This window comes from Sinohyriopsis cumingii, unplaced genomic scaffold, assembly GCF_028554795.1.
Source record: "Sinohyriopsis cumingii isolate HCF-2022 unplaced genomic scaffold, ASM2855479v2 utg000127l, whole genome shotgun sequence".
NCBI lineage: Eukaryota > Metazoa > Mollusca > Bivalvia > Unionida > Unionidae > Sinohyriopsis > Sinohyriopsis cumingii.
Window position 1 is genome coordinate 2,544,567 of NW_028315871.1, and position 144,179 is coordinate 2,688,745.

Below are 144,179 nucleotides of genomic sequence, written 5' to 3' on the forward strand. Positions count from 1 at the left end.
AGACTGTTTCTGTTCTCCTAATACACAGCAATTGTACAAAAAATGTAAATAATAATTTGTTTTAATTTTAAAGTTAGGCTTAAATTGCCAGTTTAATTGTTGTGAACAAATACAAAAATAAGTTCTACCTGGCAGATGTCAAAGATGTTTGTTTGCAATGAATGTTATATGAAACAACATTAACCAAAACATTTCAAGTTGAGCATTTCTTAAAACTTTGACAACATTAAATGAAGATGTTTTGAACAAGGTGTGACAGTTGTTTTTCTCACCTGGCTTTCATGGGCAGCAAAATATACGCATTTCTAGAACGAATATTGTTACCTTCTATAACCATTTGCTCTTTAATGAGACTAAATATAAATACATTTCTGTACCAAAATAAGTTTCTGACTCCTGAGCTTTTGACCTTTTCACAAAGTCTTCATCAACCAGTGTTGAACCGTGGTTCCCGATTGCAACTTCTGCCATTGTACAGAAGAATTTTTGTATGTGACCAACATTTAATTATTATCATGATACTCTTGGCCAGAGTAAGAAGATCTTGTGAAAAGGTTGAAGTGAGTCAGAAACCTAATCTGCTACAGAAAGGTATCTATGTTTAGTCTCATACACACAAGAAGCCTACTCTGCTACAGAAAGGTATCTATGTTTAGTCTCATACACACCAGAAGCCTAATCTGCTACAGAAAGGTATCTATGTTTAGTCTCATACACACCAGAAGCCTAATCTGCTACAGAAAGGTATCTATGTTTAGTCTCATACACACCACAAACCTAATCTGCTACAGAAAGGTATCTATGTTTAGTCTCATACACACCACAAACCTAATCTGCTACAGAAAGGTATCTATGTTTAGTCTCATACACACCACAAACCTAATCTGCTGCAGAAAGGTATCTATGTTTAGTCTCATACACACCACAAACCTAATCTGCTACAGAAAGGTATCTATGTTTAGTCTCATACACACATTTCTTTGTAGACTATGATATAATAAATATTTATTCCAGTACTTTGATAAAATGATTTCCAGTGTATTTTGAAGGATAGGCTAAAACATGCATTTTCCACCTGGTTCTTCTGGAGCATAAAGTATATTATTGATCTGATTTTTGTGGAAACTAAAATTGTATAAAATGACTTTTTATGTCAATGTAGGACAGATGACAACTAAATAATGTATGATAATGTATGTGTTATACATCATTCTCTATGAAGTTTGGAACACCCTCATATTGTAAGCCTATTTCACAAATATGTTCATTTGAAGAGTAATTTGGTACCAACATCTGTGTCCTATTGAATTTAATCAAAAGTTATTTTAAGAAAGAAATCTTCAGCAAAAGCAGCATGTTTGCATGATCTTCCCTTTATCAACTATTAACCCTATATTGCTACAGCTGCAAGCAGAACACATTGATGAAATTGCTATGACAGAGGTGGCTAGGTTGCACGTACCTAAAGCACCAACTATGTCACATTAGTGTCACATGACTATTTGGCAAAAGCATGTAGAGAAACCCCCTTAAAGTCTTTAACATAAGAAATTTGAAGATGACACTAAAAACAATGAGATGTGACACAGCCTCGAAACTTTAAGTAACCACGGCACATTTTATGTCCATCACATGACATGCCCTTTGCCTTACCAGCGACCTTAATCTTAAAGCTACAATTCAGCCAGCAGCATCATAAATTGTGCAACTAGGTCAATCATCATCGAAATACAGTATATGATGTACAGAGGCAGTCTAGATAAGAAAAAAGGCCATTGATTTCACTTCTGCTTGTGGCAAAGTATATGACTGAATGCATGAGACACAATTAAATCTAGATATACAGCAGAATAAAGTTGCAATATTATACATGGACAGAGGTTGCTGATTGTTGGGTTCCCTAGCTGTGTCCTTTATCTTGAGACTTAAGTCATGGCTGTGGCATCTCAAGTTATGATGTAAAACTAGCTAATATTTCATTAAATGGTCATCAGTAGTTTAAAAGGTGTCCTCCCAAAAATGCAATGAAAAACAACATACATGTAATTACAATTTCCTTTGCCTTGTTATGAAATGAACCAAGTGGCAGGAGTCCTGTATATGGTGTGTGGCACACCTTCTAGTTACGATACTGTATATACGTGTGCATGGTGTCATAAAATCCCTGCAGTTATCACAATGTTGTGAACTACACAATCAAATATTAACAGAAGTATAAAATGACAATCTGCTTACATAATATGCCTAATTTAAGACAGATATATAAAACAAATGCATGAATAATCATATCATAATTTAACATGACACTTCTGGGATATGATCTTGACCTTGAGAAATGACATAGAACATGGTATGCAACACACTCTATATCATTTACATACATTCTACTTAATATCTTAAACAGCTTCAGAGCTATAGCTGGAAATAAAACAATGAATATGTTAATATTTAAGATAGAACAATGACAGTGGAATGAGAAAAACAGTCAGATTATTATAGATATAAGCATATTCAGTTTCATCTCTCCAATATGGGTTTTTAGTTCAAGACTTATATTCATATTGGTGTGTGACCATAACTTTGTGTCTAAGATTATATGCATATTGGTGTGTGACCATAACTTTGTGTCTGAGATTATATGCATATTGGTGTGTGACCCTAACTTTGAGGCTAAGATTATATGCATATTGGTGTGTGACCCTAACTTTGAGGCTAAGATTATATGCATATTGGTGTGTAGCCGTAACTTTGTGGCTAAGATTGTATGCATATTAGTGTGTGACCATAACTTTGTGGCTAGGATTATATACATATTGGTGTGTGACCATAACGTTGTGGCTAAGATTACATGCATATTGGTGTGTGACCATAACGTTGTGGCTAAGGTTATATGCATAATGGTGTGTGGCTATAACGTTGTGGCTAAGATTATATGCATCATGGTGTGTGACCATAACTTGTGGCTGAGATTATATGCATATTGGGAGGCCCTGAGTGGTCTAAAGCACTCTCTGTTACGGATCACTGCCATCTCACCTCTGTCTGCATGGGTTTGAGTCTAGGATTCGGCCAATGTGGGTATGTGAGAAAGCTTCCCAGTAGCTTATCGTGGGTCGGTGGTTCTTCACGGTATTTTCCTGGGTTCTTCCTCCACTAATAATGCTGGCCGTGTTGCATAGCCTATTGTGTGCTGAAAAATAGCATTAAAACCCCACAACAACATATGCATATTGGTGTGTGACCATAACTTTATGGCTAAGATTATATGCATATTGGTGTGTGGCCGTAACTTTGTGGCTAATATTGTATGCATATTAGTGTGTGCCCATAACTTTGTGGCTAAGATTATATACATATTGGTGTGTGACCATAACTTTGTGGCTAAGATTGTGTGCATATTTGTGTGTGACCATAACTTTGTGGCTAAGATTATATGCATATTGGTGTGTGACCATAACTTTGTGGCTAAGATTATATGCATATTGGTGTGTGACCATAACTTTGTGGCTAAGATTATGAAAGTCCAAATTATCATTATGTAAAATTGTACAATATTTGATAATCCTACTTTTAATGGCTTTAAGTTACAGCCATGATCTCACAAGACAGTAATCCTGAGATGACTGTTACATTTACTTTACAATGGGATCTTCATAATATTACAAGACACACACACCTTCCAGCATATTTTTTTATTACTTGAACAGCATCAGCAAAACATCCCAACCATGAAAAACCCCACCAATCTTTGAAACTGGATCATAAGTGAACTATGTGGCACGACCTTAGGCCATGCTGCATGAATGTTATTTGTTTATCTCACTATCCTTGAGATTTTTTTATCTCACTATCTTTGAGATTTTGTTTTGTCGTACCATCCTTGAGATTGTATGAGCTACAGGCTAGACACAGAACTAGATAATGTTGAGATTAGATCTAAACGTTCATGAGAATACATTGAAATTAAATGATGAATTCTAAAGTTATGATTTGAACATTTTTTAAATAAACTGTAACCTTCAATGAATTTAGAGTTACAGTCCTAATATAAAAAATGAGTATGCTTAACACATGACCTTGATCATGCTCATTGGATATATTTATAATACTCTAACTAGTATGCTTTTCTAGGGGAAATTAATTCCATGATCTTTAACAAGTATGCTTAACACATGACCTTGATCATGCTCATTGGATATATTTATAATACTCTAACTGTGCTTTTCTAGGGGAAATTAATTCCATGATCTTTAACAAGTATGCTTAACACATGACCTTGATCATGCTCATTGGATATATTTATAATACTCTACCTATGCTTTTCTAGGGGAAATTAATTCCATGATCTTTAACAAGTATGCTTAACACATGACCTTGATCATGCTCATTGGATATATTTATAATACTCTACCTATGCTTTTCTAGGGGAAATTAATTCCATGATCTTTAACAAGTATGCTTAACACATGACCTTGATCATGCTCATTGGATATATTTATAATACTCTAACTGTGCTTTTCTAGGGGAAATTAATTCCATCATCTATAACAAAAGCTTCTGGGTAACAGTCTGGACAGACAAAAATAATTTTGACCTTTTGACTTGAGGCCTGGCCTTTTCAGATAGGTCCTTGAAAATGCCAAGTGACATGTCTATTAATTTATTTAAAACTTTGCATTTTACAGCTTCAAACAAATATAATGATGTCCAAATAAATGGCAAATTTTATACCCTTGTCTTACATATATTTAAAATCAATTTTTATACCACTACTTCTGTTAAATTCAAAATAAAAAATTGCACCCTAAGTGTAACCCAAATCTGTGCCGTTTACATTGAAGAACCACTCAGTAGTTTTGATGTGTATAGCATCATTCAGCCAATAGGTTAGTGTCCGTAAACCTTACAAGCAGAATAAGTTGGAAGACTTTGTACAAAATTACACAAGTATCCATGCACCCTGATTCTACATGTGGACAGTGTCACTTGTGCAGTTTTAACATTGGATGATTGCTTTTGTCAGCATCATAATCAGTGTAATCCACAGTGAGATATAGAAAGACAATTAGAATTAGGTGAGTGACATGTCATTGCATGTCACCATACTTGCAGTATATACAGGTAAGGGTAAGGCCTGACCCAGAGACACATTTTTCAATATTGTAAATATATATATCTCTTTTCATATCCAGTTAGCATGTGTCTATATATATATATATATATATATATATATATATATATATATATATATATACACGCACACACACACACACATATATATATATATATATATATATATATATATATATATATATATATATATATATATATATTGTGCACATTAAATGTGTGTATACTTCTGTATACTTCTTTATGGATCGAGTTTTAAAAATTTCCATGTTATAAGCCAGGGTCAAGTTCAGAACCATTGGGGCACAATCCAGGGTCTGTGCTGGACATATGTCAACTTTTATTTCCACGTGCCTTTCAGAACTACGTAATGGGTATCTCAACAGTTTCCTAGTGATGACCTGAAGAGCAAGCCTCCTTCCTCAGGGTCTGTACTGGAAATTTGTTTGCCTCATACATGTACTTCAGAACAATATTGTTACATATATCTGATTTAATTCATGTTTATTTTAATTTAATTGTTAGTCAGTTTTAAATTTTTTTATTCTGTTACATGCTATTATAATATAAATTTATTCACTGTAGATGATATTTTTCCAGAAAATCGGTTGACCTTAATCATTCCTTCATAAACACCAGGTGTTGACCTGGATCATGACCTTGATTTAAAATTAGTAAACAAAGTTCTATTTTTATTTTAAAAGATTGGTTGTTGTCAAGGTCAGGATGAGACTAAATGATTTAAGATGTAAACATTTTTTTTACTATTATTCTCAGAAAAAATCATTGGTTTAATCAAGGCCATATTCATGTTTTTTTCATATGTAAACATGGTCACATGGTCCTGTGTTTTGCAATTCCGGTTTTTAAATTACTGCGCATTTATTAGTTTTAATAGAGATGCATAGAGGGAGATTCCTCAGTTTTGGGCTTTTTACACTGATGTCAAGTTATTTTGTTGTAGACAGATTTTGAGTTATAATTTTCTTCAAATCAGTTGGATTTCAAAACGATTAATTCTTTTTTCTCTGGAAATATTTTGAGGAGTGCTCACACAGAAATTTTGGAAAGACATTGCTTACAAATTTAATTTGAATTTGCAACACCTGAGTGTAATTATTTGTTTTTTTTCTACAAGGAACTGTAAAAGACAACACAGTACTGACTACAGCATACGTCATTGTCATTCATCTTGGACCTTCCATGAGGACTCAAACTTGAAATTAATAGAACATTTATTACTAGGACTATTGCAATTTAATTTGTGGATTATTCTTGGATTATTTTCGGACTGTTCTTGGATTATTTTTGGATTTGATTCTTCAAACCGTAAGTTCTTCTTTTTTCATTTTTACATAATTTTTCCAGGGAAATAAATTATTTGTTAAATTTTAAAAAGCTTGTTTTTTTCACTCTTTCTGTGTTACTGTGTTTATTCAAGCCTAAACACGTAACAACATATATATATATATATATATATATATATATATATATATATATATATATATATATATATATATATTCACTGGGGATTTCAACAGTTTCCAAGTTATGACCCAGGGGAAGCATACCCACAGGCACCATCCCTGGGCAAGACCAGAGAGTGTAACCCAAAAGCCCAATGCATATGTCATAGCCATGGCATTCAAGCTGACACAAGCAAACTTTTGGATTTCCACCTACAATATTTCAGATATTTAACATCCATTTGAAACCACTGTACATTTTAATACTGTACCCAATAATATTCCAAAGTTTCACATCCGGCGTTAAAGTTGTAGGAGATACACAAAAAACATTACTAATTGAGGGACAGACAGACTCAGGCAGGAGGATGTAATCCCCACCTTTCTAAAATATGGATGGGGATATGTTATTTCTTAACTTAAACATGATGACTGATAATTATGAAAAGATTTCAAATAATATAAAATGTTATCCTTCTGAGATGTATATCTTTGATAATCCCAATGTTTAAATGGAATCATAATCACACTAGCTTCTGCGATAACAACCATAGTTGTTAGAATATGTAAACATAATTCTGTGTGCTATTTACAGGACTCGAAACCAATGTCACCTATTTTTTACAGATCATGGAGGTTTGACTTAGATTATCTATGGAAGTCCATTTGTTTGACATGAAGGGTAGAGACAACAATTTCATGTGAAATTTTATAACAGAGAACACAACATTCTAAACAGTGTTACTGAACCATTTATCAGGATTCATGATGCTAATTATATAGAAAAATGGTTGTTGTTTTAGGGTTTAACGCCATTTTTCAGCACAAGATAGGCTATACATGGCGACCAGTATAACTGGTGGAGGAAGAAACCTGGAAAACCCAGGGAAGAACCACCGACCCACGAGAAGCTACTGGCAGGCTTTCCCACATACCCATGCTAGTCGAGCCTTGGACTCAAACCGATGCAGACAGAGGTGAGATGGCAATGATCCATAACAGTGAGTGCTTTAGACCACTCGGCTATTCGGGGCCCCATAGAAGAATGGGAACCAGTCTAGAATTGTGAAAGAATAAAATAGCATATATGTGGGGTATGGCTGCTCAGGATTGATTAAATTTTAGTGAAAAGAATAGTATGTTTTAGAGCTTAATTTAGTTGTAATTGAATAAAAGAGATGCTTGCTTTACTGATGGAATTTTAGTTCTTTCACAGACTTGAGTTCTGAAAGCTCATTATTGAAATTAGCACCTGACTCTTTGGTGTGGAATTAAAAACATGTTGCAAACACATGAGGATCTAGAAAATGCCTTGGCAGATATGTTTTTCTCAACACACAAGCTGTCATCAAGGATACATTATGGTCTATACTGACAACACACAAGCTGTCATCAAGGATACATTATATTCTATACTGACTACACACAAGCTGTCATCAAGGATACATTATAGTCTATACTGACAACACACAAGCTGTCATCAAGGATACATTATAATCTATACTGACAACACATAAGCTGTCATCAAGGATACATTATAGTCTATACTGATAAATATAGGTTTGATCATGAACATTCAGAAATTTAAAGTTATTAAATTTGTAATATCATGGCATTGCATAGATTTACTATGGTAGCATAATTATTACTGTGAATCCTTTAGAGGATAACAACCCCTGTGACAATGGCTCTACATATGCCTATATAGAATGACAACCCCTGTGACAGTGGTTCCACATATGTCTATATAGAATGACAACCCGTGACAGTGGTTCCACATATGTCTATATAGAATGACAACCCCTGTGACAATGGCTCTACATATGTCTATATAGAATGACAACCCCTGTGACAATGGCTCTACATATGCCTATATAGAATGACAACCCCTGTGACAATGGCTCTACATATGTCTATATAGAATGACAACCCCTGTGACAATGGCTCTTCATATGCCTATATAGAATGACAACCCCTGTGACAGTGGTTCCACATATGCATGTACAATTAGCACTACTATATCTGCAAATGTATGGTGCTGTCTGTAGATAACATTAGTAAAATTAGTAAAATGAATACCATTTGTATACCTCAGTGACTTTCATTGGATGCTAAACACACTCTCTTTCAGATAATGTAATTGTTGCAGTGAAAGGGGAGGGGTGCAGTGTGTAGAGTATGCTCTTGATTTTACAATGCTAGGTGAAGTGTTTTCACTTTGGTTAATAAGCTATGTAATTGAATATAAATATTATACAATTTACCACTTACAGGATAAAGTTTTATGTTCAGCAGTGTGACACAAATCTATTTTTGTTTTGAAACATTGTGCTTTAGATTATGGTCACTTTATAAGGTCACCTCAGTAGCTGACTTTCTCCTAAGATCCCAGCCACAGTCAAGATCCCAGTCACAGTCATGTCTGTCCTGGGGATGGTAAAGATAGATGCCTTGTCCAGTTAGGGTCTGAATGTATCTCCTCACTTCAGTGACCTTCTTATGGGAATTTAACACCGCTCCGGTGGCCTAGTGGTTAGAGCATCCACCTCGGATGCGGGAGGTCGTGGGTTCGATCCCTGGCCGAGTCATACCAGAGACTTAAAAAATGGTACTAACAGCTGCCTCGCTTGGTGTTCAGCATTAAGAGGTTAGTGATAGGACTGGTCGGCCTGGTGTCAGGATAATGTGACTGGGTGGGACATCATGCTACATGTCTGCGGCATGATGCCCCAGTGCTAGACATCACTATAAACTGCCACATTGCAGACATCATAGCGATATGACTGAAAAATTGTCAAAGCTACATTAAAAATCAAAATCACATCACATCACTTATGGGAATTTAGCCCATGAAGTTAGAGTGATTGCTACTTTTTGGACTTATGTGAATCCTCATCCTGGAATGATATAATGAGAACAGCCTTCAGCAGGTCTTTTACTGATATCTTATGTAACTTTCAATCATTGCTGCACCAAAATAGCAAGGTGTTTTGTTAAAGTTGTGTGTGTTTGTAAGGGCACAATGTGTGACTCATTACCCTACCAGCCTAATGTAATGAACCATGCTACCCTAAGGGTAATTCATAATTATAATAATAATTTTTTCAGCCTCCTGGATAAGCTGCTAGGATTGCTTTAGGCTGAATTTATTTTTGAAAGAAAATGTTTACAATAACTAATGGCAACTAAACAAATTAGAGGTGAACTATGTAATTAGTGATTGTAACACTCTGTTTTTTTTTGCTCGTAAACATTATCAGGATTTAAGATTGTCATGTCTTTATATCTTTATGAGAGCATAGATTTTAGAAAATCATGTATCAAATTGTGTTTATATTAGTCTTATACCCTTTATTTCACAAAGTCTATCAAATGTGATGTTTATACATGCAGGTAGTCCAGCTGTTGGTGTAGTTGGAGGAGTGGTCAACATGAACATGACAATAACTGACAGAGATATAAATACCATCAGAAGTCTGAAGGGTCCAAATGATGTCATTATTCTAGAGTTTTTTCCTGGACTGGCCAATCCCCAGTACACAGCTCCTGATGTTATATACACAGGCAATATTTTAGAAGGATTTGTGTCCTTCACTTTGTCAAATTTGAGAAAAGAGAGTGCTGGAATGTACCAGTATGTTGTTTCCAAAGGAGGAGTTGGAAATGTGATTGCTGGGGAACAGTATCTTGCTATTACAGGTTTGTATATACATATCTTGTTTAATTTATTTGGTGTATATTATATATATATATATATATATATATATATATATATATATATATATATAGTTATCAAGTCAAGCAGAGATGCGATTTGTGGAAAATGATATATTGTTATTGCAGGTTTGTATATACATTTACTAATACCAAGTGTACATTATTTCCTAAAATTGGTCCATGGTTTCTGTGTAGTGCCCATACAGCATACATTTCTATCTTGATATAGAGTAGTTCCATATACTGAAGCTTTAGGTGAGTAAATTTTGGTATTATTGTCTTCCATTATATTATGGAATGGTATTTTTGATGTCTACTACTATAATAAGCGATACTGTTTATTTAAGGACAATTACTAAATCAGGTTTTATAGTATTTTACATATGCAGGTCTATAGATCTAATTGATGCCATGAAAGGGGAGGGGTGCAGTATGTAGAGTATACTGTTGATTTTACAATGCTAGGTGAAGTGTTGTCACTTTGGTTAATAAGCTGTGTAATTAGATATAAATATTATACAATTTACCACTTACAGAGTGTATGTGACCCACGCTCCACTTTGTAGAAACCTTACGCAAAGTCCCCTCTTTTTGCAAGAGGTGTGTGGGTTGGTGGATTGTACCTTCTTTCAAGGTGTCTGCTTAATTTGGTTCTCGGTATCTAAAGGTTGACTGCCCTCGATGTTATTGACCAGTTTGAGTAAATATAAATATAAGTGGTGAAACTTATAGGTGGAATAGATAGAGATCTGAGCAGATATATAGAACAAACTTACATGAGCCGCCGTACATGTAAACACAAATTTATTCAGTTACATAAAGCAACTGTGAGAATTCATTACATCAGGAATATACTCTGCTTCTAGAAATAAAACTTTCACCAAATTACGAAACACAAATATATTTAAATAAAGTAGCCGATCTGTTTTACTGATAGAATTAGTTCGTCATAGGATCAAGTGAACAGTCAAAGTCAATGCATTGTACAATTGCATAACTTGCTTCTCCGGTTCACTCCACTTCCACTGTAGCTGTTCCCTCAACTTCCCTCTGTCTTGCCTATTTCGGTCCTCACTCTTTGCATAGCCTGCAGATTCACAGATACCTGGATCTCAGGATAATATGTCTCACTATACGTCTCAGGGTATGTCTCAGAGATAATACGTCACAGGATACCTCTCAGTGATAATACGTCACAGGATACGTCTCAGCGATAATACGAAACAGGATCTATTTTCCCTTTTAAAACAATAGAGACAACCTAAATTCTCTGTTGTTTATGATACAGAGGTTTATATTATCCCCTCTCATTATCAGATCTTACTATCGGTGCTAAACAGATTCTAAGGCTATCAGTCAGTTCCACATGTCCTATAACGGCCCTAGTTATTTTAATGGCTAATTCAGTACGCATTAACACCACACAAGGCATAATGGTTCTGAGCCAGCCTCAATTTACACAAGTGAATGACTGACATACATTACATGGTTTACAACGTCTTTTCAGTCAAAACACACTCAACCTTAATTATACGTGAAATCTACTAAATTCGGTGAATTCACATGGATTATCGTAACTCATATTAACTAATGGAATGCCTGAAATTCTTAGAACCTAATTCATATGCAAACAAGACGACAAATTCAAACAATTTGTCAAACTTATCTAAAGAATATTAACGGATGACTTCCTATGCATAAACATGACACAGGTATCCTTCATAAAGCAAATTGATATAAGAATGTAGCAAATAGATTCATGCAAATATAGCTGTATATGTAAATAAATTCAGCAAAGCATTATATATGGCATTTACAAATTACATGGAATTGTCACAACTACCTTTGCTTTCAACGTTCCTTGCTTCTACCGCCAAATATTTTGTCGGTTTTCCTTGACAACAGTCCTCGTAGACAAAAGTTTTACGAGATAATTTCTCCCAAATTTACTCTCAGAGTCTTCTTGCACTTGTTTTCTCTTGCAGAAAAGCTTAGACTGATTAAATTTTCGATGTGGCGATATTAAAACTAGGAAATTTAGTGTGTGAAACATGCCCCTGATTTAACATAACCAGTTAGGATCAAATATATTTGCCGCCTTTTTTTATAACCAGGCGCCAAATCTTGGGTCAATTTGACCTTCTGTGTTGCGCCTACAGGTTCATGGAAATTTTCAATTTTTGACAGTTCCACAGTGAGCATGAAATCGAAGTTTACCGTGTCCCTAATAATCTGGCTGGCTGCTATATAAACAAAAGTGTAATTAGAAATCACCACAGTCACCAAACCAGATATTTAGAAATTCTTGCAGTATAGCGATTTAACAAGGTGCTCGTCTCCATAAATCTGATTAATTGTTCTCTGGTCTCAAACTAATGTGTTCATCATAGATCACCAGAAATTCGCCCCTTCACACAGAGTAAAGTTTTATGATCAGCAGTTTGACACAAATTTATTTTTGTTTTAAACCATTGTGCTTTAGATATGGTCACTTTATACACTCACTTCAGTAGCTGACTTTCTCCCAAAATCCCAGCCACAGTAAAGATCCCAGCCACAGTCGTGTCTGTTCTCGGGATGGTAAAGATAGATACCTTGTCCAGTTAGGGTCTTAAGGTATCTCCTCATTCAAGTGACCTTCTTATGGGAATTTAGCCCATGAAGTTAGAGTGATTGATACTTTTTAGGCTTATCGGAATCCTCATCCTGGAATGATATGAGAATATCCTTCATCAGGTCTTTTATTGATATGTAACCTTCCATCATTGCTGCACCAAAATAGCAAGGTGTTTTGTTAAAGTTGTTTGTGTGTTTGTAAGGGCACAATGTGTGACTCATTATGCTACCATTACCTAAGGAAATGAATCATCCTGCCCTAAGAGTAGTCCATAATTCTAATAGTTTTTCTAAGTCTCCTGCCGATTGGAAAAAGATCTTTAGTTTGGAAAAGCTGCTAGGATTGCTTTGGGCAGAATTCATTTTTGAAAGAACATATTCACAATAACTAATGGTGACTAAATAAATTAGAGCTCAACTTTGTAATTAGTGATTACACTGTTTTTTGCTGTTAAACATTATCAGGATTTAGGATTGTCATGACATTATATCTTTATGAGAGCATAGCTTTTAGAAAATCATGTATCAAATTGTGTTTATATTAGTCATATACCTTTTATTTTACAAACTCTATAAAATCTGATGTTTATACATGCAGGTAGTCCAGCTGTTGGTGTAGTTGGAGGAGTGGTCAACATGAACATGACATTAACTGACAGAGATATAAGTTCCCTCAGAAATCTGAAGGATCCGAATGATGTTATTATTCTAGATTTCTTTCCTGGACAGGCCAATCCATCATACACTGCTCCTGATGTTACATACACAGGCAATATTTTAGAAGGATTTGTGTCCTTCACTTTGTCAAATTTGAGAAAAGAGAGTGCTGGAATGTACCAGTATGTTGTTTCCAAAGGAGGAGCTGGAAATGTGATTGCTGGGGAACAGTATCTTGCTATTGCAGGTTTGTATATACATATGTTGTTTAATTTATTTGATGAATATTATATACATTATTGTCAAAGCAAGCAGATATGTGATTGGTGGAAAATGATATGTTGTTATTGCAGGTTTTTATATACTTGTGTACATTATTTCCTAAAATTTGTCCTTGGTTTCTGTGTAGTGCCAATACTGCATACATTTGTATCTTGATAGACAGTAGTTCCATATGTTGAAGCTTTAGGTGAGTAAAGTTTGGTATTATTGATTGTCTTTCTGTATATTTATGGCATCGTATTACTGTCTGTCTGTCTACTATAGTAAGCAGTACTATTTATGAACTAAGGTTTAAATTACAAAGAGAAAATAACTACTAAATTAGGTTATATATGGCTATTATCCGATGTCTACTTTTGATTTTCTTGCAATGCAAATTTTGAATGAGGTTCAGCATCAACATATTCATCTTGATCTTTATTAAATGGCGTATATTTCTCTTACAAGAGTGTCCATCTGACTCTGCATTGATGTACAGTGTGTATCACATTCCCCATCAATAAGACCCAGTTTCAATGAATATCCAGTCCTCAGTCCACAACGATGTGTGTATAATATCCCCCATCAATAAAGCCCAGTTTCAATGAATTTCAAGTCCTCATTCCACAATGATGTGTGTATAATATTCCCCATCAGTGAGACCCAGTTTCAATGAATCTCCAGTCCTCACTCCACAATGATGTGTGTATAATATCACCCATCAATAAGACCCAGTTTCAATGAATCTCCAGTCCTCAGTCCACAACGATGTGTGTATAATATCCCCCATCAATAAGACCCAGTTTCAATGAATCTCAAGTCCTCACTCTAACCTAGTTGCCAATTTGAACAGGGTGTAAATCTCATGCATGTCATTATTAGTCATTAATCCAAGCTGTATTCATTACCATGCAAACTGTGATTTGCAATGTGTAATCACAACTGTTTTACAGTTCATGTTTGGTAATTTGGAGATTCTGAAGTATTCATATGAATAATCCACGAAAAGTAGATAGGGCTGTCCTTCATGTTTTTCTGTTGGCTGACTGGAATTTCATGGGTAGCAAGGTTTCATTGTGATTTTGCATGTGATTGTCCTGACAAACATTTCATTGAGATATTCACTAGCTATGGCTTGAGACACATTTGGCCAGAAGATAATACCCTGCACTTGTTGTCAACACATTTTGATCTTTAAGTGTTATCATCAATCTTTTTATCATTTCTGCGTATGCAGTATTTTTGGTTTCATTTAATATGACAGTGTTGTATACAAAGTTTATCCCTGAAGTTCCAGTCTGTCAGATAGCTTCAGGCAGCTATGAAGAACAAGCAATTTGCCAACTTTATCCATTTTATGAATTATCTCTTCTATTTTATAGTCAAAAATAGCTACCATTATCATAGTGAATTCAAGTTCTTCATCAAAATCTTTGAATCAGTGTCAGCTACATACAGTTCCTTTTCTGGTTATAATGCCACAGCTTTCATAAGCGTTTGTTGCAAAGTATATGTATTTTTTATGCTCTAAGAACAGATTATGAGATGGTTTGTTATCTTATTTTCTGCTGTAGATCATTCTGTCCATTAGCACAAGTTTGTTATCTCTACAATTGCTAAACTGCTTTGAGGATTGCCATAAAACATACATATATTCATTCAAGCATAGTTCAGAATGATAAAGGCATTGATTGGATATCCAGTATAGCCACAACGGTAACCATCTTTAAAATCTTGTTATCACTTTTCCTTCTGAATGGATAATCATTTCAAAATGGAGTTGTCACTAAACACTTTTTATATTGTACAGATATTTCTAATTGCATCTGGTGCAGATTTTGACATCCAGTGTTGCTTCCATGGCAACTTCCCTAAAAATCTTGTTATAGCTACACCTACTGAATGGAAAGTCATATCAACATGGCATTTCCACCAGATGACCTATTATGAATGAAAAGTCATATCAACATGGTGTTTCCACCAGATGACCAATTATGATGTCTAGTTCATCCTAAATGAAAATGGTCCTGCTCAAATATACATTATAGTTGCCACAGTGGCCATCTTGGAAATCTTGTTATTGCTTAATATCTTTCTGATTGGATGGTCATAACAACATGGAGTTTGCAATAAGATACTTCTTAACATGTCATCTGGGTTCTAAATAAATTTGGTGCCAATCTGTTGTCCAAAATAGTCACCATGACAACCATCTTGAAAACCTTGTTACAGCTACGTGTCATGAATATACAGTAATATTTACATGGGGTTTCACCTAAAGATTTTTGATGGTGTCTAATTGGGTATTAAATGAAAATGGTGCTGATCTTTCATCCAAGGGCTGATTTTAAGCTGTGAATTTCTGGAAATTTATGTTCGTCTGTAGAACATCAGTTACTTAAAGGGACTGTTGTAGTTTATAAAATCAGTGAATTAGTTTTAGGTCAAATGTTAAGGAATTTGTACACATTTATTTAACCATGTTCCCTCAAAAATAGTTTTGTTACTAGTTTTTTAAAAGTATCACTAGGTTCATATGATGTAACATATAACTTATTTCTTTACCCCAGTATCATAGCAACAGCAATGATAATGTCCAAAGAAATGGTTCTATTACACATGTTAGTAAACTCAAAAGCTGAAATGAAAGTCAAACAGAAAGTGAAACTTAAGAGGAAGAATTAGATTTCAAACATAGCTACATCAAGGAGGAAAGACAATCACACACACTAGAAATTATGAAAGTTGTAACTTTGCAAAAATGAATTATAATATTGGTGGAGTATTTAAATGGAAGACTTTTGGTTTGTTGTATGCTATTAGAATATGGTCATCAGCACCAAAGAGGAGAATCTTGAATGAAAGAAGGTAAAGTATTAGATTTTTCATGCATTTTAGCTTGTCTGACGATCAATAATAAATCATTTTTTTTGAGTTTGTCAGCTATGATAAACCAAGGGCCTGTTTTAAAAAAACAAAAAAAAAACAACATATATCTGTCTGTGAGCTTGAATGAGTTGAATTTCAGCACTCTATATCTTTACTTGAAACAACTTCGTCTTTATCCATCACCAGTTCAAGCCCTGATGAGCTAGTTTTCTTTGATATGTACTTATTGAAATGGCTGTATATACATTCAATGGCTATGAGACTGTTCAGACAAGGTGCTGAATAAAATCTCAAACTTGAAATAATATAGTAAACTCTTGAGAGCTCATTTTAAATTTGCTAATACATATCTGTGAAAATCGGCACATGTGCTGTTGTTGATGTTGTAGAGTTTAATGCCATTTTTCAGCACACGATAGGCTGTACATAGCGGCCATTATTAATGGTGGAGGAAGAGCCCAGGAAAACCCCAGAACGAACTACCGATCATGAGACGCTACTGGCAAGCTTTCTCAAATTTACCCACATTAGCCGAATCCGAGACTTGAACCCATGCAGACAGAGGTGAGATGGCAGTGATCCATAACGGAGAGTGCTTTAGACCACTCGACCACTCGGGGACCCGGCACATGTGCAAATATACACATAATACATTAATTGATTATTAATAATTGCTTCTATACATTTTCAAAGTGATTTTCTTTGGAAGTAAAAGAAGCATTCAAAGAGTATGGAAGAGAAACAATGGTGATGGGGAAACAATTGACCTTATAGAGAGATGTAGTGCTTCCCCTAACACTTATTGGACAAGTGAGAACACTGGACATAACAATTGCATGGCATTATTACTTATTATGGGTACTGTATGTTGAGTTAGAAACCGATTATTCCACTTTAGCTTTCAGTAATGTGCTGCACATATGATTATTTCGGAAACCCAGTTATAATCTTATTCTCAGAGAATTGATGAACATGCCATTTTGCTATTTAACAATCAAATTTGATCAATTTGCAGGTGTACGTTAAAGTACAAATTCACAATTCCACCATTTTTTGGTAATACCATTAATTTCTAATCATCTTTACTCTGTGTGTGTTCTTTCCATTTTGTAGGAAAAGAAATATACCATATAGTTGCCTTATGTAAAGTAATGTGTTTACCACAGCTTAAGTTGTGTTCCATTTATTGTAATTTATTCATTTTCATTTGAATTCTATCAACATTTGCAGAATGAAGGGTTGAATGTATTGTTGTACTTGATTGTATTCCATTGGAATTTTGACGGTGATATTGATGTTAATAATCTGAGTTAAATTGTCTCTTTTGTGAAGAGCGTTATATTTAACATAGCTGATGTACATACAAGTATATGAAAAATGATGTATGGTTACACTTTTTATTCTCCCTGGTGAGCCTATGAGTTTATACTTAAGGTAGCATGATGAAGTAAAGAGCCAGAGGGGATAATTACATATACTAGTTATGGTAGATAAAACCACACTGGTGTACTGAATTAGACTACCGCCTATGGTTATAGTGATAATGGATACTTTTTGATATGTTATTATAAAAATGTTGAATTATATACAGTCATATCATCCTGTGATAGTACATTACATTCCAACCAACTACCAACTATCAATTCTATAACATTAGGGAGTCATTTAATCATGGTGAGTGAAAGAAAAATCATTTAAATCTGTTGATGCAAGAAATATCGAGTCAAAAATTGGTTGTATGTTTATTTATGTGACCCCAAAGGTAGAGCAGCCAGATATTCGTAAAAGCTTATGATAATGCCAGCAACATTGATATAATTTCAGTAGTATTGCCATTAGTATCATCCTAACTCTGCTAGCAAACCAGCGTTGGTTGGGTTTTTGTCAGCAGTGTCAATGTGGCTATAAGCACTAGTGTGGATATTTCATCATCAAGTATATAGCATTTATTGTGTAACAACTCAACCCAATTTTGTTGAGCGAGCGTGTATGATTTATTGATGTTCTAGTGTTCATGAGAGTTCTCTGTAACCCACCCTGTAACGCTGTTAAGTAGTCTTCTTGGGTGAATTTTTTCTTGATATTTTGTTATATCCCCATGACCCTTATTTATGTTTCAATCCAATAATTTGATGGATTATATTTTACTGCATAGTCTGACAAATTCCACAATGGGTACCAATGATGTCTCATCTTTAAACTCTCCAATTACCTTCTTATTAACCAGATCATATTATTCACTGTTCTGAGGATAATTTGAGAAATGGAATAGCTCTCATGTTACATATGAATCTGCATAGGTAAATGGTGTTAACTTCATAGCAGAGCAAGTGTGTATTGGTGAAGTGTAACTTTGCTTTGCTGCCCTATTTATTGTATTTTAATGAACTCGTAACAAAATCCTTACATCAGGAGTTTGGATAACTCCAGCACAGTAAATCTGCAATAGATAGGTTTATCTAGTCTGGTAATTGTCCACTTAATATGGATGGCTGCTAAATTATCGTCAAATATTTTCATCCTGACAAAACATGGCTAGTTGACTAATTTTATCTTGTCTGGTCACGTCATTAACCAACTCGACATTGAGACACTTTTTGTATAATTTCCATGGTCTTGCAAAAAATGCTGTTCATTGTAAGTTTTAAAAAGATTATTTTAAATCTGACTTGGCTTCTTTTCGTTTTTCAGCATTACAATTGATATACATTTTAGGCCAGGAATGCTGTTTAAACTTAAGCACATGTTGAATAAAAGTCACCTACATCCCTTAATCCATGTAATATTTGAGATTTTTTTAAAATGTACTGAGTATCAGCATTTGTCAATAAGAGTAGGCACCAATTCTGGCACGCTTACTCCTCTACTTTCAGCTGCTGACTCGTTGTCGTTGGACTGATCATATCATCATACACAATGTTTTCAGGTCCTAATGGATAATCTTAATCCTCCACATGAAGTTTGTTGGTACATTCACGATTGACCTTTGTTATAACCTGTATCATCATCAGAATTGAGCAAACACTGGTTAAACAGATCTGGATTCATTCATGCAAATTCTCCTTTGGGTAATTTTTGCAACATCACCCACCAGTAGAGATTATTAATATCTATTAAGTTAATGATGTATTTGGATTCCTCACTGGGTATATAATCAGGCATGCATTTGTTGCTGGTGCATGAATGTTTTTTTGTGTGCGATTGCTGATATACTGCCTTGATATACTTTTTCAATGAACATATTGACAGCTGTCACTATTTCCAGGGTCATTTGACTAATTTTCAGCACAGCATCCCATGAGAGACAGGGAGAAGAGTAAGATAATGACGTTTGCACGTAACCCTGAATTTTGAAAGCATCAGTGATTAATAAGACATCAGTGTTAAGGTAGACGTCATGATACTCGCCTAGATTTTTTTACCTGAAATGCTTCCAAAGCTGCTGTGCATGTGCGTAATCTTCCACTGTAATTGTCTTGCCAGTTAGCATATTGCGAAATGCTTCCTTGCAAGGCAGTGATGTTTCTGTGTACTTTTTCCAGTCGGTCGTGATCTCATATGGATAAACCCCTTTTGCATGACACTAAATCAGAATGGTGTTGGAATATTTCTCATGTACATGTAAACATGGAAGTGTGTTTGACCAATTTATCTAACCTCGCGTTCATGACTTGCAGAATGTCAATAAAACCTCAAGCAGCCCAGTGAAAAGGACATATATCTTTCCATATTATTTGGAATACAAAAACATTTGATGATGAGGTGCGAATCATCCCCATGTGGATTATGAATCATGACTGGGGTAAAATCCTGTGTGCCCATGTGGATCTGACTCAACAACGCAGCAATAAATTTGGCAATGCAGCTTCATTACAACACCATTGGTGTAGACAACTCTGAATTTGTGTCATCGCTACATGGAGTTTTCACCAAAAGACATTACTATATATGGTTGATACGAAATTAAATTGATGCTGATCTAAAGTAAAATGTGACAACCTTGAAACTCTTGTTATGGTTATTTCTTATAAATTGAAACCTGTAACATCATGGCATTACAATAAAATACCAGTTTATGATATCTGTCTGGTCAAAAAAAAAGATGCTGAGGTGACATACAGCATGTTAATTATCATGCGCTGTGATATCTAGTCCTAATGCAAATGGCAGTCATTTTGAAAATCTTGGCTTTCACTAGACCTTATAAAGGGATGATTATACTGAAAAATAATTTTCACTTAAGCTCTTCTCTCTGCATGTTCTTGGATGCAAATGAAAATGATGCCAGTGTAAACTCTCCAGAATGGATGGTCATACTTCTGTTGTTTTAAATAACAATGAACTTGTATGTAATATGTTGTTATGTATATTTAATTTGTTTTCCATTATTATATGTTATATGTAATCGTATTTTAGACTTAAAACCTTGTCCAAAGTCAAGTTCACTGTATTCCTGACTAAATACACTGGAGTTATTTTTATGCTGGTGAACAAATAATACATAGAGAATATTTTTATGGAAGTGTTGGTTAAATATGAGGATCATTATCAATAGAAGTAAACATACTTATTTGGGTCTGTATTCAATACATATTGTATGTTTTACCTAACTCAGAATATATTGATCCATTTAAATATTTACAACTGAGGTCCAGTCATTTCTTTAAAATAATGATGAATTTATGAGGAAATATATATTTTTCAAACAAGATCATTGAGATGTAGTTTGGATGCAGATAAAATAATTTGAGTATTAGAATTTACTTCAAGATTAGTCTAATAACATATTAATGAATTGTGACCTAATTTTACAGAAAGCCCAAGTGCACCAGTTATCACTGAACTTTCCCAACAAGCTGTAGCAGGAAGGGAGTACAGATTGAATTGCTCTGCTGTGTCCAAAAGTGAAAAACCGAACCATAACCTGACCATGTTTTCTGAGTGGAAGAGAAATGGAATGAACATAATGGCAGATACAAAATATGGTGTTATTGGAACAATATTGATAATTAGAAACCTCAGCAGGACTGACAACAATGTCAGTTTAACATGCATAGCTTTTGAGGACCAGCGTATGAAGTCTCCAGAAAGTATTGCATTCCCCTTGAATGTCTATTGTGAGTAATAGGTCTCTCTCTCTCTCTCTCTCTCTCTCTATATATATATATATAAATCACTCTCTCTCTCTATCACTCTCTTTAGGGCTCAAATTTAACACCAATTTATTTGTAGCCAGAATGACTAGTATATTAGAAATTTACTAGTCCTGCCAAATCTTTACTAGTCCTGTTCACAAAACAATGTCACACAGCTTTCATGTACATTTACCGATTCAATTTTAAAGTTCGAACAAACCACAACAAAACTTTATGTTTTCTGTGTGTTTGCTAATTGCGTACACCAGTTACACCACATAACGTTCCTGTCCTCGTCATAATTCAGCCATTTCCTGTCTTTTGTCCATTTCTTCTGAAATTTTCTGATACGCTTTTCCCGATCAAAAGAATTATTCCTCATAATTGTCATTTAACTTTTGCTTTTTACTGGTGGATGAACACCTTCTATCAAATGCCACATTTTGCCTGTCTTATCAGGAGGGAATTTTGCATTGTTTTGAAATACGAAATGTTATAGTATAGCTGATGCGAATTATTTAAAGCAAGAAAAGGAATGGTACAGTGTCCTTTAATACAAGAAAGTCAGTGCAAGAAACACGTTTCAAAACACGTTTCTTTGCCCCCCCCCCAATTAAATGGCCTCTTCCTAACAAAGACTTAACTTCAGCGGATGTTCTGCATGATCAAAGCAGTGGCTATTGTAAACACAGTTATAAAATATTAGCATCAGAATATAGTGTTAGTTTCAGCTTGGAAAAGGTGTGTTCCCATCAAACAAAGCCATCTAACACTCGACGCGTTGTAAGTTTGGTAATTGTTCCTAATTAAGCGAACCTCAATGTATTGTTGAAATTAATAATAAGGTGGAAAATTTTCAGATCTTAGATGCCCATGCTCAGAGGTTTTATTTCCCAACAAATGAGTGGCATTTTGCTTTGATTCTACAGAACATCTGGTAAGTAAAGTCTTTATTAGGGAATGGCATAAACAAGTGCTGACTGTGGATAACTGAAACTTACTAGCCCATCTGACAATTAACATTATGAAAGTTACTAGTCTGATAGGAAATCTGCTAGCCTTGGGCTAGCGGACTACTGCTAAATTCAAGCCAAATATATACATATATATATATATATATATATATATATATATATATATATATATATATATCACTCTCTCTCTCTCTCAACTGCTCCGGTGGCCTAGTGGTTAGAGCATCCGCCTCGGATGCGGGAGGTCATGGGTTCAATCCCCGGCCGAGTCATACCAAAGACTTACAAAAATGGTACTAACAGCTGCCTCGCTTGGCGCTCAGCATTAAGAGGTTAGTGTTAGGACTGGTCGGCCCGGTGTCAGGATAATGTGACTGGGTGGGACATCATGCTACATGTCTGCGGCATGATGCCCCAGTGCTAGACATCACTGTAAACTGCCACATTGCAGACATCGTAGCGATATGACTGAAAAATTGTTAAAGCTACGTTAAAAATCAAAATCACATCACATCACATCACTCTCTCTCAATACGGCATTGTTCTGACTCTGGTGGAAACATCAGATTAGGTTTATACTGCCTTTCGTTTAAATGATTATGACCATTTCTAGAAGGTATGTTTACCACTGTCTCATTTGAGAACAAACACTAATATTAGTGTTACATGACAGACCTGGTCCAAGCTTTGCAATTGGTTTTCACTTATCGTAAGAAAGAACCCTCTTCATCTTTTTGGGCTGAAAAGGTCTGATGTCAGGGTCACAACAATCTGGAAACAATTAAAGATGATGTAAACATAATTTGCTGTTTCAGGTACTGTTTTATTTTGGAAATGCTCACCCACAGTTCTTATTTGCTTAGCGTAAAAATGTGAACATAATTTGTAAATGAAAGGTCGATATATTGCTTACTGTATCATACTAAATTGTGTTAAGGATGCATTCATTTGGAATTATCATGAAATTAGTAAATGTTTACTTTTAACTTAAGGGGTTGTTGAATGAATCAATCACATTATTGATGTTTACATTACTGTTTAGCTCTGAGCTCCCACTGTACTCTCCCTGTAAAGTGCAATAGACCTGACTCAAGAACTGAAATGTAAAGATTTAAACACTGTGCATTGATATGCAGTCACAAACACCATATCTTTATTTGGGTGTATTTAGGTTGGCCATGCAACATTCAGTCTTAATATTTGTTTTACACTCAGCTAAGGGTGATGTCAGTTTTAAAATGACTAAATGTTATAAAAATTCCAACTATGATACTTTCAGGACAAAATGGACTGTAAACATAGTGGATTCTGACAACAGGTTTCTGTCTCAATTATTGCAAAAGAACTGAGTTGCATAATATCATTTCAGACCTGAAAGCAGACCAGAAGAGCAATTTTAGATGATACATTTGTCATGACATGTGACATTGACATGTCATGACATGTGACGTGACAATATGATCATGGTAACACTGAATAGAGTCATAATGTTGTAAATTTGGGTCATGAGGGACACCCAACTAAAATAGACTATTAGAAGAAACAAATTTACATGCTTTCATTCATTCTATCATCATCATTTTGAATATCTGGACTTTCAAAATTCCAATTTTCTTGACACCTATTTTCTTGCTTTCAAATTATACATAGTTCATACAATTTCTGGACACCATATACATTTATAAAGCTGATGAAAACATTGAAGTTGGAATAAAATAGACCTTGAAATAACTTTGTTTACAGGCTAGTTACTGTATTGTACATGTTTTTCTGCCCCTCCCATCCAGCCTTTTTCATTCTACTAGTTGAGAGCTCCAGGGACAGACAGACACTAGATATACTCGCATATAAGTCAACAAAGTTTACTTAGCATTTGATGCACTGAGTTGATCATCTTAAAACAATTAATAAAGCTTTGTGTATTACTAGAAACTCTATATGTTCGTAGTATGTGCAAAATAATGTTGAGTCAAATAATTTGTTATTTTTTCACACCGCTATTCCCATCCAGTAATCAGTATATTGTATCCATTTAATTATGTTAGTCACTACAGAATACCACAGTATATTGTATCCATTTAATTATGTTAGTCACTACAGAATACCACAGTATATTGTATCCATTTAATTATGTTAGTCACTACAGAATACCACAGTATATTGTATCCATTTAATTATGTTAGTCACTACAGAATACCAGTTCTTTGGATTTGAATAATCTGAAAATAGTAATTTATGTATTACCCACCACATAGTGAATTGTCATTCTGTCAATGTTGTTTACATTGGGTGTTTACTAGTTAGAATATTGCCATTTTTGTGCAAGTGTGGTGTTACAGATATATGTATTATCTTTTACATTATAATATAGATTTTATTTAAGTCATTTGAGAATATGATATAAATATTTTACATTAATTAATTCAGTGGCTTGTTAGTAATATTTTAAAGTACATGTGCACTTCAGCGTAATAAGACCATTTGCTAAAGCCAAATCAAGAACTATTTCAGTCAAGAATGCCACACGAATATGAATTGAGGTGACATAAACAGCACATGGAATTCTGTATATTTGCCCTGTTGAGAGCTATTGCACACATCCTGAGTATTTGATTGGTTCAATAAGACATGCAGGTCAGAACAGGACTGTTTGTTTATGACCTGATTTTGTTTGAAATTCTATGACATAAATATTCGAGAAATTATAGTGATTCTGTTGATTTGTTCTGCATATGTTTGCAATAATGACTATATACACCATATATTCCATTCTTATTCAGTTATGCTGGATTTAAAAGTCGGAAAGGAACTTGATTTATTTACAACACAGTATTTTCATCGAATATGGCAGAGTGGATAATCTTTAATTGAAACAGTCACTGATTTGAGATTATGTGAATAAATTTAAAGACTTTAATATTTAATTAATTCCATCAGTTTATATGAAACATTTCAGGATTTAAGTGATATTTTATACTCACAAGATTACAGTGAAGTAAAAATATTTGGATTCACAATTGCTGAACTTTTTAGTGTTATCACAGTAGAACATAAGTACTTCAGAATATTCATTTAGAATACCTTGAAGTAGTTTCTGGATTAGTAAGAAATTGATAGTAAAATTAAGGATTATTAAAATATCATTCTAGGAATTCATAAAATATTATTTAAATAAATTTATATTTTGGAAAACTTGAATGGTTGTTTGATTTTACTTGGTCTTGTTATTTATGGTTAGGCCCCTTGAGGTAACACTGGATAACCCATATTTTTATCAAAATGTTTGAATTGCTCTAAAAATAATGTGTTTGATGCAATAAAAAGTTTTAATTTGTGTATATATGCCTTATTCACAAGCCAAATCTTTATACCAAATCATATTTCCAAAGTTATCTATAAAGGATGTGGACTGATAAGCCTTTGACTTGTTAAGACAGCATCCACATTGATTTCTCAGCTGATAATCCTTTGATCGAGCTGCACATTTGATACCTGTTCAGTGTAAAGAGTAATACATCTCCCTGTGTTTATCAGAACATAATCATTTAACTTCTAAGTTCACTTACAAAGCCCGAACTCAGTCTTTACAAAGCAGCCACAGATGACAGTACAAATTAGGAATTGGAGTCATAAATTGTTTATGACAAGCAGACAACAGTGGAGGATATCAATACTTATTTGGTGACTTGGATGTTGAAAAATAATTCTTGTGCTTTGAATCATGCATACTAGGGAGTGCTATTTTTTCTTCTTATGATCATTATGGGCATTTATATTTATTCCTACATTTGCCCTATACTAGAATTCATGGATTTATCATATACTGACAATCATTGTGGATTTATCATATAACAATCATTGTGGATTTATGTCGAATTTATTACACAAAGATATACAAAATGTAAGTTGTTAATTTATTTATAACATATTCCATTCAGCAATTGTATTTATATTACACTGATTTTTTGTGTGTCAGTTTGGCTTTTTTCTTTTTCAAACTGTTAACTCAGACTTACTAGTGACAAGTCACTACTTACAGGTGGATTTGAAGTGCAAAATTCACCTCTATGAATAGATCATTGCTAAAAAGATACTCATTAATTAATATTCATTCGATAATGAAAACATAATTCACTAATTAAAATCATAAAGCCCGGCTGAGTCATACCAAAGACTTACCAGAATGGTACTAACAGCTGCCTCGCTTGGCGCTCAGCATTAAGAGGTTAGTGTTAAGACTGGTCGGCCTGGTGTCAGGATAATGTGACTGGGTGGGACATAATGCAGCATGTCCGTGGCATGATGCTCCAGTGCTAGACATCACTATAAACTGTCACACTGCAGACATTGTAGCGATATGACTGAAACATTGTTAAAGCTATATTACAAATCAAAATCACACACACACACACAATCATAAAGCCAAGGATCCATTATTTTTCTTCTGTTTATATTTAACTGCATGTTTCCTACAGACGAACATGTGCTTAATATATTACCATCAGAAACTGTGACATGACTACAACAATGATAATGATGGTGTTACTTATTATTATTATTATTGGTATTATTATTATTAATATCATTATTATTATTAATATCATTATTATTATTATTATTATTATTATTATATGGTAGTCTGGTAAGGTATTGACACCAACATCATTAAACACCCTTTGCTAAGTGGTATACACTGATCAACATAAATTCATAAACATTACTTTAATTTTTCACTTCTTGCCATAACATTTACTTAGTATTCTTTTTTTCCCTAAGTTATAATATGTCCATTAGGCATTAAAGTGAAATGAACAATGAAACTCTCAGTGTTATAAAAAAAAAATTTGGACATCAAAGACAAAACATTTTATGTGCACCTGACACAGTCCCAAATTTTGTAGAAATAGCTGATTTAAGTTTTTATCCATTTATATCTGCAATTTGGACAAATAAGATCATGTATATTAATGCAGCAATGTACTGACTAAAAGTGCAACCACCTTATTTATAAGTTAATAGATTAGTTGCTTATTGCTAAAGAAATATTTCAAATATAAATGAAGGAATAATCTGCCACTTTTTATTTACATGTTTTCCAGACAGGTAAAATTGGGAGATACACATTTATCCTTTTCTTACTTGGAAAGATGGGAAAGAAAATCCTAGGACAACACCCACATGCAAAATTAGTTTTCAGTAGAGATATATGTATCTTTAAGATCCACTTTTATATATATATATTTATGTATTAAGATATCATTAATCTTTGCTGTTTATGCACATCTCCATGTAAATTATTCGTTAAAGTATTAGATAATTACGTTAAAAATGTAAGCTATGACGTCATCTTGTTTATATCATTGTTTATTTCATTGATCACTTAGAAACAACATATTTAATGACGTAAGCAATGATATTGAATTCAGTTTGAATTCAGTCTGATGAAGCATTAAAGCGAAACCGGTCACACATTCTACGTGTTGGTGTTGTTTATTTTATAATTTATATATATATATATATATATATATATATATATATATATATATATATATATATGTATGTATATGTGTGTGTGTGTGTGTGTGTGTATGTATGTACGTATGTATTGGGCTTAGTATATCATGAGAATAATCCTGTCTATACAGTTCCAAGCTACCACAGTAATGGTAAATGTAAAAGCCATGTCAGAGCCATACCAGTAGATAATTACTTTGCTCTGCCATAACATCACACTAATTAGTAACTAGTAATATGCATAATAATCAGTTATTGTTATCTTTTTTCAAAGATTTCTAAGTAATATATTATCCTACTTGTAGGGAAAAACAGCAAACAACAATGGCATTTGCATGAATACAATTAAGCTCAAAGGATGTTTCTGTGGCAACATGTATATCCAGTGAACTAGATAACTTTACAATGTCAAGTTTAAAATTTAAATTAGTTGGTGATTGGCTGTTTTTGCTGCTCCTTCCTTGGATATTTCTAAATCAAAGAGCTAATAAATCATATACAGCCTTGTGTTATGTACCTTGATTAGATTGGTAGAATAATTGTGTAATAAGCTGATCACAATTTTTCAGGGCCTGATTTAGACCAAATATCAGCCTCATTTCCAGCATCAGAATGTCCAGTTTTCCAGGATTTAGTATAAAATTACCCTATCAACATATAAAACATCTGATGGAAATTACCTAGAAACTACACAGATGGGAGTAGCAAGGGAAATAAAAAGTCAAAATAGCATAGGCTTTTGAAATTCTTAAGTGTTCAAGAATGTTTTCTTCTGTAAGTGTTTATACTTTAGTACTTTGTAAAAATGAATGAAGAAATTCCCATACTGAGCTTTTGATGTATTCAGATTTCTAGTCCCCACTGGCCCCATTTTTAAAATGGTAGAAAAAGCTATGGTATTTGATTACTGCTAATAGATGAATATACTTTTCAGTACATGCAGGATAGAATATTCTTATTAGAAATATTGGATCTTCTCATGATTAGGCTACATACTATATTAATGGTAGAAATCTATTGACATGGCATCATATTTAAAATTGTGTACCACATATTTCACCAATTTTAGCTGTATGGATCATATACTAGAAGACCTTATGGTATAGTCTCTTATGTCTATCCATCTAATACCACAAGTTTGCCATCACTTAATCTGCGTGGATGCTTGATATGAAACATTACACTTAAATTTATACCATGGTCCAAAATAAAATGGTGCTGATTTAAGGGCACATATGGCTGCCATAGCAATCGTCTTGAAAGTCTGTTATTTCTACTCCTCCAGAAGAAAAGACCATATTGCCATAGGATTTTATCAAAAGACTTCTTACAGTGTATTGTTGTTTTTGTTGTTGTGGGGTTTAACGCCATTTTTCAGCACACGATAGGCTATACATGGCAGCCAGTATTAATGGTGGAGGAAGAACCCGGGAAAACCCCGGAAAGATCCACCGACCCAAAGAGAAGATAATGGCAAGCTTTCTTACATACCCATGTTGGCTGAATCCGAGACTCAAACCACTGCAGACAGAGATGAGATGGCAGTGGTCCGTAATGGAGAGCGTTTAGACCACTCGGCTACAGTGTATAGTTGGTCAAATTTTATTGCTGCTTCTCTTGAACAAAATACATATTGACATATTTTGTTTTTACAATCAGAGGAACTGAGCTGATATATGTACACTTCAAAGTGTTGTAAAAGCCATTATGTCGAAGCCACACGTTTGTTCTCTGTTGTGGAATAATTTATTTGGTCTTTGTTTAATTTTTCAGAAAGACAGCACACTGGATAACCATCACTAATTATGTCTTCTTGAATCAATAAACCACCAACCCATAAATCAGGTGCAGAAACTTTAATCTGAGCTGACAGAAATGGTGCACCTTTAAGTATGGCCTTTAAGTTATCAAAAGCCTCCTGATATTTGTGACACCAAAGAAATTTAAATTTTGTACTCAGTAAATTGGTCAGGATTTCAGCAATTATGGAAAAATTAAGCAAAGATTCTGGTAATATCCAGCCATACCCCAAAACTACATATGTTGCCTTTTACTGATAGACATATGGAATTCAGAGATAGTCTTGACCTTAACTTCTGCAGGGTTAATTTTACCGTGTCCCACAATGTCCTGAAAATTTAACCCAAGCAAGGCAAATCTAACTCACTTTTACATTATTTAATTGTAAAATTTGCATCACTGAGTCTTTCAAAGAATTTTCAAATATTGTCCCTGATGTAAGGATCATAATTATCTAGACCAGATGTTACTATGTTTAGTAAACACTGAAATGTTGAGAGAGAAGTTTTCATACTAAAGAGCATCACTTTATATTGATAAAGCCCATCTGGAGTTGCAAATGCTGAATATACTTTTGGCCTTTCTGTGAGTGGAATTTGCCAGAATCCTTTCAAAAACTTGAGCTTGGTGACACATTTTACATTTCCAGCTTTGTCAGCGTAGCCATTGGTTATTGAAATTGAAAAGGACTGATTTCGGTATGACAATAACTGGCAAACTACAGTTAATTTTACTTGGTTTAATAAAATCAATCTCCAGAAAATATTGAATTAATTTTTTCAAACTGATTCCTACTTCAGAGGATTCATCCAGTCAAGATGCTGTTTCACAGGTGTTGAATCTACAATATTAATGCCATGGTAGATTTTATTTGTTCTTGTTGCAACATCTGGAAACAAGTGTTCATATTTACTTAATAGCTGTATTAGTTATCTCTTTTCTTTTTGCTGCAGATGCATCCTTACATCAGCACCATTTTATTTTGGACCATGGTATAAATTTAAGTGTAATGTTTCATATCAAGCATCCACGCAGATTAAGTGATGGCAAACTTGTGGTATTAGATGGATAGACATAAGAGACTATACCATAAGGTCTTCTAGTATATGATCCATACAGCTAAAATTGGTGAAATATGTGGTACACAATTTTAAATATGATGCCATGTCAATAGATTTCTACCATTAATATAGTATGTAGCCTAATCATGAGAAGATCCAATATTTCTAATAAGAATATTCTATCCTGCATGTACTGAAAAGTATATTCATCTATTAGCAGTAATCAAATACCATAGCTTTTTCTACCATTTTAAAAATGGGGCCAGTGGGGACTAGAAATCTGAATACATCAAAAGCTCAGTATGGGAATTTCTTCATTCATTTTTACAAAGTACTAAAGTATAAACACTTACAGAAGAAAACATTCTTGAACACTTAAGAATTTCAAAAGCCTATGCTATTTTGACTTTTTATTTCCCTTGCTACTCCCATCTGTGTAGTTTCTAGGTAATTTCCATCAGATGTTTTATAATATGTTGATAGGGTAAAGGAATAATTGCAGAGAGAAAGACGTATTGCCAAATGAAATTGTGTGAGTCAGGGAATAACTAGCAGTTGTACATGCAGCGTTTTCAACATTTCTACTGATTGGTCATTAAGGTACGTCTTGACATCACTGTGGATAGAATTCTTGAATGCTTCAATAAATATTTTATTTTTCGCCTACAAATTTGACATGAGTACTCCAGTTTAGTTTCTGCAATTCATAAACCTTTGTTGAGATGCCTCATATACAAACTCATAACCTTTCCAGATAGATTCCTTAACCACATCATGATCAGCATAATCTGTTGTATTCACAGACTAACATTTAAATTTTAAATAAAACTAGTCAGCCATTAAGTACACTTTGAAATAACAAAGTCAGTGCCTTCTTTGCTTTTTAATATTTTGAGCTATTTTTTCAAAGTGAAGAAAATACTTATCCACTTTTTCCTGAAAAAGGTACTAACTTGATACTTCTAATCACATCAAATCCTGAACTTGTTCATATGTGTCTTTGTGATTTGCATTTTTAATTTAGCTTTAACAATTTTTCAGTCATATTACTATGATGTCTGCAGTGTGGCAGTTTATTGTGATTCCCAGCTCTGGGACATCATGCCATAGACATGTAGACTCATGACCCACCCAGTCACATTATCCTGACACCCATCTGACCAGCCTTAACACAAACCTCTTACTGATGAGTGCCAAGTGATGCGGCTGTTTGTACCATTTTTACAAATATTTGGTATGACTCATCAGGGTTTCAAACCAACGAAACCCGGTTCTCCCAAATTAGAGGTGGATGCTCTAACCACTTAGGCTGCCGGAGCAGGGAACTTGTTTGTAAGGGGTGATTGTGTTGTTCGTGCCAGTTGTAATTCATTTAATTTTAATTGCAATTCCTTTTTTTATCTCTGCATTTTGTTATTGCTACTGCTCTAGAACTGAAAGGCATATCAGCTGCGATTTTGTCCCAGAAGACTTCTTACAGTGTACCGTTACCCTTACAATGTGTCAATATGATATCCACTGAATCCACCACATGTCTGTTTTGACAATCTTTTCACTACTCCTTCTAAATGTATAGTCATTTCAATATTTGGTTATAAACAAAAGCCATCTTATCATGTCTGGATGGTATTAAAGTAAATTGGTACCAGCATCTAGTATAGCCACCATTGTAATTATTGTTATACTTGTCTGCATTGGAAAGTCATATTGCCAGAGCGTTTTCACAAGAAGATTAATTATGATATATAGTTGGTCCTGAATAACAATCGTGCCAATCTGACCTCAAATTTGTATGTCACAATCAATATATTGATGAAAATATTGTCATGAACCTTCTTGAATGAATGATTATATAAAAACGGGGATTACATCAACAGTCTGCTACTGATGTATATACCTTGTACTAAATTTAAATGCTGCTGTTCTTCCATCCAGTTTGGCTGCATAACATCCAATGTTGAAAATTGTATTCCTCAAGATGGTTTCAACATTCAGACAGTAAAATGAACATATGGTCTTATAAATGCCTAAAAAAATCTTTTCAGACACTCAGTGTTTGTCTATTTAAGGGAATCTTCTTTAAAGTTTTACACTGATAGATTTCAGGCAAACATAAATATTGTTATGTCAGACTAGAATATATATGGATTTAGATCTGTAGATTAAGTGTACATCATTAATTAATAACGATTTGTTTCCCTTCATTTATCTGATATATTTACAGATGGACCTGACAATACATGGATATCCCAATCTGGTGAACTGATTGTGGATGAGGGAAGACTGCTGAACATAACCTGTTCTGGGGAATGTAATCCACCATGCAGTAGTTATCAGTGGCACAAAGATTCTCAGCTAACTCTGTTTGGATCCAGTCAGACCCTGGCAATAAATAATATCAGCCGAAACATTGCTGGTGTTTACTCTTGTACTGTCAACAATACTTACATCCCCAAAATTGGCACAGCTCAGATAACTGTCAGAGTGAATTGTAAGTTCCTTTATGTGTAATTCCACTTAGCCTTGAACTATATCATAAAAGAAGAATAAAGTACAATGATTTGGACGAAGACAATACTGCTGATAATCATAGAGAATAATATAAATTCTTGCAAATTTTCAGTAATGCAATGTCAACTGGTAGAAAGGCCATTTTTCTTTTACAACTTGCATGAGCACACAATCAGATGTTTAAAGTTTTGGTTAGATTCTGGTACAGCTATAATAAAATGGTGTGATGTATGCTTTGACTTCCTCCCTCCACCCATAATTCATCTGTCAGTCTCCTGGTTTTGGGGTTACACATGGAACCTTTAGTTCTGGACAAATTGGCAAATTTCATGGAATGCTTGCACTTTGAGCAAAAAGTAATGATAGTTTTTGCATCAGGGTGAAACTATCGCAGTCTCAATAAGAAGAATCAAGAATGATATCTCAGTTTCTATGTCCTCCTTTACAGACTTTAGGAACTGGTCCAATGCACACTCCTGAATGTTGTAAAAGGGACTAAGGGAAGTAACCTTTACCCATGTGTTGCATCACATGATGAAGTTCCAGCAGAGGTTGTAGACATTGAAAGAAAATGAAGTTACTTAAAATGATTAGTTTGCTTTGTATTTTATGGATTTAACCCTTTTTGCTTTTATATTTGTTTTCTGTGCCTAGTTTTGGATTCCCTAACTTCTTGTATGTCTGTTTAGCTCCCCATTACAATGTAGCAGAAAAATTTTGTACTAATGCTGGTGTAGGAGTCCACACCTATAAAAACAAATACATGTGCATCCTCTTTGCGTGTCAACCATTATTTCTTCCTATGTCATGGGCTGCATTATGAATGGGTTTCATAGCACCTACCACTGCATGGGTTGCACTTAGGTAATAAAGAAACCTTGTACTTTATTGTTTAAAGGTAAATAATCATGGTGTTTATATGTGTGATTGAAAATGACGTACCTTCGCCAAAGGTTAGGGTTCTTAAGATCCCTTGGTCAGTAATCTCTAAATTTGATTTGTACTATAGTACAGTAACAGGTACTGTACTAGTACAGTACATTACCTGTTACTGTTGCATTGCTTACCATGCTGAGATGCAAATTTCAAGTTACATGATTTTACTTGAGCCCCTCTTTCCAATAGCATGGAACACAGCCCAAACCTTGTTAAATGTCCTCATTTTTTAATGTGTAGTACACAACTAGACATATGCTATTTGCTTGCCAAAATATCTTTTTGGTTTCTAAATGTAGTTTTGGCAATCAACTTATAATTTTGTTTTGCTGGAGTGATAGTCATCCTAGTACCTGCAACAGCTGACTGTTAAGTTTATAATAATTTGTTAATTCAGTTTTTCTTAAGCAGAAGAAAGCACCTTGCTTGGCATTAGGTAACATTATAATAATTGTATCGACCTTAATAGTTTATTGCTAGGGTAAGTATTTCCTGCCTGTGTTTAGTTCCTGATTTTGTCTCATTTGTATAAATATTTGTTTGTGAGAGTATAATGTATAATAAGTGGTGGGTAACTGTGGGGGAAGAAGCCCATTGGGAAGCACACAACTTGCTTAGCGTGTACCCTATATACTGCCGTGGGTGCCTTTTCCCAGCATAACCCATAGGAACTCAACTAACCCTACTTTTTTGGTCTTTGTCAAGCATGACAGGCAATGTGTTGGTCCTTTCTGCACTAGAGAAGTGCTGCCAACCACAGCTGGGAACACTCTCCGCTATCATGGACCCTGCACTTTGAGTACCAACCCAAGTTGGTGCAAATTAAAGGAAGAAATATGCTCCTTTTTGAAGAAGGGTGCAGTAGAGTTTTTATTCCTGACATTTGTGATCTCAAGAAAGGAAGAAGGTTTTGACCCATTGACTTTCTGCCTTTGGGATAAAAGCTTCAAGATGGAGACCACTGCTTTAGTTAGAAGTTATATAAGGCTCTCTGACTGGGCAGTCCTTATCAGTTTTCAGGATGTTGATTTTCACATCCCTATCTTACTTCTGCACAGGAAATTCTTCCTGTTTTGCCACAAGGCATTTCGATGTGAGCTCTTCCATTTGGACTTGCTTCCACTCCAAGAGCTTTTAACAGGGTGATGGAGGTAATTGTATACCAGCTGATGTCCCTAGGGATTTCAATCCACAAGTAATTTGACAACTCGTGGTTTACAGTGTCCTCAGAGATTCCCTTCCACAGTATTTGTACATTTATTTGTTCCCTATGATCTGTCTGTGGGAACTTAATGGATTTTGTAACATGGCCTCTGAGTTTATAACTTCTTTGAGAATTGATCTGTATAATGCCTTGATGTAGTCTGTAGAGATCAATGTTTAGTGATATGCAGAGATCTTCTAAATCTGATTTTGAGAGAATCACACACATATTCAGTTATGTTGAGGACAGGTGACTGTGATGACTATACAAAACTGTTATGTTTTCTTCCTGACTGACTGTGATGGCTATACAAAACTGTTGGTGTTATTTTCCTGTTGCCAGTACCAGACCAATAATAATTGTTGCATGGTGTTGCCAATTTGAAACAGAAATTGTGAATTTGTAAGATATTTTGCAACAGCTGGCCATAAATAAAAATTTATCGTTAATGCACTTCTCACTATTATTATTTCCCTAATGACTTATTATGATGTCTTGTTGGTTCTAAAAGAAAATGATGATTTGATCTCCAATATGGCAGCATTAGCAGCCATCTTGAAGATGTCGTTGCTACTCCAGAGCAGAAAGTTGTATTGACATGAGGCTTTCACAGGGAGATTTGTATGATACTTAGTTGTTTCTAAAGGAAAATAGTTCCACTTGGACATCAAATATGGCCACCACAGTGGTCGTCTTGAAAATCTTGCTATCTCCTGACAACCTGATTGGATTGTCATATCAGCATGGAGTTTTCAATAAAAAGGCATTCTTATGGTATGTGGAAGGTTCTATGTGCAGTTGATGCCAATCTGATATCTAATGTAGTTGCCATGATAACCATCTTGAAAATTTTGTTTCTATGACTCCTACTAAATGGGAGGTCATTTCCATCTTAACATTCAAAAGAGTAAGTAGAAAGATGTTTTATATTGGAATATTAGTCCTCTAATTGTAATCAACCTTTACAATGAAATAAAATGGTTAAAAGTTGATTAATTGAAACAAATTCAATATAGTATCTGTTATTGAATAAACTTGTCAGATAATTGCAAATAGTCTGTTGCCAAATCAGTTGATAAGGGAGAGGGGAGCACTGCCTACAGAAAATAACTTTTTTAAAAAGTGTATTCTCTCACTAGATTACAGGAACAGAATAAAAAGTATATCTGAAGAATTACCAGTGGAGAAAGAAAGTCTAACACAGTTGTATTTTATCTTTTATCACATTGATATATTTTTTATAATAAATACAAGACTAAAAAATTTAAATTTACCTTAAATATCACTGACATCTTAGTGTATTAGTGAAAATTATGCAAACTATTTACCTTCTTACCATCATTATCACTGTAATGATTGAATATGTCTAATTAAGAATTCTCTTTAAATGTAATTTTAGAAATTGTATATTTTTTTTATCCTAAATTCATCTTCAGAAGATCAGTGAACAGTAATTATCTCATCTCAAGAAAGCAATATAATTCATGAAAAGACTGAAATTTTTCACATTTGACAGTATTATCTGCATTTACCATCTGTCATATTGGGAGATACACATGCTCTATGCTAAATATTGTCCAGAAAGGGTATATTTGTGTATAAAATTACATTTCACATCATTTCTTTATGTGACATCCATATTGGTACATGTCAACACATAGTTACCTGTCTGAACTCCTATTATAACCTGTCATGATGGAAATAAAACTATCTATGAAAATTGGTTATTAGGACCATTTAGAAGGTAAAATGAATGTTGTCCTTTGATGTGGAGGAGGTTTTGAAGAATACATTATTTGCTTTCAGTACTTTGTAGTTAAAGAGAACAAAATAAAAATAGAAAGGAGCCTATCATGGATATATGAAAATTCTTCACAACCAATAAGGGGCACTCCCATTTTATAAACCAATCTTAAATATTAGGTTTAATTGCTCTGTATACATCAACTTTAAATGCTAGTTAACCTTAGTATATATCAACTTTAAATGCATGTTAACCTTAGTGTATATCAACTTTAAATGCTAGTTAACCTTAGTATACATCATCTTTAATTGCTAGTTAACCTTAGTGTATATCAACTTTAAATGCTAGTTAACCGTAGTGTATATCACCTGTAAATGCTAGTTAACCTTAGTGTATATCAACTTTAAATGCTAGTTAACCTTAGTGTATATTAACTTTAAATGCTAGTTAACCGTAGTGTATGTCACCTGTAAATGCTAGTTAACCTTAGTGTATATCAACTTTAAATGCTAGTTAACCTTAGTGTATATTAACTTTAAATGCTAGTTAACCGTAATGTATATCAACTTTAAATGCTAGTTAATCTTAGTGTATATCAACTTTAAATGCTAGTTAACCTTAGTATATATCAACTTTAAATGCTAGTTAACCTTAGTGTATATCAACTTTAAATGCTAGTTAACCTTAGTATACATCATCTTTAATTGCTAGTTAACCTTAGTGTATATCAACTTTAAATGCCAGTTAACTGTAGTGTATATCACCTGTAAATGCTAGTTAACCTTAGTGTATATCAACTTTAATTGCTAGTTAACCTTAGTGTATATCAACTTTATATGCTAGTTAACCGTAATGTATATCAACTTTAAATGCTAGTTAATCTTAGTGTATATCAACTTTAAATGCTAGTTAACCTTAGTATATATCAAATTTAAATGCTAGTTAACCTTAATATATATCAACTTTAAATGCTAGTTAACCTCAGTATATATCAAATTTAAATGCTAGTTAACCTTAGTATATATCAACTTTAAATGCTAGTTAGCCTTAGTATATATCAACCTTAAATTCTAGTTAATCTTAGTGTATATGAGCTTTAAATGCTAGTTACCATAGTGTATATCAAATTTAAATGCTAGTTAACCTTAGTGTATATGAACTTTAAATGCTAGTTACCATAGTGTATATCAAATTTAAATGCTAGTTAACCTTAGTGTATATCAACTTTAAATGCTAGTTAACCGTAGTGTATATCAACTTTAAATGCTAGTATACCTTAGTATATATCAACTTTAAGTGCTAGTTAACCTTAGTATATATCAACTTTAAATGCTAATTAACATTAGTGTATATCTACTTTAAATGCTAGTTAACCTTAGTGTATATCTACTTTAAATGCTAGTTAACCATAGTATATATCAACTTTAAATGCTAGTTACCATAGTGTATATCAACCTTAAATGCTAGTTAATCTTAGTGTATATGAACTTTAAATGCTAGTTACCATAGTGTATATCAACCTTAAATGCTAGTTAACTATAGTATATATCAACTTTAAATGCTAGTTAATCTTAGTGTATATGAACTTTAAATGCTAGTTACCATAGAGTATATCAACCTTAAATGCTAGTTAATCTTAGTGTATATCAACTTTAAATGCTAGTTAACTTAGTATATATCAACTTTACATGCTAGTTAACCTTAGTATCTGTTTATTTTATCAGATGGACCAGACCACATTACACTATCCCCAAGCCAGGTGTCCTATGAATATGCAGAAAATTCTTTTCTCAATGTTAACTGCTCAGCAGACTGTGTCCCCAATTGTCAGTACACATGGACCGGTCCAGGTGGAAATTACCCCAACAAAACAGGAATATTGTCCATTTCCAAGATATCCAGAAGTCAGACTGGTGTGTTTACTTGTACAGCATCTAATCCCAGCATAACAAGTAAATCAGTTACTGCTACTGTATCAGTTACAGTTCAGTGTAAGTATTTATACAAGTTGACTTGTTGTAACATGGCTTTTGAAAGTATATAGCTGCCACAATGTTTATCAATCATTTTGTCTATCATACACTTTATTTAGACATCAGTAATTAATGTGAGCAGAACACTTTGTGTCATCTTTCTCATTTCAACCTACCATCTTTGTTTTGGTTACTATATAACATATTATCCTTTTTATGCAAACTAGGTGTACATACATTTAACAGAGTGGGTTTGTGAAAATATTTCAGGCTGTGACTCAGAAACTAAGGGTGTGAAAAATAGAGGAACCAATGCTGACTGCATGTGTAAAATTCCTTTGTCATATACATTTAGAATGGGTCTAAAGGAGATATCTAAGTTATAACCTAAGAACCAATCCCCAGGGGGTATGGGCTACCAGTGGACCGTTGCTGTTTACATAACTATTTTGGTCATTTCAAGCTGAAATATATTACATTCTTTTGTGATATATGTTAAGGAGATGCCTTAGATCTACACTTTTGAAGTGATAACCAAAGAACCAGTCCCCAGAATTTTGAAGCTACCCAATGGTCCAGTGTTGTTTACCTGACTAATTTGGTCATTACATGTTGAGAAACTTCAAAGACATCCTAAATCCGGTGAAGCTAATGCCAATCACTAACCAAGACCAGTAGTGATAAAAGGTGCCAAACATAACAGCATAAGATTGAGACTAGCACATTTTCTAGTACAGTAACTAGCGAAAAACTAAACATACATGGTCCAAACAGAATGTGCAAAACAGAATAAAATTTATCTCATCACATGTAAGATCTATAGCCTTCAGTATGTCTGAGGAACTGAAAAGTTAAAGGATCACAAATCTGATTAGATGACAAAGACATTGACTGTAACAGAGGTCCAGCTGCAGAACACTTCTTCTCATGACCAAATTTTTAGTGATGTAACACTTATTGCAACTGCTCACAACCCCAACTGGAGTCCCCAAACCAGGAAAGAAAAGGAATCTTACTCCGAGATATGCTGCCTTAGAACATTGAAACCAAGTGGTATAAACGAAGAAGACAAAAACAAAAAAGAACCCATACACAAATGCAATCATCATTCTTTTGCAGTTGGCACATTTTAATTTCAATAATTCATTCATTTTGCATATTAGCCATCCAATAGCTTACAATTACTAATACAATAATGAAATATCCAGGATATATTTTGAGGCCACCCAAATTTGCATCCCAGAAACAGATGGCGATAGGGCTCATCATTTTCTTGGACAGTGTAAAATATGATGCAACATCAGCATCAAGTTGAAGCTAACTAGTCAAAATTTTCAAGCCTCATGTAGAAATATTGATGTAATTTTTTTAACTGCAAGTCTTTTTGCTTTTTTATGTTTGTCTTGTCTGTGTTATGTAATTGCATTTGAAATTGCATATCACTAGTGAAGTGATGCTTCTTGTTTTATTTCTGCAATAGTTTTGGGTTTAAATTCATTGTTGTAATACTATATTCCTTTAGTATTCAGTAATGCCTTGAGATGCTGGAAATTGTGGGCACATTATTGCAGCATGGGACAACATCACTTGCCCGGTATGCATGTCATGTGTAGAGATAGATCATTCCTAATTTTGTTATTTGCGGCCCAACAGGTTTGAGACCTGAAGGATGCTGTCAATTCCCAGGAAGGAACCACATTATTTTCTGATGTATGGAAGATGACTGTGGCTATAGCACTTCATAGCATTAGTAAATCCCCTATTTCAATGATGACACTTCCCAGTACATGGGCAATATATGATTCAATGATAGGGATGACTTTAGGTATTTCTGTTGAATGTATGTCACCTGTGGCTAAGGACTTCCCTATGAAAAGAAGATGACTGCTTAATTACTGACCCTTCCTGGTATATCAAAGTTGCATGATTGAATGAGAGAGTTGTCCAGAGTTATGAAGTACCCTGGTTCCGGTAAGGGGTGATCTTTGATGGAGGGATCAAAGTTGTTTTTGCAAATACTTGTACTAATGTAAATCTTGGCTTTATTTGGAATAAAGGTATTTCTTGGCATTCAATTATTTAGACAAGAGCCTGTAATAATGTATATCTTGGTTTGGCTTGGCGTAATGCTATTTTTGAAAGTGCCTGTACTAATGTACACCTTGTCATCACTTTGCATTAAGGTAATTCTTGGCATGATGCTATTTATGCAAATATCTTTACTAGTGTTCATCTTGACATCTCTTGGCAACTGTCAAAACTTGTTACACAGCTTAGAGAATTTTAATGATGCTTTGATGTCATTGCTTCTCCTCTATGCCACTAGATCTGTGGTTTATGTAGATGTGAAATAAAGTTTTAATCTTTTCTCTGGTGTACTTTTGGAAGAAATTTCAAGAAAAGTTTGTAAAAAATGGTATTTTGGGAATTTGAATCATCATTACTCTTTCACCTTCCACATGGTTTGAGGGATTTTATTGTAACTTTGTAGGACCGATATTTGGTCAGTGGAGATAAGCAATAATGTTTTAATTTTTTCATCTTGCCCATATTTTGGGAATTTCCTTCATTAGTTTGCTCAATAAATAGTTCATTAGTGGAGATGTGAAATAACATTGTACTGTTTTCCTTTTGACCATTTTTTGGAAATGTCTTGAAAAATGGTCAGATTGCTTCAATGATCTCATGATGGATGTTCTGGGAGGGGTACAACTAAGATTTACTGCTCTCATCTGACCCATTTTGGGCAAATTGTCTTGAAAAATTATCAAAGATTGAATATCTTGAGAATTTACATTATCATTGCTTCATCTCATACACTGGTCTGAGGATATCTTTTAAACTTTGAAGGCTACTAGATATGCGGTTGGTACAGATGCACAGTGAGGTTTTACAGTTTTCCTCTAAACCATATTTAGCAAACTTTCAGCAAAGTGTCAAAAATGCTGTGATTTTCTAATCCACTTTGTCATTCATTTTTTGACCACCATTGGTTGAATTTTTTAACCTATGAAGTGTGGATAGGTGGTTGGAGTAGAAATGCAATAGGTTTTCTTCATTTATTTATCTCCTTTTAGCAGCATTTTATGTTAAAACTGCATGAAAACATGTTGGTTGCTTGGGAATTTAGTTCTTCGTTGCTTCATGTACACTAGTTGGAGGCTTTTATTGAAACTTCAGAGACTAGATATTACGTTGTTAATGGTGTGCAACAAGGTATCACTTTTTCCATTAAGCCATATTTTGAGAAATTGCAAAACAAAATGTCAAACAATTTATATTGTTTTAATTCCATTCATCATCTCTTCTCTGTCATATCAGCTCTTGGAATTTATTGAAACTTTGCAGTCAAGTTATGTGGTACTTAAGATGTGCAATAACATTTTATTTTTTTTCATCTGGTCCGTTTTGCAGAAGACATCTTCAAAAATTATGAGCATTGCTGCAAATCTCTAAGTGTGGGTGCATGTATCTTTATTTGCTAAGTAAGACATGTGATCACTAGAACATGCTTGGCGTAGGATTTTCATGCCTGTAACTGCTTGTATGTCTAGTTGTATTTGTAACCTTTATAAATAATTAATGTATGGTCATTAAGTTGTGTTCTGTTCTCAAGTAGTTTTATAGTTAATATTCTTTATGTATTTTTATCTTTCAAAAAGTGAAACTCTTATATTTTGGTGGTCAGCTTATATGTTTTTGATAATGTGTTTAACCTTATTAGAGTTTATGCAAGTCTTTTTAATGTTTAGATGGACCAGATAGTCCAGTCTTTACACCAGACAACACAGTGTACACAGTGAATGAGAGCAGTGCTCCACCTGACATACGATGTTCAGCAGACTGTTTCCCCAGCTGCACTTCTCGTTGGTACAAGGAACAGAAAGTGGTTTATGGCAATCCAGCAATTATATTGTCCTTGGGAAATGTGTACAGAAATGCCACAGGCTCTTACAGTTGCCAATCAGAAAACACGGAAACCAATGCTACTGCAGAGAAAGCCATTAAACTTATAGTTCAGTGTGGGTATATTTGAATTTTGTTTTTAATCTAGCTTTCTGAGAAGGGAAGTGGGTTATCCTTTGTCTCATTGTCTCATATCTAGTGTTTTTAGCTGCAAAGTCATATGCGACATGATTACCCAGTGTGCATTTTATATGATGGTCTGTTTTCTTTCTGTCAGTGTATATGTCCATGTGTTCTAATATCTAGTAATTTCTCTTCCTTGTGTACTTAGGGCTTTTTTTATTAGCTCTACTGCTCATAGACAAGACTTGTTATGATCCATCTGTCAGTGCAAGTGTATTATCCTAAACTACTTAAAGGATTGCAGTAAACCTTTAATACAATTGTCTCATTGTCTAGTTGGTCTTAAATTGCCACTTGGATATCAAGTGGCTGCCACAACAGCCATCTTGAAAATATTGTTATCGCTACTTTGGCTGAATGGAAAATCATCTTGGTATGAGCTCCACTTCAGCACTTCTTATGATGTCTAGTTGGTCCGAAGTAAAACTGGTGCCACACGGACATTCGATACAGCCATAACAGCAGTCACCTTGAATATTATGTTATTGCTACTCATTCTCAGTCAAAAGTCATATTGACACGGGATTTCACCAGAATTTTAAACTGTCTAGTTGGACCTAACTGAATATGGTGCCAATCTGACATTCAGTATGGCAGCAATGATATACACCTTCTAGATATTGTATTCTCTACTCATACTATGGAACATCAAATAGAAATGGGGTTTCTACCAGAAGATTACTTATGATACACAGTTAGTCCAGAATTAAAATTGTGCCGATCTAACCTCCAGTATGGCCAAAGTGGCTGTCACTTTGAACATCTTGTTATTAATGCTAATAGGTGAATTGTCATATCAACATCATGTTTTCACCAAATGTTTTTTGAGGTGTCTCATTGGTCCTTAAATAAAATGTTGTTGATTTGACATTCAATATGGTTTTCACCCAAAAAACATCTTATGGTGTCAAGTTGTGCTTAATGAAAATGATACCAATATACATCAAGTAAGGACACGATGATGGTACTTTTAATAATCTTTTTGAGCAACTTATTCCACCTGTGTGAACCCATCAACGTGTGTGGTCATATAGATATACGGTTTTCACTGAGAGACTTCTTATGGTGTTTCACTAGTCCAAAATAAACATCTGACATGTCCGATCTGACATGCTGTATGATTGCCAAGTTAAAATGACCATTTAATTCTATATGATTACCAAGTTAAAGTGACCATTTAATTTTCCCCCTTCATATATATATATATATATATATATATATATATATATATATAATGATGTTAATGGTTTGAGCTTTGCCACAATGAGTTTCCATCCTTTGTTCACAGCTAATTAGGTGAAATCATACTGGTTTGCTACGAGTTAGACACAAAAACATACTTGTCTATTATTTTTGCGCAACTTTATATTGTTATATCTCTTGTTGTAAATTGCATCTAGTGGTTCTAATATGTACGAGTCCAGAATTTCTCTTATATTTGGTGTTAAGTATTTGTTTCGCATACATAATATTTTTTGGCCTGAAGAAGAGCTTTAGCCCAAAACTTTGGGAACCAAGTTGAATTTGCATCGTTATCAATTTTTGTTTATATGTGGAAATATACCATGGTATGAAACAGAAGAAAACATTACTGCGCTAAAACGGTATGCCAGTAATGCCTCTAATACCAGGCCTTCTTAAATCCCTTTATTTGGCAGATATGATCATGATTTCAAAGGTTTTGCAAAGGTTCCAACTGGCATGTACTCTGAACAACCTGATATCAGTCATAGGATATCCCATTATGTAAAATTGTGTTTGGTTTGCTGATCCATTAAACTAAGAAAAAGAGCTTAATGATTCAAATTCAAAGGTTGCAATACACAATTTACAGTTTGTTTCTTTGTTAGATAATCAATAAAGGTGTTGCTGACCTAGCTTATTTCAGTGGTGGCTGTGTCTGATTTACACACTGCTGTTTTGTCTGACAATCAGTAGAGGTGTCACAAAATAAGCTAGGTGAAGGTCAACTGCCTGGATGTTATATTGCACAGTTGTTGTGTTTAAATGGGGGGGGGGGGTAGAAAAGGGGAACTTTGTTATTTAGTTAATAATATTGTCATAAATTTTAAAGTTCAGCTTCTCAGTAAAGATGTGTATGAACTTCGTTATTTTTATTTTTTTAATTACTTTACTTATGAAACAATAATAAGCAGAAGTCCTGCAAGAGATAATTAATCACCATACCAGTTAAAAAGAATGTAAGTATATTATTAACTTGCATGGGAGGTAGAAAGAGAACAACTTTGTCATGTAAATTTGTTAGAGGAGTATGTGGATGGAAATACAAATGATGAGGTGCAGTCAGTCTGTATTGACTTTGATTTAGCCAATATTCAGAATTCATAAATATTGAACAGTCTGGATGAGAAACTTTCATACCTACAGCCACAAAAAAAAGTGAATTAAAAATACTGATGTGAATATAAGCACATGTTTCCTGATGTTCCAAGAACACATAAAATATACCGTGATGTTGAAAGTGCAGACTCTACACCGTGCAACAACATCCATACAGGATGAATACCGGTACTTTTGAGCAGGAATATATGAAAAAAGGAAATTCAACATTTGGTGGAGAATGTAATGAACCAAGTAAACATAGCTGGAGTTCACATTGTATTCTTGTGCCGATACCAGATAATACTTTCCATATTTACTGACTATATAAAACTGAACAGTGTGACCAAAACAGATTCCTATAAAATACCAAGAGTTGATGAATTGACTTGGGAGAAACTAACACAGCAGCATATAACTATAGAAAATGCCATTGAAACAAATACCATGAAATCTGCTGTAAAGCAAAACAATTTAAGTTTTAAATTTGAACATCCAAGAAAAATGCACCAATAAGATTTGCCTTCTTTGATTTCCCAAAGTTAATATTTAGCAGCATTTGAGTAAACGAATGAGTGCTGTTCCCTGGAACCTGATTCATTGTTGGAATTATGTATTTATGTAAATGAAATAGAAAGATTAAAGGAATGTGACCCAATTAGTACTCATATCAGGGTAAAACAGAGATTCGATCATAAATAGATAAATCATCTTTTGCCCCATGTTTAAAGAATGGCATCACTTTAACAGTTGTTGTTGACCAGCACACATTTTAAAATTGTACATTAATTCCATCTGGACCAGTATATTTGGCAAGATCAGTTAATTAAAACAATTTGAGAACATCTGAATTTTGAATGGTTGGAGTATCAGACTGGCTCCCTTATGGTAATTTGACACAGAGATTGAGATTTAGGACATAATTGGGATTATTTATTCATATAATCTGATCCTGAAACATTGGACTTAAAACCTAAAGACTTGTCGCCCCTATGAAATAATCATAAATAATTCATCAACTATTCATGAATGTGCATTAACTGAAAATGGTCAGTTCATGAAATTATGAATGAACCAACACTTCACAAACTGTTCTTGAACAGTTCATGAAATATTCATGAACTGAATCCAGGAACAAGTGCATGAACATATTAATGAACTATGCTGAAACAAAGTTTCTCAATGATTCATGACTTTATGAATAGTTCCTTAAAAATAATTTGATTATCTGACAAACTCACAAATACCTATTTCATCCTGAATCGTAAAATAACCTTAGATGTGTTTTTTTTTTAAAACAGTATAAATTGGAACATATTATCTTAAAAACGGTATTTAATTTCAGATAAGTTTCTAATATGCAACAAAGAACATATAAACTGACAAGCGATATTCTTTATTTTACTCTTAGCAACACCTTTTGTATGTTTCATAATTTTTCTTTGAAAATGTTTCAAATAATATTGGGGCAGTTTTGTTTTATCAACTGTTGAAACATATGTCATCTTCAAGGAGCTGTCTTTCCACTCAGATTTCTCCTGATTTTTTTCCCCAGAGACTCAGACCTGTCTGATAACTCTTTTGTGAAGATGTTCAGGACCTATAATTTAATCAAATCCTGCACATTGTCACAACTGAATGTCTACATCTGCAACTTAAGCTGTCTCATCTGATTACTGTTTGAATCTTTAACATTCCTGCAGCAGTCACAATTTAATGTCTCTTCCATCTTGGCCATTATAGGATCCTCCAGTTTTCAAATTTTCCTCCTTAACCTACAAACTTCATTCTCTAATAATTTTACTTTTCTGGTGTCTGATCTGAAAGAAAGATAAAGTTAGTTACAGATAGCCTCTACTCAACATTGTTTTCAGCTTTTAGGACATTTCTTTTTGTACCCCAATTTATTTACTGGAATAACTATGATGCAACTCAAAATTATTTAATCCCTTACACTTAATCCCTTACACGTAATACACAACTTTCTAAGCATGTATATTATTTGGATTTTTGTTCCCCACTAGTTGCATTTTAAATGAAACTGACTAGCCATAGGTATAGTCACAGGAGACAGATGTTTTAATAAAAAAAATATGACAACTAAATAACCATATAATGTATGTATGTATGTATGTATGTATGTATAGTACAGATAATGGTTATTTCGTGCTTTCAAAAATTTGCACCATTTTCTATTGATAAAACTTAAGACATCTGTGATATTGGCTCTTGTTATGTCACTCATGCATCCAACTCCGCATAATGTGTATAGCTGCTTCTAGTTTTATCACGTTATTTGCATAATTTGATACATTAACTATTTGTTTTGTTGTTTTTTTTTTGTATTAAATTATCAAATTACATAAGATCGAAGAAAGAGTGATGTCATGAAAAAGAAAACAATATCGAACATTTCACATCCTATCATAAATGCAGTACCGCATCTGGTATTGAGATTGAAAGGGGGGTATGATAATGTTTATTGATTTTAAAAAAATTGCAGAGCAAGTTTAAATTAGGTCTGAACAAAATCACGTATCATTAGTTTGGTTAAAACTAATACGATCACATATAAAAACCAGTAAAATATCCATATATCATTCACTGAAATAATCACGAATGACCAAGAAAAAGATACTGTAATTTTGAAGATCCTGGCTGGGTAAGCTTTTTATCCTAATTTTGCTCTCATCAGATCATTTCCTTCATATTCTTTATAATCACTTCTCTGCACTTCTACTTACTTAAAACTAGATATTGAAAATATTCTCATCTGTCCATTCCATGGGAGTCCAAGTTTTTTGTTTGAGGTGTTTACTTGTTGCAGAACCATCTGCGTGCTCTTTTGTTTGTGGGGAAAGGAGGCTCAGCTGCTGAATTCTCACACGTATATTAACCAATCATATGATGTCTTCTTTCGCAGTCATCCAATCAGGATAATTGTTATTTATACATTTCGGTTTTTATGGCAAATCGGCAACCAGTGACTAAGTCAATAGAATATGCAGTTTATGACAGCAATGGACAAAAATGTTAGAACAGTCATTGAAAGCTTTTATAGCAAATACATTTTTTTCATGCTGGCCAGAAAATATTTTCCCATATTAATCCAGAACCACTCGGGTTAAGTACACAAGAGTTGATTAAAAGATCTCTATGAACATTTATACAGTATCATATAATTTAAAAAAAGAAAAATATTCACCTTTATTTATATTTCACTAATATTGTGAGAAGTTTGTATGATGAATTTTCATGAACATTTTATGAATATAATGATATGGATATTTCTTGTACAGTTTATAAGAAATATCTTGGTGGTGCATCAAAGTACTTGAATTGTTCATGACATTTCAGGAACTTCAAAGATATTATAATAGTTCATAAACGTTCATCATTGTGTTCATGGATTTCAAGTACATTATTCATCAAAATTCTTGAAGTGTTCATGAACTTAGTTGAGGAACTTTCATGAATATTTGTTCATTAACTCAGATAATGAACTAATCATGAACATTTCAAGAACGTTCATGATTGTTCATGAGGTCATGAATTTGTTTCCATAGGGACAGGGATTTACTTGTATACATCTAATCTTTGCTTACAATATATACATAAATAATGGTTTGCATGTGTGGTTGCTGTACAGGAGAATAATCGGTCAATTAATTTTGATCACTTTGTGACTCCAGTTTGGGTCCAGACATTTGTAATCTGTTTTGGAATTTAATAAAATGTAGTGAAGTAATGGTAAATTCTAACTATGAATCACAGAATGGATTTTAAGAAATGTTTGGAATACCATAACTTAGTTATGTTTGTCATCATTTCACTATAATTCTTGACATGGGGTTTATGGTTGTATACATATGTCAAAATTGCTTATCTAATATTAATTGACGAGTCAGAATTCTTGCTGCATTCAAATAAAAATAAATAGCAGGTTGAGAGACAAGAGGTTACTTTAAAGTAAATGTTCATTATTTATTTTTTGTGTGTTTTGATTGCAGATCCCCCAACCGTTGACATGGAAAGTAGAAATGGAAGTCACAACGACACGAGTCTAATGATAAAATGCTCAGCACATGGCATACCTGAACAATATACCTACAGATTGACACACAAGTCTCTGTCCTCTGGCATAGAAATACGACAAGTGAGTTATGAGTTCATCTCTACAGGAGTAATAAACCACCATTTTAATAATCCTACCTACATGGACACAGGAATTTACACTTGTAGTGTAAACAACGGAATACTGGACTACACTGATGGATCATTGGATCAAAGTGTATATTCCACTGTTTGGATTAAAGGTCAGTGTGGAATTAATATAATATGCATGTTTCTTTATTTCCATATTTATTCTTTTAATACCTTTAATATTTGTACATTAACATAATGTCTATTTTGCACAGTTCATACCCATCCCCATTCTTAATAATTTTGTTATCTGCAAGGTGGTAGCTATGGACATGTGTAGTTGAGTATCAGTTTTTACTCAAAAACTGAACAGTTAACTGATAAATGGTTCGTACCTTTTATGATAGATTGTAATATTTCAATTATAATTTCTGTTCCATTTTTTGTTACAGATAATGGTCTTAATTATAGATCACAGCAGTCTAAATAAATTGTAATTTCATAAACATTTTGCAAGTACTATTTAATGTAATGCTAAATGTGTTTATATGCATAGGATTCAGTGATATATCACAACACTGGGCTTTAGAAATTATACTAAGGTTTGGTATCCCTATCCCCATTTCCACCCCCTTAGACAACAGTACGTAAAGTAATGAAAGTTAAGGTAAAAGGGGGTAAATCCTTAAAATATGTTTGTTTTATTATTGATATATACATTATTCTGTTAAGTCTTCCAAGCAAGTTTCAGTTAAATATCAGTAGACAAATCACAAGGCCTATATTAGTTCTACACTAACGTCTTCCTCTTACGTCATGCTGGAGGGCAACTCAGGTCTAATCTAAACCAAGCCTTCAGTTAGTAGTCATCTCTAAAAATGAGAGCTCTTTATGTTGACCATATTTGTCTGAAGCATTGTTAATTTTTATTACATTATACATAGTGCATATATTTAATGTTCAACAAAAGTAAATGTATTAACCAGATTATGATTATACATATTTATAGCTGCATCATTTTTTGTAACAGCACCTAATGTTTTAGATATAATGATTCTTCATACAGTTAGAAATAAACCACATCTTTTCCATTTGTTATACAAGTATTCACTTAGTTAATTGATCATTTGAAGATTTTATAAAATTTCTAACCTATCTTGAGGATGTGCTTGCCATGTTCCTGACATAGTTCAGCAGAAAAGGTCTTTTCTTTTCTTTATCAGTTTTTTTTAAATACTTTTTCTTCTAAACCTAGGAGCACAATATTGATATATCTGCGACTGTTTTGGTTAATTAATTTAAATCATACTTAAGGAACGTCTTTAAAACAAACTCGTATTTCTGAAAAGGTGTGCCATAATATCAGCTTGGTATAATTGTTTTTCTTCCAAAATGTAGATCCAGACATGTATTTTTGTGTGTTCAGGACTCCCTTATGTCACATCAAGAGAATTGAGTTTCTATGCAGAGGTAGGACACTCTGGAAGGCTCATCATTGAGTTATATAACAGTTTGTTGGATTCGATGGTTACATGGTACAAACACAATGGAGGAACTCTAGAGAAACTGCTGAACTCAGACAAGTACAACATCATTGTGGCCAGCAGTATGGTGGATGTAAATTTCTACTCAGTCCGAATCCGTGAACCTGGTTTTATAGCCACTTTGGAGATTAGAAACATAACAGAGGAGGACTTTAGTTTATATCAAGTCCATGTGCAGAATTCTGTTGGGGAAATGTATCCATTGCTACTACAACTGAGTGTAAGTGGTAAGTTCTTTTAAACCACATGCTGATGTGTTCTTCAAGCCAGTATAATGACACGTTTCCTTGACCAGGATTAAATTGCTTACCCGTTTTCTTTTATACTTGACTGGACTAGATATATGTCATAGTGTAAAGGAGGTTTAAAAGAAGTCAAAAGATATTTGACCTAAAAAAAATCCAGTGTTGGTAAAATTATTGCAAATTTAGGAATTGTCAAATTACAAAGGCTCTCACAAGAGTTGAAATCTAGGAAACGATTGATACTTCTGAAGAAATATAATAGAAAATGAATAGTGAAAACTCAAAATAGAAAGCAACTAATTAAAACTACTTTTAAAATAAGCATTACCATCAATATTCAGAAAATAACTTTCTCCGCTAAAGTTGATAAAATTATCATTAAGTATCATATACATTGTTGTACATTGTTTTGTTATTTCTGTATCAGACTTAAAAAATATACGTTGTTTCATGTTCCATGGACCACTGTATATGTGGTATCAATACATTGATGCACTTTCATAGCATACTGTATTGAATGTATTTCTGTCCAATTTTGTGTTGTTTTGTTTAGACTCAAACTGTGAAAAGTGTTTAATAATTTTTCTGTCTTGCAATCAACTTTTTGTTTGCAAGTATTTCATATCATGTAATTGTAAAGAAGCTGTTAATATCTTGCCTTGTAAACAATGATGCAATTGACATAACAATGATATTAAATTAGTTTGAAACAATACTTACTGAATGTTATGTCACTATGAGATCATCCATAATGATGATGTAAAATAACTTGAAGGAACAAAATTTGAATAGACAACTAATTTCTAGTTGAATAAACAAATGATTTTATAAATTAACTGCTACATGGATATAATCACTTGTTTCGTATATATAATGCATCCAACTATTACACTACTCACTGCATCTCATAGTTTATTACAATGAGTATTTTTTAAAAATAATGTCTGTTAATCATCATAACCATTTTGTCCCTGCACGTTAATTAGTTTCGAAGTGTTGCCTTTTGTAAGTTGGAGAATTATTTACCAAACCACATTCTGTCTCTGTCTCTTTGTAACGGGGTATTTATTTATAAATTTGTATGCTACCCATCATGCAATTGCATACCATTTACCAATTTTCTATTAGTTAACAAGGATATATGTTGGATTGCATGTGTGTATCCATTATTAAATTATACCCTTATACCCTTTCTCTTCCTTTAGTAGGTTTAAATGTACAATATCAGTAAGGTTTCTTTTCTTTTTATTTAACCAACTCTTTAAGTCACACATCAACTCATTCACAAATATTGCTGGATACACCCTGATCATGTTCGTAAAGGTGGTGGTCCCAGTTTTTCCATGCACACCAACCCCACATGGTTTGCATGGAAAAATTTCATTATGAAAACTGTGTGATGGATGCAGACTTTGATGGAAACCCTGGTTTCAATACTCTAAAATACATGTGCATGGGGTTCAATCTTAAGTTTTCAAAAACATTAAGAATAACAATTCCTCTGTCTGTAATGACAGCCATGGAGCGGTATTACAAAGCCATGGAGTGGTATGACAAAGCCATGGAGTGGTATGACAAAGCCATGGAGCGGTATGACTATGCCACGGAGTGGTATGACAAAGCCATGGAGTAGTATGACAAAGCCATGGAGTGGTATTAAAAAGCCATGGAGCGGTATGACAGTGCCATGGAGTGGTATGACAAAGCCATTGAATGGTTTTACAAAGCCATGGAGTGGTATGACAAAGCCATGGAGCGGTATTACAAAGCCATGGAGTGGTATGACAAAGCCGTGGAGTGGTATGACAAAGCCATGGATTGCTATGACAAAGCCATGGAGCAATATTACAAAGCCATGGAGTGGTATGACAAAGCCGTGGAATGTTATGACAAAGCCATGGAGCGGTATTACAAAGTCATGGAGTGGTATGACAAAGCCGTGGAGTGGTATGACAAAGCCATGGATTGCTATGACAAAGCCATGGAGTGGTATTACAAAGCCATTTAGCGGTATTACAAAGCCATGGAGCAGTATTACAAAGCCATGGAGTGGTACGACAAAGCCATGGAGTGGTATGACAAAGCCATGGAGTGGTATTACAAAGCCGTGGAGTGGTATGACAAAGCCATGGATTGCTATGACAAAGCCATGGAGTGGTATTACAAAGCCATTTAGCGGTATTACAAAGCCATGGAGCAGTATTACAAAGCCATGGAGTGGTACGACAAAGCCATGGATTGCTATGACAAAGCCATGGAGTGGTATTACAAAGCCATGGAGTGTTATGACAAAGCCATGGAGTGGTATGACAAAGCCATGGAGTGGTATGACAAAGCCATGGAGTGGCATGACAAAGCCATGGAGCAGTATGAGAAAGCCATGGAGTGGCATTACAAAGCCATTTAACGGTATTACAAAGCCATGGAGCAGTATTACAAAGCCATGGAGTGGTATGACAAAGCCATGGAGTGGTATGACAAAGCCATTGAGTGGTATTACAAAGCCATGGAGCGGTATGACTTTGCCATGGAGTGGTATGACAAAGCCATGGAGTGGTATGACAAAGCCATGGAGTGGTATTACAAAGCCATGGAGCGGTATGACAATGCCATGGAGTGGTATGACAAAGCCATTGAGTGGTTTTACAAAGCCATGGAGCAGTATTACAAAGCCATTGAGTGGTATGACAAAGCCGTGGAGTGGTATGACAAAGCCATGGATTGCTATGACAAAGCCATGGAGCCATATTACAAAGCCATGGAGTGGTATGACAAAGACGTGGAGTGTTATGACAAAGCCATGGAGCGGTATTACAAAGTCATGGAGTGGTATGACAAAGCCGTGGAGTGGTATGACAAAGCCATGGATTGCTATGACAAAACCATGGAGTGGTATTACAAAGCCATGGAGTGTTATGACAAAGCCATGGAGTGGTATGACAAACCATGGAGTGGTATGACAAAGCCGTGGAGTGGTATGACAAAGCCATGGAGTGGTATGACAAAGCCATGGAGCAGTATGACAAAGCCATGGAGTGTACAAAGCCATGGAGCGGTATTACAAAGCCATGGAGTGGTATGACAAAGCCATTGAGTAGTATGACAAAGCCATGGAGTGGTATGACAAAGCCATGGAGCAGTATGAGAAAGCCTTGGAGTGGTATTACAAAGCCATTTAGCGGTATTACAAAGCCATAGAGCAGTATGACAAAGCCATGGAGTGGTATGACAAAGCGATGGAGTGGTATGACAAAGCCATGGAGTGGTATTACAAAGCCATGGAGCGGTATGACTATGCCATCGAGTGGTATGACAAAGCCATCGAGTGGTATGACAAAGCCATGGAGTGGTATGACAAAGCCATGGAGCAGTATTACAAAGCCATGGAGTGGTATGACAAAGCCATGTAGTGGTATGACAAAGCCATGGATTGGTATGACAAAGCCATGGAGTGGTATTACAAAGCCATGGAGCGGTATGACAATGCCATCGAGTGGTATGACATAGCCATTGAATGGTTTTACAAAGCCATAGAGTGGTATGACAAAGCCATGGAGCAGTATTACAAAGCCATGGAGTGGTATGATAAAGCCATGGAGTGGTATGACAAAGCCATGAAGCGGTATGACAAAGCCAATGAGTGGTATTACGAAGCCATGGATTGGTATGACAAAGCCATGGAGCAGTATTACAAAGTCATTGAGTGGTATTACAAAGCCATGTAGCGGTATTACAAAGGCATGCAGTGGTATGACAAAGCCATGGAGTGGTATGACAAAGCCATGGAGCAGTATTACAAAGCCATGGAGTGGTATTACAAATCCATGGAGCGGTATGACAAAGCCATGGAGTGGTATGACAAAGCCATGGAGCGGTATGACAAAGCCATACAAAGCCATGGAGTGGTATGACAAAGCCATTGAGTGGTATGACAAAGCCATGGAGTGGTATGACAAAGCCATACAAAGCCATGGAGTGGTATGACAAAGCCATTGAGTGGTATTACAAAGCCATGGAGTGGTATGACAAAGCCATGGAGTGGTATTACAAAGCCATGGAGTGGTGTTACAAAGCCATGGAGCGGTATTACAAAGCCATGGAGTGGTATGACAAAGCCGTGGAGTGGTATGACAAAGCCATGGAGTGGTATTACAAAGCCATGGAGCGGTATGACAATGCCATGGAGTGGTATGACAAAGCCATGGAGTGGTATTACAAAGCCATGGAGCGGTATGACTATGCCATGGAGTGGTATGACAAAGCCATGGAGTGGTATGACAAAGCCATCGAGTGGTATTACAAAGCCATGGAGCAGTATTACAAAGCCATGGAGTGGTATGACAATCCCATGGAGTGGTATGACAAAGCCATGGAGTGGTATGACAAAGCCATGGAGTGGTATTACAAAGCCATGGAGTGGTATGACAAAGCCATCGAGTGGTATTACAAAGCCATGGAGTGGTATGACAAAGCCATGGAGTGGTATTACAAAGCCATGTAGTGGTATGACAAAGCCATGGAGCAGTATTACAAAGCCATGGAGTGGTATTACAAAGCCATGGTATTACAGAGCCATGGAGTGGTATGACAAAGCCATGGAGCAGTATTACAAAGCCATGGAGTGGTACATGTATTACAAAGCCATGGAGCAGTATTAGAAAGCCATGGAGCAGTATTACAAAGCCATGGAGTGGTATTACAAAGCCATTGAGTGGTATTACAAAGCCATTGAGTAGTATTACAAAGCCATGGGGCAGTATTACAAAGCCATGGAGCGGTATTACAAAGCCATGGAGCAGTATTACAAAGCCATGGAGTGGTATGACAAAGCCATGGAGCGGTATGAGAAAGCCGTGGAGTGGTATTACAAAGCCATTTAGCGGTATTACAAAACCATGGAGCGGTATTACAAACCTGTGATAGTCTCATGGACAGCACTATCAGTATGTCTCAGGATATCTATAATGATAAGTAGACATTATCTACACCATAGTATTGTGGCAAAAATGATGATTATCTCTTTCTTAATTAGTTATATATATCCCCCTATAATCACACACACCTATGCACGTGTTATTGTGTCAATGTCAATCAGATTTTTCACTGACCTTGATGTCAGCACAAACATTTGACAGTACACACACTTGTTAATACTGCAATTGTACCGTTTAATATTGGGCATACCAAATCGTTGGTACAACAGCAACTGGAAGTTAATATACAAAAATATTATGCCTGCAAATGAAACCATCAAACAACAGCTGCAATCGCATCAGTCCACGTGTGAATGTCTCACCATGGGATTCTAATAAGTAATCACATTGTGTAAAATCACTTTTGCAACCAGTAAGACCAAGAGAAAACTTTAGAAACTGCTTGGTGATGTTTGAGTAATCAGAATGACCATGGAGGAGTTACCATCACAATCCCTGCAACTGCAAGAAATTCAACTCATGCTGCTAAAGATGGGTTTCCTATATGGTGTTTGTAGAATTCAATGATGCAGTTTTGAATTTTCCTCCCCATTCAGGATGAATCAGCAATACTTAAGGCAGTGCACTCATTTTTGCTCCAGATGAATTTCAAAACAGACACGGATATATTTTGTACCCTTCAGTGTTGACACATGACGACTGGCATTAATGTTTATCAGGAGCATACTGATGAATCTAATGTATATCTGAGATGTCAAGTGGACAAATTTCCTGAATACCATTGTGGAGTGTAACGACAAGAAAGAAAAATTGGGACTTAAAACAAAATATGATTGACATGAAGAACAGGGAAGGTGATGTACAGAAGTTCACGTTCACTAGCATTGGAAACACCAGTTGTTGAAACAAAAGTTACCCGCACAAGAACACCGTGTTAGCTCGGGCAGAGATGCCCACACTACCCCTAACGCACATCATGGTGCATGATTGCCCCATCAAATACTTTCTGATGTAGATTCTTTGCAAAATCTTGTTCATTCACTCAGGACTGGCAAAAATTCCAATTAACTTATCAAGTAAGCTACAGGATTCTGTCAATAGATTTATACCATTGGTGATAGGGACCCACATGTTTTTCAGAGGTCAAGCTAGACTTGAATTTTAGGAAGAAGTGACTTCTCTTTTTGCACAGAACAGGGAGAAGTGAGACTTAAACAGGGAGAAGTGAGACTTAAACAGGGAGAAGTGGGAGCAAATATATATATATATGCAAGGTGTTTTCATTCCCTAATTTGAATTATGCCGTCTATTTCCCAGTATGCACATTTGCATTTAACATTGGTTTTAAGCAATAATTTATTTTCAAGTAGAAAGATTTCTGAGCTCTATCTATATTATAAACACATTTGGTGCATGTTTAAAAATTATCATATTCATACACAGTTTATTTTGGCAATATGATTTAAAATGAAAACAACAGAAGCTATACCTTGTAATGAATTTTAACTGAGTAACTAGATTACAGGATTGTAATTGCAAGTTAGTATAAATGTTTAATCAACTACCCTTCATCAAGAATTTTTCCTTCTACTTTCTAAAAGTAATATAAGTGCCAGTTTAAAAGATTTCTAAACTGTTTGAAACAACCCCTATGCCATGTACTTGAGAGCAAATGCACACGTCTGTCAGATGATGCTGTTTATCCTAATTTCATTGTTGCCGATAAAAACATTACTGCAACTGTTCATACATGACACAAATTAAAGTATTGATATGAATGAACTAAACCTTTTTCAACTGAATCGACAGAGCCAACATGCAAGTGCATGTACTTTTAGAGAGAGGGATTTTCTTAATGTAATTTCCTGAATATATTTGCCCAATGGTTTACAAATCTAATCAAGCAGTACTTCACAAATTGGGCAATGTCCGCCATTTTTTTCCAATGAAAGGATCACTTATGGTTCCAAACTGATTTTGATGAAGAAAATAATGTACACATAGCAATTAAAATATCATGTCACCAATTCTATTCTTGAAACACAAATTGTTATTTACATAAATTTAAGTTTTGAAACACAAGTTTGTATGTTTTTATCATCAAAGGATAAGCCAACTGTCTTGTGGAAATAGAGCAGTAATAGTTGCTAACTTCCTTGGGAAAAGGTTAATGGTCAGTCAGCTATCAAAACACATGCCTGTGAATGCGTGAGAGTTTTTTATCGGTGCAATTGATATCAACGCCAACTATATGATGGCTTGAAGCCTACATTTTGCCTTGAGCAAAAACTGTATTTTGGAATTAACTTGGACAAAGTGAGGAAGCATCTCAAAAAGGTTGGTCTTTCCATGTTCCCCTACAGAAAATTACAGGGAGAAGTCATTTTCTCTTTCATAACAGACGAAGGCAAAGTTTACATGTTTAAGCAAATTAGTCCCCCACTTCATCTGGTAGTGTGGCCCCTGGTATTTGTTGTGCACCTGTACATGAACTCATTGATGATGTCTCTGTTGCCATTTAATCACTCTATAATGGACGAATGAATACTCACAGAAATTAAAGTGTCATTGCAAACTCTGGTAACAAATATGACCCAGGACACAACCACATTGATATTAGCAACCCCGAACATGTAGAATTCAAGATCATATTTCCCTTTGTAATCACGGCACTGCCAGGTAATCATTAGACACATTTCATATATAATACTATTGGCCATATGTTTGTATGGAACCATTTGAAGGTCTACTGCAAACAATTCATTTATGTTTGCATGTAAAACACATGATAATTGGAACATCTTTCGCATTCCCACATGTGTGTATGAAATTGAAGCCATCATTGATGAATTTCTGTTGTGTACCAAGTCAATCATGGGAAAGAAGGCCAAGATAGCCATTACCACACAAACCAACAATGAACACAGTCATTGAAATATCAATCAAAGGTTATTCTGTTGACATTGAAGCATCATCAGAACTGAGCTGGGATGGCCCGACATGATCACCAGTGGATATTAGCCAGATGTTAAAATACTACAACACAATAATTTTCCTTGCAGGGATAGTTACCATGCTTATCTAGGCATTGTCAACACCCATTGGTAATTAGGCATAGTCAACACCCATTGGAAATTAGGCATAGTCAACACCCATTGGAAATTAGGCATAGTCAACACCCATTGGTAATTAGGCATAGTCAACACCCATTGGTAATTAGGCATAGTCAACACCCATTGGTAATTAGGCATAGTCAACACCCATTGGAAATTAGGCATAGTCAACACCCATTGGAAATTAGGCATAGTCAACACCCATTGGTAATTAGGCATTGTCAACACACATTGGTAATTAGGCATTGTCAACACCCACAATGGTAATTAGGCATTGTCAACACCCATTGGTAATTAGGCATTGTCAACACCCATTGGTAATTAGGCATTGTCAACAACCATTGGTAAATAGGCATTGTCAACACCCATTGGTAATTAGGCATAGTCAACACCCATTGGAAATTAGGCATAGTCAACACCCATTGGTAATTAGGCATTGTCAGCACACATTGGTAATTAGGCATTGTCAACACCCATTGGTAATTAGGCATTGTCAACACACATTGGTAATTAGGCATTTTCAACACCCACAATGGTAATTAGGCATTGTCAACACCCATTGGTAATTAGGCATTGTCAACAACCATTGGTAATTAGGCATTGTCAACACCCATTGGTAATTAGGCATAGTCAACACCCATTGGAAATTAGGCATAGTCAACACCCATTGGTAATTAGGCATTGTCAACACACATTGGTAATTAGGCATTGTCAACATCCATTGGTAATTAGGCATTGTCAACACCCATTGGTAATTAGGCATAGTCAACACCCATTGGAAATTAGGCATAGTCAACACCCATTGGTAATTAGGCATTGTCAACACACATTGGTAATTAGGCATTGTCAACACCCATTGGTAATTAGGCATTGTCAACACACATTGGTAATTAGGCATTGTCAACACCCACAATGGTAATTAGGCATTGTCAACACCCATTGGTAATTAGGCATTGTCAACACCCATTGGTAATTAGGCATAGTCAACACCCATTGGTAATTAGGCATTGTCAACAACCATTGGTAATTAGGCATTGTCAACAACCATTGGTAATTAGGCATTGTCAACACACATTGGTGATTGCTGTTTCTCTCAACTTTCAATCCTCATTCAGATATCTAACTGCAAGGATACTGTAACAAGATGAACCGGGTTGAGTTCAGATTATTACAATGAAGACCTCGTTGGGACATAGAGCCATGCAAGGATACTGTAACAAGATGAACCGGGTTGAGTTCAGATTATTACAATGAAGACCTCGTTGGGACGTAGAGCCATGCAAGGATACTGTAACAAGATGAACCGGGTTGAGTTCAGATTATTGCAATGAAGACCTCGTTGGGACATAGAGCCATGCAAGGATACTGTAACAAGATGAACCGGGTTGAGTTCAGATTATTACAATGAAGACCTCGTTGGGATGTAGAGCCATGCAAGGATATTGTAATAAGATGAACCGGGTTGAGTTCAGATTATTGCAATGAAGACCTCGTTGGGACATAGAGCCATGCAAGGATACTGTAATAAGATGAACCAGGTTGAGTTCAGATTATTGCAATGAAGACCTCGTTGGGACGTAGAGCCATGCAAGGATACTGTAACAAGATGAACCGGGTTGAGTTCAGATTATTGCAATGAAGACCTCGTTGGGACATAGAGCCATGCAAGGATACTGTAACAAGATGAACCAGGATGGGGTCAGATTATTACAATAAACACACTAAGAATGATAATGAAATAAGACATTTATTTATATTACTTTAAAATCATACACCAAACACTTGTGTATAAATTCCAACAATTGATTTTTAGCACAAAGATGTACATCAAACTAAATAACTGATATAACGAAAAATGTTCTGGCTCCTAAATTAAACAAAATGTATTATGCAATTTGAAGCAAATTGTCAACTATAATAAATGAATTGAAATTAAACAAAAATTAAACACAGAAAGAAACAATGATTAATCATTCCAACAATATGATTTCAATCAAATAGTGATAAATGATTTTGTATAAATTGGAACATGTTGGGTGGCATCCAGTTCATAACCACAAGGTATGTTTGGTCCCACCTCTCTGCAGACCCATTGAATGATGTAAAATACAGATTTGGTCAAAATGCATTTACACACTATGCAGTCAGAAATATTGATATATCTGTTCTTCATTGTCCTATTGTAAAAAAGTATTACATTCACATAAATAAATAAATATGATCTGCAGTTAGACTTAAATCCTAATAGGATCTGTTTGGTTTAAGAATAGCTGTAGATTATAATAATATAAAGATTTTAATAACATAACGATTATTATTATAATAATATAAATGCATGTTTGCTATTGAGTAATTGAATTGCCAAATAAAGAAATTGTATTTCTCTTTTCATCCTAGCTTAAAAAATTTTAATTATACATACAGATTGAAGCTTATTCTAAATATCCATATTCCTCTGCAAAGGCAGAAAATGAAATAGATGAAATTTACAAACACAATTATTGAATTACATTGTAATTATTGAATTAAATCTTGAAATTGTTAGTTTCTAAAATGTACATTGTCAAACTGTTTCATGCTGTTCAACCCTATTATAAAGGATGTTGTGTATCCTGCTGTATATTTATATTACCAATCAATACAAAAATACAGTTGTATTAGATCAACAGACCAACAATAATTTCTTTTCATTTTTATAGTGAACATTTATATCAACTCAAGTTTGAAATGTCCAGTGTGCCTGATACTGTCTCATCCGTATTCATTTGACATAGGTCATTGTAGTGACATCAGTAATGTTACAGTCCACCATAAAGTTGATATGGACCATCATTGATACCATAAACTACTTTCATTCATAGTCGTTTTTGAGTACTGATAATTTCACTCTGACGTCATCAGTGACATTCAGCCTATCAAGCACTGCTATCTGACTCATTCAAGTAGGTGATTCAGTTTTTATCCTTTTATACCTTTGTCTTTGATATCGAAGAAAATCCTTCATTTTGAGAAATTCTTTGATGATGAAATTAGGTTCTTGAAAGGTAAGATGAAAGATAAGACCTGAGTAAACCAAATTTTTTCACCTACTTGGTACGGGCATCAATCGTGTTGTAGCCTGTTTGCAGAAATTATCAATTGCTTAAAAATCTCTTACTTTTTGAACAGGTAGCAAACCACAGGAAAAGAGTGGCCCAGATGCAGTAATTATTGGAAGTGCAGTTGGGTCGACCTTATTTGTATCATTAGTAGTTACTATTATTGGGGTACTGCTGTATCGGAAAAGAAATGCCCATGATGAAGGTAATATATAGTATGAACACATTATAATTGATTCCTTTTCATAGCTAATGGTAAATTTATCAACAGTTTTGAAATTATTAAAATGTATGTATATGCATTTAAAGAAATGTTTAGCACTCACATGACATCAAAGTAAGAAAAATAATATAGTAAATCGCATGATTTTTTAAATAGAATTTTAGCTCATGAAATCATGACTTGCAGATTGCAGTTCAGGGCACAGTTTCATAGCTATATATTTTATTCAGTATTAGTAGTCTGGACTCAGAGATGAAAGGAAGCAGGGTTCGAATCCTGCCATTTGATCAGGCTGGGTCAGCTACTGTGGTGTCTACATGGAATGACACTTTATTCCAGTTGTCTAATGGCCCCAAATAACCTACTTGACGTGTTGCAGTACCTTAAAGCACAAAACCAAACCAAATCAATATTAATAATTTAACTCCTTACAGGAGATCAAACAGAATTTTGCAGGAGTGATGATTATGATGTTGGTCATCTGCTGGTAGCTTTTTAAATTATTTAAGCATGATAGTTCCTATTTAAAAATAAAATTCTTCCTTTGGAACTAAATTCAAAGACATTTCAGTTCAAATCTGTTGTGTTCCATTTGTGCCAAACCCAACCCAAAATCCCAAGCTTATTTTTAAGGTTGCAGCATCTTTGCTGCAAGCTTGTTACGTAAGCTTGTGGCAAGCTTATATTTGAAACTGCAGCAAGCTTGCCTAATTGCAAGCTTGTGCAAGCTAGTAATAGGGAAGCTTGCAATAGGGAAGCTTGGGTGAGCTTGTCATGTAAGCTTGTGGTGAGCTTGTCTTCCAAGCTTGTGGCAAGCTTGCACAAGCTTACTAATTACAAGCTTGCAAAAATAGCTGACCTAGCTAGCTGCATCAGAAGAACTGACATGGCATTGATTAAATTATTATAGACATGGTCAATACCTCCATTTTTCTAGCCCTTGATGTGCAAAAAGTATGTAATATTAAATATTAAAATGAAAATGTTAATATATGGTGAACATTAATTATCATGAGATCTTACTGTCACAATGAAAGAAAAGAATGAAGTCATCAGATCATTTAATATTTAATAAGATAAAAATATAAGAGCATATGAATATGTGTGAGGACACTTTATACTTTTGTTCTGTATGGCTTTAGAAATGTTCTACTAATTTACTTCCATGTAGAAATCCATTTGGGGGAGGCTGGTGTCAAATGGTTAAGTTCCCTCTCTCAAGTCATCTGTCAAAATGATAAACTATCAGGTGAAAACAAGAATGTTTGTCATTTGAATTACTCTAAACAACCTCTTCTAAACTAAATCCTCAAAATATTATGCATCCTCATCAGCGTCTGGGATTCAGTGAAATGGATTACAGCAACATGTTCTGTGTAACCAGGAATAAAACCCCGAGTATTTACCTCTTTGGCAGAAGCATTTCATTTTTAGTTCCAAAATCACTTATCAAGTACAAAATATATTAGTTAAATTTAATGTTATTTCAAGATCATCCTTTAATGAGCTCCTACATGTTAGTTTTACCATCCATTTTGAAAGGCACGTGTCAAACGAATGGCACGTTAAACAACAAAAACTCCAATGAAACTGATTAGGTACCTTAAGACATTTTGAAATATAATAACTACCATCTTCTTTGAGAATGAAAAGAATTAAATGTAACAGCCTCTGAACAATTGTTGAATTTGATATGCGAGAGGAAAGAAAGACCTTAAGAATAATGGAAATGAGATTCACAAGCGTGCATTTAATTTTATAATCTCATAACCATATTGTCGATAACTGACAGCTCTGCATTGATTACTAAAGTTTAAAAAGTGCAGCAATAAATAATAATGATCTTCAGAGTTGTCTCAGTAACTGGATAAAGCAACATCACAAAGTCATTTTTTGGCGTATTTAAATTGTAAAAGTGAAGCAGAACGCTACCGCCAGTCTACAGTCCCAAAACATGTAAACATACAACACACTCATGAGTTTACTCACCAACATGATGTGACTTCAGATTATCTATCAGGTTATAGAATCAGTTACTGCACAAATATTGCTTCAGCGGGCAATACAGTTTAAAGAATTACCTGCTAAATTGTGACGGTTCAACTTTGAAAATTGTGCCTAATTATTTAATGTGATGCTACAATGGTTGTTTTGTGTTCATGCAACTGAAATACATTGTGTGTATATTTAGAGTTCATAAACCAGTCTGCTGACCATAAACAGGGGAAGTAACCGTCTTTAATGACTCGATACCGAATTAAGTCTCTGTCACAAAAAACAACATTTCATCTTCCATGGCTTGATTTGATTTCTTTTTAAACAAACAAAATTCACAAAGCTCAGTTCTTTCTAGAATATTGGCAGAATGGGATGCATCTCTCTCTCTCATAGAAAAACAAATATTGTATATCTTTTTTGCTTCAGCGGGCAATGAAATTTACAGAATTAATGTGCTAAATTGTGACTTTTCAGCTTTGAAAATTGCGCTTAAGTTTTTACACGACGCTACAATGGTTGTTTTGTGTTCTTGTCACACAGATATGTTGAGTGTATATTTTGAGTTTGTAAACCAGTCTGCTGATCGTAAACAGGGGAAGTATCCATCTTGAATGACTTAACACGGAATTAAGTCTCTGTCGCGGAAAACCACATTAATCTTCCATGGTTAGATATGACTTCTTTTTAAACAAGCAAAATTCACAAAGCTCAATTCTTTACAGAATGTTGGCAGAATGGGATGCATCTCTCTCTCAAAGAAAAACAAATATTGTATATATTTTATTAAAGGTTTTTAGTAAGTAAATAACTGACAATTGTTTTTTTCTTCCGGCAAGAGATTGTCATTGAAACAAATATATAACAATTCTTTCAAAAACTCAATGCCAGAAATTAATATTACAAGAGTTACTGAGACTATATTTGATGGAGCAGTCGGTAAATAGCATTTACAATTACTTGACATAAAATATCTTGCAGTTTTAAGTTAGTCTGTAAATAACTTTGCAATCAGCGATTACTATCAATTTTACAGGATTTTTCTAAATGGAATTCTTTATTCAGTCTTCAATATATGTTCTACGTTAAAGTTTATCCATGGTGCTCTTGCTTGATGAATGACTGCAGATGCACTCCTTCATTCTTTGCAATTATAAATAAATTCACAAAAGGTGAAAAATGTGCATTTGCAGATGAAACCACATTGGTTCATGCATGATTGATTCACATTTATACTGGGATATTGTCTGATCATTTTGTGGTCATAGCTTTTGAAAACATTGTTGGTCTGGGTTTATTTATTAATTTTTTAAAAGATAGGAGCTGTATCATACGAAGACTTATTACTGTGGAAAGTGAATTAGTTCTGTAGTAAACACTGTATGGGATGACTTGTTGTAAGCTTGCATTTTGCACAACTAGCTTGTGGTAAGCATGCATTTTGGTTTGGGAGTATCTTATTATTTCTAATTGAGCAGGTAATCATATGAAAGGAGAAAACACCCCAAGGTAAGTAGTGACTAAATATTTCACTAATTTCTGAACAATTATTAATAATTCAAAATTGTTTTTGAATTTTTTTCTGTATTGCTGCAAAATACAGTACACAGTGTTATAAATGTAACCTTTGGTTCAGTTACAGACAATAATATAGGCACTATAATGACTATATTACTAACCACATTTTCAGCCAATATTCCACAGAACGTTTCTGGCAATACATCACTAACTTTCTCTAGTATACATCTTGCTAGTCGATCAATTTGACCCATTGTTTTCAATACTGTGTAATACCAATTTATAAATTTCCATACCTCATGAGGCATAGAAAGGGGTTACAGGTACTATAGATAATTTATATCTCCATACCTCATGAGGCATAGAAAGGGGTTACAGGTACTATAGATAATTTATATATCCATACCTCATGAGGCATAGAAAGGTGTTACAGGTGCTATAGATAATTTATATCTCAGTACCTCATGAGCCATAGAAAGGGGTTACAGGTACTATAGATAATTTATATCTCAATACCTCATGAGGCATAGAAAGGGGTTACAGGTGCTATAGATAATTTATATCTCAGTACCTCATGAGGCATAGAAAGGGGTTACAGGTGCTATAGATAATTTATATCTCAGTACCTCATGAGGCATAGAAAGGGGTTACAGGTGCTATAGATAATTTATATCTCAGTACCTCATGAGGCATAGGAAGGGGTTACAGGTACTATAGATAATTTATATCTCAATACCTCATGAGGCATAGAAAGGAGGTACAGATAATTTATAGGGTAGTGTCCATGTTTACTTAATCTCATTCATCATGCAGTCATGCAGAGTCGCCATAACTAAATTTCATGAGTCACAGTAATGCAAAAGGGCTTATTGGTATTTTTGTGTCTAGGCTACTTACATAACATAACAATTCTGAAACCATATCTTTAAATATTTATGCTTAAGTAATCATATCAAAATGATGGAGAGAAATGCATGCCAACTGCAAAGTCAAAGGATTGACATTGAATTATTATGCGAGTCAAGTGGTTAACCATGACATGCTGAAAGAAACTCGGCAGTCCGAAGGGATCAAAACTCCCATGTGACCACATTGGTGCCCCATAAATCTGTACCATTACAAAACCACCAAGTCATCAGTCTCCCTTTGGAGAAAATTGAACAAATCATGTCCCAGAAATGAGTGTGGTTTCCAGAACACAATCCTTTACCCTATGGACATGTCGAGCTCCAGTATAAAAATGGAAGATTTCCTAGATAGGATATTTCATTATGACTAGAAACATGGAGCAGCCAAGATGAATCATTCCACAAAGCCACAAGTGAGCAATGGACCAAAGTTTATTGACAAACTTGAGAGTGATGATGTGCCTTGCGATCACATCAGCGCTGTACCCTGCGGCATCATCGATTCAGCACGGCATGGCTGCTTCACTACCACTACTACCACCATGGAAACTGATGCTGTGCAACTACCACCATATGGATGTAAAAGTGATGCTGTTGATTACCATGCACCTTGCCTGTTTACTAGTGGAGGAGATGCAACACGACCATTTGCTGGTTTTCATGGTCACTGTGATGCCATGTGTGTACTGCCCTATGGATCTCATGCATGCCAGTGCAAATAACTTTGTCTTGGCTTTGCCTGGTTGCCTGGTTACTGTGACTTTAAAAGTCGATTCCAAACTGTCAAGGTGAAATGGTTTAAACATATGTCGGACCTACACCCAGACAATTAGCCAGAGCTGGATTTGCCTACATAGGAGAAGGTGTTCTCCATGGTATCCAAAATGTCACTACCTTTCTTTGGTTGAACCCAAGTAATGTTAAGTGTCTATGTTTCTTTTCATACTCTGTTGTTTAAGAAACCAGATTGGCTAGGAGTCAAACGTTAGACATTACCATTTTCATGCCAACCCAATAGACTTTGGTAGGGCCTTTGGATCATTCTTGACAACATCTAATTTTGTATTTGTATATGTGTTTTTGGTAATGCATTTTTTAAACAAAATGTGCACTCATGTTCTCATTGGAAACATTCTTTTGTATGCGTATCATTTTGTTTTAATTATAAATAAGAATGCTATTTATCTTACCCTAACTTCCCCATCCCTCTGTCATCCATTTTGTTTTAATTGTAAATAAGAATGCTATTTATCTTACCCTAACATACCCATCCCTCTGTCATCCATTTTGTTTAACATGTATAACATTTTTGGATTGTACATATCTGTGAAATTCATATTTGCCTCTATCTGTCTTTATTATCCGTTTTCTGTTTATTTTGATACCGTATGGAAGTTTTTTTGTATGTTGTGTAAGTCATCACATAATTAATATCACTTTTGTCATCTTTATGTTGTGCATAATTGTGGTTTCTTATATTAAAGGACTGGTTCCCCAAAATAAACTTAAATAAAGCAATCCTAATAGGGTATTTGCCTCCTACACATATTAGATTAATGAAAGTGGCTGTTGGATAGTAAGGGTAGTGCTTGGATTAAATATACACACAAGACCTATGGAATGCATTCTCTGGTTTTGTGGGGTTTTATTTGCTTGCTTTCAAAAGAATGTTTTCAAAGACATAAATCTTCCCATGGCCAATGCATTAAATTGACTTTGTTAAAATTTCAGAAGCCTCGAGGCCAGTACTGAAAAGAGTGAAGGTCCACAGATTAATGAAAAAGAAGGCCAATATCTAGAACTTCAACGTAAGTTATTTTTTTACCCGCATGTCACTGTCACAAGTAAAATTTAGGCATGGTTATGTTACCTGCATTGTTGTAATTTAGTGTCTGTTTATGAAGGCTAACAGCATGACAAGTTCCCTGAGTCATTGCCTAATGTATCCAGTTCTTTTGTTACTATTATGCAACTTCCATTGAAGCCCTTGGTTATTGTGGATGCAATAAACATGGAAATGTTGAAGACAATAGTATCAAAGTGTTCTCATTTAAACATTATAAACTTTGTTTAACTGTGGCACTGAACATTTTTTCTTTCATTATTACTATTTTGTTTTCTCTACAAATGCCTCAGTATTGCCCTGTTGTCCGTAAATTTAAGATAAATATCCATAAGGTATGAAGTTTTGGGTCACTGGGATTAAATATTTGACATAAATTTTAATTATGAAATAAGCATTTCATTAGCATGTGCTAAAGTAATAAAAACTCAAAGAAAAGCTTCATTTATGCTATGACTTTACTAAGCAAAGATCTTTAAAGTCAGATTATTATTATTATTAATATTATTATTATTCAGACATCAACAATGAAGGCGGTGAAAACCTAAATGTCAGGTAATGTAGTTCTAACGCAGTCAAACAATTGTGAAGTATAGTTTCAATCTTAGTGTGAAGTTTAGAGATTAATTTGTTCAGTTTTTTTTAATTCTTCACAAGTAAAAAGAAAGTAAAATCATCATGCCATACAATGCCATACCATTACTACATGAATAATAATGTGGTTGCAGTAAAAAGAAATATGGATATGTTGCAATATACATTGCATTTATAACATTGGAATTATGTAATGTGAAGACATTACACTGATTACTACATGAATATTATATACAATATACATTGCATTTATAACATTGGAATTATCTCTTGCAAAGATATTACACTGATTGCTTTTCAACATATTTAGATGACTTACAGCCTGATTGTTGTCCCTCTTTCCAGTTTGATGATGTTATCGACTGTGTTTGATAATTTGTAATAAAAAACAAATGTAATTTATTACTTAACTCTAGGCTATCATAAAATATTGTTCTGCTAGTTCAAATGTGTTAAATGTGTGCACATGTATGTGTCTCTATTTGTATCTTTTTTCATCAGCATCTTCAATAAAACAAGCTAGGTGAATATTAGGTGACAGGTGAAATAGTGTATCTGTATTGTAGTGTGAGGTGATAGCTGAAATAGTATTATCTATTATTTCGACCACTTCGGTGGCCTAGTGGTTAGAGCATCTACCTAGGTTGCGGGTTTGAACCCCTACCGGGTCAAACCAAGCACTTAAAATGATGGTACTTATAAAAGCTGCCTTGCTAGGTGCTCAGCATTAAGAGGTTAGTGTTAGGATTGATCAGCCTGCTGTCAGGATAATGTGACTGGGTGGGACATCATGCTACATGTCTATGACATGATGCCCCAGTGCTAGACATTTATATAAACTGTCACACTGCTGGCATCGTAGCAATATGGCTGACAATTTTTTAAAAGTTACATAAAAAGTCCAAATCACACATACAGGCACACACTACTATTTAATTTATAAATAACACCAGTATTTTTTAACCCAGTTGATATTGGTTTCTTGTTAAATTGTTGCAAGGGAAGAGTTTTTATTCATTGCCTTATTTATGTATTCAAAATTCTTTACTATCTGTTTAAACTGAACATCAGAATGTAGATCGCATAATTAGAATTACCAACGCTCTTCTATTATTATTTTTATTTATATTATTATTATTATAGGTCATCGAGGATAGGATTCTATGAAACAATATGCTCGAGTCCAAATGATCAAGAACATGTCTATAATGACCTCTCCATTGGTAAATGCACACACACACACACATACATACAAACACAGACACACACACACACACACACACACACACATATATGGGTTGGGGTGTCTGTATGGATGTGTGTATGTTTTTGAATATATGAGAATTAGCAACCTTTATCAATACTCCAGATCTTTGAAGATCTATTCTGCTACGGGTAATCTTTAGTATTAATGCAGACAATAAATGTTCATTCGCTTGCACTTTATGGTATCTGGTTCATTTTGGCTGATTCGGTCACACGTTTGTGACACTAAGACTGTGTTCAGAGACTGGAATAATGTCCTAAATCCAACATTGTGTACATTTCAATAATTTAGAATTTAGCAAAAATCCTTCACCTTTCTCGCATCTTCATATGTTCCCAATCAATACCATCCACAAGTCGTTAGCATCGCTTAAAGATTTCTTTGTCTTTTTATATATCACAATGGCAGACAGACTCTGGTCTTTCTTGTACATTTCAGAAACTTATTCACACATTTTAAACAAAATATTGTGGACTCAATCTGTCATGCTGGTAAAGTTTCTCACTGGAGAAGTGCCAGATTTCAAACGGTTGCTAACAGTTGGTATAAATGGTCAATAACGATTCAAAATGTTCCTTTGTTGACACTAATCCGAGCTCTTCAGCAAGGTAATAAATATGATTTTAGGGGCCTGTGTCCCTCTTGCCCCCCCTTCCAGTGTCAATTGGAGTAAAAAATGCAGCTGTCACACGCCCGCTCCTGTGGTTAAAGAGAAAGATCCATTCATATCAATTCTTGTGCCAAATGACCCCACCCGCAAGGCAAATCACACTAATAATACAGAGAACACAGGGAAGACACATTTCCTCCACCAGTCTAGGCTTTAGTAGTGTAAAACAGCTGACGTTCATTCTCAAATGCAGTATCTAAGGTAAAGGGATGCCCTTTCAACTACGATCCTGAATTATTACTAACAGTGCGTGTGTGTGTGTGTGTGCTAGCTCCACTTCATGTATTAATTTTTTACTGGCTTTAGATAGTTGGTGTTCATATAGAAATACTGTACTTAAGGTATAAAGATGTTCTACCAACAGCTTTCTTGTATAAACATCAACACATTGTGGATACACTGGTCTTACTTGATTTAGCATGTAACTGATGCAAACTGATCTGCCAGCAAGTAAAATGGCATAAACTGGCTATTAATTAAATTGTAATTATTATGTCAATGACAAGAGTGGCAAACAAACACAACCCCATGTCCACTAATATCTGAAGTAATGCAAGTGATTAAGAACTGTTTTTAAACTCAGCAATGATCCATCTCTTAATGAACATCATTATAATACAGTCAGACTCCTGCTAATATTTGATTACGATGTCAGATATTAGTCTTGCACTGCATATAGTTTCTACATTCATATGACTGAAAGAGGAACGCCAGTCTGAGGAAACAGTAATTACTCAAAATGAGTAAGTACTTTGCTTGTAGGGCCTGTCTCTTGGAGAGCTTTAATAAACAGTCACATGTTGAGCTTCTCACTAATACTTTTTGCATGGTTGTCGTTCATTCAATACATTCCTTTAAACTGTACTTTCCTCCGGGGTGACTGAATCAAGAGAGGGAAAGAAGCACTATGTTAACGTCATCTCTCTTGCAATGATCACCACCTAAAATAAGCACCTTTTTTGACGTTTTAATGTAGACATCAAGTGATCCTACATCTCTATTGCAACTGATAGTGAAGATTAGAGAAGGTTGATACAAGGCAATCAAGAATTTGTATGGAGAGTATGGTTAATCAAATATCACACAGGTGTAGAATCAGCCATTCACAACAGACTAGTAGCAGCGTAGGCGCTTTTAGTTATGGGCCATGGCTTAACGCTGAAAGCTGATAATGTAATGTTGGAGCATAGGGGTTTGTGTATGCAGGTTGTGGATCAATAAAATGCCAGAATGCTACTATGAGGATGCATGTTGCTTTTTCTTACCTCAAACCAGACTTTTGCTCGTAAAGCAAAATGTTCATTCTACTTTATGTTCAATAAAAAACTGGTAAAAATAAAAACAAGCAAAACATGCGACAGCTTCTATGTATTTGCTATAGTGTAAGGTAAAATTCTAAATCATTGATGTTTCTTACATTAGATCCACGCATGCTTGCAAAACTAATGATACTTGTGTTCATTTGGAAACAATCTCTACAAATTAAAGGCTGTCATGTTCTTACGATTAGATTGTATAGTATAGATGGAAAGTATCGATACGTTTTCTTGGGTCCCGTAGCATTTTTATTAGCTAATCAAGCTCATCAGCTGCGCCAAAAAATATCCAATTTTAGTGCCATTATTAAATGTGCAGTGGATAAATATTGTACTTTATACAAGTGTTAGGTGATAACAACGTAGAAATTTAAAAGTTTATGTAAGATTTAATATACATACTAAAGTAGATATAATTCATTTTATGAAAACGCAGAAAATATGTTGACTAAAGTGAGTGGAAATGCGTTAAAATCAAAAAAATCTGATATCCAATAAAATGAGGGAAGAAAATATCGATTATTACATTTAATTGAAATGCAGATTTATTCCATATCAGTTTTAATATTTATCTGTACCTTAAATACAGTGAGACCCTGCTATAACACGGTTGTTGGGAGCCATAGAATCAGACCGTGTTATGAACCGAACTGTGTTATATGCAACCAAGTCAGTTAGCCGAAGAAAATGTAACCCCCCCCCAAAAAAAAATGGGTGGGTGGGTAATAAATGCAGGCGGTAAAATACGTGCTTCGTCGGCACATTTGCTATCTTGAATTAATGCATATTAAATGAGAATACACCTGTAGTGAAAAGAGAGAAGACATCATATAATAGTTTACTTTATTTAGAGAACCATGAATTGGTACATATTAATACTGTTCATATATAAATGTCTAATGTATAGCATCATCAGAGTATCAACGCAGTGTACTCACCTGCGAACCTCATCATATACACTGAATCCACAATACAAGTGATTCCATCGAAAATATGCAAACACAGCTTTAAAATATTCATTAATTTTGTAACAGGTCATATTGGTCTGAATTCAGCGGAAAATTATAGCACAATCACGTAACGAATGATGAAGCACATTTACTTTGAAGTACGTTCAAAGTCGGTAAAAGTTTGCGTTTTAAGCCGCCGTTGGCATAAACTTTTTCCCTACAAAAAGTAAACTTTCACAGCACAGTTAAAGTGTTCCAGTCATGTTGGAAAATGCAAATATCCATCATATTCCATCACTTTTATTTAAGTTTGGTACTGACCTTCCTTTGAAGACAACTTCTTTGCTGTTATTGAAAGATTGTAGTCGGCTTTCTTTGACGAAGGGTGAATGCGCTTTTAAAGTCGCGTCTAAAGAACAGCTTTGCAGAACCAAACGAATGCCCATTTCTTATTGTGGCGGCAACATCAAATAATTGAATTGCATGATTGAGACGGGGATTTTTTCCATTTGCTGAGTACGTTTTCATAACAGTTGGTGCTTCAAAGGTAATCTGTTTCCTTTGAAATTTTAGCAAACTGTTTTATCTGGATACATTTTTAAAAGGAATTGGCCGTCATTTAGACTATTCTAGTTACTGTCCCTCCATGCCTGCTGAATAAACCAATAAGATTTTTTTATTAATTTTTTTAATTTTTTTTTTTACATTTGTCGTAGCAGCGTGATGCTGCCTTGTACGCATGCGTCTGAAAATTAACAAAGTTTTAACAGACGATAGAGACGCAGGTGTTGTGATGACATAGATTATTACAGAAAACGTGAGTGTTCTGAAGGATTTAATTCAGAGTGAAATGAAGAGGAATTTTATTTACTATCCACACACAAATGCCAGTCTTTGTAAATATATTAATTACTAGCGAGCGGCCGAAAATCCGATGAAAGACAGATTACGAGAGAATGCCTTGTCCAGTTGATCTCCGTTACCAGAAATGTCAACAACAAAAAGTGGATATTTCACAACATACACAACTCATGCTAGATGTCAGGATAAGCGGATTATGATATAACAATGCACTGTTTAGATGGTTTGTCAGTATAGACAAAGAATTTGTTTATGTAACAATAGACAAATTTCAGTGCATTTTATATCCAGTTTGCGGCTTTCTTTCATGGTGCCTCTGAATTTCTGCACTCCAAACAAATGGTTGTATATACAGTTTTAAACAGCCAACAATGTCGCCAACAAATAGAAAATCCACATGGTATGTTTTGCAGCCAATAAGGAAAAATAATCAAAGTTTGCGACATTGGCAAAGACCTACGCGATCCCAGGATAAAATTTTTATGCGTTTTTTTTCTTCTTCTTACTTATAAGAAGAAAGAAAAAGTACTTTTCGTGTACGAGAAAAATACTTTTTCGTGTACGAGAAAAATACATATAATTTTTTTTATTCATATGCAATCTCTATCCCAAAATGATGAGCAACGTTTTACGTTTTTTTCGTACTTTTTAAGAAAATTTTATGTGCACAAGAAAAATACATGTATATGACATTTCGGGAGCCACGCCACGACCACGTTATATCCGAATTCGCGTTATAACGGAGCGCGTTATAGCGGGGTCACACTGTATCTATATGGGGACATCATTGGATAGTTTTAAGAGGTTTGATTATATTTAAATTTCTTCAGAAATATTTTTCAATGATATATATTTTCTTTTTGTTTCACACCTATGATGTTGGTAATTAATGTTATTTCATCCTTATTTTCAGGAGAAAGAATTGTATATGAAAACACGACTGTTTCATGAAAATGTCATTAACAGTACACTTAACCAGCTAAATATTTGAAGAAACGTTTATCCAAGAGGGATGGCTTCACTCATCGGAAACAATTTTTATATCCATATTACACATAATAGTGTAATTGAGCTTAACTTGTGTTTAAAGTTTCCAATCATTCCAATGCCCAACTAAATAAATATGTTTAAGAAAAGCTTGACTTGTATTTAAAGTTTTCAATCATTCCATTGCCCTATTAAATAAATATGTTTAAGAAAAGCTTGACTTGTGTTTAAAGTTTCCAATCATTCCAATGCCCTACTAAATAAGTATGTTTAAGAAAAGCTTGACTTGTGTTTAAAGTTTCCAATTGTTCCAGTGACCTACTAAATACATATGTTTAGTAAAAGGACAACTAATATCAATACAGTTTCTAGTCTGTAGACGATTAATGCTGTATGTCATCTACTCATTTTCTTTAAATTGAATTGTATACATTTAGTTTGGTTATCTGGGGTTCCATCATTTGGAAGGGTCTACCTAAAGATTTTAAAGTATCATCATCAGTGCCTTCCTATAATAACAGATGTTTAAATTATATGCATTCCAGATAATGCATACAAACAGTTTTGAACAACTTTGTGTAATATTTGTATATGTATTTATTATATAAAATGTTGGTGTGTTTATTTGTGTAGGTTTGTTTGTGTGTGAATGAATGAATACAACTGTTATCTATCATACATGTTGGTGTATGCAATGCTTTCTGTGATAATATATTATTAGTTTCTCTTTTGTACACTAGTCCATTATTATTTATATGAAGTTTGTTTTCCAGTTGTAGTTTATATATTTGCCTTCACTCATGTAGATAATAAAGGGCCACAAGGGAAGTTAGGTTTTGTATCAATTGTGTCACCCTTATGAAATAAAGACTTTATTGTTATTATTATTATTATTATTATGACATGATCAATATTTCCTCTAAACATCATTGGGCTGACAATATTTAGTGTACAAGTAAATGATTTAGATAGTATAAATTAATATATATTGGTATATCTATATTATATATATTATTTTCACAATAATCATTTTGGTAAGAAGCATTTATTTAATGGCATTCACTGTTAAAAAGTCAACCTGACCTATATCCTAATAAGGCAATGTAAATTAGCCAATTTTTCTTTTTGAATTTCCCAGCCGAGTCATACCAGAGACTTAAAAAATGGTACTAACAGCTGCCTCGCTTGGCGTTCAGCATTAAGAGGTTAGTGTTAGGACTGGTCGGCCTGGTGTCAGGATAATGTGACTGGGTGGGACATCATGCTACATGTCTGCGGCATGATGCCCCAGTGCTAGACATCACTGTAAACTGCCACATTGCAGACATCTTTGCGATATGACTGAAAAATTGTTAAAGCTACGTTAAAAATCAAACTCACATCACATCACTTTTTGAATTTCAGAACTTCAAAATGCATAACGATTCATTTCAAAGGCTCATATTACATTGTATGGTTATGGCATATTATCTTCTTATGCAAAAGATATTTTATGCATAATTTCTCATTCTTGATATTGTACTGATCTTGGAAGAAATACATTGATTGATTTTGTAATTCGTTTAACTTAATATCATTTGTCGAAACTACAGTAAACATTTGTTCAAAGAGACTTGGATAGCTATATAAATTTACTGTAAAATGTTCAAGGACATTTCGGATGTATATCTCTATTGGATTTACTATGAATTCAATTAAAGGAAACTTGAATTTATAAACATAGTGATTCTTATGTGGTATTGATACATAAGGACATAACAGTTTTCATTTGTAATACCTATGGAATGCATTGGGATAACTTGTAACTGATATGACGTTTAAGGTTGATGGAATTATTACCCATTGTAAGTTTATTTTTCATTCTTTTGCTTTGTATTTTAGAAAAATATATTCATATTTTAAAATATATAAAACTGGCTGGTGGTCGCTCTTTCTTGTTTTATAGTATAAGCCCCAGGTTGGTAAGAAGATGAAACAGAACACAAGATAGCAATGTTTAACACAGTGTCTTATCTTTATGAAATTAAGGTGCTATTATGTAATCAGTGAAAACACTTTCCTAATTTTGAAGTTGTAAATTCTGTTCATTTCTAAACAAAAAATGATCTACAGAACAAATAGATTACATATAATTGAGTACTACTTTGAAATACAAAGAAGCAAGGAATGACTTTAAATATGTGTTTTGTAAAACTTATTAATAATTATGTGATAGGAAATTAGGTGGAAAATTTAACTCATGACATCGACTGTTACGACATCAAAAGGAATTTACCATAACACTATTTATGGCGTGTGGTATAAGTGATCGGGCTTTATACTGAAGGATTTATCATAACACTATTCGTGGCTTGTGGTATAAGTGGTTGTGCTTTATACTGAGTAATTTACCATTACACTGTTCATGGCTTGTGTTGTAAGTGAAGGAGGCTTCTTTCGTGACAGTGTATTTAATGATGTGAAATTACTTTTTATTTTTCATAGGTCAGGTGGTAAAACTTTATTATGCATCCAGAGAAATCAAATCTTAAAATTGAAATCCATATTAAAATTCAAAGTAAAGAATGATATTTTTCCGCTCTTTTTGCACTGTGTGTTTAATTTTAATTTAGAAAAAAAAACAGTACCAGGGATCTAAACTGTGATCAGTTAAAATAATCATTGCAAAATACCATTTCCAAAAACAAATAATTTTTTAAATTAATTTGCTTACTATCATGCTATTCTATGAATGAACTCCCGAAAGTAATTAGATCCTATACAAATCTAAATGTGTTCAAAACAATAACACATTACTATCTTGAAAGCCAACTTTCTTTGTAAATATTGAAATACATGCACTCTGGTATTTTCTGTTAGTGCATTTTATTGACATCGTGTTTTTATAATCTATGTATTTTTTTATCTTGTATTTACAATAGTTTGTTCATCCTGAAGGCCTCAGGAAGAATACATGTAGTATAATGTACTTAGTTACCCTCATCAAATAAAAAAAAATTCTATGATTATTATTGCTGTTATAATTATTATTATTATTATTATCATTATTATCATTATCATTAGTATTATCATTATTATTATTATTATTATTCTGTCTGGGGTTATGAGGATTAAAACTGTATGACCTACTTTCAAACTGGTGAAGGCAAATGCCTATTGATCTTTATTTACTTGACAGAATGTTGTGGTTAGATTTGCACAAAAAACTAATTCATGGGGAATGAGAAACTTGGATAGCAGGTCCTCATATATAAGAAAACTGACCCTGTTTTCTGGCCAGAATGTACCAAATTAAAGTGTGGTAAGTATGTAATTATAATTTGCAAATATACAACAATGGAAGCAGATGACTAGAAATTGTGTTTGTAAAATATAAATCCCCTACTGGTGTAATGTTGCTAGTACAGTGTTAATACCACTGCAATTCTCCAATAATTAGCTCATGCACTGCTTCAACAAAATGTGTTATAGTTCTTGTATGAACCGTGAAGAGCTTTCCATTACCTATATAGGAATGGGGGGGGGAGAAATCACTCACTGTAAATCTTGGCATGAATATATATATATATATATATATATATATATATATATATATATATATATATATATATATATTGAATGCAGTACATGTACACCTGAGATCATTTTCTCAAGATTTATGAAATAATTTAAAGCTGCTGGCTTTTTTCTTCATCAACTCCAAGGTACAGATACATGATATATTTGGAAGGCATATTCCACCTTGTAGCTGAGGTCATCATTCAGGACAGTTGCATACACAAAAGAATTTTTAAAAGATATGTATTTGTTGTCTGTTTGTTATTTATAAAACTATAAATAAGAACATAAATAAAATTAATGAAATCATCACATAGTTGTTGCTTTATGATTGGTATCACATGATGATACTTCTAATCGAATGAAAGATTTCTTTATAATCTGATGTAACCTTTTGTAGCAATAGGTGCCATGCCCTTTTACCACCATGCAAATATTATACTCAGTGTTTTTCCTTGAGGCAAACTGACCTTTGACCTTCACCCTCCCTCGGCTTCATTCATACCAAGTGTAAATTTGATCCATAGAATTTCTCAAGGCTATAAGTTAGGGCCGATGTGTCAACTTTGGAATATTCTTTGCTCCGAAGTATACACTTTTTGCTGTTGCGACAGTACATGAATTATAAAGTTAAGTCCTTTGTCTTAAAGAGCAAGAAAACATTGTCATCGAAAACCGAAATAAGTAGTGCATCTTTCCTAAGGTCTATCTGAATGTTGTCTTTATTTCTTTAATCCTCACGCTTTTGTATTTACCCTCCAACATTTTGATCTTAGTTCCCAACTTTCAATTTTTCAATCTTAAAATAAGTAAACCATTTGCCCTTAAATTGGCTTTATTGTTTGTTTGAATTTTAATAATAAAATGGTCATTGGGCTTAAAAATATTACCCTGCTGGGCCACTCAACCAATGGCAGATTCTGTGTCATTGGCCTTCAGATTTGATGACTTCTGGACCACTAAACTGCCTGTAAATTATGGCCAGAAACAAATGTGGTTCGCTATGCTTCTTGTCTTCAAATAGATATGCGAAAAAAGCCACCTAGGTAGGCTACATGTCATCAACATTTTACTAAGAAGCCTAACCCAATCAAAATACTTCTTACACACAGAGCTACCTCTTCATTAAAAAACACAGGATACAAATTTGCCCTATTACGACATGTTTTATTAAATGTTGTGTCAGAAATGTAACATCTCATTTGATTAACTGATCATTTGTGGCCGATTGATTTTTCTTTGTTTCTTTTCAAAAGTCATTTTAGAAGACAAAATATATAATTTTAAGGCACTTAAGCAAGAAAAACTGAGACCCTTGGTCGTTATATATTTATAAGCGTAACATCTGCCTTTGTGGCCATAAAATTTGTATGAGTGTTACTTCTATCTAAAGTGTTCATCAATTTTGCTGAGTGCATCTCCTAACTTACTAACTCCTAACAGTTAAAGGCAAGTGAAACAAACAACAAAATTAACAACTTTTAGGACACGGCATTAAACTCAATTCTACAATAAGTATTGTTTGCTTATGTAAAAAATATTTAATTTCAAAACTGATTCCTCAGCTAGCATGGGCAGGGAAAAACTACTAAAATTGCTTATTATTATTTCTTTGAGTTGTTAACAATGTCTGATGTCACCATGGGCTCAACCATCCACAAATTAAAAACTTTGGTGATAGATAAATTACCTATTGAACATTGAAGTAATGTTATGTTACAATTAATGTAATTTAAGAGCGATTAACAATTAGAGATGTAACATTGTTGAAATGAAAGAAAAAATATACAGCAGTATTTAAGGTTTTAAACTTTATAGAGGTTGTTATGGCAAGTTTTTCTAGTTAAGCTGGTTGTGCCTACTGGTTAAGGAGCTGTGATTGCTCGTGCTAACTGACCTTTTATTCCTTTACCTTAAGAAGGGTTGATGCAAAAGCTTCGAAAGACAAGTTGTTATACTCTATGTAAATTTGAAACACGATGAGATTGTAATTTATGTTATAGGTAAGTTGAACAGAGTTAATGAAATGAGTAAATCAATAAGTGACAATAAAATAAATTGTGATAAATTTAATATAATAGTTAGCGAATACAGGATGACTGGACTGTTTCCATAATGATTATTGTTACTTAAATGGTGAAGTTAAGTTACCTCATGACAAAATATAGCTACATTACTCAGGAAGGGCAGTCTGAGAAACTTGTTCAAACTCCATGGATTATGCAGGCAGCATATATTCTGTACAATAAATTGGTTTGTTGATTAATTTTCTTGAACTCTTTTCATTAATCAGTAGTTATGAAGATCGCATTTTGGCAATTAAAGCGTGGAACCAAGTAATGTACATGTTGCCAATTATCGATATATAGATTTCGCTCATAAGATGATGGTAAAACTCTTTCATTGGAGATTGCATATCAAAGTACTTACCATTACTGACATCTTGTATAAAAGATTGCACATCGAAGTCCTCATATTGATAGATGTCATTTATTCGATATGGCATATTGAAATGCACATACTAATTGAATTATAGGAGATGGCATTTCGAATTGCTCATATTGATACATGTATATGTTTTTTACAGGAGATGGCATATCGAAGTTTTCATACTGATAGATTTCCTTTTTAAGAGATGGCATATCAAATTGCTCATATTGATACATGCATATGTCTTTTACAGAAGATGGCATATCGAAGTCATCATACTGATAGATTTCCTTTATAGGAGATGGCATATCAAAGTGCCCATATTTATATATTTCTTTTACAGAAGATGGATTATCAAAGTGCTCATATTGATAGATGTCTTTAATTGGAGATGGCATATCAAAGTGCCCATATTTATATATTTCTTTTACAGAAGATGGATTATCAAAGTGCTCATATTGATAGATGTCTTTAATTGGAGATGGCATATCAAAGTGCACATACTAATTGAATTTTGGGAGATGGCATATTGAAGTGCTCATATTGATACCTGTATAAGTGTTTTACAGGACATGGCATATCACAGTGATCATACTGATAGATTTCCTTTATAGGAGATGGCATATCAAAGAGTTCATACTGATAGATTTCTTTTACAGGAGAGGGCATATCGAAGTGCTCATATTTATATATTTCTTTTACAGAAGATGGAATATCGAAGTACTCATACTGATAGGTGTCTTTTCTCATAAATTAAGTGTCATTGTTTGAAAATGTTACAGTGTCTCAATTTAAAATATTTGAAGACGATTCAATTCAAAACCCAACTAAAACTTTTCCGAGAAAGAGATTGATGATTTTAAAGATGACGATCATTATGATTTCTTTTGAGCATATAAAGGTCATGTTGTTAACGATTGCAAATTGAATTATACAAAATATAGATTGATAGACATGGTAACATAATAATGGTAAAAAGATCTTTCATGTTTGTAGATAGTGTCATGTATGTTTAATTTGCATTGTTTTTCGTTCATTATATGATATAAAAAGTTGTATTTTGGACTTGACCATGTCCAAAATCAAGTTCATTTTCTACCTGACCTGAATCAGTGAGTTTAGTTTTGTAAATAACATATTAATCTCACTTATTAGTCCAAAACATTGGAAATTCCCCTTGAAATGCTGGGTCTACCTGTTGTTTACATTTTATATTATAGTTATAGTAACACAATTTCTAAGTATATCTAAGATTTTATTTTGTAAATATTTGGAACCTTCCAGAATGAAACTTTCAATTAGGAAGTAGTTTGTTGTGTTTTCTTGTTTTAGGTTTTGTAGTTTTTCTGATTTTACATTGCTAATTGTTACATGAAGCCAAGTTGAGTACCATATAATTTTGTTTGTCTAGAAATGATTAATTCTTGTTGTTCTCACTGAACAGATTTTAGTTGCATTATTATTGTATCTGGGGTTTCATTTTGGGCTAAAATTTATATATTCAAATTATTTAATTCAAATTATTCTTCTGTGGAAATACGAATTGCTCAAACACAAAATTCTTGGGAATTGAGACTTGGATTTATAGTGAAATAGATGTTAGGATATAATCTTGGATAATCATTGTATTATTTTGATTCAACACAAAATTGTTGACTAATCATTCTGACACAGGCCATCACAGGCACATCAACACTTTTCAGCCTTGGATTTATTTTGGAATAATGCTCAAGTTTATTCTAATCTTTAATCATTAGGACTTGTGTTAGAAGTTCTAGGATGTTTTGGGATTTAATTCGCAATACCAAAAGTTCTTTCCACATTTTTTACTTTTGTATTCCAAGGAAATAAATTATTTGTTTAATTTAAGAGAACTTGGATTTCGTTTTTTTTCTATTAGTTTAAGAGCATAGACTGGTAATTATAAATACAGATTTATGCATCATGTATTTGAGTAATACACAGTAAATCTGAATGATGATGAGTTTGTTAAAACAACATATAGTTTGGACAGATGCAACCAAAATGCACAAGAAATAACATGCAATTAGATGAGTGCTTAGCATTGCTTGACTTAAGACCACGACTTCAGGAAGTTAAAGTTTAACTCTTTGCGCTTCATTTTTAACGTATCACGACAATCAATGATCAAGATGCTATGAATCATTTTAAACTTGAAACATTAAGTAACCTTAGCAACTAATAGGTCCAGAAATATTTATTGATGATACGTGAGCCTTTCGAGAAGATTAGAAAATCTAAACTGTTAATGTACTATTTTAAAAAAAAAAATTGAATCAGTATCAGCGGACGACTTAACATTATAACAAACATTTATGTAAAAAGCCAATAATGATGTATATGCTGATGATGAAGATGACACAAATGAGTATGACAGATTCTCTCCCAAGTCATTCATAATTTATCAAAATGTTGACAGTTTAAAAAGAAATCGGCTGTGTCAACAAGTGTAAGTGGGCGTAAAATGAGTAAATTGAATGGGAATGAGTGTATTATTCGAAAAGCAGTAGCGGTTAAAGCCTTGAAATGAATGGAAATATTGAACATTGTAAATAAAGCAATTATTTTCCAGCAGGAAAATTGCCGATAACTTAGTGTTTGCTATCTGAGGAAAATTAAATTAGCCACAAAAAAAAAATATATAAAAAAAGAAAAAATCTATTCAGGACGTTTAGTGTTAAAGCTTGTTCGAATTTGTATTATTAGAGAACCCAAACTAAATGCGATAAACAATGAAACTGGTGTTACAGATACGGATTATCGTGCATAACGTTTGAGAGAATCAACTGTATGACGATATCACAAATAAAATACAGAATATACTACAAAAGTAAATGACAAAACTGGCAGCATTTTAAACATTCCACAAATCAACAAAATGATGCTTGAACAAGGAACTCTCGTGCATTATGTAAGGAAATTATAATGTCTGAGGCAAAAATTTTTGTTTTCTTTATGTTCAAGACCGACCACGAAAGAGAAGAAATTTCAGTGGCATTAAAGGTTTTCTAGCCAAATAATTTCACGTTTAATTGTACGTTGATTGCTTATTCCGTCAATACAACAACATGCGAAGTAACTTTCCGTGAACTCGCTTATTGCCAACAAATGACATTGTTCAGGTCGTTCATTTATGATATATACGATCAGAATAAACAAACTATCAGTGCCATGCGATGACAACAAATGATCTCTGACAAACAACATTAAGAAATTACAAGTATTTGAACAAGTCATTTTAAACATATACAATATTTAAAGTTATTCAAATAAAACTACGTCAGAGGTGCCCGATGCATCTATACTGAAGAAGATGCTCTGCATTGGGATCAGCGAAATTAGAAATGTAAACTTCTCGAAACGTTTCAAATGATAATTGGTATTAAATACATTTTGCTCAGAACTTAAGAAGGAGGGGAAAATATGACAAATTTTGCGAATGTGCAGAGGCATTTAGAAACAATGAGCGAGTATCGTATATTCAGTCCATATTTGAAACTATACAAAATTTAATGCAACTGCAATAACTCAAAAAGTGGTTGTATATGGTGTGAAAAGACACCTATAAAAATAAAAGCATAACAAAATTGGAGAAAAAAGACCTAAGGATAAAGTACTTGAAACAGTAATTGAACTTTGATGCCATCATACATAATTGGTGGAAGTTCACTTAATCCATTCCTGTAAATAAACAATCCAGAAAGAGGCCAATATTATACACGCTAAAATTGAAAACAAAATGATAACCCACCAATGGCTGACGGAGCTAGTTAATTTGGGAAGTGATAACAATTTGTTCAACTACCTTAGAAACAAGCAAGAGTGGAATAAAGAGACTGCATTGCAATTCATCAAGGAAGACAGTCTAAACATTTCATTTGATAGAGTTAGAAACTTCGTTCCACAAACAAGGTTCCGAAAAGTTACGTCATGCATTAACGTTATATGTTGTTGTTGTTGTTGTTGTGGGGTTTAACGCCATTTTTCAGCACGATAGGCTATACATGGCGGCCAGTATTAATGGTGGAGGAAGAACCCGGAAAACCCCGGAAAGAACCACCGACCCACGAGAAGCTACTGGCAGGCTTTCTCACATGCCCACATTGGCTGAATCTTAGACTCGAACCGCAACGTTATATGTTAATACGGGTAGTGGTTAAATCTCTACCATACAAAATTAACACTTTATGCCGTTTGACGCAACTTTCATAGAGAGTTCGATTTACATTTACATTTACATTCAGAGAGGCCGAACGAAAATACTGATTAAAAGACTGCTGAGATAAACACAGACATTACATTTTCCATAGATTGCTCTAGTCTCAAAGATTCAGGAGGCTTTTCTTTTATCCTTAGGTTATCATGTTATTGAACATGAACATTGTAGTTTTCTATAGTTTCCTGCTGGAAAAAGAATTGTATTGTAACAACACCTGATATCATTAGACAAAGCCTTTGTAGTTATTTGCAGAATGTCAATATTATAATTGTTAATATATTTAATTAGAAACACCTTTTAAACATTTGATAAATTGATCCTGTCGATTGTATCCGTAGGCTTGTGCGAACCAATAAGTTCCGATTAGTTGCCTGGCAAAATTGTTGCACAATTAGTTTTACACAATGTACTTAATAACATTCCAAGAACAGGCTTTGACTCTACTAGCAATGCTAAGTGTCACTTTGCACACTGTTTAATAATAATAATAATAATAATAATAATAATAATGATATTATTATTATTATTATCATAACTATTATTATTATTAATAGTAGTATTAGTAATAGTAGTAGTATTACTCCTGATTGAGCAAGGCAAGTTAAATGCGCAGTTTTTTTATATGCCAACAATCCCATGCTAAAGCATACAGAGTTTGTACTTTACTGAGTAGAACAATGTTAATGTGAAGGTCCGAGGCTCTTCTAATAACTGTGCATTAAGACATTAAGACATAATCAATTAACGATACATTATATTTTGTATAGAGATTAATAGCAGACTAGACATATCTTTATGTCGATAGTGGATGTAAATAGATACTAGCGTATTCTGAAACGTGGAAAAACATTCATTTGAATAGTGACTGCGTTAGAACTCCCCACTATTATACTACTGTCATATGATGTAGGTATGCATTTTTGAGTTACCTCCCCTGGACTGGCAACTTATTAAATGGTTCTTTTTTCGTTGTTTTGCACGTCCAGCATGGAAATACAAAATAAAATTAAAACTGTTATATGAATATGAATCAAGGCACGAAACCTAGAAAACCGAACCAAACACTATACAGTGATTTCATGACATGAAACGACCGCAAAATAAGAATGCACAAACTCAAAATGAATTGAAACGTTACATATAACTTTGGAATACTTCTGATTCGCCAATATCTTCATCGTTTTCGTCATTGGTGACACCATCTTTATAAAGGAAATAAATAAATAACAAAACCAACAACTCCTACTACTACTGCTGCCAGGTCTGTCCCACGTTTGCGCTTGACGAAGCGACACCCCGGGTAAGCGTCACGCTCGCCCCCTTCTCACTTGAAAAGCAAATACTGCAAAACCCGTCCATAGCCCCCTACGACGACCCTGACTGCTGCTACTACTACCACTTCTAATGTTGCTATTGAGATGGTTGGCCATAATGACTATGATAATGATGGTGACAACGACTATGATAATGATGGTGACAACGCCGACGCCGACGGTGATGATAATAAATATTAGTGTTGTCTGTGATTTTCGAGTACGGTTATAATTTCTCATCTGTAAATGTAGACACAAAATCACGTGTGGAAGAAAAACAAACGCTGGATGAATAGTTTGACAAGTTAAGTTAAAACAAGAATATAAACAAGAGAACATTTTACGGTTTGATACATGTGTTATATTTGGGCTTAAGTTATTCTTTAATATGGCGCTAAAATATAAAAATATTGTTGAAATCTGTTAATACAAGATCGTTTATAACAGAACAGGATCGTGGCAATGCAAGGGTAGTCTCCCAAGTGTAATAATGGGGTGGGTGTGGGGGTGGTGGGGTGGTGGATGGTTTTACATAAACACATAAACATAACTAGATCTACTATCAAAAAATGTAATATTTGAACTTGTTCATGACTATAGTCCACACCAGAAGTAACTCGGTTTACTTTGCGTTTTGCAAGGAAACCTGGAATTCCATGAATTGTTAAAGACAATGCTTGCAAAATAATCTGAAGGAAAAATAATCTGAAAACAGTACGTTTAGAAAGACCAGTCAGAGGTAGATTGATAATCATCATCTTTACCATCGTCATATTTATCGTCTTCTTCTTTAACCAGACTTTTTCATAAAGAATTCGAAATTCAATTAAATTCACACATACATGCAGCAGCAGAGAGGGCGATCAGACCACTTAAGGGAGTGGTCACCCTTGTGTTTGGACCAAAAAAAATAGTGACCCTTCATAGAGGTCAATACCACGTCTACGATTATTGTTTGTCCCAAACAGAATTGTAGACGCCCCCTCTCTGCTGCTATTTATGTTGTAAAAGAAATTTTAAGTTTAATGAATATTTTTCTTTTCATCTGAATCTTCGGAATCTTCGGAATCTTCATCTGTTTCATCTTTATTTGTTTCATCTTTATTTGTTCTATGTTTCAAGTAATATTCAAGTTCTGATGGTGGTTTTTCTATTTTTGGATTTATGTTCTTTCTGTGTATCATTAAACTTCTGTATCGATCTCCACCGCAATTTTTGCAAATCTGATATAATCCTCTAACGCCGTTGTTACATCCAACACAACTTCGTGGACCAGCATGAGGATTTTTCTTTATAAGATAATTATGTTTCTTGCAATATTCTCCACGACATTTTTTATCACATTTGTTAGTGGTTCCTTGACGCAGCCACGCACAGTTGTTCATTATATGAAATGATATCTTTTTAATTAAATTTATACCTCTTCTGCTGCTATGTTAATTAAAAAATTTTTATATTAAAATAATGATACATCCAGAATCTCATACTGCAAGAATAGCTCGAGAACGATTCGAAGCAATTAAAAAATTTCTTTCTTCCTGTCAGAGACTCATTCAGAAAAAATCTACAAGCGCAGCAAGAAGCACAAGTTGAGTACGAAGAAGAAACTAAAAAACTATTTAAGCCCGTCACTGCAGCTACTGAGAAAGTTACAACTGTCATGAAAGAAGATCTTCTCCCGGTATCAAAACAAACTGCAGCGCAGACTGAAAAAATAGCAATAAGAACTAAACAGGCAAAGAAGATTTTACGAGACCTTCCAACTGACATAGCTGCGGCTCAGCCTCCACCTGCTGGTGAGGAAATACTTGAAGAAATTGGAAAACTTCGTGATGAGATAGGTGTTATGAAAGATCGTGAATCAACAAAATCAGAAGAAGGGAGAATGATTACGCTGAACAATAAATTTACCGAGGAGGTATCAATTTCATAAAAAAAAGAAATTAGGGATATTAATACGTTATCAAAACTTGCAGTAGAAAGTTTTGATAAAAAAGAAAAACTTTTAAGACCTGAATATAGTTCCGCTCGTATTAGCAATCCTGAAATCTGGTATAAATGGATATATCGTATACATTACGATAAAGATAGAGTTTACTCCAATGATGAGGTATATAATGATTATCGCAGAAAAATAGACATGTATCTTGCACAAAAAGAACCAAAAGTATCACAATCTCTCAGAACAATAAGTGAGGAAGAAGAAGAAGTATCACCCTCAAGACTATTTAAGAAAACAACAGAAAAAAGATCACCCTTAAGACTATTTAAGAAAACAACAGAAGAAGAAAGAGAACGGACGTTGGCAAGGGGGGAAGTAGTTAAGTGGGATACTATAGGGACAATGGGACTTAGCATTAAAAAGACCCCTGGGACAATATAGGGACAATGGAAATTTAACATGGAGAAAAATCGTGGGTCACTTTAGGGACAATGGGAATTTAACATAGAGTTTGGGACTGTCTAGGGACAATGGGAATTTAACATGGGAATAGAGTTTGGGTTTGTCTAGGGACAAGGGGAATTGAATATGGGATTTTTTTTTTTTTAAAAGTTTTTTTTAAATTTAAATTTAAATTTAAATTTAGAAAAGGGGTAGGCAATGGAAAGGCTATCTCTTTTCGAGAAATATGGTTGGCCCTGAAAAGGGCCTTTGGGTTTTTTCTTCTTTTAACTTCTTAACATTTTCCACCATCCTCTTATTTTGTCCATCATTCCTTTCTTCTTTTTCTTTTCTGTTTCTGGTATCCAGTCCGGGTGACCCATGGCTCGGAACTTGGCCTGTATTTTCATCCAGTTGTTATTCAGTTGGTCGAATTCTAATTTCTTCTTCTTATTCTGTTCTTCCTTTCTTTCTTTAGTCCACCTTTCCTTTATGTTTTCTACTTCTTGGGTCATCACTTGTTTCATTATTTCTTCTCCTTTTTTCAACCTGTTCAGTCCCCTCTTCATATATGACAACTCCGTCCAATACACTATATGTTCTAGGAAGCACCGGACTTGGATGACATAATCCAGTGCTTCCTTCAAACTCCCCACTCTTACATAAGGTGGGTCAATAAATCCTCTTGATTTGTTGACTTCATCTTCTATCATTCCTTCTATTATATGTCTGGCGGCCTTTATACGTTCGACTTGACTGGTTACCAAGTGTTCTTTATCTTCATACTCCCATTCCTTTTGTATCCTTTCTATAGCATATTCTGCATCTGTTATCCAGAAATAGATATGCCTCAATTGATTAAATAAATCAGTCACTTGCGTCATCTTGTCTAGATTATTCCTTGTAGAATGGTTTGAACGACGAATACTGTGGTTTCTTATACGAAAAGCGCGGACGTGAAGGAAAACATCCCCCACTTTTTCATTTCATATAATAAAACCCAAACTATACTCTCCACATACGCTAAGAAACAATAAACAAATCCATAATCTACTATCCACACAATCGTACGTGAGCGGGTACAAACACAAACACACAAACACAAACACATACAATAAGAAACAATAAACAAATCCATAATCTACTATCCACACAATCGTACGTGAGCGGGTACAAACACAAACACACAAACACAAACACATACGCTAAGAAACAATAAACAAATCCATAATCTACTATCCACACAATCGTACGTGAGCGGGTACAAACACAAACACACAAACACAAACACATACAATAAGAAACAATAAACAAATCCATAATCTACTATCCACACAATCGTACGTGAGCGGGTACAAACACAAACACACAAACACAAACACATACACTAAGAAACAATAAACAAATCCATAATCTACTATCCACACAATCGTACGTGAGCGGGTACAAACACAAACACACAAACACAAACACATACGCTAAGAAACAATAAACAAATCCATAATCTACTATCCACACAATCGTACGTGAGCGGGTACAAACACAAACACACAAACACAAACACATACGCTAAGAAACAATAAACAAATCCATAATCTACTATCCACACAATCGTACGTGAGCGGGTACAAACACAAACACACAAACACAAACACATACGCTAAGAAACAATAAACAAATCCATAATCTACTATCCACACAATCGTACGTGAGCGGGTACAAACACAAACACACAAACACATACCCTCACACTATCTTAAAAAAGAGTTAGTGTTTATATTCACACTACTCTACCCACACATTGGCAAATTGATGGTTATTTCTTTTCTAGAGTATTGGGTAGCCCTGAAAAGGGCTGTTTTTTTGGAACTTCATGGACACCTGGTTAATGGTGGCACCTTCCAGGCCTGGCGCCACATACACATCTTATCCCCCAGTTACTTTTTACTTTTTTGGGGGAGAGAGCAGAGGCAGGATATGTCGCTTCAGAATCCCAATTTTCGCTCTCTGGGATTCTGAAATTTATTCTTCTTCTCTTCTTTTCCTTCTTCTCCTCCTCCTCTTCTTTGTTTCTTCTCTCCTCCTCTTTGTATCTTCTTTCCTCTTCTTCTTTATATCTTCTCTCCTCCTCTTCTTTTTTTCTTCTTTCCTCCTCCTCTCTTATCCTTCCTTCCTCCACAATGGCTTCCGCGGCCAGTTCATTCAACAGGCGCCTGGCATATTCCAGATGCACATGAAGTTCCAACAGTTTAGACAGTCTCGTGTTCATTTTTGGTGTTGATCAATCAACAAGGGTAGCTAGACTGCCCAGCGAGTTTCAATTTATAGTGAAAGCGCGGACGTGAAGGAAAACATCCCCCTAGAAAAACATAAAATTGACGTTACCTACATCATGACCAAAAACAATAACGCGCGGACCTAAAAGAAACACTCACTCACTTTTTTATGCTACCCATCACTATTTTAAAATTTTTTATAAATCACTTCATTAGACTATCCACATACGCAAAGCAATCCAATCTATCTCCAAATATACACCTCAAACACCAAAAAAACATGATTTTAATCTACTATTCATACCAACTTACTTAAGCACTTACTAACACACAAACACATACCCTCACATTTTTTAAAAAAGAGTTAGTGTTTATTTTCACACTACTCTACCTACACACATTGGCAAATCGATCGTTATTTCTTTTCTAGAGTATTGGGGTAGCCCTGAAAAGGGCTGTTTTTTTGTTTGCTATGGCATTCTTTTTTAGTTTCTAAGAATGCGATGTCCTCTGAGGATAGACTTTCTGGCGATAGGTCTGCTTCTTCGGAAAGAAAAGAAGAACTCTTTGGTGTCGATACGGCAATCGACAAAGCCTCTGTCAGGTTCAGGTTGCTGCTGCTGCTGCTCTTGTTGTTGTTGTTGCTGCTGTCTCTGAAGTCTGTACTTCTCTGTCCATTCTTCTTTTTCCCTGTTCATTTCTTCTCTGAAGAGCTCTTCTATCAGGTCTTCAGTGATTTTTAACATTCTCACATTCTCTATTTCTTCTGGCTTCGGTATCAGACTGTGTCTGACCCTATGCAAATTCACGTAGGCTTCGTTGAGTTTAGCTAGTTTGGAGCACATCTTCTTAGGAGGATGAGTCGACAATGGATGGTTAGACTGGAAACAACCCGGTTCTTAAAGTTAAAGCGCGGACGTGAAGGAAAACATCCCCCACACGGTTTTTGAGTCGCAACGTTTAGTGAGTGTCATGAGAGGGATAGTAAGAAATGAAAGAGCATCAATCCAACATTCTTATAGCTAAACAAAAGACAAAGGCATTTTTTTTTCAAAATACAACATTTTTTATTCAAAAATCACTTAACACTAAACAACAACTCTAACATTTTTAACAATAATCCAACAATATAACATCAAACAATTTTTTTCAAAACACAACATTTTTTTATTCAAAAATCACTTAACACTAAACAACAAGAACTCTAAAACATTTTTTAACAATAATCCAACACTAAAAGTTTCTCCACTAGGTAAAGAGGGATAACAGTCTTCCATGGTTTCTAGTAATCTAGGATGACTTCTCTCAAACTGTTGATTTCTATGGTATTATCGAATTCTGCATACAGGATGACGTTCACCGTTTCATCAGGGTCTCGGTCTTTAAACTGAATTTCCACACGAATCTGGCCGGATTTTATAGGGTGGAAATGTCCCTCGTCGCTGCCTTGGTCTGGAGTGAAATCGAAAGCCCACAAAGCGTAGCCTCCTGCATAATCCTCGTAAGTAATACCGTGACTGGTATTGGTTCCTAACTGTCCGGTGGCTTCGTACAGGGACAAGTACGATCTCAAGTAATTCTTCTTTTTAAAGTCAGGTTCGAAAGGTCGGGTACACAAGGTCTTGCCATCGCGATTGACTTCGATTTTGGACACGCCAAAGTGTTGAAAGTAGAAAGGATTTTTTTCGGCAGCTCCGTTGAAGGCTGTATTCTCGACGATACCAACGATCAAACGTTTGGGTAACTGTCCTTGGAACAGATGATCTTCGATCATGGATCGCTGTCCCTTGGGAATGGTGAAAGTTTTCACTTCCACGCGTCGTATGGGATACTTGGCGGTCGTTCTACTCAACGTCTGACTGATGTCGTTTCCCACTTTAGGTAACACTTCCACACGGCGTACGTAGAGTCTGGCTTCTAGGATTTTGGTTTTGTAACCGTCACTATCAGCCATCAAATGGAAAGCGGCACTGCTACGATTCAGTCTCAGGCGGACATCCACCCCGTTCAGCAAATACTTTTCTTGCAACCACATGTCCAAATGCAAACGATCCATCAGTTCTAAACTTGTGTCGGCTCCCGTGATTCTCTTTCTTCGTTCTACAAATCCATCATTGTTGTCTTTCTTTTCATCAGTTTCCAATATTTCAAACTTGGTAGGTTCGTCAGCTTCCCATACCACACAGGCATTGAGATGAGTGTTCTTGGCATCTATTCCGTACGTCAAGAGATTTTCCAGGCAGGCACGATAAGGGTAAGTATCCATGCTGCTACTGACCAGTTTGTTATTCAAGTACAAGTCCACTCCACTGAACAAGGAATGCATGAAATTGTTGACGGGAGCTACTGCTTCATCGTCTATAGCACCTCCAGTCTTATCTAGAATTCTGACTTTCAGGTACAAGTAACTGCTATTCAGATCGATGTAATCTTCGGGCTGTCCTTTGATTTCAAACTCGATGGGAGCGGAATCGGTCAGTGAGGAGACGGGGTGAAATTCCACCCACTGGGATTCTTGCATGGTCATCATGGTAGGGGGCATGGCAAACAGATCCAGTTCCGTCTTGGAACAAACGCAAGATTCTCGGTGCATCATTTTTTTGTCTCTTTTCTCAATAATCGAAAACGTCTAAGTCTCGAACGGTTCTTCTTTTCTTGGCCTTTCTCGCTTGAAGTCTGGTGAAAGGGTGTTTTCTTCGTCGTCTCTTTCTGCCTTGTCCTTGCTGAATGCCTGACTCGGTAGCGTGCAGGGCATTTATAGGTGTTTCTCGTTGGCCTAAAATGTCTTTGCCCGTTTGCAGCAAGACATTTTTGCCTGCCCTCATGAAGGCTTCTTTAGGGTTTTGTTTGTCGATGATGACATTTTGGAGAAATTCTTTGCCTTGCGTCAGTGCCGCATCTTTCAAGGCGTGCAATCCGCGTGTCACCATCGGTTTCAACACCGGGGCCACCGAACGAAAGGCCGATTTTAACATGTCTCCTAAACCGTGTCCTCGCTGTCGAGCAACCCCTCGGTACACTGGATACATGACTTACTTACGAGTCGTGAGAGAACCGTTTTCTAAAATGGAGTTTCACCGTGACTTTTCCTTTGGTGAATGGAATATTTTGTCCCAGATCTCCTTTTATAGCAATGTTGACCGTGTCCAAATACGACTTACTGACAGGCAAATAGTGAGGATGGACAAATTCGCGGTGGACGTGGTAAGTGTTTCCACCTTCCTCGTCAGCGTTCGTGGCAGAATCCACTTTGAAAGGAATGACACGCAGTAACGGTACGGAGGTGTGTCCCACCACGTTGTACTCCACCACATCGGAATGCACGAACATCAAATTCAGTCCTTGGTTCAGTTCTACCGGGGCACGAAATAACTTGCTAAAAGACTCGTTGTCGTAAACGATGGGTAATTCGTTTTTCTTGAGCATGGCCTTTCTCATGTCCATGTCTCCGCCCAACATGTCAAACAATTCAGGACAAAATAAAATGGACACGATTTTACTTCGTCCAAATTTCATCAAGAAGCGACGAGCTGCTTTGTGGTACTCCATGGTGACATTTTTGTTGACATGCTCCAAAGCTTTCAGAAACACGACATTAAACCTGGAGGTTATGGTGCTGACCAAATGTTGACCACTAAAATAATAGCCTGGGGGAATGAACAAGTGATAGGTGGTGTACTTTTGTGTACGGGTTTTCTTGTCATATTTGACATTGCTATCCATCCACTGTTGCATTTGCTGGTCATGAACTTCCACATCAAAAAAATTTTGATTGGGAAGGACATTGAGGACTTGGGTCGGGTGAATAATTTCTACTAAAGCCACTTCCCAATGGGCTTCGTGATCTAACTTGATGGCCTGAGGTAATTTGGCCGTGTAACAGCACAACGTGTTCTTGGGAAACACCTCCATGGAACTGTCACTGGGTAAAGTTAAGTAAAATTGGTTTTGGTGACTCATAATTCCAGAGTTCTGTGGCTGTCCGAGGGGTTACTGGACGTCAGAGGCGTGTCTCCGTCTAAAATGGGGTTCTGGTTGTGATTAAAGTGGTGACTGGCACTGGCACTGGACACAAGGTTCCCGGGGTTCCCGTTCGAGGTGAATTTCAGGGAGGGATTAGGAAGCAGGTAACCGATGCAACTGCTCAATAAAATGGTCCACAATTGTTTGTCTCCTTGTTGCAAACTCAAATTGGCGATGGCTGCCCCGATGACACAATACACCACGAAGATTTGGCAGAAAAAGACGATTTGCGTTTTAGGCACACGTTCTCCACACCACACCCACAAGGGTTGTTTTTGTAAATCTTGCACAGAAGAACTAGGGGAAGGAGGAGTGGTCGACGTAGCTGCGTCTGCTGTGTGAAAAGGCATGATGGTCATTTCTTTTTATAGTCGATGACTTGCGAAGCGTCGATCCAAGAATCAAAACTGGGCGGATATCCTTTCCAACGTACTTTGACTTCTTTGACACGTCGTTTGCCCACTTTACGGGTTCTGCGTTCGAGAATGCTTTCGATGTCGTACACGTCGTCTTCTTTTTTTGGTGACACGTTGTAACTCGGGCAAATAAAACGTTCCTTTGAGCACTTCTCCGTTCATGTCTTCCAATTTATAGACGGCAGGATGACGGCCATGCACTCGTTCAGTGACGCGAAACAATTCGGTCGTCCAGTTAGGTAAGTAACCTTTGTCGAAAGTGCGTTTGGTTTTGCCAATGCGCACCCAATCTCCTACGGCCAACTCTCCACTTTTCTTGGGGACAGCCCTCGTCGGGGACGTACCAAACAGACGCTCAAACACCAACACTTCGTTCTCGGGAGTCACGTCTTGCGGGGCACGTCCGATGCTTCGATGGTAAGATTGGTTGTACGCTTGCACCAGGTGCGGTAAGATGTCGATGTACTTCAGAGTGTGGTGATGCGTAAAATATTTCCACATGCGTTCTTTCAAAGTGCGTTGAAAACGTTCCACGATGCTGGCTTTGGTTTCGGGATTCTCGGTGGTAAAAAAATGAATGTCACGTTTCTTTAATTCTTTTTGGAAAGCTTGGTTCAGAAATTCGGTACCTTTGTCCGTTTGCCATCGAAGAGGGTGACGACCGCTTTGTTTCAACACTCGCTGCAGGGCTCGCACTAACTCCCTGGTCGATTTGGAAGTCAAGGGCACGACCCAGGCAAATTTGGAAAAGACGTCGATGACACAAAACAAATATTTGTAGCCACGATTGTAGCTGGCCAAATGAGAGACATCGGCTAAATCGGCTTGCCATTGATGATCGATGCCTTCCACTCGGGTGCGACTTCTGGCAAACTTGCGTCGAATGGGTTTGTGTAAAGTGTAGGTAGCTTGTTCTTGTAACCATCGTTGCACTTGAGGTAAACGGAGACTTTTCAGTCGAGTTTTGGCAGCACGATACAATTTTTGAACTCCTGCGTAACCTGCAGGATGCGAGGGATCGTAGTAAATGCTGGCTAAGACTTTTTCCATTTTTTTGTGCTGGTTGGTGTGTTAATAAGACACCCACTCTTGGAGGATGCTACTCTTTTTCTCTTGGGGTATTTTCTTGGATTGCAATGCTTTGCGTGTGCGGCCAGCAATAGGCGTCGAAGAGGAGAGGGATGTCTGAGCGGGGGATATCGGTTCTTGTTTCACTTCTGTCTTCACTTCTGTCTTCACTTTCTTTTTCTCTTGTGAGGAAGAAGGGGTGGCCATCATCTTTTTAATCCATCCAATTCTGGAGGTAGGTGGTGTTGTTAACTTGCGTACTTTTTCTGGTGGAGTTTGAAACCCTTCCTCTTCTTCTCCTTTTTCTGTCTTGGTCACGGGTACTGGTGGTACTGGTACTGGTACTGGTACTGGTGATGGTGCTGGACTTTTCATCAAGGTCTTAAAATCTTTCAGAGTGGGTAGAGCTGTTTCGTCTAAAGCTTTCTGGCGAAAGAGTTGCAGTCGTTGCAAGAGTTGACCTTACTTTTGCGATTTTTCTGTTTCGGACAAATCTTGGCGATCCATCAAGGACTGCAATTCGTGTTGTAACTGGGACATCTCGCTCAAATGGGGATTGGAGGTAAATGCGGGGTGCGTTGTTCTTGCCACCGATGGTATTCCATCCATCGTTTGTAAGGCACTAAAGCTAGTTTTCGTCCTTCCATGGGGTTGTCAGGGGTCGATTCTGAGATCTTGGGACTTCCGAAGGCCTTTTTATCTTGCTTCCACCAGTCCTCCCAACATGGTTCCCAAGACTCCTTTCAGCATGGGGCCTAACAAGAGAGGTAAAATGCCTCCACGCTGCACTAACGTCTTCTTTTTTTGACGAATGGGAATTTTCTTTCGAACCATTTGGCGAAGAACGTGACGATGTTTGCTTAAGCATTGTTTCTGGTGTTTGGACAAAGGGATCGTGCCTTTCAAAACGTTCAAACAACATTCGCACACGGTATCGATGACCTCTTTGGAGGCCGTCTGAATGAGTTTTTTTCGTAGGGGTGGAGAAGCTTTGGACAGGACAGATAACATGTCCCCATGTTTGGCTAAACGTGGTGGCAGTCCTTTCCTTTTCTTTCCTTGGGGTCTTCTGGAGGGTGACATCTTTGAGTCTTCAGGAGCACCGAAAAAACACTGATACCCGACTTGGTCACAGGCCTTTTTTATACTGGAACGCGTCGCCACTGATTGTCTTTACGTCGTATCAGTTTGAGGACAGGCATGACACGTCGTGCAGGGGTACGCAACGGACTAAATCGAGAGAGTTCTTGCTTGGACAAATCCAGTAAACTTTGTAACATGCCCGATCTTTCTTGAACTTTGATTTTGGGAGAAGGTACTTTGTGAGCAGCAGCCACTGCCACTAAATTGGAAGGTCCTGCCACTGGGAAGTTCTTTTGGGGGCCATCAACGGAGAAGTTCTTGGTGTGATCAACGTCTCCAAGTACTCTTCAGTTCTGGGTGTCATTAACGGAGAAGTGGACAAACGTGAAGCTGCCGGAGACGCAGTCACCGCCGTGGCAGGTCGTGGTTTGCGAGTGTAAGGTTGCGTCCTGGCCGAAGTGCCTCTCTTGCGACTAGTTTTCTGTGGACTTTTCTTTTTCTGGGGGCTTCTTTTCTTTTTCCGGGGTGGTGGTGGTGTCTGGTCAGAGGAGGGTCCTGCCACTGGAGAAGTTCTCGTTGGGGACCTGGTCTTTTTCTTCTTGGGGCTTCGTTGGACTTTTGTCTTGGGTATAACTTTGGGGGCATTAGGATCCCATCTTAAGAGTGAGCGAATGATGACCCCTCCTAGAGTACCGCTCCCTCCAGGTTTCAAAATGATTTGTTTTTTGGTTTGAGTGTCGATGCGGGGATCGGCCAGTTGGACCAAAGCGACTTTGTTTCGATCGAAAAAGCGTTTGGTTTGATGAGGAATCTGAATGATTCCTTGGAGTAATTGACGTGCCGTCACCGTGAACCATCGTAAGACTTCTTTGAGACTAGCTTCTAAGACACGAGCTCGTGTTTGCGGATCTTTTTCTCGACTGATGCCATACAAGGCACGAATCAATTTGACGGGAAGATGCGACTGAAGGGACGTCATGTTCGCACTGAGAATGAGACAGACGAAAAAGGGTCTGAGGTTTTTATAGATTTTTTATGGGGAGTGAAATGAAGTCGAGGACGGAGACGTGTACAGGACAGGCCCTCCGTCTTGGCACCAGTGGTGAAACAAGTGGGTACGAAATCGCAAATCCTCGGGAGTCGTAGGTTTCAAATCGACGAGTAAATAGGCGTGTGGAGTTTGAGTGGCATCGTCGTACGCCTGAGTCAGCCAAGGCGTTCCTAACTGTTTGGCTAAGACTTGCACTTGCGATTTATCTCGAGGGCTTTTAAACAAGACCACGTAATGCGCATTGAGACTGATGGTGCGATGGGCTTTACTTTGTTGAAACAAATTTTGGGTGATGTAAACGACACTGGCATTACGGTGATGCCCTTTGCGCGTGAACCACAGTTTAATTTCTTCTTCGTCTTCTCCTAACATGTCGTCGAAAATGACCAAATGGGTTAGACGGGAGTCAGAGACGATGCCGTCGTCTTCTTTAGGAATGCCTTCCACAAACACGATGGAATCGCCTTGACTTTCTCGCAAGAGGCTGTACGCCGATTGCCACTCTTTGTAACACCACACGATTTGTTGAGGGGGTCGATCGATCAAATGATGTTTATGTTCGATCAAACGTTTGACGAATTCGGTTTTGCCCGAACCGCTAGGTCCAGCAATGAGCATGTTAAAGGGATGGCGAAGATACAAAGCCTCCCAACTGGCACGATCTAAGTGTTCGTCGATGACTTTGACAGTAGAGGAAGAGGGAGCAGAGACAGCAGAGGTAGCCATGGTGTGAGAAATGTCACTTGTGACACGAAAAACAAACAAGACAAGAGTTTATATACTTTTTGAGAACACGTTTATTGAATGTTTCAAACATGAATACGAAAGACAAAAATGCATAAAAGCCAAAGGCTTAAGTACAAGAATAAAAGGCACATGATAACCATGAACGTGGAATAAACACAAGTGTCTGTAAACATGTTTTGGGTAAAGTTCTAACCAGTTCTATAGTAGGGGTAAGGTCACACAAGTGTCCTCCCGAAAGGGTCTTTCAGGCCTGTCCACGACAGTCCTGTTCTGGGTGACGGGTTCTTCTGGCACCGTCACTAACACAGGTTGAAAAGTAACTTTTTTCCTTGAATAACTCTCGTGCATACTGGGCCACCTCTTGTGTCCAAGCCTCAAAACCCTGGTCTCGGTGATGTCCAACATTTGACTCCTAACCAATCTGGTTTCTTCTTCGTCAACGACATGGTAAGTTACTTCAATGAACAATGAACTATCGATCTTGCCTAGGGTTCCTTTTCATATACAGACCAATACCAACGTGACCGTACGGTAAGGTGAAGTGATTGGGAAGTCGCAGTCGCTTCTGGTATACAATTTGATAGACTTTTTTCAAGGGTCGACTGACGATGTGGTGAGTGGGTAAACGTACAATCTTGTTTGGTTGATAGGTGGTCACTTTAAAGTTTCCATCCTCTCCCGATTGCAAGGCTTCTTTCAATACCCCAAAGTTGACCACTCGACTGGTACGATGATTCAGAGTCAGTCCTTTCACTTTGCACGTCGTGTGCACTTCTCCTTGTTTGTACCGGTATTCGTAGCCGTAATTTTTGGGACCACCACTGACGAAACTTAGAATCTTGTCGTCGGGATGCTCTTCTGTCCAGGCTCCTAAACGGTCTCCTTCGATGTCAGGGTGCTGTTGAATCGGGTGATGGATGTAAATGCAACTGTCCGTGTCAAAGTACAGGACGCGTTCTTCTAACAGTTCTAAAGCTTCGTACAATTTTAAGCGAGCATGAGCTGTCACGTAAGCCGCAATGATGACGTTTCCAAGAGGGTCGTCTTGTACAAAGTCCAGATCTTCTTCGTAATTGACCAAGATCAAATCCTCTCGAACGACGTCCACGTGTTTCATGTATTTGGTTTTGTCGTGAATCATCTGGAAGTAGCGGGAAGGTTCTGTCAAATATTCCGTCTTGGGTAAACACGGTCGTTGTGCCGTTTTACCCCACAAGCAATTTAACATCACTTTGGCAAACGATCGCCTGCCTTCGTTTTTTTCGATGTGGTCTAAGGAGATGCCTTTTTGTGCGTAGTATTTCTCTTTGAATTGTATTTGGTCTTCGGGAGTGTGACACCAGGAAGGATAGCCGCTGGCTTCTTGTTTCAGTTTCAAAAAGGCATCCACGTAGTCGGCGAAAATGCCTTTCTGAGTAGGGTCACCCTTGTGGTACTGTTGTGTGTTGAGAAAGTGGCAAATTTCGTACACTTCTAACAGTTGGTATCCCATGTCCAGAGCTTTGAACAATTCCACGCTGACCCAGGTTCCCGTCAAGGCACGTTCTTCCTGGCTGTGATGGCAAGGTTGGTCCTGGTTGCACGTTTCGGCACAAGTACGGCACAAGGGAAACATCAGTTTGCCTTGACAATGGTGAGGTAAGACGGGATGGTATAGGTTCGTGGGAGGAAAAACTTTACACTTGATCAAGCCTTCGTATTGTCGAATGTTTTTCAGGTCGATGTGTTCCGTCAACAATTGCGAGTGCCCTACAGGAAAGCGACAATATTTGCACACGTAGGGATACAGCGAACACACGTCCAAGTATTTGATTTCTTCTCCTTTCTCTTCGTCGGCTTGGTACAGCAAACAGGTGGCATTGGTCCTTCCTCCGTACAAACTATCCCTCGGGTTCAGCGGGTCCATGAACTGGTAACTTTCCACGAGGCGTTTAAACTCGGGATCGGTTTTCAAACGGTGATCGTACTCGTGTTCCCACATTTCCACCACTTGGTGTCCTTGCTGTTCTAACTTTAGGCGTCGCTGACAAGTGTCCTGGTACGAGTCTTCCATGGTTCGTTGCAAAAACTGATTTTTAGTGCCACGGTCAGGGTAACAGACGGGACATCCGTGAAATAAGCAACCGTTAAACTCGTACACGATCTTGGGGTTTTCTAAGTCCCAGCCATCTACCGAATACATTCCGATGGTCTTTTCGCCTCCTCCGTTGCGGGCATGCTGAATCCATTTGTCTTCCTTGTCGCACAAGTAATGTAACCAACGTAGGGCTTTGACCGAGTATTGACGCTTGACATAGTGGGTCGTTTGAGGACTGATGACAGCCACGGTGTTTTCAGGCATGAATCGTTGGCGGTACACTAAGGAACACGCTTTGGCAATGGTGCAAGCTTCTTTCAAAGGATCGACCCCTCCGTGTTCCATGAACAGTTCTCGAAATTTTCCACAGCAACGCCGTAAAATGTCCACGTCGGAACGACAATACTTTAACATTTCTTCCTGAAAGTCGAAGGGGTCCGAGGCGTGAGCCTGGTACCAAGCGTAGAAAGCTTCTCGTTGTTCGGTACGCATGTTGTCGGGGTCGTAATAGTGAGCCTCAGGCAAATGGGGTAGAACAGCCTGTTGATTGGCTTCCGTATTGAAAAAGTGTGGAAAGTACCCTTTAGCCATTTCTTTCATTCCAAACGTTTTAGGCATTCGGCTCAAAGGCATGGCCAAGTAACTCATCGAATCTTTAAACTGTACTTGTCCCACTTGCATGAAAATGATTTTGGCTCCGTTCAAAATCACTTTAGGACGTTCGGTGTCATGTTCCGTATAGTACCTCAAAAGAAACTGTCCATCGTATCCGGAGAAATTGTGAGCCATCACCGTGGCATGACGATGACAATCTCCGTAACGTTCGATGTCCTCTTGGCTCCACGTCTTGTCGATGGGGTCTAAGACCCATTGGGCAAAATCGGCTAACGTGTTTGGTCCCCGAAAGATTTTTTCACGCCCTCCAGGAATCTTGCTGCAGTGAGGGCAATGACTGAAGATAGGTTCTTGAATGCACTTCTCGCACGCTCGATGAGCCACGCAGAAATTAGGGATGTGAATGCCAGTCTCTTGCATGCATTCGAAATCGAAAAAGATGAAATTGCCTTTCTTCTTGTGACCGTCCTCTTTCTCTGGTGGGGGTTGGTATTTTTGCACGTAGCATTCGTGTTCCAAGTCCACGATGTGGTGACAAATGTGACATTTTTTCTTTCCTCGACATACGTGTGCTTTGGCATTGTTGGTAAGTATGCCTTGTCCACAGGTAGGGCACAATCTCAAGAGTTGACAAGCACATTTCTGCTGTGAACCTTGCGTCTTCAGATGTTGCTGGTAACAGGCAGGGCTGACAAACGTACGCAGACAAGTTGAACAAGGCACTGGTTCTTCGCTCAGACAGGGTGGAGAGGCCAAACATCCTGGGCATTTCAATCCACAATGCTTGTGTTGCTCTCGATTGTTATAACCATAATCACATTTCTCACAATAATAACCGTATCCCAGGAATCCAGTGATACTGGTAATGGTATCGAAATGGTCATCGTGATGATAGACATGAATGTATTTTCCGTCCTTAAAGTCTTGGCCTCGAAACAACAGAGGCCCGCGCATTTCTTGAGGGTGCACTTTCAAGGTGTAGCGTGGAGCTAGGGCATCTTGCAATTTTTGCATCTCAGGAATGTCACAGGGTGTGTCTTTGGACAGGCCAGCTTGTCGTAACAGGAGTTCTGCTTCGTTTCGTTGTTTGGTTCGGTTCGATTTTCGAATGTTCTCCCAGGTTCTTTTCCATTCTACCGTGTCGTTCTTGTTGGCATAGGTTCGTCCCACCACGATGGCACGGGCTAAGCACATCTGGTCTTGTGGGTTGTTAATTCGGACAAGACTACGCTTAATGTTGCGAAGGTCGTCCACCAATAACATCTTTTTGCGTCCTGTCCCTTGAGGAAGAGAGACGTGAGCCATTTTCAGTGTGGCTTTACCATCGGTGATGTCAAACTGGTCATTAGGTTGTTGTACGTGTTGAATCTTGTCCATGACTTTGGAAGAGGTTAGTTCTGCAGGTCTGCTAAACTCGATCCAAACAGGGGATTTCAAACCGTCGTGATCTATGGATAGTGTCAAGAGATCGTCTTCTTTGGGTTGACATTGTCGCTTGAGTGAGGTGAGCAAAGAATCCCACATCTCGGTGATAAACCCTTCTGCTTTCTCCAAGGGTACGTCAGCCTTGAAATCTTTAAACTTCACCGTGTAGGTGTAAGCCGTGGTTCTAAATTTTCTAGAGGAGCGCTTTTCCGTCTCTCGAATGGAATAGTACTTTTCAGGGTTGACTAAGGGTGGTGAACTTGGTTTAGAGGGTTCGGATTCTGGTTCTCTCATGTCCTCTTCAAAATCACTGGCATGAATTTGTGCCAAGATTTCAGCCCTGGTACGAGGCGATAGATCACGTTTCTGCCTCTTACTTTCTTCTTCTTCTTTCTTCTCGAATGAATGAGATCGTTTCATCTTGAGTGCAAAACGTCAAATGACTCAAGTTTAAACACCACAGACTAATTTATAGTCTTGGCAAACCAGCGTATATAAAAAGGGTGTGTGTCTTGTCCTTTCATTATTCATTTCACTCTCAAGCTGAGCACAACGATGGAAGAGAATATCCAGATGGAACGTTTCGTCAGAGCTTTGCGAGGGGTCATTAGAAAATTCTCTTCAGACCAGCCGACGGACTACTCTCCTTCCTTTCGAGATAAAAGTCAAGATACTTGCTATATCTGTCAGAAGAAAGGGCATTGGTCTTCAGAGTGTCCAGACCATCAAAAAAGAACAAAAACAGGGACTAAAAGAGACAAAAGTCAAGATACCTGTTGTTATTGTAAAGAAAAAGGACATTGGTCTCCAGATTGCCCAAAAAAGAAACAAGAGGAGTCAGAAGAAAAGAAGGATTCTTCAAAAGAAGAGAGGGATTCTTCGGAAGAAGACAGGGATTCTTCAGAGGAAGAAGAGGAAGAAAGAAGACAATTCTATTTAAAAGAAGCAAAGAAACAGGAGAAGAAAAGAAGAAGGGAAGAAAATGAGGTAAAAACGGTGAAGAAATTAAAAAAACAAAGAGACTAAACAAGGAGAAAGAAGAAGTCAATGAACTTTTAATTAAAGTGGTCTGTGGTGAATTGTGAATTGGATTGTAAAAAAATGGATAAAAGAATACATGAATGATATAAGGCAAGTGTCTTTGAGTTTTGATTTTAAAATAAGAAGCTACACTCACGCACTCATACACAGACACGTACTATAAGGGTAAAATGGGTGGGGTTTATTTTTGAGTTATTGGCAAATTGAAATTGTATTTCTTTTCGAGAAATGTGGGTGGCCCTGAAAAGGGCCTTTTTATTTTGGTGTAGGAGTGAGTTTAACCAATCAACTTTAACTGCCTTAAGCCTTTGCCACGGCCAAGGCCTACTTCTGATGATTGGGTTGAAATCACTAAGGGTGGTACGACAGGCTTAGTCACAGGGTTGGCGTGTTTAGCTCGGGAAGGTCGTATTCTCTTCGGTCGTGATAAAGAAGTCTGATACATTTGTTTCAGACTTCTTAACTCCGCTAAAATGTCCAACAGTACCGTAGCCGTTTGATTTTCACCCTCTTGTTTCTTTGCTGCTACTTCTTCTTGCTGTTGTTGCTGTTGTTTTTTTCTTACCTCTTCTTGTTGCTGTTGCTGTTGCTGTAGGAGAAAAGCTTGTTCCGCTTCCTTTTGTCGTTGCATAAATTTCTCCAATTCTTCTTTCTGTCTCTGTCTAAAATTCTCCACTTGCGGTAATGAAGAAGGTAACGAAGGTTCTGGAACAAATTCTTGCGAGGTAAGAAAATCCACAAAATCCCAGTGTACCTCTTCTGAAAGTAAGTCCGGGTTCCCTTGGGCAGTCTCCCCTGCTGGTGCACCCCAATGGATCGTTTTCTGAGTTTCCGTCATGTTGAATCACTGTCGCATAGATTGACTGCACACAAGCGCTAACGAATCTATATAGACCACGTGACGTCACAGACTGCTCTCTTCGGATTGGATGCGAGCTGACTGAATTTTGTAACGCGTGTTCGGATTGGTGAATGAATTCAATCCGTTTCAATCCTTCCTGTACCTATAAATAAGCACAGTTCACTGCATTGATTCACCTATTCTCGTCGCTTCAAGATGTGGACCACAGTTGAGTCATCCACCCTTGTGTCTTCCATGATGTTTAGGACGGACATGCTCATGTATGTCAGGTCCAAGTGGACTGTTGTTGATAGGACAGATACTAGTCAATGGATGAGGAGAGTTTACATAGAAAGACAAGGATGTCTCAAGAGGGTACTTGTGTATGGACCGGTAGTTAGAAGGAGTTTAAGAAGAAGAAGAAGAAGAAGATGTGACAGATGCCATCTATGTTAATGTTAATATTAACATAAACCCAAAGGCCCTTTTCAGGGCCAGCCATATTTCTCGAAAAGAGATAGCCTTTCCATTGCCTACCCCTTTTCTAAATTTAAATTTAAATTTAAATTTAAAAAAAACTTTTTAAAAAAAAAAAAAATATTCAATTCCCCTTGTCCCTAGACAAACCCAAACTCTATTCCCATGTTAAATTCCCATTGTCCCTAGACAGTCCCAAACTCTATGTTAAATTCCCATTGTCCCTAAAGTGACCCACGATTTTTCTCCATGTTAAATTTCCATTGTCCCTATATTGTCCCAGGGGTCTTTTTATTGCTAAGTCCCATTGTCCCTATAGTATCCCACTTAACTACTGGGGGATGATGATGATCCTCCGAGCGCTGTTGGAAGTGGTTTTCTGACTACATCAGAAGGAAATAATTTTATTTGTCCTGATAATATCATCAATGACGTGTCACGGTTAGAAGTTCTCATAGGAGGAAAACGTGCTGGAAATAATTCACCAGAAATAATTAATGAAGCAGCTGATATTTGCCAGCGAGTATTTCGCGGTGGCATCATGGATATCGGAGTTTACCGAGAACTTATCGATGAACTTGTTGATGGCTAGTTGTTAGATAAATAGTAAATAAAAATAAGATGATAATACATAATAATCATCGCAAACCTGTACAGGTCAGAGCGGTAAACTCACGATTACCAATCTATAGAGCTACTTACGGAGATGGACGTGGTGATGTTATTCAGGGATTTTTTACAAGGATAGCTCCAAAAGTAGCACCTGTTGCAAAACAATTATCGATCAAGGCCATTGATATTGTTCGTGATAAAGCTCCTGGTGCAATTGTCAATGTTGCTGGTAAGGCGTTCTCGGCGATCAAAGAAAGACTAGCACGATTATTGCGACGAAAACAACAACCACTAGTAAAATTACCAAGTACTGAGGTGATGCCTGCAGATGTCAGTAAAATAATAAATCAAGCTGCAAATCAAAAACTAGCGGAATTATCTGAAGAAACAGAAAAAAATATAACAGCAAATTTAATAGCAGGAAGCGGTCTTCGTCGACGATGATCATCATTTGGAAAAATGATAATTATAATAAAATGTTTAAACGCATATCCGACCCAGTATTTGATATGGAGGCACCTGTCCTTAAGTATGAATCTGTACGTGATTATCAATTTTATTCCTATGACGCAATACAGCCAAATCTGCGGGGGAGAATCGAATTACAGGTTCATGATACAAGTAGATATTTCTTGCCCGCTGAAGCGTTTATTGAAGTAGAAGGTAGACTTGTAACGAATGTTGTAGCTAATACGCCATATAATGCCAATTTGTGTGTTGGTTTTGTCAACAACGGAATTATGGCACTGTTTGATAGCGCCACATACATGATTGATGGAAAAAATATTGAATCGATTCAGAAGGATGTTGATGTTGCTACAACAATAATTGGTTTAGCGAGATATTCTGACGACTTTACAAGATCAGCCGGTCCAACAATGATGTTTGCCAAGGATATTACTGACAACGCTGATCATGTTCAATATACTAAAATACAGACACCACGAAATACTGCATCTGATCCACAACCGGTTGATTTTGAACACGCAGACAGACCAGGTGCTGCTTTTGATATTATAGGAAGTGTTAATGCGACTTTCAACTTGGGCGCTGTCAGGAAATGATAGAAATCTTTCGTGTGCAATTCCATTATCTCACATCTTTGGATTTTGCAGAAATGTTAGAAAGGTAATCTTTGGAGCTAAACACACAATTGTGCTCGTAAGAAAGGTTAATGATAATGATGCAATCTGGCGAGGTGCTGGTGTTGCTGAGGGTAAAGTAAATATATCAAAAATCTCATTGTGGATGCCAGTAATGACACCATCTATTACTGAAGAACAAAAATTACGATCTTTTATGGATCAAGGCGGTAAATCATTGCTATCATGGTTAACAGTAACCACAGATGCTGCTCAAAGCAATATTAATGGTTTATTTACATGGCATATAGCATCACAACAGGGTGTTTCTGCACCACGACATATTTTTATTGCGCTGCAGGATATTGACCGGATAAATAATCAAGAACGTTCACATATGATATTTGATAACCTTGGAGTTAATGAAGTTTCCTTGCGGATAAATGGACATCAAGAACCGGCTGAGGATATATTGTTAAATTTTGATCAAAATCATGTAGCGCGTGCATATCATCGTTTGATGTCATTTATGGGACGTGATCAAAATATAGATACCGGTTTGCAAATATCACAACTAGATTTTACAGGTCTATATCCGATTTATTATTTTTCGCTGAAGCATCTTGATTTATCCAAGCAATCTGTCGTTGATATACACTTTCGAGCTCATGTTACTAACCCGCCAGGTGGTGGTGCTTTCTACAGAGCAATCGCGGTCATACTTAGCGATAAAGCCATATTACTTGAAGGTGGTAGTGGTCGAATGAGAGTCGTTGATACACCAGTGGAAAATCTTTAATTATTCAGAAAAATATTATTTATATAAAAATGTCGTATAGTCATGTTAATGTTACTTTGACTCCCGCTCAGGTCAAAAAGCTTCAATCAAAAACCGCCAGCAAATGCGGAACTAAAATATCATTAAAACGAGATCAGATTAGTGGTGGTCCAAACAAATTATCGTTGACAAATAATCAGATTAAACATTTCAATAAAGCCCTGGAATCAAAAACTGGAGTTCAAATACATCTTTCTCCGAGCGCTATAAAAGATATGATTAAAATAGGTGGATTTTTCCCACTATTAGCTGCAATACCAGCACTACTTGCAGCAAAAGCTGCTGCGTTACCTGCGATAGCCGCAGCTGCTGCACCGGCGTTAGCAAAAGCTGCTGCGTTAGGTGCTGCTGGAGCGGCGGGTAAAAAAGTTTTTGATAAAATTACTGGTGGACGATATAGCAAAAAAAAAGGGACGCGGTCTAAGATTGCCAGGATCTCGTTGGGGGGGGGGGGAGGTCTAAGGCTTCCAGGATCACTTCGTTAGATGTTCCAGCATCAAATTTTGATTTACTTGATGCTGCTAAAAAATTAAAAATAAAAGCCTTTAGAGATGTTTTTATGCGAGATCATTTTACCGAAACAACCAAACAAACTCGAAACAGGTATTATTAATCTCGACGAACGTTCCGGACCCGGTACTCATTAGGTATCATACGCGGTTGATCCACGTGGAATCGTTTATTTTGATTCGTACGGGTTAGCTCCACCCGTTGAATTTATCAAGTATGTCGCACCACTTCACGCAAGAACCAGAGTTTGGTATTCAACGCTACCCACACAAACAATGACAGATCCGCCAATATGTGACCGTGAAGTAATTAATGTACTCGACGCTATATCAAAATCATCCAAACCACCACATAAAGTCGTGCATGATTATACAAGTAACCGATTCGTTTCGCGTAAAGCGTTTTAAACAACAGGTCTTATTATAATGGTTGATATTTACGGAAGATCTTCTACTAGTAAGAAAATAAAATCCGACGTTGATCTGTCGAAGTATGCGACTAAAGATGACCTCGCTGATATTATGAACCTGGCTGGAGTTGACCCAGATGAGGTTGTTATTTTTCAAGATCGATATGGTAAACTAAAAACAAGCAACATCAGATGGAATGATATAGTTCGACGAGTACTTTGTGCAGTTACGGATAATATTCCCGTGTTTACTGACGGTGGTTGAATTAGAGATTCAAGTATATCGTTTGCAACAATTAGAGATGAAATTGCAAAAAGTGTTGCTAATCGCGTGAGAAACACCGGTGACACAATGACAGGTGAACTCAGCATGAACGGAAATAAAATAGTAGTTTTAAGAGATCCAACATCTGACGAAGACGCAGCAACAAAAAAATACGTCGACAACGTGGATGGAAAACTATCCACGCTGCGGGCTGAGTATGATGTTCACGTGGGCGCGTTTACAAGACTTCGAAGAAATTTTCAAAAAACCGACGAATCCATTGATAAATTCTTTGGCACTCCGCACACCATTGATATAAAACTCGTTGATATCAAAACTAACCTAGACACGATCAAACAAACACAGCAAAACATCGTAGCGGGAATTCCTGAGATTGTCAATAAAACCAGTCTGATTAAAATTTCAGCTGGAATAACTCCCGGGCATATCACAAACATCGTATACACGGTATCATCGGGATTTGCAACATGGTCACAGCAAAATAATACTATCAAATATACCGCAACATTCACTGGTGTGTACAGGCTGTCTGTGTTTAGTGCTGCAAAATTTGAAATATTTACGACGTTTCCATGGCGTCATTCCACCGACAGGTTTTCCGGGGTTGTATCTGTTATATTAAATAGCGGAACCGAAGAAATTTTTATTCTGGAAGCAGCTGATAAGAAATTAACCGCAACATCTTACTGGTGGTGTTTGGAATTTGTAGCTGAAACACCTCAATTGGTTACTGCATAAAAATATATGGACGGTGCACAATACAGGTACAATCAAGCACGTGAATGGCAGGCGGCGTTGAAAGATCAAGTCGAACAATATACAGTAAAAGTAAAAAAATATCGACGACGATTAGTTATCGTTGATGTGATTGTTTATTCAGTATCCGCTGTTGTTGCTGTAACCGGTGTAATATTATCAGCGTTGACAATGATGGCACCAGTAGCTGTAACTATTTGTATTTCAGCAGCAACAACTATTGCAGGTGTGCTTAATATCATCGCAAAAAAATATGTACTTGCACGAACGAAAAATTATCCGATTACATAATAAAATTATACACAGCGACGGTAGCATACTCGAAATTATCCTCGTTGTTATCAGCGAGTCTCAGTGATGGAATTATATCTGATTTCGAATTTTCAATGATGACCAAAATATACGACGAAAGTATCGGTATTAAATATACAAGTATTAATAATGACAGAATTACTCCAGCAGATCGTGACCAACACAACTCCGCCAAAGATAACGATGATCTCGGTAAGTTCGTCTAATTCTGAATTTAGTGTTAATTTTCCTACTGCAATTCCAGTAAAAGAAATAGCACTAGCGCAATTACGGGTATATTACAGCTGGCCAAATATCAGATCAAAATCATTTAATGGTACACCAGCAAATAATTCGCTTGTATTTGCTAGTAAAAATAAACCCAATGGAACACCTGACTGGGTTGTTGTTGGAATACCAACTGGCAGTTATCAGGTCAAACAAATCAATAATAAATTTCAGCGTAGAATAAAATCAATAACCGGAAAAGAAGCAAAAATATCAATTAATGTTCATGAACCGACCTTGTCTTCTACAATCGAAATAAACTCGCCTGATTACGTCGTTGATATTTATCAGTCCACGATAAGATCCGTACTAGGTTGGCCTGATATTATGCCAGAATATCATGGACCATCAGAACCGAAGTTAGGTGAATTTCTCACGGACGAAGCAAAACTTATAACAGTTCCAGGATATCGATTATCTCGCCAGTATCCAGCATGGAGAGATTCTGTTGCTGCTGCTGGTGGAAAACTTATCACACCAGTATTTCCTCATTTTGTTGTTGTTGATGTGACAGCTTCAACCACAACTGTTGGTGAGGAATATGTCAGGATTGTATCCGACGAAATTAAGGCCGAGTTTACAAATGCATTAACGACATTAACACAGTTGTTTAAAAATTATATCCTGGAGTATCCTCATAACAATCTGAAAGAAAAGATTATTGAAAAAATACATTTGAATCAAATTATATTAGATCTTAAATACGTTAATCGATATTTTATTGATGTTATAAATTAAAGTGTTCTTCCGCTTAAGACGGGTAAAAGTACCAGACAAACCTATCTTGATTATTATAAAATAACTGAAGCGGATTTATTAGATTTTATACTACCAGGATTTGCCACCGACGACTTGACAAAATCACTCAATGATCTTATCAATGAAAACTTTCCTAAAATAACCGATGCATGGAAAAAAATAACTCCACTGGAGTTTGTTCTTAGATATGATAATGATCCACATGGCGGCGGGAGACACGTATCTCCGGGAATCGTTAATATAACGTCGACGGTCGCGGTTAATCTAGTTTGTGACGTAATCGATGGCAGCTATCAAATAGATCTCGGAAGATCAAATCAGGCTCAACAAGGATACATCCTGTACACGTTCACACCACAAGTTTCCCCTGGAAGTTTAATCGTGCAAGAACCAACTAATCCTGTGTATCTACGGTGTCACAATAATATGTTAACACGAATAAATTTTAAACTCACATACCACCTTAATCGCTTAATTGACATACGTGGAGAAGAACTTGTGATAAATTTGTATGTGAAATCTTAAATATTATGTAATGGAGTGTTTTTATACACGAGGATTTCAGATTCAAATTCGATCAACTTAAAAAAAAATATTTTTTTATTACTAGTACAAATTAATCAGATTGTGTGTTTGGTACAAATTAATCAGCCTTGCAAAATAAAATATTTTTTTATTACTAGTACAAATTAATCAGATTGTGTGTTTGGTACAAATTAATCAGCCTTGCAAAAAAAATATTTTTTTTCTGAAAATTTGATCATTTTACACTACACGTGGTCAGCGTTGACAGGGACCCCAGTTACCAAAACTTTCATTTTCATTATCACTCTGGATCGTTTCATCAGTAACGAAGTTACTCTCTGACATAATTTTTCTTAATTGTCTTATACGAGTACTAATCGTTTTCTTTGCCTCGTACTCGCGGGATAATAGCGATTTAATTCTTTCTACGGCGGCAGAGAGAGGAACGAACTCCTTCACATGATCATCTTCTACGGTAGCTAGCGACTGAAACATTGCCGCCTGAATCCGTTTCATGAGCTTGTATTCAGATGATAGTGTGTGTGTTCCCTGGTTTTTACGTTCTTGTAAAATCTCAAAATCAGAAATTATTTTTTCAGGATTTAGTTCATCGGATATATTAATTCCATCTTTTTTCAATTTTGTAATAGCAACAATTACATCATTGATATTTTCATGGTTCATTATACAATATATAAATCTTTACAATAAAAATAAATTATCCCTAGAACCCCTATCGAGTCTTTAGCGAGTTCGTCGGGATGTTTCAAGGACAGCACAACATATACAATGAATGAAGAGCCCCTATCGAGTGTATTAGCGAGCTCAGATTATGAATGAAGAGCCCATATCGAGTGTATTAGCGAGCACAGATTATGCGTTGGACGGCACAAACATATAACTTAATTAAGGAAATGGATATATACAATGAAATGGATATATACAATGAATGAAGGACAGCACAAACATATACGCTCAGCAAAAATCCCACCCACAATAATTAATCCAGTGGGTGATACGAAAATATGTATCAACCACCAGTCAATATGATGGTTGAATTTTGCTGAGCGGGGGGTTTTGCGGTTCCCCCATTATTATAAAAATCGCAATTATGCGCACCACCGACAAGTTGTCAGCCATGGGGATTCGATCCTGGACCGCGAGCGTCACAGTCCAATACCATACTGATTGAGCTATCGAACCTTGTTACGAACATATGTTTCGGAAGTTAATATATAGCTAAGGAACCAATATTTACACTAAAACAGCGGTTTCTGAATAATAACAGTTTCTGTATTATAACAACATTTCTGTATTTATAACAACAGTTTCTGAATATAAAACAGCGTTTCTCCTAAGCAGACTGCGAATCAATAATGACAGCGGTCCTAAGCGGCATGAACAGACCTGCTGATCGATTTATACCATAACAACGGTTTCTGTTCTGCACCTATATTACAGCTTCCTTGCGGATCAATAACATTGTCATGATTTCTCGTAATGTTGTATGATGGGAAATATTTAAGAACCATAAATAATACTTCTACGAGTAATTAATTACGATCATAAAAAATCAAAAATCTACGAAGAAAACTATATATTAAAAAAAAAACCTCCCTTATATAATCAAAAATTCAGTAGTATACGATCAGACAGTACTGGGTCCCCTCAAATAATGATATAATTCAATGTGGTGATGATAATTATTGATACTGAAAGGTGATTTTCTGTTTGTATTTTTTCGAGAAAGCGGTTTTATATATATTTTTTGCCACTTTTTGCACTGAAGACGGATTAATATGAAAGTATTTCGCTGCTGAATACATCGAACGAAATATTATTTCTTCACCAGTTTCTGTGTTTGTGGAAATTACCGCCCTCTTTCCGATTGTTTTACATCTTTCTGTATTACCACATGCAGAGTTCACGCTTCGTGTGACAACTCGAAGGTTGTACAGGGAGTTGTTCTGAGGATCCCCGTCAATATGATCGACCACTAGACCGTCATTGATCACTCCAAAGAAACATTCGTAGATAAAACGATGACAGAAATAATGTTTCTTTCCCCCCTCGTAAGTGAACCTTAGATAACCATGATTATTAATACAACCAACTGGTTTTTTTAACTTACAGTGTCTGATGACACCATTAATATCTGATTCGTAATTCTTAATGACAGGATGTGGGACAAATTTATTTTGCTCCATTATAATAATATTATTTGTTTAAATCATTGTTTGTCTGAAATCTTGATATATAATCCTCCACGGATTTTATTGCGTTTTCACCGTTATTATTTTTTTTGTCATAATATCTTTTAAGTTCTCTCAACCGTTTTCCACCGCACTTTCCACATAATCCTGTTTTTCCTCGCACTCCAATACCACACCGCAGACATGGTATTGGTCCTAGACTTCCTCGTCGTATGTTTTGTAAGTGCATCCAGCAAAATTCCTTTCTGCAGGATTTGTTGCATCGATTTACTGAGCCGATCATCAACATCTGCATTGAGACATTGTATATATAATATTTTTTATTTTAAATATTTGTTTTAATTATATGAACGAGTTTGAGAGATTATCCCAAACTAGGCCTGTTAAATATAAATTCAACCTCGACAGATTATCTCCAGACTTGCCAGTGCGAGATTTGGTTGATCCGAAAAATAAAGTCTGATCTCGAAAATTCACGACGCCAAGAAAGAATTTTACACGGATGGTGCATCTCATACATGGTCAACGTTCAAGATTATACGCCTTGACGGAGTCAAGGAAGCTGTCACGGACGCCACAATGAACGACAAGCGAGCGGCAACTATCATTAACTACATCGCTGAATACGAGGGTAATCAAAAATATTTCTTCAGAGTAAAATTTATTGTATTAACAGAAACAGGTAGTTGGATTATCCGTGACAAATATGATCCTGTCCTTGGCAATAATAAAACTGTCACATTAAGTAAAAATTCCAGACCGGGTCTACTGACGGATATTGACAAACCGTATTATGAGCGAGCGTATCCTGTAACAGCGGTTATTTATGGAATCTATGAGATAAATAAAAACCCCAACGTTGATAAACTAGCGCCGATGAAATTTTCAAGGTTAAATTGTGTAGCCGAACGAGTAATAGAACACTTTACAAACGCGATGCGTGGAAATGGATTAACTGATTTAAGGCGTGAAAAAATAAACTCGTGGGCTGATTCAGTTAAGGATACCGGTGCTACAATAAAAGATGTTGCTGAACTAGGAAAACTATTAAAATTTCCAATAACCGTAGCGACAATAACGGGAGAAATTCTGTATGAATCGAAATATAAATCGAAAGGAGCTCCAATAAATATTATCGATCATAACGCGCATGCATGGACTAACGCAGTAACAATATTTCCATGTGATCGAACTGTTAGATTTTACCCCCCAGATAATTCTGGGGCAGATATGAGTATGTTTGATTTTATTAACGAAATAAGTAAAACCGATCCTGTATCGGTATGGTTATTTAAAAGTAATGAGGAAGGTGAATTTGATCAGTTTGTCAGACCAAATGGTGAAATATATCGCACAGAATCCCTCCATGACGAAATGAAAAATCTCGCGGAAAAGTTTTTAGAGTGCAAGCACGCGGAAAATACTGAAAAATTACTAACTAATTGTTTTACCGTTCCATCTGTTGCGGCTCATTTCGCGAGAGAAAAAAATTAATGGAAACCAACACGATTTGATTTACTCGAGGACGTACGCGCAAGTTGCGTCGAATACGGACACGGCGGATTATGGAATACCAAATATAATTACAATGATGTTATTTCGGTTGATATGGTTGCATGTTATCCGGGAAGATTTCTAGGATACGGAGATTGTTCTGTATACTTTTAAAGATTTGGTCACCCTACAAACGAGATGACGCGAGTGGCAATTAATGGACCATTACCTGATTTTGATCTGACTGGATTCGCCTGTATTGAATCATTCGAGTTTAACGAAAATATTCACAAGATTTGTTATGTTTGGTTTGGTAGACATTTTTGTGAAAAACGTTGGGCACCTATAGTTTTATTACGATATATGCTAGGTTGTGCGATACTGACATCGTTGGTGGTCAGTGAGGCGATTATATCATATCATGCACAGACCGAAGTTTGGTTGCCCATGTCAGATTCTGAAGTTATTAGCGAGTTTAAGGATGATATTCCTAATAAACTCAAAACCGCAAAAGATCTCGGTAGAAAAATTATTGGTAAATTTACTCAAGGTGGTGCATATGATTATAAAAGACATCACGCACGATTAATTTTAGATGATGCCGAGTACGATTTTATAATTGCTGATACAACAGCGAGAAATATATTTGCAAATCGAGAAAGTGTTTATTTATCCGACGGAACAAAATTGGGTACGATCGTTAGTTACATAAATGACGTCTCCCCACAGTATACTCATCTAAGATCTTCCATGTTGGCTTATGTTTCCATAAACTTATTATCGATGATTAATAGATTTCCTGAGACCGCAGTCGCAACAGATTCGTTTTATATTTCAGGTAAATATTTAGAATCTGTTATGAAATTTACAAGTAATGATGAACGATGGGGTTCGTGGAGAATAAACAAGGAACTATTACACAATTATACAGAATCAGCAGATGTTCCAATGAGAGATTTTTATCGTAAGGGTAATAAAATATCAGAAATGTCGAAAGCACCATCGTTGAGTGATCCAATAACTAGACATAAGACAGTATATTTCAATGGACCTGGTGGATGCGGCAAAACAACTCGAGCGATTAATGTTTTTAGAAATTCAGATATTATCGTGCTGACACCCACACATAGACTTGCACGTGAGATGAAACAGCGGCAAGTACAATCGTGCACGTATCATAGTTTCTTCCGATGGCGCGGGGATACATGGATTCCTGAACGAATGGGAGAAAAATATATACCTAAAATAATTATTTGGGATGAGATATGCACGGTGTCATTGGATACATTAAAAACGTTTCTTGATTGGTTGTTGACGAAAAATACCGCTATAATAATGTGTGGCGATCATGGTCAACCGCCGCCTTTTGTTGGACCATCTCCACATGATTGGTTAAAAAATTTCGTTGATTATTACGAAGAAATAGATGATGATCATAGAGCTCTCGATGCAAATTTAAAGGAGTTTAAAAGATTAATATGATTACAATCAAACAAAATTCCGTGTGAAATAATACGTGGAGTGATCTCAGAGACATCAATGGGTGATTTTTTAAATTTATGGAGACCCACCGATTTGATCGTAGCAAGTAGAAAAATAATCAGAGACGCTTTACAACAACAGTTATTTCAACTACATAAAGAAAAATATTCAGAATTACCCGTACCGTTGTGTTATAGACCATCAGATACACGAAAACAGAATATTAATGTTGATATTCCAGGACCCTTGACAGAGTCAAGGAAACAGAATCTCGTATTAAATGATATTGTCGCCGTTGATATCAGTGTGGTCGAAGATGCATTACGCGCTGAAAAATCTCCATGGGTGTTGGGATACGCTATGACGATCCACTCGTCTCAGGGATTAACTATTTCTGACACACGAGTCTGGATTGTAGACGATCGCATCGAGTGGTCAAATTTAGTTTATTTAGCGGTATCGAGGGTCAGAAAAATATCTCAATTACGTAGAATTATAATTCCTGAAATCGTTGATAAATTTAACATCATCGATGATGATATAATAAGAAAAAAATTAATCGGATACAAACAATCTGACAAAAAAATAAACGTGACTTTGATCTTGATGTTGAATTTATTATTGAGTTAAAACAGCAGCAGAATAATCATTGCGCAAGTTGCAATTGTATAATGTTATGGCGGTATTCGAGTAATGATTCAAGACAATTTACCGTAGATAGAAAAGATAATAGTCGCGGTCATACACGAGAAAATACCATGTTGACCTGTCTTGAGTGTAATCGACGTCGGGGTGCAGGCACCCTTGGCGCTAGTGCTAGTTAAGTGATCGAAATCACTGAAGTGATTTTGGCGGTAGTTGTGTATCCGCGGGAATTATTTGTAGTTGTTCACGTACAAATCCACGTTGAGGAGCAGCCGAATCTAATCTGTAGATTGCAGGTCTACCTGAGGATCTTGTCACGGTGGATATTTTGTGTGTGGTAACACTCCAAATAGGATCTGTCGCTCTCGCGCTACCACCTTCAAGTTCACCAGGCTCATATAAATATCTAACTGTAACATCACCCAATATTTTTTGTTTTTCAACATCTTTTCGTTGTGTTGGTATATTTTTTTTGTAATTGCATTAATGGGTTTCATGTTGGTTGTTCGTGTAATCTCATTATTTAATGCAGCTATCACGCCTGGTAATCTTGCAACCCATTCGCGAGATCTTTTATCTTGAATAAATTCCCTCTCGTATTGATATCCAAATAACCGCTCAGCGAGTGTTCGATTAAATCGCTCAACAATTGCTTGATCACGGTGAATTGCAGTATGACCTCGTCGTATTTTGGTATTATGTTGTTTCATCAACGATGATACTGGACCAAGAAATTCCATACCAGGATCAACCTGTAGTAGCTGTGGCCATCGCAGACCACCTTGTGGTCCACCACCTCGTTGATAAATTCGTTCAAACGCATCAGCTACCTCAGATGATGTTTTCGCTGATAGCGGCTCTGCTTCTTTATATCTACTTGCAACATCAACTACGGTTAACGCGTATTTGTATGTTTTTCTACGCACAGTATCATGCGGTAAAAACAGAATATCAGCTTGATGAACTTCATTAGGAACACTGACATCGAAATACGCATACTGAATTCGTTTCGGTGGTGGTAGATAAATTTGCCATATTGCTTGTTTGGATAACCACGTTTTAGCAGTAGAATGTTTAACCGCTGCTGCATCAGCAAGTTTACCAATTGCTACTTTGCCTCTCCAGTATCCTCTTGGTGAATAATAAATTGATTCCATTATTAATTACCAGCCCCAAGCGCTAATTTACCTTTCATCGAGGATCTTACTAACCAATTAGCTAATGATTCTCTAATATTTTTATTTTTTATAGAATTTAATGCATGAATTAATTTCACATCTGCAATATGTCTATCTTGTAGATTTTGACTTTTATAAGCTACATCATGAGCGTGACAAGCTCGATCAATAGCGTTTATTGGTTCCTCGCCTGGTTTTGGTTGATCTTGATTATCGAGCCTGATATCAAGTCTGGTACAAGGACCGCAATAATTATATCCCGGTAGATGTTTTTCTCCGCTGTATTTAGCCCATGGAGCACCTGTAAGCTTTGACATCAAATTAGCAATATCACCACCGCGCTTATTAGGTAAAAACGAAAATTTCTTTCTACCGCACACAGAACATTTTCCACCATACGCTATTTTTTTATTTTTTGTTATAACCGTAGCTAAATCAACAGTTGGAGTTTTAACTCTACAGCGTAAGCAATATAAATTCATATTATAATATATATGGATATAATTGATTTCTCAGCGACAAGAAAACGAGAACCTGTTAAGCATCATCCTGCGCTACCGAATTGCATCAGAATGATTATCATAGGACCATCTGGATCGGGTAAGACGCAGTTATTACTTAATCTGATAATGAGATGGTTGAAATGGGATAAATTATATTTAGTAGCACCATCCGCTGATAATCAACGATGTTATGATGTACTTAAAGATTTCAATGAAAACGCGCGATTACTGGACGAAAATAATGATGTTATAGAGTTTATAACAGATATTGATGAAGCACCATCCGTAGATTCCATAGACGGATTTATTAATAATTTAGTTGTATACGACGATGTGATGCTAGATAATCAATCAAATCCAGCCAGAATATTTTCCCGAGGGAGACATAAAAATACAGACGTGATCTATGTTACTCAACGATATACACAAATTCCGAAAGTGATCAGAGACAACTGCAACATTTTAGTTGTGTTTAATGGCGTAGACACACCCACACTTAGAAATATTCATCAAACTTGGTGTGGTGGTGACATGGATATAATTAAATTCAAAAATTTCTTCTCACGAGCGCAAGCTACTCCACATGGATTTATAACAATAAATTTACATGATCCAAGAACAAGATATCGTGTGGGTCTTGATAAAATATTTGGATAAATTTAATTAAAAAGATATCATTTCATATAATGAACAACTGTGCGTGGCTGCGTCAAGGAACCACTAACAAATGTGATAAAAAATGTCGTGGAGAATATTGCAAGAAACATAATTATCTTATAAAGAAAAATCCTCATGCTGGTCCACGAAGTTGTGTTGGATGTAACAACGGCGTTAGAGGATTATATCAGATTTGCAAAAATTGCGGTGGAGATCGATACAGAAGTTTAATGATATATTATAAACACAGAAAGAACATAAATCCAAAAATAGAAAAACCACCATCAGAACTTGAATATTACTTGAAACATAGAACAAATAAAGATGAAACAAATAAAGATGAAACAGATGAAGATTCCGAAGATTCCGAAGATTCAGATGAAAAGAAAAATATTCATCAAACTTAAAATTTCTTTTACAACATAAATAGCAGCAGAGAGGGGCGTCTACAATTCTGTTTGGGACAAACAATAATCGTAGACGTGGTATTGACCTCTATGAAGGGTCACTATTTTTTTTGGTCCAAACACAAGGGTGACCACTCCCTTAAGTTGTCTGATCGCCCTCTCTGCTGCTCATGCATACGTACATACGTACATACATGCATGCATGCATCCATCCATCCATCCATACATACATATATACATATATATAATAGTTATTCATATATCTGGCATTGGTCTTGCATAAATATTTCCATCTCATACCCACAAATCACAATTCCAATTTCGAGTACACGCTAAGGATTACTTGACTGAAAGCAAAAGTAGTACTGAACAAATAAGTCATTTTGAGTTTTAATGTCGTATGTAAAAAAGTCGTGATATACAAATGTGTTTGCAGTGATATGTACAGTCATCGAAACAAAATGTGAAGTGTTCTAACAATTGTTTTGCAATTGTTCGTAAAATGGAATTCAAATAAATTAACGAATGCACGAATGAACGAAAAAGAGCAAGTTTGCATAATGCACGGGTCTAATAGATACATTTGAAATGCCAGTACATTTTCTACACGTGTTTTTCTCTATTTGTGCCCTTTAATAGCCCATCTCCTTCCTCAATTTGCAGTCATTCTAGTTTTCGTTATTTATTATTCCAACCGACATTCCGGATAAGTTTTATAACGTCTATCGTGTATACAAGTGACCTGACCTGACCTGACCCTTTGTAGTGTGGGTAACGAGAACAAGGAAGAACTCTGCATTGCAGTGGGTTCAACATGCATCATCATGTAACTCAATATTTACCCATGGATTAAGGGGTATTGTCAATAGTAATATATCCTATACATTAACAAATGACACTTTAATTCTGTATTTCATATTTTAATTGATTTTATCGTTTAATATAGAGCACTTGTAACATATGTCATTTTTCAAAACTCCAAAATTGGTTATAATCCTCAATGTTATAGAGGAGCTTTAATTGGTAGTCAACCCCTATCTTATCGATCTCTGTCAACCACTGTCAACATGACACTTAAGTTCGGCCGCTAAATAAAACTTCCTAGTTTATCATTCATATATTAATATAATACTTAGAAACATGTATACAAGGCCCAACAACGATAGGGTATGTCATCATGGTACACACCTATACACGACTTTTTCGGAAGTTCCAAGCAGTCGGAAATAAAGATGTAAATAAAGACAAAATATTTACCTTAATTCACTTGGAGTTCTATTTTTTTTACAAATGTTATAAACTAATACATATGAACATAAAACAATTCGAATTTAAGATCAATATATATTTTCAAGGTCTATATCTGAAACCATGAATCCTACAAGACAGATAGATTGATCGATAATTACAAAAACAATGGTTAATCAGGTTTGGTCTCGGTTCCAACGTATTTGATACATATAGTACAAAATAATACTGACTGACATTTATATTGTAAGTCACGATGCGAGCCACTGTGAGTGGTATGAGTGCCGTATCCGTATGACAGAATTTGTTAAAGTTTGAATCGCACGACTGGACCAGACTGGGACAGCTTTTAAGGTGTGTCCAGGGGCTAAGTGCTTTATTCCAATTGCCTCGGCACTAAATAACGTACTTGTGTTGTTCTGCCATAAAGCACCAAACCTAACCCAACCAAACAGTGCACACACACACACACACACACACACACAGATACATACATACATACATACATACATGAACTGTCATCGTAACAAAGTGTGAAGTGTTCTAACATTTGGTTCTCAAATTTTAGTAAAATGGAATTAAAATAAATTAACGAATACATGAATGAACGAAAAAGAACAGGTCTCCATAATAAATGGGTCTAATAAATTCGTTTCAGATGCCATTTACTACATTTTCTGCACATGTTTTTCTCTAATTTTGCCCTTTAATCACCCATCTCCTTCCCCAATTTGCAATGTTTTTAATATTTCGTTATTTATTATCCAAACCGACATTCCGGACACATTTTATCGTATTTACAAGTGACCTGACCTGACCCTAAGTAGCATGGGTGACGAGAACAAGGAAGAACTAAACTTGGTACAACATGCATCATCATGTAAACAATATTTACCCATGGATTAAGGGATGTTATCAATATTAATTTATCCTAAAATTAACAAATGACACTTTAATTCTGTATTTCATATTTTGATTGATTGTATCGTTTAATATAGAATATTTGTATCATATGACGCTTTTCAAAACTCGAAAATTAATTACAATCCATAATTTTAGACATGAGCTTTGATTAGTAGTCAGCCCCTATCTCGCCGATCTCTGTAAATCACTGCCATCATGAAACTTGAGTTCGGTCACTAAATAAAACTTCCTAGTTTTATCATTCATATATAAATCATTCACATATAAATAGAATACTTAGGAACATGTATACAAGGCCCAACAACGATAGGGTATGTCATCATGGTACACACCTGTACACGACTTTTTTGGAAGATCCAAGCAGTAGGAAATAAAGAAGTTAATAAAGACCAAACATTTACCTTAATTCACTTGGATTTCTACATTTTACAAATGTTATAAACTAATACATGTGAACTAAAAACAATTCGAATTTAAGATCAATATATATTTTCAAGGTCTGTATCTGAAACGATGAACCCTTCAAGATAGATAGATTGATAGATAATTACAATGACAATGGTTAATCATGAGTTTGGTCTTGGTCTAAGAATTACGGTTTGGGGGCTTTACTTGAATGAAGATCTAAAATTACGACAAAAGAAACGAAATATCTTTTAAATAACAGTACGCCCTTTCTATTATTAATGTCGCATGTACAACACTCATGCAACTAAAACGTTCCTCCACCAATCTGTGGTGTCAATAGAACGCATTGCCGTGTGTTATTAAAAGCTGCTTGCAAATATAGTTAAAATGACATACATAAAGTAATATACTAATACAGGACAGGCCGATTAAACACACTGGTCTAATAATTTCCGCTCTGATAGTTATTTTTTTACATTTCTATCCTTGTTGCCCTCTCACTGTCTGTCCTAACCCCATCCCCACTCCACCCCGTTTCTAACTTTCTGTTTCTTTTTACTTTTCATAACAAACTTCAAGACACATTTTATCATGGATATCGTATTTAAAAGTGTCCTGACATGGCCCTCATTAGTGTGGGTAGCTAGAGTGAAGAAGATATTTTCAGTAAACTAGGTACAACATGCATCACCATGTAACTCAATATTTACCCATGGCTCAAGGGGTGTTATCAATATTAATTTATCCTATAATTTACAAATGACACTTTAATTCTGTATTTCATATTTTAATTGATTGTATCGTATTGTATAGTATATTTGTAACATATGACGTCTTTAAAACCTCCATTATTAATTATAATCCATAATTTTAGACATGAGGTTTTATTGGTAGTCATCCCCTATCTCGCCGATCTCTGTAAACCACTGCCATCATGAAACTTGAGTTCGGTCACTAAATAAAACTTCCTAGTTTTATCAGTCATACATAAATCATTCATATATAAATAGAATACTTAGAAACATGTATACAAGGCCCAACAACGATAGGGTAGGTCATCATGGTACACACATGTACACGACTTTTTCGGAAGATCAAAGCAGTAGGAAATAAAGATGTAAATAAAGACAAATTATTTACCTTAATTCACTTGGGGTTCTATTTTTTTTTTACAAATGTTATAAACTAATACATATGAACATAAAACAATTCGAATTTAAGATTAATATATATTTTCAAAGTCTGTATCTGAAACTATGAATCCTATAAGATAGATAGATTGATAGATAATTACAATGACAATGGCTAATCATATGTTTGGTATAGGTTCCAACGTCTAAGTCACGTTTGGGGCTTTTCTTGGATGCAGATCTAAAATTACAACAAAAGAAACGAAATATCTTGAAAAATAAAAGTACGCCCTTTATATTTTTAATGTGGCATGTACAAAACTCTGTTCCTCCCCTATGTGTGTTGTCAATAGAAGGCATTGTCTTGTGTTATTAAAATCTGCCTGCAAATATAGTTAAAAATGACATACATAAATTAATATTCTAATACAGGACAGGCCGATTAAACACATTGGTTTAAACAATTCCCCTCTGTTAGTTATTTTTGTGCATTTTTATCCTTGTTGCCCTCTAATTTGCTGTCCTACCCGCACCCCCACCCCACCCTGTTTCAAACTTTCTGTTTCTTATTTATTCTTCTAAACAAAATTCAAGACACATTTTATCACGTCTATCGTATTGAAAAGTGCACTTACATGACCTTGAACAGCGTGGGTAACGAGAACGATGAAGATACCAGTAGCAAACAATGTACAACATGCATCATCATGTAACTCAATATTTACCCATGGATTAAGGGGTGTTGTCAATAGTAATATATCCTATTACTTAACAAATGACACTTTAATTCCGTATTTCATATTTTAGATGACTGTATCGTTTAATGTAGAATATTTATTACATATGTAGTTTTACAATACTCCAAAATTAAGTATGATCCATCATTATAGAACATAACCTTTATTGGTAGCCAGCCCCCATCTCACCGATCTCTGTAAATCACTGACATCGTGAAACTTAAGTCCGGTTACTTCTTAGTTGTATCATTTATATATAAATATACTACTTTAAAACATTTATACAAGGCTCAGTATAGATAGTGTTGGTCATCATAGTCTGAAGGTCAACGTAGAAGGAAAGAAAGAAGTAAAAATAGACCAAATAGTTACATTTATTCACTTGCATTTTTAGATTTTACAAATGTTATGAACTTATACATTTGAACCAAAACAGTTCGAATTTAATCTCCGGATGTACAACGCTTTTTGACAGCACAGTGGTTAGATGAGAAGGTGTCATTCAATCTAATGTTGTCTTTGTTTCAGGTTAAAACCACCTAAATATTGCATGATTGATCCTGATGATGTAAACTTAGAACAATTAAGACTTGTTGACTATAACTTACATCATGTAGATTTGGGAGTAGTGGTGAATTAAAGAATTTGGATTTCTCTTATTTCTTATCTCTAGGCTTAACAATATTCCCTAAATAAACAGGATACTTGTTGTTTACATGACCACAATTATATATTGGTCTAATTTCAAGCTATGTCGTTTAAAAGATAATGACACATAATAATTATATATTTAAAAGTCCGAGATTCAGGATACATCATAAATCGACATCGGATTCGGACTTTTGGTACACAACCACCCATTTATTTTCTTTTCCTTTTCAGAACATAAGACGTGTGTTCAGTTGACTGGGATAACATTTGATTTACCCTGGTTATTTACTAGGAACGTTTCATCCAAATACTGAAAATATTGGCACCAAATTTATAACCATAACAATATATCAGGAAATTGTACAACAAACATCAGATATTTAGAATACATCATTGCAATTTTAACCAATCATAAAATACTACAGGGTGGCAACGAATTACAAGCATATATACATATACATATATGTATATATATATATATATATATATATATATATATATATATATATATATATATATATATATATATATATATATATATATATAATTCTTACGAAAGAAACGACATATTGAACTAAAAGTATGCTCTTTCTATTTGTAATGCCGCATATAAAAAAACTCATGGGACCAACATTTTCCTCCTCTTTATGTGTGTTGACAATATAACGCATTATCGTGTGTTTTTAAACTTTGCTTGCAAAAGTAACTAAAAAATGACACACAGATAAATTAATATGCTAAACCACTACAGGCCGATAAAATACAGTGGTTTAATAAATTCACCACTGATAGGTATTTTGGGGGGTGCATTCTTATCTTTTTACCCTTTCATTGTGCCCCCCCCCCCCCGCCATTGTTTCTATCGTTCTAACTGTTAGTTATTGATCAAACCGAAATGTCGGACACATTTTATCACGTCTATTGTAACTAAAGGTGACCTGACATGACCCCAAATAGCGTAGGTAGCGAGAACGAGGAAGATATATGCAGCACACTTGGTACAACATGCTTCATCATGTAGCTCAATATTTACCCGGGGACTAAGGGATGTTGTCATTAGTATTGCATAACATACATTGCAAATAACACTTTAATTCTGTATTTCACCTTCTGATTGGTCGTATCTTTCAATCTAAGCAATTTGTAGGTTATGTCGCTTCTTCAAACTCCAAAAGCAATTACAATCCATTGCTTGGAAATGCTTTCTTGTTGATAGTCAACCCCTATGAAGTGTCTACCTCCCCCCAGCCGAGTGTGTGTGTGCGAGGCCTGGGTCTAACGTCCCGCTTGCCAAAGGACAGTGAAGTGTCTCTCATAGCCTCTCCTTCCCAGGTGTAGTGATCGCCGCAGGACCACTGTCTCTCTCTGCGGGGCAGGAGGTTACTTGTGTATGGCCTCTCCTACACTATTGTGTCCACAGCAGCACCTTTACGCGGGGCCCCCTGTTTTCATAGAGCCTGCTGTGTGGCGCGACCGCGTGCCCGGCGGTATAACTGGGTGGGTAGACTGGGTTGGTTAGCCTTGGCAGGCAACCAGTCTAAGAGAAGGGAAACTCTGACTCCAAACCCTGGCAGATGAAGCTCGTTAGCCTTGTCAGGCAATTCATCTAGGAGAAGGAAACTCTGATTCAAAACCCACCAATTCCCATCCATTGGATGATGGCTTCACTGCCTTGTGGATATCTTCGGGAGAAGGAAAGACTACGGAAGTAAACCCAGACAGAAAATCCGGAGTGGAGCCCCCAAGGTTGCTGGGTGTCGACTACGACTTCCTTCCGGCAGCTCCTGCATCCAAACTGGTGCTCAGCTTTCCTTTGAACCCCACCAGCAAGGACGAGAGGGAGATCCTGACGTCAGGGCAGCCCAGGATCTCCATACTCCACGCCCAAGCTTGCGCCCTGGAAAGGACATTCCAGTCTCGCTACTGAGTGAAGGAACAACACGGAAGCTGACAGTTTATGGGTTATAAGCTCCACCCAATTGGCGTAGGGAAGGGGCGCAATGGGTCAGCTTTGACGGTGGGAGGGATCATCGTGTGTCACTGGCCGACTATCACCCGCCTCAAGCCGGGCAGCCCGCGGTCAATAAGGCGTTGACCCGCCATCGTCTGGAGCTCAGTGTTTTGTTCAGCATGAAAAGTAGACGGTAATTATACACCAGACAAAAGAAAGAAGAAACCAATAAAGAAGACTCCAACTCTTCGATTTGCAAGCTGAAATGTGCGCACCATATGTACAGGCATCTCCGACGACCTCGGAGAAGTAGATGACACCAGAAAGACGGCCATCATCGATAGAGAACTCACCAGACTAAATATCAGCATAGCTGCCCTCCAGGAAACCAGGCTCGCCTATAGTGGTTCCCTCAGAGAGGAAAACTACACCTTCTTCTGGAAGGGTCGAGAACCTGAGGAGCGCCGCCAGCACGGAGTGGCGTTCGCCATCAAAAACAATCTTCCACAGCGGGTACTGAGCGTCTCTTGTCTATCCGCATCACCACTGCTGCAGGTCCTGTCAACATCATCAGTGTCTACGCCCCCACCCTCACGTCATCAGATGCAAATGATCAGTTATATGGGTAGCTGGACGAACAGATCAAAGGATGCCCCAAAAACGAACCAATATTCCTCCTCGGCGACTTTAATGCCAGAGTATGTGCGGACCACGAGTCATCGCCTACCTGCCTCGGATATCATGGCACTGGAAAGACCAACGAAAACGGTCAGAGATTGCTAGAGCTATGCACCTACTATGGCCTGTGCGTCCCAAACACCTTCTTCAAGTGTAAGCCACAACACAAAGTGTCATGGAAAAACCCCAGGTCTCATCGCTGGCACCAACTCGACTTGGTCATCACCAGGCACTCTGCCCTTAACAGTGTCCTCTCCATCAGAACCTACCACAGTGCAGACTGCGACTCCTACCATGCCCTCGTGAGCAGCAGAGTGCGACTACAGCCACACACACTACAACGCTCAAAAGCAAAAGGACACTCTCGCATAAACACTGCGCAGATGTCAGTCCCCACCAAGGTGGAGGAGTATGTGTCCGCCCTGGACAAGGCTCTCCAGGACCTGCCTGAGCACGACGCTACAGCCAAGTGGAACGCCATGAAAGGTGCCATCTACAGTACAGCTATGACCACGTTTGGCAAGACGGAACGACCCAGCCAGGACTGGTTCAACGCACACCTATCAATGATGGAACCACAAAACGAGGAGAAACGAAAAGCCTTCATAGCTTACAAAAAATGCCCTAATTAACGGACGCTTGCTGCTCTCAAAAGTGCACGAAGTAACACCCAACGCATCGCTAGACAGTGTGAGAACAAATACTGGCAACAACCGTGTAAAGGGATCCAGCGCAGTGCCGAGTCCAGACACATCCAAGGTATCTACAGTAGCATCAAGAAGGCTCTAGGCCTACAGTGAAAGGGGTCGCTCCCCTGAAATGTCTGATGGGAGTGAAGATCACAGACCGTGGGCAACATATGGCCAGATGGGTGGAGCACTACTCAGAGCTATACTCCCGAGATACGTCAGTCACCGATGCAGCCCTCAGCAGCATAAAGGATCTGCCCACCATGGAAGACCTCGATAGATTGCCAACCTTAGAGGAGCTCAGCAAAGCAATCGACTCCCTCCCAAACAACAAAGCACCATATAGTGACAGCATCCCGCCCGAAGCTATCAAGCGTGGAAAACCAACATTGATTAAACCTCTGCATGAGCTACTTTGCCTCTGCTGAGAGGGAGGAGCAGTCCCCCAAGACATGCGCGATGCCACAATTGTGACCCTTTACAAAATCAAGGGCGACCCCAGTAACTGTAATAATTAAAGAGGGATCTCGCTCTTGGGTATCGTTGGTAAAGTGTACGATCGCATCATACTCAACAGGCTGCAGTTGCTGGTGGACCGTGTGTACCCGGAATCCTAGTGCGGCTTCAGAGCAGGCAGGTCGACGACAGACATGGTATTCTCCCTACAACAACTTCAAGAGAAGAGCAGAGACCAAGGTCAACCACTCTACATGATGTTCATCGACCTCATCAAAGCCTTTGACTTAGTCAGCAGGAAGGGCCTTTTTGAACTTCTGAGTAAGATCGGTTGCCCCCCCAAAACTCCTCAGTATGATAATCTCTTTCCATGTAGATATGAAGGGAACAGTTCTGTATGATCCTCCTCAACCTCCTTCCCAATTAACAGCGGCGTGAAGCAGGGCTGCGTGCTGCCACCAACACTTTTTGGGAACTTCTTCTCCCTGCTCCTGTCCACGGATGGTATATATCTAGACACCAGGTCCGACGGGAGACTGACCAAAGTGAGAGCTGTGCTCATCAGCGAGATGCTTTTTGCAGATGACGCAGCTCTTGTGACCCACACCGAGGAAACCCTTCAGAGACTGGGAGACCATTTTGCTGATGCCTGCATGCAGTTTGGTCTCGCCATCAGCCTGGGAAAAACAAATATCAGCGTGCAAGATACCACCATTGCCCCTTCCATCAAAATCAACGGTGTCACCCTGGAATCAGTCAACAACTTTACCTACCTGGGCTCAACCATCAGCAACACTCTCTCGCTTGATATGGAGCTGGACAGAAGGCTCGGAAAGGCAAACACCATCATGGCACGGCTAATGAAGAGGGTGTGGGAAAACAACGCGCTGACAGAGCACACCAAGGTCCGAGTCTACCAGGCCTGCATTCACAGCACCTTTCTACATGGAAGTGAGACCTGGAGTACCTACATGAGGCAAGAACGCCGGCTCAACTCCTTCCATATACGGTGTTTAAAAGGCATCCTGAAAATCAGCTGACAAGTCTGAGTTCGTCACAGCGAGATCCTGCAGCGTGCAAATACCCTCAGCATGTACTACCTGCTGAGCAAACTCCGCCTTCGATGGCTAAGACACGTCCGACGCATGGAGGATGGAAGGCTGCCAAAGGACATCCTATATTGACAGCTGGCCCCTGGCATGAGAAGAGTCGCCGCCCCTCACTCCGTTTCAAGGATGTATACAAGAGGGACATGCATGCATGCAAAATTTCACCCGATGGCTGGGAAGAGCTGGCCGAGGACCGAGGCACCTGGAGACTGACGGTAAACAATGGCGTATCAGTCATTGATGCGAAGAGAGGTCAGTTGGCGGCAGGGAAACGTAAGAAAAAGAAGAAAGCGGCAGCAACCACAGTAACGCATACTTCCCAGTATGTCTACACCAACTGCAATAGTGACTGTCACTCACGTATAGGCCTGCACAGCCACTTCAGACGATGCCAACAGAGACAGACAACACCTCAAGGGCGCTATTTGCATGGTCTTTCGAGACTGAGTCGCTAATGTTGTAGCCGATCTCTGTAAACTACTGCCAACGTGACGCACAAGTTCGGTTAGCGACTTAAACTTCCTAGTTCTATCATTTATTCTGTTAATACAATACTTAGAAAAGATATCCTAGGTTCAAAATGCAATGGTTAATCACGGCACGCATACGATTGTTTGCAATGATAGAAGTAATTAGTATAAAAGAAAGAAGTCAGTCGAGCTTAACTGTAAATCTTGTTTTCTATTTTAATGTCGTATATGAACAAAATCCACAGTATTCGAATTTGTCACAAGAGCATTGTAGTCAAACGAATTTAATAAAAAATAAATAAAATAGAGCGTTTCGAAAAAAAAACCCACAAGGGTCGAATACATTGATATAATATGCAAGTTCGTTTTCGGCATTCTTATCTCTTGTACGTGTGTATCCTACATTTCACGCCAACATCAACCGTTCCGATGGCCTAAATGGTTAGAACGTCCGTCTCGGATGATGGAGTTCTTGGATTCAGTCCCCCGGCCGAATCATACCAAAGACGTATACAAAATGGCACCACCAGCTGCCTCCCTAGGCGGTCATCATTAAGTGGCTAGTGTTAGAACTGGTCGGTCTACTGTTAGGATAATGTGACTGGGTGGGACTTTAAGCTATATTTCTGCAGCATGATGCCCCAGTGCTAGACATCGCTCTAAGCTGCCACACTGATTATATCATAAAGCTACGTTAAAAATCCATATCACACACACACACACACACACACATCCTTTATTTATGTTATTTTAAATTGTTTTATTTTATAATTCTTCATTCTTAAATAATTCCGACACATTTTATAATGTAGCATATATCACGAGAACGAGGCTTCGAGTATTCTAGGTACAGCATGCATTATTATTCTCCATTTATTGAATACAGAGTTGATTTGACTATTCTTAGATCGAAAGATAGATAGAAAGACATCATTCTGGCCTCCTTTATCAAGTGGTGTTACTCTATCAATGTAGATGTTACATCGCTAGTAGGTGTGAAAAGGTACCGGAATCGAATTGTAATTAAAATAACATTAATATAGAGCTTGGTACTATAATTAAAATAACATTATTTTATAGTTTTTTTATAATGAAAATAATATTATCATATAGTTTGGTATTATAATTAAAATAACATTATTATATTGTTTTGTATTATAATTAAACTAGGGTTACAAGGGTTGTCATCGCCGGGGGCTGATGTGGGAGATAAGCACCCACTTCCCTTGGAAATCTCCCAATGGCTTGCGTCTGATAGAGCCTCTGAGAACCAAATCCAGCTCCAGGCCTCAACGAGTGGCGGAACATGTTTAAACTGACTGGAGAAGGGCTGGCAGGTGAGTTTCTGGCGCTTCAAAATCAGATGCTTCGGGCACATGGGGCTCGTTAACCTTGGGTGGTGGCCCATCTAGGACAAGGAAAACTCCGATTTCAAACCTTCGATAACTTGCGACTATACTCTCTCATGAGAAGGCTAAGGGAGTAAGCCCCAACATAAAATCCGGAGACGGAGTCTCTAAGGCGACTTGACATTGCTTTCAGTGTCATCTCGGCAACTCCTGCGACGCAGCTGATGCCATGACTATCGGCTTGTTCTTTTCCTTGGATTCACCAGCTGCGTGGAGGGGGGGGATCAACTGCATGGACAACAGTTGATTATCCATATCACACAGCCCAGGTTTGCGCCCACGAGAGGACACTCCAGCTTCTCTCCACAGCGTCGACACAATACGGGAAGTAGCAGTTTACCGGTTATAAATCACCGCTCGATTGGCGTAGAGCCAGACGCCAGGGGTTGCTTCTGACGGTGGGAGAGACCAACATGTTTCACTGGACAGCTATTGCCCGCCTCAAACTGGGCAGCCCCCAACCAATAAGGTGCCGTCCCGCCACAGTTTGCCTACCTTGCTGGGTGTGTAAGGCTTAAGGTACGCGAGTACCTGACAAGCGGACTACAACTATTGCACCAAGAAATAACGAAAGAAAACCGATAAGGAAACCTCCAATCCTTAAGCAAGGTACCTGGAATGTCCTGACCATGCTGACTGGGCTTTCAGATGATCTCCAGGCAATCAGCGATGTTCGAAAGACTTCATTCCTCAACAACGAACTTGCAAGACTCCAGGTTGACATCGCCTCGCTACATGAGACACGACTACCAGGTTCCCGGTCCCTCATAGAAAAGATATACACATTCTTCGGGCAAGAAGAGAGCGCAGATGAAGCCAGAGAGCTTGGTGTCGGATTCGCTGTCAGGAACACTCTGCTGGGGATGATATAACCCTGCCAACAAGGAAGTGAAAGACTGCTATCCCTTCGCCTCTACACCAAAAACGGGCCTGTCAACCTGATCTGCGTTTACGCGCCCTCACTAAACGCCTCAACAGACACTAAGGATGAGTTTTACGATGAGTTAAACTCTCTTATCGACAAAATTCCAAAGGAAGAGAATTTGATTTTGCTGGGCTACTTCAATGCTAGGGTGGGTGCCAACCATGACTTTTGGCCCTCCTTTTTTGTCAAGTTTGGCGTCATTCTTTCAGACAAAGCCACATCATAAAGTGTCTTGGAGGCATCCCCAGTCTAAACACTGGCACCAGCTGGACTTCATCATTACAAGACGGTCAGCAATGAAGGGTGTGCTTCTTACCCGTACCTGCCACAATGCTGACTGCGATACCGACGACTCGCTTTTGTGCTGAGAAATGACGCTTCAGCCGAAAAAGATCCACCGCTCTAGGCAAGAGGGTAAACACATATAGATTGAGCAAAACTTCATATTCAGACGAGGCTGAGGAATTCACCTATGCTCTTTCCAAGACGTTTGATTCAGAACCTCCCAGCGTCAGTGCCAAAGAAAGATGGGATCACATCAGAGAGACTGTGTACAGCACAGCCACACGGATATTTGGTGAGAAGCAAACAAAGAACAATGACTGGTTTGAGACTAACTCTGCCTCACTCGTGCCAGCCATAGAAGAGCGTTGCTGTGCTCACCTGCATTGCAAGCGACCCCCACCCCGCCCCAACAGAAGACACTACAGACATACAGGTCTTCCAGAAGCAAATTGCATCTATTAGCACGGCATTGTGCCAATGAATACTGGTTTCAGCTCAGTCAGAGCATCCAGTCAGTAGCAGATATCGGAAACATCAAAGGCATGTATGATGGCATAAAGAAAGCAACGGGTCCCACGAAGAAAGTGACATCACCACTGAAGTCTGCCACAGGCTATACCATCCACAACAAGGGCAAGCATATGGAGCGTTGGGTGGAATACTACTACAACGTGACCAATGATGCCCTCAACGCCATTGAAAACCTCCCTCTTATAGCCGAACTAGACGAGATACCTACTGTAGCCAAACTAAAGAAGGCCATAGAGAAATTGTCCTAAGGTAAAGCCCCAGAGAAGGATGGCATCGCAGCAGAAGGCATCAAGTGCGGCTGTAGCGTGCTGCTAGCATACGAACACGATCCCCTCTGCCAGTGCTGCGATGATTGTGCAGTGCCTCAGGACATGAGAGACGCCAACATCGTAACCCTGTACAAGAATAAGGGCGACAGAAGCACCTGCGGGGGCATATCCCTTCTCAGCATCGTGATTATAGTTTTCGCACCCTCATCCTGAACAGTCTGCATACGCATGCTGATAGAGTGTATCCAGAGTCCCAGTGCGGGTTCTGCGCAGAGATATCCACAATCAACATGATCTTCTCCGTCAGGCAACTGCAGGAAAAATGCAGAGAACAACACAGACCGCTCTTCCTGGCCTTTATAAACCTGACCAAGGCGTTCGATCTGGTCAGCAGAGACGGACTCTTCACAATCCTGGCGAAAATTGGATGCCCTCCAAAGCTGCTAAGCATGATCCAGTCCTTCCATGATGACATGAAAGGCACAGAGCAGTACAATGGCTCAACATCTGACTTCTTCGACATCCCAAGTAGAGTGAAACAGGGCTGCGTACTTGCACAACGCTCTTCGGCATCTTCTGCGCAGTCCTGCTCAGGCACGCCTTTTGGACGTCCACAGAAGGGATCTACCTACACTCGCGATCAGACGGCAGACTGTTCGACCTGGCAAGACTGAAGGCAAAGAGCAAAGTGCGTGAAGTCACCATCAGGGACATGCTCTTCGCAGACGATGCTACTCTAGCCACCCACACAGAAGCTGAACGACAGCGCCCGATGAACCGCTTTGCTAAAGCATGCGATGAGTTTGGGTTGACCATAAGCCTAAAAAAACTTGATGGTTCAGGACGCGGACTCCTCAAGCATCATCATCAACAACTACTACCTTGAGGTGGTGAGTCAGATCATGTACCTCGGCTCTGTCATCACCAACAACCTCTCGCTCGATGCTGAGCTCAACAAGCGGATCGGAAAGACTTCAACAACTCTTTCCAGTTACCACAGAGAGTGGGGAACAACAGCATACTGACCCTGAACACTACGGTCACAGTGTACCGTGCCTGCGTGCTACGCAATCTACTGTACGCCAGTGAAACCTAGACTCTATACGCCTCACAAGAGAAACGACTAAGCGCCTTTAACATGCGATGCCTCCAATGCATACTCGGGATCATATGGAGCGACCGAGTAACAAACAAGGAGGTGCTTGAATGTGCCAAGATTCACAGCATGGTCACACTCCTCCACCAACGTCACAACAGATGGCTGGGCCATGTACGTCGGATGGATGACGGACGGATCACCAAAGACATTCTTTATTCGAAACTCGCCTCTGGGAAATGGTCGATCGGACGGCCACATCTTTGCTTCAAGCATGTCTGCAAGCGAGACATGAAAGCCCTTGACATTGATGTCAACACCTGGGAAGAGCTCGTTCTAGACCAATCAAGCTGGAGACATGCTCTGATCACTGGTCCGAAAGCCGGCAAGAACAAGCTCCGCTTGTTAGGTCGCATCCTTCATGTGCAGCAAGGACTGACACTCCCGTTTTGGACTACATATCCATAGAACACGCTGCACAACCACCAGCCAGGACATCTCTCATGGGCGCACTTCCATCGTCTCTCGAGACTAACGGATGCCAACAAATAATTAAGATAGCATTATTGTATATTTTGGTCATATAATTAAAATCTTATTATTATACATTTTGGTATTATAATTCAAATAACATTAATTTGTTGTTTGGTATTTCAATAATATTATTCGACAGTTTTGTTGTTTTAATTAAAGCAACTGATACACTATTGTCTGGGTATTTTGTTTTAATTAATATTATTATATAATTTAGTTATCTTAATTTAACACTATTCTATAGACGTTGTTACTTTATCTTTCATGTATGCAATCATTTTTCAAGTAGACAATTAATGTATGTTCCTTGAAAGTTGAATCTCAATTACATGACTTTAAGAGAAAAATGCAAATGCAACTAATTATGTTCAAAATTTGTTCCTTTCATAAGTATTCTCATTTTCTCCACTTATATGTTGGAAATTCATTTCTGAGAAAAAACTAAAATCTCCTGTCCATTGAACTTTATAGGCGTCATTTTTCCTGCAAATTAGGGAGTAGGTTAGTCCACTGACACTATCGTTGTATATATATATATATATATATATATATATATATATAGAGAGAGAGAGAGAGAGAGAGAGAGAGAGAGAGAGAGAGAAAGAGAGAGAGAGAGAGAGAGAGAGAGTTCTCACATTCTGACACTTTGTAAATCTCACAGTAATGCTATCATTGTTTTGGAATTGCTAGATTTAAAGAGATAACCATACAGCGTTATTTTCAAACTTTGAGAAACTGGTTCATTGTACTTCACGTAATCGGTGCAGTAAATCAGTGATGGGCCTTTTCTTTTACATATATGTTTATTTCATAAACTTCAACGTATCAACGTAGCACTCTAAAGTTATTATATGTACCGTGCTTATATATATATATATATATATATATATATATATATATATATATATATATATTATTTTGAGATACCTCACTCTTGTAGTTTTCCGAAATTAAACTATCTACAAAAAAGCACAATAAGACATGGTTTATAAATCACACAAACATTTGTACAAATGCATGCACCTGGAGAGCAGTGATTTGCAAGAACTATTTCTAAGTTGTTGAAAGTCACACATAGTAACATCTGCTCAGTATACAATTTTTATTGAAATGTTCACCCTTAAAGTGCTTTTCGTGACATTAGTTGTTCCAGTAGATATAACATAACCCATGTCATGTTATCTTTTTGGATATATTCAGAACTAATCACTGCAAGGTAAGTCCTTTTCTTCCATTCGTCAATCATAGACAAAGATCTCGGAAATTTTTAATTACGCAGTGCAAAGTTTTAACTTTATCTGCGGTTCTGTGACAACTAGTTAAACAAGCTGTTGATGATGTTGTAAAACAATATGAGGAAAAAACACTCGAGATTTCATAGGATCAATGTCAAACATCACTTATGATAAATGATATATTATTTTTTGAAAAATTATAATCAAAAATAAGGGGTCAAATATATAATTTGCCACATACAAGAAAGATAACATTAAAAAAGAACTATATACTATATTGAGCATTTGTATAAATACAGGGAAGTAAAATCCATAAATTTAACTGAACTGTTTGATAACATGAAAGTGGATATTCCAAAACTAAATAAATTGGAGAACCTATCATTAGAATGACCTATATTTTGAAAGGAAGCATTAAGATGCTTGAAACAAGGAATACAATAAAAGTTCAGCTTTGATGTTTTTGCTACTAAGGTTACTAAGTTCTTTTGGAAAGATTTGTGCCATTTCCTTGTCAAGTCCATAAACTATGGTTACAGTAAATGGGAACTTCCATCTAAACAAAAGAGGGAATAAATACTTGTATAGCAAAAGGAGACAAACTAAAGCAGTATTTTAAGAACTGGAGTTCAATAACAATACTAAATGTTTCATCTGCTTGTATAGCTAACACAGTTACGGGCATCATACTCACCTTATAAATGAGAATCAGACTGGTTTTATTAAAAATAGTTATATTGGGGAAAAACGTCAGAATCTGCTTTAATGTTTTACACTGAAAAACACAAATTTTGATATTACTTACTACTAATTGACTTTAATTCATTTATTTGGTTCTACATTAAGAACATCTTTTTTCTTCAATTTTGGTGACTGTATTAATAAATTGAATATCATCCTTGATAGCATTATCAAATCATATGTTACAGTAAATAGCTACATCTCATCTTCAGTTTTGAAAAACGAGGATGTAGGCACTGATGCCACGTATCTCCATATATATTTGTATCCTTTGTGATGAGATACTTACTGCACACGTAGTAAGTGAAGTCCAAATATTAAAGGAATACAAAAATATATATTATCTTAAATGGTATATTTGATCTCAATCTTAGTTTATCATGCAGGTGATACTTTTTTTACCCTGGATGGCAATAGTAAATCATTAAATTCTGCCATTGATCTCTTATTTGATCATTCTAAATTTTCTGGACTTGATGCAAATATTGATAAAACTAATGTTTCCTGCTTTGGAAGGAACGTTGTAAGTGAGAATCAATTATGTCAGAGCTATGAAATAAACTGGAGAGCCAGTTATTTTACATTACTAGTAGTAAAGTTTCAACTAAGGCTGGAAATATGGTACAAATTATGACAATCAAATTAAAGAAATAAAACAATATTATACCAGTGCTCAAAAAGAATCCTCACATGATATGGTTGAATGAGAGTTACAAAATGTTACAAATGGGCCATCTAATTCTATCATGACTATCATCATCAAATAAAATTCAAATTTTAATTAACAATATAACAATATAATTATGACTAACATAGATCAATTCAGTTCATAAAAGTAAAAATGACTTACTGTAAATGATTATGATTTGGGAGGTTCAAAAATGATACAAATACTTGCATTCATAGAAGCGTTAAAAATCACGTACTTGGATTAGATGACTTGAAAATGCATCAACAAAATGAAAACACTTTAGAGGCATTGTGCCAAAATATCACTAACTTCCACTTGGTTGAGACAGACTACCAAAAGATGTGAATTACTTAATGTATTTTTGCACATGGATCAATTTTGAAAATACTTTTTCAGTTGATACAGATGTTGAATTTTAGATAGCCCCATATTGCACAATCACAATTTTAGAGTTGGTATTAAAAATAGAGTATATAACGTACAATTTTCACAAGTACAATATCCAGAGAAATTTCACCGACAGTACATGAAGTAACACTGATTTGCGCCAACACTGTGCATGTTGTAAGTTTAAACAATTTCACCGTACACCTACCGCTTTCTAGAAACTTCATAATATCTGTAGGGCGCCTCAAAAAAATCAACCCCTGTTGCAAGACTCCGGGGGCGTCGAATTTGGGTGAATACCATAAATTTTGGTGTGAACAATTAGAGTTTTTTTTTTTTTAATTTGACAAGCAATACATATTTATAAGGGCACATACAAGAAATAAAAATAAAATATCGGTGGTTTACGTACCAGCTGTTGGCACCGGTAATGCAACCCATTTTAGACATACCAACATTAAACTTCGGTTAAATGGTTAAAATGAGGGCCAGTGTAACCTGCATTATTTTAATTTATTTTTTCTTAAACGGTATAGCTTTGTTATTAAACCCACATGTATCAAGTTAGTGTGACAGAATTTCCTTGCATTACATCGTGAGATAAATTTCGGAATAGCATCGTCTCTTTCTGAAAAAAGACCGGTCCCCTTGAGGAAAAAATCAAAACATACCCAAACCGAACGTACCTAAGTCAAAACGTACACAAGTCAAAACGTACCCAAATTATCAAGTTGACACGTACTCGCACTCGCTTTAAATTAATGACATAATTTTAGTGTATTGTATTTTATACAATTACCGGCCTGATGAATAATGGAAATCGGTAGACGCAATGGAACTATCTTATCTTATCTAGCTCCAACGTACATTAAGAAGTACATATTTAATTTAAGAAGTATTGTTTTGAAGGCAACATCGCTAAATTTTCCCCATCATCCAACTGTTTTTTTTTTATATATACCTTTTTTTTTCTAATTTGGCAATGATCACGATCACTTAGACGTTTGGAATAAATTCAAACTGAATTATAGGAATTTTCAATATTACCGTCATTTGAAAAATAAACTATTTAACATTTTGTAAATTTGTGTTACTGCTGTCAATATGCCTTGGTCACATGACCCAGATATTTGAATGCAAATTGCAAATAAGCGAACCTAATTCCAAACATATCAGAAGCTAAATAGTCGCTAAATATTCTGCAGGAGAAAATAATAATATTGGATTTGCAAGCATCGTTTAAAAGAACTAGTATTCGAAAAACAATACCTTAATTTCTTTCATTTCTTTGCATATAATGTACCACCAGGTCGACCAATTCTGCGCGACGGGTAAGTCTGTACAACGATGCGTCATTTCTGTAACCATTGGATCACATCGTATTTTGGGTCAAAAATCCATTTTGTATCAAGAATGAACTATCGTACTTTAATTAAGAAAAGTGATATTCATAAGCTGTACAAAAATATCCCACACTTCGACTCGAAAGTCATATGAACATATGATTTCTAAATGTCAACATGAATATCCACTCCATGACCTTAAACACAGATAATCCTATTTAATATGTATATTTTAGAATCATACAAATAAATGTATTACATAATAGATAGAAATGTATACCTTAAAAATTATGCATCTTAATCCATGTTTCCAATCTTGCAAGAAGTTGTCTCACACGTACAATATGGTCTGCTACCCAACGCGTCAACTTGCCGCTAGAACGGGATTCTCAAGCAATTCCCCGGCGTATAGTCTGTTTCTAAATTCTTAAGTAATTCTTCCCCATAAAAGATTGTATAAACGCATTACATCCTATTCACTGTTGTTTCTCTTCCACATAATAGTTAATTTTTGTAAAAAAAATTTGAACTTTACTAACATTTTTACAAGATCGGTATAGTTGGCTTGATATTTCTTGCCATTTATTGGTTTTGTTACGTTTAATTTTGTAAAACTGGCTATAAGCCTGACCTAATTACTCGACTAAAATGCTGACAGAAACAGTCGAAAGTGATGTAATTCATTTCTATAACCCGAGGGATAAACATTACACCTTTTCAAAGCTGTTCGCAGATTATTCCGACATATCGCGAATCATGAAAACAGTGGGGTGGTATCCCGCGTGTCAAAACTTAATATTATTTTGAACAGAATATTCTTTTGACAAGTACCTCTTTTCAAATGGTAAGCATTGCTGTAGTTGTTGTCGTTGTTCTAGGGTTTAACGCCATTTTCCAGCACAAGATAGGCTATACATCGCGGCCAGTATAACTGGTGGACGAAGAACCCTGGAAAACCCAGGGAAGAACCACCGACCCACGAGAAGCTACTGGCAGGCTTTCCTACGTACCCACGCTAGCGGAGCCATGGACTCGAACTCACGCAGACAGAGGTGAGATGGCATTGGTCCGGAACGGTGAGCGCTTTAGACCACTCGGCCACTCGGGGCTCCATGGTAAGCATTGCAGTATTTTATTTTTTGGTCAATCGGTCGAATTCGGTAAGCGTTTTGCTGCAGTACTGGAGACGGAAACCTTAGGTGCGCATAAATGCCCGACAACATTGTATTTATACTCGTATTGTCCAGTAGAAACTTTTTTTTTGTGTGTATAATTTCCTTATGGAAATAATCAGAAATGAACTTGAAAATTACTATTCCACCCAAAGAATACTTCAGGGTTTAATCGGGTCACGTAGACAATGTGCAGACTAAAGTTCCTTGGAAATGGTCAAGTCCATGAGTCCAAAATAAATGTCTTATATAAAGTGGCCTCAACGAAGACATACCAATAACGTCTCGAATGTTAAGTCCATAAAATATATATTTCCCTATTTCTTTCTTTTTTTTTTTTCATTACCTTATCTTCACACGCTTATAAACTGTAATATCATCTTTCTTTGCTCAGTGAGGAAGCAATGCAAGAACATGTATTACGCTTTGCACGAAATAATGAATTTTTTTTGTGTAACATTTTGGAGCAGACATTTTCCGTGCTCAGTATATTTATATGGTATTGTCGGAATTTTTTAAATTCTTGTTCATCAACTGGACTTTGTTTGCAATTACACCCAATAAAGGGTTTTTAACTCGACACTTTAAAAGTTTAATTGAAATTGCTCATTATAAAAAATATTAATAACAAATGAAATAATAATAAATTTATGGGTCATATCTACTTTATATTTACCAAAGGTTTTATGACATATAAATACATTTATATTTGGATGGAATAAACCTCGTTGATATTACTAATCATATAATTTCTTCCGTAAATGAGTTACAGGTAAATAAAACCACTGGGCTCTATTGAATGTATGAAATGGAAATTCCATCTTGGACAGAATAAACCTCACTAATATCCAAGAATGTGCATATTATAACCAGCTTTATTCCGTA

At 36.4% G+C, this 144,179-nt stretch overlaps 1 protein-coding gene across 4 annotated transcripts; it reads left to right on the forward strand.

Annotated features, from left to right (window-relative positions):
* The first annotated feature begins 13,528 nt into the window (after positions 1-13,528).
* LOC149774843 (cell adhesion molecule CEACAM5-like) lies at positions 13,529-80,096 on the forward strand. Of its 4 annotated transcripts, XM_089944692.1 has the most exons (13): positions 13,529-13,833; positions 21,551-21,853; positions 33,445-33,711; positions 39,340-39,606; positions 43,341-43,610; positions 50,028-50,333; positions 51,587-51,931; positions 63,165-63,299; positions 66,791-66,821; positions 69,470-69,546; positions 70,100-70,136; positions 71,319-71,398; positions 76,153-80,096. In XM_089944692.1, exons 1-13 carry the CDS (start codon positions 13,566-13,568, stop codon positions 76,188-76,190), a joined length of 2,424 nt encoding a protein of 807 aa, XP_089800818.1. In that variant the 5' UTR covers positions 13,529-13,565; the 3' UTR covers positions 76,191-80,096. The 4 variants fall into 4 exon arrangements, 1 of the variants encoding a protein (XP_089800818.1); XR_016416695.1 differs by lacking the exon at positions 66,791-66,821 and having other exon boundaries at positions 76,153-76,175; XR_016416696.1 differs by lacking the exons at positions 70,100-70,136; positions 71,319-71,398; positions 76,153-80,096 and having other exon boundaries at positions 51,587-51,924.
* The last annotated feature ends 64,083 nt before the right edge of the window (positions 80,097-144,179 follow it).

Excerpts from the sequence above, each read along its gene's own strand:
- LOC149774843 (XM_089944692.1), top strand. The coding sequence starts at position 13,566 with ATGAACATGACATTAACTGACAGAGATATAAGTTCCCTCAGAAATCTG. Across the intron at positions 13,834-21,550 it reads ACAGTATCTTGCTATTGCAG|AAAGCCCAAGTGCACCAGTT; the intron begins GTTTGTATATAC and ends CTAATTTTACAG. Across the intron at positions 43,611-50,027 it reads CATTAAACTTATAGTTCAGT|ATCCCCCAACCGTTGACATG; the intron begins GTGGGTATATTT and ends TTTTGATTGCAG.